The 144,179-nt window shown below is 36.1% G+C and overlaps 1 long non-coding RNA gene across 2 annotated transcripts; it reads left to right on the top strand.

Moving 5' to 3' along the window:
- The first annotated feature begins 44,679 nt into the window (after window positions 1-44,679).
- Window positions 44,680-99,196, top strand: LOC123334553. 2 transcript variants are annotated; one of them, XR_006552573.1, is made up of 3 exons: window positions 44,680-44,769; window positions 56,858-56,938; window positions 99,126-99,196. It is a non-coding gene; the product is annotated as an uncharacterized LOC123334553 (long non-coding RNA). The 2 variants fall into 2 exon arrangements; XR_006552575.2 differs by lacking the exon at window positions 99,126-99,196 and adding an exon at window positions 85,245-85,869.
- The last annotated feature ends 44,983 nt before the right edge of the window (window positions 99,197-144,179 follow it).

Below are 144,179 nucleotides of genomic sequence, written 5' to 3'. Positions count from 1 at the left end.
TAAGGGTCTTTTCCAATGAGTCAACTCTTTGCATGAGGTGGCCAAAATATTGGAGTTTCAGCCTCAGCATCAGTCTTTCCAATGAACATCCAGGACTGGTTGGATCTCCTTGCAGTCCAAGGGACTCGCAAGAATCTTCTCCAACACCACAGTTCAAAAGCATCAATTCTTCCTCACTCAGCTTTCTTCACAAAGGTCACATTGATGAAAACACTCTTTCTAAACTTGCTAACTTAACCCACTTTCATCTACTCACTAAATATCTTTCACTTCTCTAATACAGTAAGTTATCTTTTCACCAATGTGGTTCACTAAATATTATACTGTTTGTTTTTATCCATAGACCAATAGAAATAGCTTTTTTATTCTCATCTCTGGTTAAGCAAAAGCCTTTCATATAACAGAATGACATATTGGATTTTCTGTCCTTATATTTAGGGGAAAATAGATGTCATCATTTGTTGGGTACTTGTAATATTGTATATGTTTTTGAAATTATCTGTATTAGCTGTGAAAATTGGCTCCTTTTTGCTGTTTTTAAAAATCTCATATCAGCAACAGTAAAATCCAACTAATAGTCAAAAGTACAAGGCTGGCTTTTTTCAATTTGAATTTGCTCTACTCAAAAACTCTTATTGCATGTAGCTATAAGTATAGTTTTCATAAAAATGAAAATGGCTGTCTGTTGATAGATATTTTTCTCAGCCAGCTGTAAACACTTAGTATATCTCTTTCTATCTTTAAGAACCACCCAGAAAAGTTTCTATCAGAATTATTATTCAAATGTTTTTGGCTGAAAATTTTTAACTTTGTTTTAAACTAGTGGCATAGTTTTAAACATTGGCTGAACATAACAAAGACAGTAAAACACTTATTCACTATGATCAAGAAACACATTAGGGATTCTGAAATATCCTCAGAAATTCTAAATTTTCAGGGTGGCCACATTAAGGTGAGGGTAGGAAGAAAATTAATGGTATGTGCTCTGTGCATGCTTGCTAAGGTGCTAATGGTCCCTGGTTGAACTGTAACAGAACCATTGGGGTCAGAAAACAGAATATACCTTAAATGTGTAATAGTCTCAATATAAATATTTCTGTAACATACATTTTTCAAAGCAAGTGATTATATATTGCTGTAAGAGATATTATATTTTAGCCAAGGGAATCACCATAGAGAAGCAGAGTTGAATAAAACAGTATGTATTTGCTAGATACTTTCCATATGTATTTTAAGTGTTTTGAACCCTTCAGGATCCGTGCCACTCCAGTTATTCCACCTATTAAAATTTATCTTTGGTGCACATCTTCAGATTGTTGTAGAAAAGTAAAAAGAGGTCACAGGTGAAAATGTTCATATGAAAGGTGAATATGCAGGACATAAACTATGGATATAGGGTAGACTATATAGAATCAGAAGTAAACTGCAAATAGCCATGGTAAGTTGAACCTTGAGAATTATCTTTAGAACTAGAAATTTCTACTGAAAAGAATGTGATTTCACTGTATCATATTTCTCATTGGTGATTTGTAATACGTGCTTTTATGGTTCTGACTTTAATAAGCATTGACTTGTGAACCTACTTTGTGCTACATACTAAGTTGGAGACCAAGATGATCATGACTCATTTTGACCCTTCAAAGAAGCTAACAGCAATGGGAAAGATAGTAATATAAGTTTAAAAAAATTTTTTTAATTAAAAACAAAAGCAGAAATACATGGCTGTTTTTGTTGAGGTCAAATGGTATTTGCAGACTGTCAAGACTTTATGAATTTAGCCATGCCAGCAAAAGCAATTGTAGTTGGGGAAGTCTTCTAGGAAGTGAAGATTTGATTGGATCCTTAAAGAATGAGGAAAATACTTCTAAACAGAGAGGAGATGGAGATAGCATTGCAGGAAGTGGGCAACTTTCCAGGAACAACAAAGAGCTAGGGATCTGTGGTGAACTAATTTCCAATAGCAAATAGCTAGTGAAAAGATGGGAATGGCAGGCTGGAGCAAGAAGGGAAGGGTGGTCCTCTGCCAGGTGACTGTTAGAGGAACCCTTTCAAGGCTGCCTCTCTCCCCTGCATGGTAGGTCTGAGGAGGAAGGTGGCACCATCAGGGCTGTGTGAAAATTTATTGTTGCTAATGTTATTCTGTTTTTTTTTTTGTTTGTTTGTTTGTTTTTTGGTGAAGGAAAGTTATGACCAACCTAGATAGCATATTGAAAAGCAGGGATATTACCTTGCCAACAAAGGTCTGTCTAGTCAAGGCTATGGTTTTTCCAGTGGTCATGTATGAATGTGAGAGTTGGACTGTGAAGAAAGCTGAGCACTGAAGAATTGATGCTTTTGAAATGTGGTGTTGGAGAAGACTCTTGAGAGTTCCTTGGACTGGAAGGAGATCCAACCAGTCCATCCTAAAGGAGATCAGTCCTGGGTGTTCATTGAAGGACTGATGCTGAGGCTGAAACTCCAATACTTTGGCCACCTCATGCGAAGAGTTGACTCATTAGAGAAGACCCTGATGCTGGGAGGGATTGGGGGCAGGAGGAGAAGGGGATGACAGAGAATGAGATAGCTGGATGGCGTCACCGAGTCGATGCACATGAGTTTGCGTGAGCTCCGGGAGTTGGTGATGGACAGGGAGGCCTGGCGTGCTGCAATTCATGGGGTCGAAAAGAGGTGGACTCGACTGAGCGACTAAACTGAAGTGAACTGAAAGTCCTATGGAAGAGGTTTGTCTGTGCTTTCACTTTTTGTAAAATTTCATTAGTTTAAATTTTGCCTAAGATCTAATTTCCATGAAAATCTACCTGCACTGTCTAGAATATGGGCACCACTCCCTCTTTCATAGACCCAGGAAAAACTGACATATCATAGTTTTATTGTCTTTCTTTGTATTAGGAAAGCAGTTCTTAAGCCTCCTTCGAAACAGAAAATAGCTCTCTCTGTTCCTGTGTACCTAAAGTGTTTCCATGACAACCGGCATCTCACCCTCCAAGAACCCTCTCACTTGCCCTGGAGATCTCAGAGGCACCACTGTGTGTTGGCACATTTTCCTAACAACAACATACCTATTGGTCTGTGACTAATAGGATTAATTTGCTACAATGTTTGTTGATGAATGTTTCGAGATTGACAATGATCTCCAACTTCAGAACTATTGACTATTTGCCAAAACTCATGTAGACCATCTGGCTAGATAGTGTAGTCTGGAAACACCATCATAGAGTTGTTAGGTTTGACCTGGAGGCCATGTGAAATAGAGGAGATAAACTCTATTACCAGGCTCCAGTGGTATGTTAGGTCAAGAGTGAACATCAGGATGCCTTGGTTTAAGGGATCAAGAAAGTTAAATTGACTGAGTCCTAGGAGTGGAGGTGACACAGGAAACTAAGAGGAAAGTTAGAGTAGCAGAAGAGAGTATAAGAAGAAGGTAGTGTTATGGAAGTGCACATTTTCTGTTGCACTCAGCAATAAGGATATCCTTAGTGACCTTTTCCCAAAATAATTTTAGTAAAGTGTTCAGATCAGTCACTCAGTCATGTCCGACTCTTTTCGACCCCATGAGTCGCAGCACGCCAGGCCTCCCTGTCCATCACCAACTCCCGGAGTTCACTCAGACTCACGTCCATCGAGTCAGTGATGCCATCCAGCCATCTCATCCTCTGTCGTCCCCTTCTCCTCCTACCCCCAATCCCTCCCAGCATCAGGGTCTTTTCCAATGAGTCAACTCTTTGCATGAGGTGGCCAAAGTACTGGAGTTTCAGCTTTAGCATCATTCCTTCTAAAGAAATTCCAGGGCTGATCTCCTTCAGAATGGACTGGTTGGAGCTCCTTGCAGTCCAAGGGACTCTCAAGAGTCTTCTCCAACACCACAGTTCAAAACCATCAATTCTTCGGTGCTCAGCCTTCTTCACAGTCCAACTCTCACATCCATACATGACCACAGGAAAAACCATAGCCTTGACTAGATGAACCTTTGTTGGCAAAGTAATGTGTCTGCTTTTGAAAATGCTATCTAGGTTGGTCATAACCTTCCTTCCAAGGAGTAAGCATCTTTTAATTTCATGGCTGCAGTCACCATCTGCAGTGATTTTGGAGCCCCCAAAAATAAAGTCTGACACTGTTTCCCCATCTATTTCCCATGAAGTGATGGGACCAGATGCCATGATCTTCGTTTTCTGAATGTTGAGCTTTAAGCCAACTTTTTCACTCTCCCCTTTCACTTTCATCAAGGGGCTTTTGAGTTCCTCTTCATTTTCTGCCATAAGGGTGGTGTCATCTGCATATCTGAGGTTATTGATATTTCTCCCGGCAATCTTGATTCCACCTTGTGCCTCTTCCAGCCCAGCATTTCTCATGATGTACTCTGCATAGAAGTGAAATAAGCAGGGTGACAATATACAGCCTTGACATACTCCTTTTCCTATTTGGAACCAGTCTGTTGTTCCATGTCCACTTCTAACTGTTGCTTCCTGACCTGCATATAGGTTTCTCAAGAGGCTGGTCAGGTGGTCTGGTATTCCCATCTCTTTCAGACTTTTCCACAGTTTATTGTGATCCACAACAGTCAAAGGCTTTTGCATAGTCAATAAAGCAGAAATAGATGTATTTCTGGAATTCTTGCTTTTTCCATGATCCAGTGGATGTTGGCAATTTGATCTTTGGCTCCTCTGCCTTTTCTAAAACCAGCTTGAACATCTAGAAGTTCAAGGTTAACGTATTGCTGAAGCCTGGTTTGGAGAATTTTGAGCATTACTTTACTAGCATGTGAGATGAGTGCAATTGTGTGGTAGTTTGAGCATTCTTTGGTATTGCTCTTCATTGGGATTGGAATGAAAACTGACCTTTTCCAGTCCTGTGGCCACTGCTGAGTTTTCCAAATTTGCTGACATATAGAGTGCAGCACTTTCACAGCATCATCTTTCAGGATTTTACATAGCTCAACTGGAATTCTGTCACCTCCACTAGCTTTGTTCATAGTGATACTTTCCTTTTTTTTTTTTTTTAATTTTATTTTATTTTTAAACTTTACATAATTGTATTCGTTTTGCCAAATATCAAAATAAATCCACCACAGGATACATGTGTTCCCCATCCTGAACCCTCCTCCCTCCTCCCTCCCAATACCATCCCTCTGGGTCGTCCCAGTGCACCAGCACCAAGCATCCAGTATTCTAAGGCACACTTGACTTCGCATTCCAGGATGTCTGACTCTAGGTTAGTGATCACACCATCGTGATTATCTGGGTCGTGAAGATCTTTTTTGTACAGTTCTCTGTGTATTCTTGCCACCTCTTCTTAATATCTTCTGCTTCTGTTAGGTCCATACCATTTCTGTCCTTTATTGAGCCCATCTTTGCATGAAATGTTCCCTTGCTATCTCTAATTTTCTTGAAGAAATCTTTAGTCTTTCCCATTGTGTTGTCTTCCTCTATTTCTTTGCATTGATCGCTGAGGAAGGCTTTCTTATCTCTTCCTACTATTCTTTGAAACTCTGCATTCAGATGCTTATATCTTTCCTTTTCTCCTTTGTTTTTTTTTTTCACAGCTATTTATAAGTCCTCCCCAGACAGCCGTTTTGCTTTTTTGCGTTTCTTTTCCATGGGGATGGTCTTGATCCCTGTCTCCTGTACAGTGTCACAAACCTCAGTCCATAGTTCATCAGGCACTCTATCTATCAGATCTAGGCCCTTAAATCTATTTCTCACTTCCACTGTATAATCATAAGGGATTTGATTTAGGTCATACCTGAATGGCCTAGTGGTTTTCCCTACTTTCTTCAATTTAAGTCTGAATTTGGCAAAAAAGGAGCTCATGATATGAACCACAGTCAGCTCCCGGTCTTGTTTTTGTTGACTGTATAGAGCTTCTCCATCTTTGGCTGCAAAGAATAGAATCAATCTGATTTCGGTGTTGACCATCTGGTGATGTCCATGTGTAGAGTCTTCTCTTGTGTTGTTGGAAGAGGGTGTTTTTATGAGCAGTGCATTCTCTTGGCAAAACTCTATTAGCTTTTGCCCTTCTTCATTGTGTACTCCAAGGCCAAATTTGCCTGTTACCCCAGGGGTTTCTTGACTTCCTACTTTTGCATTCCAGTCCCCTATAATGAAAAGGACATCCTTTTTGGGTGTTAGTTCTAAAAGGTCTTGTAGGTCTTCATAGAACTGTTCAACTTCAGGTTCTTCAGCATTACTGGTTGGGGCGGGCATAGACTTGGATTACTGTGATATTGAATGGTTTGCCTTGGAAATGAACAGAGATCATTCTGTTGTTTTTGAGATTGCATCCAAGTACTGCATTTTGGACTCTTTTATTGACTATGATGGCTACTCCATTTCTTCTAAGGGATTCTTGCCCACAGTAGTAGATATAATGGTCATCTGAGTTAAATTCACGCATTCCAGTCCATTTTAGTTCGCTGATTCCTAGAATGTCGATTTTACTCTTGCCATTTCCTGTTTGACCACTTCCAATTTGCCTTGATTCATGGACCTGACGTTCCAGGTTTCTTTGCAATATTGCTTTTTACAGCACTGGACCTTGCTTCTATCACCAGTCACATCCACAACTAGGTATTGTTTTTGCTTTGGCTCCATCCCTTAATTCTTTCTGGAGTTATTTCTCCAGTGGTCTATAGTAACATATTGGGCACCTACTGACCTGGGGAAGTTTCTCCTTCGGCATCCTATCATTTGGCCTTTTCATACTGTTCATGGGGTTCTCAAGGCAAGAATACTGAAGTGGTTTGCCATTCCCTTGTACAGTGGGCCACATTCTGTCAGACCTCTTCACCATGACCCGCCCGTCTTGGGTGGCCCCACAGGACATGGCTTAGTTTCATTGAGTTAGACAAGGCTGTGCTCCTAGTGTGATTAGATTGACTAGTTTTATCTACCATATGATAATACATTGTTTTCAATCTCATCAAGATCTCTGGTCTGCAGATTCTGTCACTTTTTCTTCATCGTTTAGTCCCCTCCTTGCTTCACTTCCTATCTTACCACATAGCATGAGAGTTCCTGCTATGAGTTTCTGATCAGTTCCTGGAAAGTACTCTTAACTTCTTGGCTCCTTCAGTTCAGTTCAGTTCAGTTGCTCAGTTGTGTCCAACTCTTTGTGACCCCATGAACCGAAGCACTCCAGGCCTCCTTGTCCATCACCAACTCCCGGAGTTTACCTAAACTCATGTCCATTGAGTCAGTGATGCCATCCAGCCATCTCATCCTCTATTGTCCCCATCTCCACCTACCCTCAGTCTTTCAAATGAGTCTGCTCTTTGCATCAGGTGGCCAAAATATTGGAGTTTCAGCTCGACATCAGTCTTTCCAATGAACACCCAGGACTGATCTTCTTTAGGATGGGCTGGTTGGATCTTCTTGCAGTCTGTGGGACTCTCAAGAGTCTTCTGCAACACCACAGTTCAAAAGCATCAATTCTTCAGCACTCACCTTTCTTTATAGTCCAACTATCATATCCGTACATGACTACAGGAAAAACCATAGCCTTGACTAGACAGACATTTGTGACAAAGAGATGTCTCTGCTTTTGAATATGCTGTCTAGGTTAGTCATAACTTTCCTTCACGGAGTAAGTGTCTTTTAATTTCATGGCTGCAATCACCATGTGTCATCGTGTTGGAGCCCCCCAAAATAAAGTCAGACACTTGGCTCCCTAGACTCCACTCATGTGTGGCTGGTGAGAGAAATATACATTTGGTTCAGTTAAAAAAGTCTCATTTAGTTACGATTGCATTCATGCTGCTGAATGCTATAGGAGAACACTAACAGACAGGGTTGTATAATTTCATTTTAATTACATAAACACAGACTCAATTGGTAACTTCATACTTACAGCACACCTAACTATTTTACCTAGAAAATTTGCTTGTTCATCTTGTGACCATGATTTTTCTCTCTTCTTAACTTACTGATGTCTCCTCCTCTCCTCTTCCTTTTAAAATAATGACTACCTCATATTTCACTAAGAAAACTAAAGCTGTCCAATGGGATTCTTTCCATCACCAAATTTATAAATCAACCTGCAGCTGCAACCATATTTTCTTCATTTTCACTAAACAGTGATGGCAAGAAAGTACCTCACTTTCTCAAAGCCCAAATCTTCCATATGTGTGACTGACCCTGTCCTTCCTTGTCTTTGTAAAGGCATATCTCTTCTATTTTCCATCTGTCCACCATATCATAATTCTAGCTTTGTTGCCATCAGCATGCTGCCTATTTTTTATTTATTTATTTTTTAGTAAAACTCTCAGTGCTTTTTGTATTTAAACTCTAATGAATTGAGTAATTTATTAAAGATATGCTTGGTTTTCTTAAAAATTTCAAAGGTGTAGAAAAATCCATGCAACACTTGTGATATGTCTCAATGATTCCAAACATCATTATGTCTACACATAGTTCTAACACAAATTATCACTACCATTTGCTTATGCAATTCTCATTTATTTTCATACTGGTATTGTAACTGCAGCTAAGAATCAAGCAAAGCCTCACTTACTTGAGAGAGGAAGGTAGGGTGGTGATTCTGGCTATGCCCAGTTGATTCTTGCCTGGTAACAACCAACTGTGTCCCCAGGTGATTGAAACTCACCCTGGCATTAGGGGTGTTGTGTTCCTTCTCAGCTTAAGTTTTGCCAGTTATTTCAATGCTAAAGCTAAGTCACTTCAGTCGTGTCTGACTCTGTGTGACCCCATAGATGGCAGCCCACCAGGCTCCCCCGTCCCTGGGATTCTCCAGGCAAGAACACTGGAGTGGGTTGCCATTTCCTTCTCCAATGCATGAAATTGAAAAGTGAAAGTGAAGTCGCTCAGTTGTGTCCGACTCTTAGCGACCCCATGGACTGCAGCCTACCAGGCTCCTCTGTCCATGGGATTTTCCAGGCAAGAGTACTGGAGTGGGGTGCCATTCCTGCATATTAGCAAAGGCTTCCTTTTTTAATGAAACTTAAATTTCATTTTTGAAATTCAGGATGTCTGAGTCCCAGAATTTGTTACTTTTCTTTCAGTTTGGCACCATACTTTGTATCTTTTTTTTTAAACTTTTGACCCTTGCTTTAATCTAAACAACTCGGACTTAGTGTATCTGCTGTGCTAAATCTCTTCAGTCATGTTCAGCTCTTTGCAACCCTATGGACCATAGCCTGCCAGGTTCCTCTGTCCATGGCATTACCCAGGCATAAATACTGGATTGGGTTGCCATGACCTCCCCAGGGGATCTTTATGACACAGGGATCAAACCTGTGTCTCTTAACGTCTCTTGCATTGCCAGGCAGGTTCTTTAGCACTAACACCACCTGGGAAGCCAGTGTATCTGGAGTGGAATAACCAAATCTTTAGTTTTTCATGATTTTATCTGCTGATCTATGGTGTAATCTATCAGAATTCATAAAATAGCAACACTAGAGATATGTTCTTGCCTATCCTCATTTAAAAGAGCTTTCTAATTTCTCCAAATATGTCTCATTTCTGTATTTCTCTTATCATCACTAATTCTTGATAGAGCTATTGTATAACCACTGTCTACTTCTACACCTAACTAGGAATAATATTCCTACTTTGTATGGAAGACAATTTTTATTGTACTATATTGTCACCCTGCTTATTTAACTTATATTCAGAGTACATCATGAGAAATGCTGGGCTGGATGACACACAGCTGGAATCAAGATTGCCGGGAGAAATATCAATAACCTTGGATATGCAGATGACACCACTCTTATGGCAGAAAGTGAAGAACTAAAGAGTCTCGTGATGAAAGTGAAAGAGGAGAGTGAAAAAGTTGGCTTAAAGCACAACATTCAGAAAACTAAGATCATGGCATCTGGTCCCATCATTTCATGGCAAATAGATGGGGAAACAGTGCAAACAGTGGCTAACTTTATTTTGGGGGCTCAAGAATCATGGCACATGGTGATTGCAGCCATGAAATTAAAAAGCACTTGCTCCTTGAAAGGAAAGTTATGACCAGCCTAGACAGCATATTCAAAAGCAGAGACATTACTTGGCTAACAAAGGTCCGTCTAGTCAAGGCTATGGTTTTTCCAGTGGTTGTGTATGAATGTGAGAGTTGGACTATAAAGAAAGCTGAGCACTGAAGAATTGATGCTTTTGAACTGTGCTGTTGAAGAAGACTCTTGAGAGTCCCTTGGACTGCAAGGAGATCCAACCAGTCCATCAGAAAGGAAATCAGTCCTGGGTGATCATTGGAAAACTGATGTTGAAGCTGAAACTCCAATATTTTGGCCACCTGATGTGAAGATCTGATTAATTTGAAAAGACCTTGATCTTGGGAAAGATTGAGGGCAGGTGGAGAAGGGGACAACAGAGGATGAGATGGTTGTATGGCATCACCGACTAAATGGATGTGAGTTTGGGTAGGGTCCGGGATTTGGTGATGGACAGGGAGGTCTGGAGTGCTGCAGTTCATGGGGTTGCAAAGAGTAGGACACGGCTGGCGACTGAACTGAACTGAGTCCCCCTCACTCAATCTTCTATTTAAGATGAGTGATATATGCTATTGGTGATTTTGTGAAAAGGAACTGAATATACATGGATGGCTTTTGAATTAGTTAAGAGTATGAGTGAAATGTCCTTAAAGTAAAAAACAAAACAAAAAACCTGCAAAGATTCATTGGATCTATCAATAACAGAGGTTTATTTCACTCTCAAAATTTGGCTTAGAGGTTGGCAGAAATTTCAAGGGTATTAAGCACTCTGGCTGAGGGACCTCTATTTCCTTCAACAACTGGCTTCCATTTTGTCTGTTCTTGTTGTCACCATTATCCAGCAAGCAGGAAAGAGAAAAGAGGAAATGGAGGGAAAGAAGCTTTTTTTTTTCAAGATGTCACCTGTGTTGCACATATTCCTCTACTCTCAATTCAGTTGAGACTGTGGCCACTTAACCACAAGAGAAACTCAGAAATTTTCTTTATATTTAAGCTTTATTGGCTCAAAGTCAAGGAGAGAGGTAGGTCATTAATAGGTGGATGGATGTGTAGTGAAGAGTGATGAGCGGTTTCTTCTCCTCTGGTCACTCAAGTATTAATTCATATTGTCTCCCACACTTTTCTCCTAAAGGTAGTAGAAAGTTCCATTCTACACAAAGTTAGCCATCTCCAGGTAATACGGAATGCTCTCCATTGAGTGTGAATGTTACTCTTCAAGGTTTGGTGATATATACATTGATAGAGAAAATTAATGTCCCTAGTCCACACACAAACACGCACACACACACATGCACACACAACTCACTAATACACAGTATAATGGAAAGAGAATATAGTCAATAAAAGGGCTATTTTGGCCATTCAGAATTGGATAGAATAGGCAACACATAGCTCTTCCTAGTTCATGCTAATGATGGACTCCTACTTGGGCAGGAATTATAAAGACTTTCTTAGTTGGTGGTGGAAAAGTTCCTTGGTTAGAATCTGATTCTTGACTGGTTTATCCAAGCTTTTGGTTTGCCTTCTGAAGATTTTTTTTTTATGTCTAGAGTGTATTGATTTTTTATAATAATTCATGCTTTTATTTCTTTACATTGCTATGTCTATTCTTCCTTCCTCAAAGTAACTAAGGTTGTATGAAGCTATTTAATAGGGAAAAAAAAAATAGTTTGGCTGGGAATAAACACTATAATGATCTTTGCCAGCATATATGAGAAATCCTAAGGAGATGTGTTAGAAAAAGTCCCTGGAAAGTAATTTTATCTGCTTTGAGTAGACAGAATACTATAGGAAAACTAGTATTTTCAGTGCTGTTGGGTACTCACACTCCCAGTTTATAGCTAATTCAAAGTGTAAACCATAAGATGAGAAAATGTCCTCTGGGAGAAAACTGTTCCATTTGGCCTCTGTTTGCAACCTGGCTAATCCTTGCCTGTCTCCATTAGTGTCTTTCAAGATCTTGATAAAAAGCACAAGTTGACATCAGAGAGTACCTCACACTTACCATTTCTGAACTACTTATATGTTTGGAAAGCATGTGGTTTGCCTTCCACACTACTGCAGCTGACCAAATATTTTGTCATGACATAATAAGGGTTACCAGGTCTTAAAACTAACTTTTTTTTGGCCTTGCTGCTTACAACCCACCTGAGAAGCCAATACTTTATTTGCGAGTTTTATATGGAGTATGATATTAAGTATCAAGTTATGCATTAATTGTGGTGTATCATAAGTGACTGTAACAATTAATCCCCAAATTACAGTCAATCAATAAGAGAAAATTTAAGTTATCTTTCATGCAAAAGTTCAGAGGGATATGAAGCTTCTGTGGTGGTTAGATGGCTGACCCAAAAGATGATCCAGAGATGCAGTCTGATGGAGTGGCTCTGTTATCATTGATATGTAATTTAGATCTCTCATATACTGCTTGTTTCCATCTCTCTGAACCAAATAGGGAGAAAGAGAAGTAGATGATAATATATTTTCTTTTTAAGAATGGGACCTGGAATTTGTTCATATCATTTTATCACTTAATCTGAACCATACCAGAAGAAAGAAAGGCTGTGCAATTTGGTCTCTAGATGTCCATTTGTCTTGTTCTCCTTGGAAAGAGGTACAGTTCTAAAGTTATGAAGGAAAATGTGACACTGGAGAAAATTAATAGTCTCCACCACAACTACTGAGAGGATAGATGTATTCTTCCACTGTTTATGCTCTTTATGTAGAAAATGTGTTGGGATTGAGGCCCCAGATCTGCCATTTGAAGACTCCTGAAAGTGACTTTCTCGATGTACTAACTTGAAATGGTTAAAAGGGCTGAGAGAAACTTTTTTTTTTTCTTCTGATACCTTGATAGATAAATGAAGCCTGTTCTTCAGACTCAATCTACCCTGTGGATTTATACTGTGCTTCAAAGGAAAAGAAAAATGTAAGGAAGCATATATTGGCCACAGGTCTAGCTTCAGTCTTGGCCCTCAACCCAGCTATATCCATTTGACAGAGGCTCCAGAGACTTCAACATCACATGGGATAAGGCTTGAACCCTGATCCCCTGATCAGCTCTGTTAGCCCTTGGCTCGCACGTGCATCCCCCTCCTTCTCTGCTCCATGGTGGATTGACCAGAAGTTCATGAAGGTCATGAGACCAGACATGCCACCTCATTAAAGCTCATTAATTGGTCTCTGCCTGGCACCCAGCCCAACTGGTCCCTCTACCCTACCCACTGTGGCACAGGTCAGGCTGGCATGCAGCCACCCCCTCCTCCTTTTTGGGCCTCAGCTTTTCCCTTCTCACCAACCTGATCCCTGGGGGCACTGGCCAAGGCCAGCAATTGGTCCTTCCCATCATAGGCAAAGCTACTGATGGAATCTCATGTTTACTGAGCTCCTGCTACTGACTGTGTTCCATCCCTGGATCAGGATCCTCTGGAGAAGGGAATGGATACCCATTCCAGTATTCTTGCCTGGAGAATTCCATGGACAGAGGAGCCTATGGCCTACCATCCATGGGGTCTCAAAGAGTCGGGCACGACTGAGCAACAAACACTTTCAGCTTTAGTAGTTATAAATTTGTGTGAGTGTGTGTGTTTTTTTTTTTTTTATCTCAATAGCTTTACTCTTATGTATATGCATCATTTGATTCTGAAACTGGTAGGGAAGAGAGAATATAATTTATCAATCCTCTCAAACTTCACAATCTCCTATTTATTCTTTAACAGATTTCTGACCTGCCAAAAGCTCCTTCAGTCTACTGAAAGTTTTCATATCTGATTCACCAATGGTCATCATGTTGCCTCAGCACATAGATATCTTTTAGGCATCAACTTCCCTAACCTCTTAGTTATTCTTGTCAGAGCTAGGTGCTTGATTTTTATTTAACTGCTTTCTTATTTGTTCACACAATTTATTATTTCCTTGATACTCTTATTATCTCACTAGTTGATTCTTCCTCTTTGATTCTTCTTTGTTTACTGGAATTCTAATTATTATAGGTCCTGGGAACTTGGTTTGTTTTTACATTCACTCTGTGGTTAGTTTTACTACCATTTACAAATATTTATTCTCCTTTTCTTTTTTACTGCTAACCTCCTAATGAATGATTTTAACTTTTCATCCCATTGGCCAAGTGACTAACTTTTGTCAACATTGTGTGAGAAGATTTGCTATATGCCATAGCTGAGCAGGAGCTAAAAATAACAACATGCTTTGGCTTAGTTTCTCTTGCTTTTCCCCTCTGGTACAAGAAAGGTCATGTTCTAGATTGGAGCTGTCCCTTCATCCTAGCCTATAGAATTGGAGTACACATGTAGAAACCTCAAAGTTACCCAAAGATAAGAGCAGAGAAACAGAATACATGCAAAAGGAGTGAAACATAAACCTCCCCTGTTAACTATGTGGCTTTGGGGATGTTTGCTACACAACATAGATTATCAAAGCTGACTAACTGGCAGCTAGAAGGGTTGTTCTACTAAAACAAAGAATTAGTGCATTTAATATTGGCTTTGGGACCAGTAGAAGGAAGAAAAAATTCCTCCACCAATTTATCATTAGACACTAAAACTGCCCTATATTATGCAGTTAGGGAAAAAAAAAAATTGACTGTGATAATTTGGAAGGCAGATAATGTGTCTAATAAAACTATGGCTTTGACCAATAGGTGTTGGAAATTAAATAATATTATGAAGGCTAGGTATTATGCTGCATTGGATAAAGTGATACCAATAAGAAATGAGCCCAGGTTGTGTGTGTGTGTGGGGGGGTCTTCTTGCTTTCAAGAAAGGATAAGAGCAAAATTAGTTTTGTGTGTTTTTTTTTTTAATATCTTAGACTTGCAGAGTTAAGAAATATAAAGGATTATTTTCTATAAATAATAAATATAAAATTGAGAAATGTTTTGAGACCCAAAACCTCATGAATATATCTTCAGATCAAAGAACAAATCATGGACATAGCTATTGAGACACATGCTCAAGGGAAAATATAAGTCATAAGTGCAGTTCTTTGTTAAAAGTCTCAGAATAGATTTTTAATGTATTTTATGTATTATTACATGGGGCCTCCCTGGTTATTACATGGCCTCTAATAAATCCTTTTAGCTGAGTTAAATAGTTCAGAAAAGTTTAAGCTAAGAGTGTGATCAAGTGAAAACCATGTATACTGAAAATATCTATAATTAATATAAGGAGAAAATCATGTCTCCACAATAGGTGTTTCTATGGCTAATAGAATATTAAGCTGACTAGCATTAAATTGGTAGAAAATATAATTCAACCCTGTTTTTGAGATATTTTTACCTTAAAATCACTACTAGTTTATATGAAGAGTTTGTGACTATTCAATATGCAAAATGAATTTTGGCTTCCACTTTCTACTGGAAAGAAAACTGCAGAAAACTCTTATCACATGTTGCCAAGGAGACTAATCAAAATGAAACTTCCCAGAAGGCAAGGTTTAGACCCATGGAGAAAAATGAGCTGAAGAATTCCTAGTGGACAGAACCAAAAACTAATTGAGAAACATGCTCAACTACCAAGAAGAGGGATTTCTGTAGTATTTGTCTAGCTGAATTTCAGATATTGTTGGACCAGTGATTGATTGCTGTGTCTCTCTCATTACTCTCCTTTCAAACAGTAATGCTTTTTGGTGGATATTCTACCATTTTATGATGGATGTGTGAGCTGGAGAAGTGCCATCATTTAGAGATAAAGTAGAGATTTATCACAAAATGATGGATTTAGAGTCTGATGCCATAATTGGGTAAGACATTTAAGATGTCTTCCTTGGGGTGTGTTTTCTGTGCAGGGGAAAAGGAAATGAATATTTGTAACTAAGAGGATGTGCTGTGCTGTGCTGTTTAGTCGCTCAGTCATGTGAAACTCTTTGTGACCCCATGGACTGTAGCCCACCAGGCTCCACTGTCCATGGGGATTCTTGAGGCAAGAATACTGGAGTGAGTTGCCATGCCCTCCTCCAGGGGATCTTCCCAACCCAAGGATAGAACCCAGATCTCTTAAATTGTGCTAATACATTATTTTTCACAAATATTTACTTCTTCTTTTCTCCTTCCCCAGCCCCTGCAACTGGAGAAAATATTTCCCCATTCCATTTATTCTAAACTTGCAGTGAGACTTGATTGGCCAAAAGAACATGGATAGTCATAATGTTTGGCAAGGTAAAGCATTAAAAGTGATTTCATGGAGGGTCTTTGCTTCTTGACTATGTTTCTTCCATAAGAAAGGCATAATTAGTGTAGGGGTTGCTCTTTAACCTACATTCCAGAATGAGAAGAAACAGGGAACAGAGAACAGAGCACCTACAGTCTATATATGTATGTGTGTATGGTGGTAGTTTAGTCGCTAAGTCATATCCAACTCTTGCGGCCCCATGGACAGAAGAGCCTGACAGGCTACAGTCCATGGGATTCTCCAGGCAAGAATACTGGAGTGGGTTGCCATTTCCTTTTCCAGGGAATCTTCCCTACTCAGGGATTGAACCCAGGTCTCCTACATTGCAGGCAGACTCTTTATTATCTGAGCCACAATGGAAGCCCCATGGTAGAAATTTAATGCAAAATTTTGAATAAGTTAATGAATAAGTGAATGAGTGGAAATGGGTTAGGGGATTGAGAGTGTGATAAAGATTTGCAATGGTCACCTTGAGGAAAGGCAGATGAAATGACCATAGATTTCTAACCAGTGTTTAAGGTCCAGCTGTGGCTGGAGAATATCAATATAATGCATTGATTGACAAATATTGACAAATGCATCTACATTTGTCATGCTTTTTTTTTTTTTTTTCCTCCAGTGTAGCATAGCAACAAAGGTAACTTTGGGATCAAAAAAGGAGGTTTGGTCTTTATCCAGCTTTAGGGCTTTTTGTTATGCAGATGAGGTAAAAGAGACGAATATAGGGAACTGACTGTATTTATGAGCAAACAGTTTAGGTATTATACAGTACAAACCAGACTGTGTGGAGAAGAGAGTGTTGAAAGAGACTACTGATAGATTACAGAAAATGAAGGAAATAAAAGAGGTGAAGTTCAAATGTAGCATAGTTAAGGAAGTCAGAACAGTAGAGGATAGCAGTTATCATCAAAGTACAGTGCATTACATCTTAGTTTTCTGAGGTCAAAAAATGACAAGTGATGCTTACTTCTAGAATGTAGCCATATATATATAAGTACTGAAGTGTGAAATTCAATGGAGATCAAGGAAAGGTGAGGATGGGTTTTGGATAACATTTTTTTCTAGATTTAGAACTGAGCCAGTATAACTTCCTCTATTTTATTTTATAAAACTCAACTTTTCCATTACCACATAATTTAATTCAATGCAATTCAACAGAGATTTGTTAAGCATGCAGTCCAGACTCTAGTTAGGCCTGTGTGAATTAGGTAAGGCACCCATTCCTCTGGGCAGAGAAAACCCTAGACCTGAGTGTACAGTTTGGGAAACACAGCATGGACTATATTATAGGTACTATTGCTTCTTTAGTGTTAGTACAGTAGACTGAAAAAAAAAGAAAAGAAATGAAAGTTGTGAGTTACGTTTTATCTGGGACAAAATGAGGACTACAGCCTGAGAGACGACATCTTAGATAGCTCTGAAGACCTGCTGCAAAGAAGTTGGGGGAAGGTCACTGTTACATATGATTTTAGTGAAGGGGGAATACCTTCAGTCAAGCACATATTTGGCAGAAGCTTGCTGCTAGTTACGAGGAGCAGATGTTACCTTTAATGATTTTAGTACTTTTCTAGATATGAGACAATGTAAGAATTTGGATTCATAAGATCTTTTCCTGAAAATATCTGACTATCTGAAGGCTTGTTCTGCCAGTTTTTTCAAGAGCACAGAGTACCTCATTCCTGATCTCTGCCTGGAACTCCTTTCAGGATATGTTGAAGGTCAACAACTGCAATAGCTAGTGACTTAATCCTTGTAGAGGTAGATGGCAAGTGCCAGGTTTTAGTTGGAAGTACTTCTGTGCTTGGCACATCTTGTACAAATGTACATTATGGCCCCAAAAACACTGTATGAAAGAAACTGTGAGAGGAAAGAAAAGGAAAGGCAAGAAATATTACTGAGTCCCTAACTGGTACCAGCCATTATGCTAGGGGTTTAAAACATATTATCTCTTTTAATTCTCACCATACCATGTATAGTCAGAAGTTATCTCAATGTCCCAAGCATGGTAATTGAGTTTCAATAAGGTAAGTAGCCCATCCAACTTTAACCAGCTTTTTTAAGTGTTGCTACTGCTAAGTCACTTCAGTCGTGTCCAACTCTGCACAACCCCATAGACGGCAGCCCACCAGGCTCCCCTGTCCCTGGGATTCTCCAGGCAAGAACACTGGAGTGGGTTGCCATTTCCTTCTCCAATGCATGAAAGTGAAAAGTGAAAGTGAAGTCGCTCAGTCGTATCCGACTTTTAAGTGTTAGAACTGTAGTATGAGCTTTTCAGTTAGGTTTTTTTTTTTTTTTTTTTTTTTTTTTTTTTCCAGTTCAGTAGTTGAACATCAGAACACATGGCATAAAGCAGTACATTTTCGTTTTCCTCATAATTCTGTGGGTTGTCTGGGCAATTCTTTCAATCTGGGCAACCTCACTCATATATTTGGGACAGCCTGAGTGTCTGGGAAAGCTAAGGATCTATCTCCATATTGTATTTCTTCATTCAGGAAGCTAGTCTGAGGTTGCTCATATGATGGAGGGATTTTTAATACCAAGTGAAAAGACTCTGATGCTGGGAGGGATTGGGGGCAGGAGGAGAAGGGGACGATGGAGGATGAGATGGCTGGATGGCATCACCGACTCCATGGACATGAATTTGAGTAAACTCCAGGAGTTGGTGATGGACAGGGAGGCCTGGCGTGCTGTGATTCATGGGGTTGCAGAGTCGGACATGAATGAGTGACTGAACTGAACTGAACTGAACTGATGACAATCACCCAGTGTTCAAACACTTTTTAAGACTCTATATTGTATTTCCTAGTATTCCATTGAGTAAAGCAAGTCACATGGCTAAGCCCAAATGGAGAACATTTCTCTACTTCTTAGGAACAAGAGAGGCAAAATCACATTGCCAAGTGATGCGCATGTTGGGAACAGAGGAATTTGTGGGCATTTTGCAACCTGCTATATAAATTTAATTTTGAACTCATACTCTTTCTACCATATCATATTGTTCACTGACTGTTCTTATTAATTCTAAGATGAAGACAGCATTGTAAAGTCCTTGTGAAACTGTGTAAATAAAAGGAAACTGATATGTATTTAAAAACCTGTATTACATACTTAGTACCATCCAAGTAGGGCTTTTCAGATGACGCTAGTGGGTAAAGAACCCACTTGCCAATACAGGAGATATGGGAGACATGGGTTTAATCCCTGGGTTGGGAAGATTGCCTTGAGGAGAGCATGGCAACCCACTCTAGTATTTTTGCATGGAGAATCCCATCGTCAGAGGAGCCTGGTAGTCTTCAGTCCATAGGTTCACAAAGAGTCGGACATGACTGAAGCAACTCGGCACACACACAGAACACCATCCTGGGAACTTCTCATTATCTCATATTAATATTAGGGAGCTGGTAATCTGGGTAATAATGGCCCTCTTCAAGCAGTCTAGAAGTTATCAAAGGTAAAACATGTTTTAGAAATTCAAATTAAGTAGTATAGAATCAAATACTTGATTGTAGAGATGTCATACACCTATAACTTTTATCTAAAATATTTTTTGTCATATTTTGGATGAGGAGATTTTCCTCGCAAAGATTATATTATATAATAAAACAGAGTTAATTTCAGGCTGTAAAATATGCCCACCACTATAATCACAAAATATTCTAAGAAGAAAAAATACACACATACGTGTATAATGCATAGCATTTGGCCAATTACTTGTAGACAAATTGCATGGATACCATAATAATTTCAAAAATTCTTTCAGGATGATCTTAAAATGTCTGTTAAATACAATCAGTTTGACTTAATTATTGTTATCATTAGCACTATTTATACCAAGTTCCAGTCTTTGAGTTAGATGTCTTTCACATATTTTCTCTTTTAATCCTCAAAATAACATAAACCAGGTAATATTATTACTCTCACTTCATGTACAAGAAAATCTCCGAGGAAAAGAAAATTTAAGCAAGTTGCCCACAGTCCTATTAGTTAGCTCTACAGTAGAGCTGAGATTTTAGTTCAGTGGTTTTGCTGCAGAGTTTGAACATTTAACTAATAAAATTTTCCTGCTTCAGTTTGCATCAATTCTTTTTATGACTAATTATTTAATAGTCACATCAACCACATCAGCATCCACTAAACCTTTAAAGTAGCCCCAATTTTTTGCTGATACACTATCATGGCCAAGAATAAAGATGACCAACTCAAAGAGTTTACTACTGCTGTATTTAATCCATTTGTAAAGGAAAATTCAGGAGTAAACTGTGGTGCATTCTTAAAACTCTCTCAAATATTCTATTCTTTTGGGGGGAGATATTTAAAAGCTAATTGGTGCTTTTCACCTGAATACAAAGTAGATTTGACTAATAATATAAACTTCTGTGAGGTCTGGTAAGGCAGAACCCTTCTTCCTGAGGTAGTTGGCTGTTAGAAACAAATTTTGAAGGTGTGCAGATGTCTGGCACTGGTTTTCCTGCATCCCTTGTGTGCAGGCTGAAGTGGTTGGATGCTCCATCAGATGTGTGAACCTGCAAACTGCAGCTTTGGCTACCTTTTCTCCTACTTCTGTGCTTGAGAAGTAGTTGTGATGGCAATGAGTGGAGTTGGTAGCAGCAGCTTCTTGCTTCTTGACTGCCTCAAGTGGTCCTTTCAGAGATTACAACTCCCATAATAATAAAGGAACTGCAGTAAATGTACCTGAAGAGCAAAATTCCAAGCTAAATGTATAGTTAGCTAATTCATAGAAACAATATAATTTATGCAGATATGTGAGAATTTATTCTTCAGAATATAGAACTGTAAATCACCCAGAAGGTTTCTTTGAGAATTAATTATTCTATGTGGACATATAGTATTACATACTATTTTGTGTATGTGTGTGTTGTCTTTTTTTCCCAGCTGTTTGGATATGTTGTAATTTAAAATGTTATTATATAGTTACTGTGTGATGGTTGTATCACATTTTGGAATATAATCTGCTCTATAATCTGTAGTTTGCTTCTTTATTTTCATAATATTTATATCTGATTAGAATGGATCAAGTACTATTTCCACCTGGTATCCATTTACTCCGGTTATTTTATCAGATTATATGTAGAAGATTAGTGTTAGAGAAACTGTCCAATCCAATTTTACACGTGATTAAATGGAGGTTGAGAGTTTAAGGGACTTTATCTAGTAAACACATTTATTTAGTGTCACATTGGGAACTAGGAACTCTGACCACAACAGCAGAGTTCAATATTCTTTACACTATCCCACACTGCTAAAGACAGGGAGAAAATTACAGAGGAAATAAAGGAAACTGAAAATAAGATTAGAGCAGTAGCTGTTAATTAGGATGCATTCCAGGATCTCTCAGGTAAATTTCTTTTCCAAAATATGTACATATAGCCCAGTACATTCCAAGATGACTGAATTTGAGTATCTTGAGATTGAGATGTCTAGCTGACACAGATGTGCACGGCCGTTTAAGAACTACTGGGCTAGAGGAGATGCTATGTGGTAAAAGTCAGTCTGTAAAAATCACGCCTGAAATTCTTGGTTTGAACTCAATTCTAGAACCTTATCTTTATTATTGGGCATAGCATAAGACACCACTGACCAGATTCCTTCTTGAAATTCTTTCCTCTCTTGGTTTCTCAGATTTTTCTTCTGTCTTTCTATTTCTTGACTGATTTCTTCAAATCTACTCTATGTACTCCATTTCCTCTAATTGCCTTTTTTAGTTTGTTTGCTTTTTACCTTATAAACCACAGGAATTTATTTCTCATGGTTCTGGTAGATGAAAGGCTGAGACTAGTGTGGGCATGGTCAGGTGAGGGACCTTTTCTGGGTTATACACTCCTTGCATCCTCACATGGTAAAAGGGCAAGGAAGCTGAAGAGTCTCTTTTTTTTTTTCCTTTGCATGGATTAATTCAATTTAATTAATTAAATTTAAAATTTTTTTGTAAATATATATTTAACTGAAATATAGTTGATTTACAGTTTGTTAGTGTCAGGTTTTTGGCCCAGTGATTCAGTTAGAGTGTAAAGAATATGCCTACAATGCAGGAGACCCAGGTTCAATCCCTGGGTGGGGAGATCCTCTGGATAAGGGAATGGCTACCCACTCAGTATTCTTGCCTGGAGAATTCCATGGATAGAAGAGCCTGGTGAGTTATAGTCCATAGAGTCACAAAGAGTCAGACAGGACTGAGCAGCTAACATAACACTTTCATATATATTGTTGGTGTTCAGTTGCCCAGTCCTGTCTGACTCTTTGTGACCCCATGGACTGCAGCACATCAGGGCTCCCTCTGCCTCACTATCTCCTGAAGTTTGCCCAAGTTCATGTCCATTGTACTAGTGATGCCATCCTGCCATCTCCTTTGATGCCCTCTTCTCCTTCTGCCCTCAATCTTTCGTAGCTCCAGGGACTTTTCCAATGAATCATCTGTTCGCATTAGATGACCAAAACACTGGAGCTTCAGCTTCAGCATCAGTCCTTTCAGTGAGTATTCGGGGTTGATCTCCCTTAAGATTGACTAGTTTGATCTCCTTGCTGTCCAAGTGTCTCTCAGGAGTCTTCTCTAGCACCACAGTTTGAAGGTGTCAATTCTTTGTCATTCTTCTTTCTTTATGGTCCAGTTCTCACAACCATACATGACCACAGGGAATACCATAGCCTTTACTATATGGACCTTGGTTGGCAGAGTAATGTCTTTACTTTTCAACTTTGCTTTCAACTCCATTGTCTAGGTTTATCATAGCTTTCCTTTCAAGAAGCAATTGTTTTCTGATTTCATGGCTGCAGTCAACATTTGCAGTGATTTTAGAGCCCCCAAAGAGGAAATCTGTCACTACTTTCTCCTTTTCCTCTTCTATTGGCCATGTAGTAATGGGGCCGTATGCCATGATCTTAGATTTTTTTAATATTCAAAGTCAGCTCTTTCACTCTCCTCCTTTGCCCTCATCAAGAGGTTCTTTATTTCTTCTTCACTTTCTGCCATTAGAGTGGTATCATCTGCATATCTGAGGTTGTAGATGTTTCTCCTGCCTATCTGGATTCCAGCTTGTAACTCAACCAGCCCAGCATTTCTCATAATGTACTAAGTTAAACAAACATAATGTTTCAGATTATTTTACATTATAGGCTATCACAAAATACTGGGCATAGTTCCCTGCTTTATATAGAGTATTGAGTATGTATTCATCCCAACCTTTTAATTTATCCCTCCACCTTTTTCCCTTTGGTAACCATAAGTTTGGTTTCTATGTCTATGGCTCTGTTTTGTGAATAAGTTCATTTGTTTTGATTTTTAATTCCACATACAAGTGATAGCATATGATATGTCTTTCTCTGTCTGGCTTGCCATTTGCAGCAACATCGATGGATTTAGAGATTATCAGGCTAAGTAAAGTAAGCCAGATAAAGAAAGACAAATATCATATGATATCACTTATATATGGAATAAAACAAAGAAGGTACACCTCTACTTGCCTTTTAAATGTAGGTGTCCTCAACTACCGTGAGAGCAGTGGTTCTCAAATGGAGCAATTTTACAATATCAGGACCCACTGTTCATTGTTACCCCTAGGGGTTCACTACTAGCATCCAGTGAGTAGAAACTGAGGGTGCTGCTAAACACCCTACGATGCACAGGACAGTCCCCATAACAAAGACTTTCTAAATGTCACTAAATGTTAATAGGGACAAACTTGGGACACCTTGAATTAGAAGAATGTAATGTTTATGTGCTTAGGATCATTTTTGACTGATACAAAGTGGTAAAAATGGCAAGCATTTGTGTGTGAAGTGACTTTCAAATGTTTTTTACCTTTAATAATAGAGCCATAACTACAAATATTTAGCCATTATGGAGCATATTTGAGGACAAGAACTGCTTCTCATTCATTTTCATATCTACAAAACTTAGGATATTAAGTACTTTGTTTTATTCAATTTTTAAAATAGCCTGAGAACATGGAAATTGGAGTTAATCTACCTAAATGGTCATTATGCCATTAAGTGACTTAATCTGAAGGTAAATAATAAAAAGCACTAGTATCAACTTCATATTTTGAAACTTTCAATAGTGGGCAATAAATTTACTGTAAGATGCAGGCTAAAAAAATTTAAAAAGCATTTATAAAGCGACAAATCATATGTTATCTTCCAGACTTACAAGTTCTGATCTTTGGCTTCCTGTTCCATGCTCAAGAAGAAGAATAAGGTAGAAAGAGTCCTTAGTAACAAGCTGCTTTCAAGTATACTTCAACCTTGGTTTTATGCTGTGTAGGAAGAGAAAAGGATATATTCTTGTGAACTTTGTGTTCAAAGATGGATACATTGTGATTAGATTATGACTGACCTGAATTCAGTAATGCTGTTTATCAGGCTCTAAGGTAAGAGAACAGAGCTCTTTTAATTGAAATGGATTTTATTTCAATTTCATAATGCCTAACATAGAATGAGAGGGATGAGAACAGTAAGAAGAAATTCCATTTCTCATTATCTCAGTGATTACCAGCTGGTAATGTTGTATTTTACTAAATTAGATGTTTTATTAAATAGATAAGAGAAACCAAATAAAAATAACACAAAAATTTTAGAATTATATATAGTGCTTATTATTTCTGTAAAATGTGTTGATTTAGTTTCATATATTTATCATTTCTTTATTATTATTATTATTTTTTTTTTTACTTTACAATATTGTATGCGAGAGAGCAAAAGAGACACAGATGTATAGAACAGTCTTTTGGTTTCATATATTTTTTAAAAAAAGATTTAATGCTTGGAACATGCTGAAATCTAAAAGGCCTTATCTCATGCTTAGCTAATTATTTTGACAGGGGTCTAACTGATGTGCACTTTTCCATGCAAATGAGTTTGTGGCAAACAGGATGACTGCCATCTCCATAAAAATTCCATAGCTAATTCTTATGTCCATAGAGAGATTAAGCAGTGAAAGTTAGCAATTAGAATTCAGTGACAATGTTTTTCTCTGCAATTGATTAGTGTACGCAATGTTCATCTAGTAGAAGGACTCTAAAGAGTTCCACCAATTATTTCCCTTTTAGAACCTCATACTAATCTGCCATCTATGTATATGCAAGCCTGTTATATTTTTTTCTTCCATCCCTCTGAAGCATCTAGCCTTTTTGACACACACTCCTCCTGGTAAATTTTCCAATTTGATTCTCTCTTCCTTATGATCCTTTTTCCTTTTCTTTCTTCATTGACTTTTTATGCTTAGTCACTCAGTTGTGCCTGACCCTCTGTGACCCCATGAACATTAGCCCACCAGGCTCCTCTGTCCACTCCAGGCAAGAATACTGGAGTGGGTTGCCATTTCCTTCTTCACACTTGGTTTTTAGTTGTTCTTATGTATCCTTGGCTGACAGTGTTGCCAGAGTCTTAGCCCTGGTTCTCAATATATTAATATATCAGAGATATTATCATTCCCCAAGCTGTCATTTCTTAAAATCTTGATACATCATTCAATTTTCCTTTTTCATGTATTCACAATGTTAGTACTCAGCTGTGTTCCACTTTTTGTGACCCCATAAACTGTAGCCTGCCAAACTCCTCTGTCCATGGACTCTCCAGACAAAAATACTGGAGTGGATAGCCATGCCCTCCTCCAGGGGATCATCCTAACCCAGGGATTTAACCCAGGTCTATTGCATTGCAGGCAGATTCTTTACTGTCTGAACCACCAGAGAAATGGTTGTTTACTTTTAGTTTTGTTTCCTTCCTTTTTAAATCCTTCTGCACTTACTCTGTTATATATACTCATGAACTTGTGCCAAAGATTCTGAATTTTTGTTTTCCTTATGTCTATGCCTTCATTTTGAATCTATTTTATTCAGTACCTCAAACAACTTTTTCAGAAACATGACTACTTTCATCATATTACCTCTTAGTTCAAAATCATCAGTTGACCCCATTTTTCACTGAATCAAATCCTTCCTATTTGAAGAATTTGATATTACCCATAAGCCTCCTAATTCGTCTCTCTTATTTGATTTTTGATGGTCCTCAACACATTTTTCAAAATTTTCTCACTAAATTTGTCACTTTTCACTTTATTCAGGCTTTCCTAGGCTTGGAATAGCCTTCTTTGTTCATTTAATATAACTAATTATAATCTTTCAGAGGCTATCTCAGGTCACACTTTATATTCAAGTCCTATGATATATTCCCCCTAGGAACATAGAGGATCAGTTATTTATGTGATATTTTTCAGATAGTATGATGTAAACTTTTAGGTTTCTTGCTTTGCTATATTGATAACTTTTGAATACACACATACATACATACATACATGCATATACATCTGGCTTCCCAGGTGGCTCAGTGTCAAAGAATCTGCCTTCCAATGCAGAGGACATAGGAGATGTGGGTTTGATCCTCCTGCCCCCAATCCCTCCCAGCATCAGAGTCTTTTCCAAAGAGCCAACTATTTGCATGAGGTAGCCAAAGTACTGGAGTTTCAGCTTTAGCATCATTCTTTCCAAAGAACACCCAGGGCTGATCTCCTTTAGAATGGACTGGTTGGATCTCCTTGCAGTCCAAGGGACTCTCAAGAGTCTTCTCCAACACAACAGTTCAAAAGCATCAATTCTTCGGCACTCAGCCTTCTTCACAGTCCAACTCTCACATCCATACATGACCACAGGAAAAACCATAGCCTTGACTAGACGGACCTTTGTTGGCAAACTAATGTCTCTGCTTTTGAATATGCTATCTAGGTTGGTCATAACTTTTCTTCCAAGGAGTAAGCATCTTTTAATTTCATGGCTGCAGTCACCCTCTGCAGTGATTTTGGAGCCCAAAAAATAAAGTCTGACACTGTTTCCACTGTTTCCCCATCTATTTCCCATGAAGTGATGGGATCAGATGCCATGATCTTCATTTTTTGAATGTTGAACTTTAAGCCAACTTTTTCACTCTTCTCTTTCACTTTCATCAAGAGGCTTTTTAGTTCCTCTTCACTTTCTGCCATAAGGGTTGTGTCATATGCATATTTGAGGTTATTGATATTTCTCCTGGCAATCTTGATTCCAGCTTGTGCTTCTTCCAGCCCAGCGTTTCTCGTGATGTACTCTGCATAGAAGTTAAATAAGCATGGTGACAATATACAGCCTTGACATACTCCTTTTCCTATTTGGAACCAGTCTGTTGTTCCATGTCCAGTTCTAACTGTCGCTTCCTAACCTGCATATAGGTTTCTCAAGAAGCAGGTCAGGTGGTCTGATATTCCCATCCTTTTTAGAATTTTCCACAGTTTATTGTGATCCACACAGTCAAAGGCTTTGGCATAGTCAATAACGCAGAAATAGATGTTTCTCAGGAACTCTCTTGCTTTTTCGTTACTATTTTTCCCATGCAGTACACGGAAAGGCTTATGCAAAGAGTTGACCCATTGGAAAAGATCCTGATGCTGGGAGGGGTTGGGGGCAGGAGGAGAAGGGGACGACAGAGGATGAGATGGCTGGATGGCATCACCGACTTGATGAACATGAGTTTGGGTGAACTCCAAGAGTTGATGATGGACAGGGAGGCCTGGCATGGTGCAATTCATGGGGTCACAAAGAGTTGGACATGACTGAGCGACTGAACTGAACTGAGCTGAACATGAAAAGGCCCAAATTGTCAACCCTGCCATTGGCAAAGAAAGAAAGTGAAGTCGCTCAGTCGTGTCCAACTCTTTGCAACCCAGTGGACTGTAGCCCACCAGGGTCCTCCATCCATGGGATTCTCCAGGCAAGAATACTGAAGTGGGTTGCCATTTCCTCCTCCAGGGGATCTTTTGGACCAAGGGATTGAACCCAGGTCTCCCGCATTGCAGGCAGACGCTTTAAACTCTGAGCCACCAGGGCAGGCTAACAAATAAGTATGATTACTATTACTATTTTTCCCATGCAGTACACAAAAAGGCCCAAATTGTCAACCCTGCCATTTGCATGTCAGGATTAAAAAAGCATAGAAATACTTCATTTCTATTTATCATAATTACCACAGGAGCACTTAGAAAGATACTTCAAAGTCAGACTTTCTAGTAGCTAGATGGATTACCATAGTATCTCAAACAGTATTAGGCAAATTCTGAACTATGCTGGGTTATGTTACACATGAGGAAACAGATTAACTGACCAATGTATTTTAAGTTAAAATTCTCACTGGAACCATAATTTGAACTAAAGCTAGGTACATAGAAAAAAACAAAACAAAACCCAAAATACACATAGCATAATATTGTGTTTTTCCTTATTACAAAATTGAAAAGTAGGAATGAATGCTAGTTTTGGTGTAATAATTACATGCACCAGATATTTTAAAGTATGCACAAAGTAACATATGGCTTAGCTGTTCAGCTACAGTGAAAATGTGGGTTTTTAAGAATAAAAATTAGCTTGAAAAGCAGCAGGCAACGGTAATCTCGAATCCCCTGTATACCCGTAAAGTGGAGAAACCATCTGCACTGCGTGCAAGCTGATGACCTTGGATTAATTCAAGCAATGTCATTACCCAATTAGTTGAGGAAGGAAAGATACTTGGGAATTACAATTACAGACCCATCAAAATTATGCAGTGCTTTTATTCTCAATATTTATTAAATCACATCTGTCTGCTAATCATTATATGATGATTCTTTTTTCACATAAAGGAGACTCAGTTGATCGGTAAAACAGTAAGCCAGTCCTGAATAGGCTAATTATGCTACTTGAGCATACTTCAAGTATGTCTGTTCTGAAAAAATATTAATAGCTCCTTTTTAATCTCTTGACTTCTTAGATGGTAATAGCTCTATTTGAATAATCTCCTCAATTATAATGAACTATTTCTAACCAAAGTATAAATATAAATATGCATGCCAAATTATGTAGTATTTTCATGGTTTTTTATTCTACTTGTTCTTCTTTTATAGTGACCCTGCTGTGCCTCTAGGGGTCATGCTGAAGAAACTAATAGTTCTTGGATATTTTAATTTTTGTCTGTTGTTATTTTATTTAAATGGAAAGCTTAAGTTTCACAGTGGACTTAAACAGAAATTTTCTAAGTAACTATCATTTCTCATCATTTAATTTGGGAAGGTTAATGACAAGAATTTAATATGCACAGAAAACCTTACATGTAGAAGAAAATGTATAGTTATGACATTTATGTATACAATATAGGTAAATGTGATACAATTATACACAAAAATCCAAAGTAATGTTAATTAGACTGATTTGAAAGACAATGCTAAAATTGAAAAAAAAAAACTGATGTTATTTTAATGATATACAAGAAAAGCTGCATGACAATTGTCATTAGGCTTTTTTATGATTTTTATAGGAACATTTTCTCTTCATGTGGTACTGTTGTTAAAAGAGATAAATAATGGCACTCATTTATGGCATCACTAACTCAATAGACCGGAGAAGGCAATGGCACCCCACTCCAGTACTCTTGCCTGGAAAATCCCATGGGCGGAGGAGCCTGGTAGGCTGCAGTCCATGGGGTCTCTAAGAGTCGGACATGACTGAGCGACTTCACTTTCACTTTTTCTCTTTCATGCATTGGAGAAAGAAATGGCGACCCACTCCAGTGTTCTTGCCTGGAGAATCCCAGGGGCAGGAGAGCCTGGTGGGCTGATGTCTATGGGGTCACACAGAATCGTACACGACTGAAGTGACTTAGCAGCAGCAGCAACTCAATAGACATGAGTTTGAGCAAGCTCCAGGAGATGGTAAAGGACAGGGAAGCTTGGCATGCTGCAGCCCATGGGGCTGCAAAAGGTCATACAATGTTAAGCTGAACAACAACACAATACTTGTCTCTACAATGTTAAGCTGAACAACAACACAGTACTTGTCTCTGTAATTACCTTTAGTGGAAAAGAAAGAGTGGTTTTAAAAAACAAGTATTCATTGATTTATTCATACAAAAATTATTAATGATTGCCCATGTTATTTCAGTCACACGTCTACACATTGTAGATACAGCTAAGAAAGAAGCAAAGGAGAGCCAAGAAAGACTGGTATTCCAGAGGAAAAGTCAAGAAATATTTTATGGTGGAACTTAGCACAGAGGAGGTTACTGGTGATTTTGACAACAAAGATGTTAAGGGAATAGGGGTGACAAGAGATGACTTGGGAGAGTTCAGGAATTGAGGATCAGGAATTAGAAACAATAAGTATTGACAACTCCTTTGAAGATTTCATTGTGAGGAGAGTGTCTTGGTCTGTTTTAGCTGCTTTAACAAAGAATCATGATGAGCAATAGAAACCTATGTCTCACAGTCTTAGAGGCTGGAAGTCTGAGATCAGGGTGCTAATGTGGCTAAATTCTGCTGAGAGTTCTTTTCTTTGTTTCAGACTACTGAATTTTTGTTGTATCATGTGACAGTAAGACACAACAGAGCTTTCTGGTCTTTTTTTATAAGGACACTAATGCCATCATAAAGACCCCATGACTTACTCACCCAAAAGACCCACTTCTGAATACCATCATATGGGGATTAGATTGTAACATAAATATCTTGGGAGTACCCATTCAGTCCTAACAGTGAGATAGGAAAGGACAGTATCAGCAGAAGGATATAAGATAAAGGAGAGTTGTTTGGTTGGTTTTAATATCAGATCAGATCAGATCAGATCAGTCGCTCAGTCGTGTCCGAGTCTTTGCGACCCCATGCATTGCAGCACGCCAGGCCTCCCTGTCCATCACCAACTCCTGGAGTTCACTGAGACTCATGTCCATTGAGTCAGTGATGCCATCCAGCCATCTCATCCTCTGTCGTCCCCTTCTCCTCTTGCCCCCAATCCCTCCCAGCATCAGAGTCTTTTCCAATGAGTCAACTTTTCTCATGAGGTGGCCAAAGTACTGGAGTTTCAGCTTTAGCATCATTCCTTCCAAAGAACACCCAGGGCTGATCTCCTTCAGAATGGACTGGTTGGATCTCCTTGCAGTCCAAGGGACTCTCAAGAGTCTTCTCCAACACCACAGTTCAAAAGCATCAATTCTTCGGCGCTCAGCCTTCTTCACAGTCCAACTCTCACATCCATACATGACCACAGGAAAAATCATAGCCTTGACTAGATGAACCTTTGTTGGCAAAGTAATGTCTCTGCTTTTGAACATGCTATCTAGGGTTTTAATATGGGAGCTGTTAAAGCATGATTTATCTTTAAGCTATGATTCAGATGTGAGGGCAAAGGCAATAATACAATAGATAGTCCATAACTGTAGGAGCAATGTCTTTGAGTTTGTTTTTAGGATCCAAATCATACATGAGGGTGACTGCTGATTTCATCTGGAATATAGAGAGTATGTGGGCACTAATGGAAGTTCATTCACTGATTTGGTGTTTGAGGAGGAAGATCTCTGATTGTATTTTTTTTTTTTAATAATGGCATCATCTGAGAATGAATGAAGCTAATGAATGAATAAGTGACTGAATGAATAAATACTAAATTAGGGATGAGTGTCAAAAATGCACTAAATTTTAAAAAATACTGATTAAACTTCTATAAGATGAAATATGTATAAAGTACTGATAAACACAAAGCAAGAATATTATTGATTGAATTAAAACATAAGACTTCTGTAAACATAAAAGACTTCCTGTATGTAGAATTCAATTGGAAGTTCAAATGACTAGTTTATTAGTCTGTGATAAGCAATGATAATCACAATGTTCACAGTGCTGATTGACTCTGACATATTGCAAGATTCTCAAGAGCTTTCTAAGTCAATAAGGAGAATTCTGTATAATTTAACTGTTGTTCATTGTATTTTATTATATTTTAAAATTTGTGAAATCCAGAATTACAAATTCTCTGTGGTTCAAGGCTGCAGAAATTTCCCTCTGGGAAATTTAGTATTCAGAAATAAAGCTTAATCACTCCTGTTAATTTTTAGTTGTCTCCCAGGAGATGGTGAATCTCAAACAAGGCAAGGACTTCAGTTTTAAACTTCTGAATCACTTAATTTACATTTTAATAATGAATTACATTAAAAATGTTACCATTTGAAAGAAAACTTTTTGTTGATTAAAAAATTAGAAATAAGAAACAAAAGAAGGAAAAATACTCTGAGCACCGACAGAAAGACAATTTTGCTGACATTTGTATGATAATAATGTTGGAATATAGTGTCTATGTATGGCTTATCTTACACCTATGATTAATTTCTATTCAAATGACATAGTTGGTAGAACTTTGTAATTCTTGGAAAGACCCACATATTAATAGTCACTGAGAAGTTTATCTCTGCTATTTTAACTTTTCTGCTCCTAACAAAGACCCTTTTGAGAGTGGTCTTACTGTCAAGGCAGAATGAGCATATAGCAGGTAGTAATTTCCAGTAAAATGAACATTAATGAAGGAAAAAATAGAAAAACATAACCAAAATTTAGTAACATATGATTTTATAAGTGAGGCTATAATGCTTATATTACATAGAATGATTTTAATTAGAATATGGTTGTTGTTTAACTGCTAAGTTGTGTCCCACTTTTTTGTGACCTCATGGACTACAGCCTACCAGGCTCCACTGTCCATGGGATTTCCCAGGCAAAAATACTAGGATGGTTTGCCATTTTCATCTCAAGAGGATCTTCCCAACCCTGGGGACAAACCCACCCTCTTGCATTGCAGGTAGAATCTTGACCGCTAAGCCACCAGGGAAGGCCTTAGAATATGGTATAGTTGAATAAACACCAAGCACCTTTTGAATATTGACTTTGCTACTAAATATTTTCAGACATTGAGTGAATCATTTAATTTCTGTTTCATCATATCAAAAATTTAATGATATCTAACTCATAATTTCAGTCAGTTCAGTCACTCAGTGAATCCGATTCTTTGTGACTCTATGGACTACAGCAGGCCATCCTTTCCTGTCCATCACCAACTCTTGGAGCTTACTCAAACTCATGTCTATCGAGTCAGTGATGCCATCTAAGCATCTCATCCTCTGTCATCCCCTTCTCCTCCTGCTCTCAATCTTTCCCAGCATCAGGGTCTTTTTCACTGCGTCAGTACTTTGCATCAAGTGGCCAAAATATTGGAGCTTCAGCTTCAGCATCAATCCTTGCAATGAATATTCAGGACTGATTTCCTTTAGGATGGACTGGTTGGATATCCTTGCTGTCCAAGGGATTCTCAAGAGTCTTTTCCATTACCACAGTTCAAAAGCATTGATTCTTCAGTCCAGGTTCGAGGCACGATACTGGATGCTTGGGGCTGGTGCACTGGGACGACCCAGAGGGATGGTGTGGGGAGGGAGGAGGGAGGAGGGTTCAGGATGGGGAACACATGTATACCTGTGGTGGATTCATTTTGATATTTGGCAAAACTAATACAATTATGTAAAGTTTAAAAAATAAAATTAAAAAAAAACAAAAAAAACAAAAGCATTGATTCTTCAGCACTCAGCTTTCTTTATGATCCAACTCTCACATCCATATACGACTACTGGAAAAACCATAGTTATACAGACCTTTGTCGGCAAAGTAATGTCTCTGCTTTTTAATATACTGTTTAGGTTGGCTATAGCTTTTCTTCCAAGGAGCAAGCGTCTTTTAATTTCATGGCTGCAGTCACCAGCTGCAGAGCTTTTGGAGCCCAAGAAGTAAAATGTGTTACTGTTTCCATTGTTTCTCCATCTATTTGCTATGAAGTGATGGGACCAGATGCCATGATCTTATTTTTCTGAATGTTGAGTTTTAAGCCAGATTTTTCACTCTCTTCTTTCACTTTCATCGAGTGAAAGAGTGTATTTTATACACCATTTACCTTCAGTCTCAGAAACTTCATTTACCAGTTTTTGTAGTTTAGTTTTTATGAGAATAAAGTCTCTCAGCATATGTTTACTTGAAAATGTCTCAGTGTTTTCTCCAATTTTGCAGTATAGTTAAACTGGATAGGTAATTCTAGATTTACATATGTGTGTATATATATATATTTTTTTTCAATACTTTAAAAAAATTACACCATTGTCTTTTTTCCTTCGCTTACTCTGATCAGAATCGAGCTAGCATTATTATCAGTATTCCCCTGTAAATAAAATATTTGTTGTTGTTGCTGTTGTTGGCATCTTTCCAAGTTTTACTCATATTTGGTGTTCTGTAGTTTGATTATGATGAGACTGAATGTGGGTTTGTTTGTATTTATAAAGTTTGGAGTTCTCTGAGTTTCTTGGATTTATAAATTATATGTTCTTTCAGCATTTCTTCAAGCATTACTATTTTTTATTTTCCTCTCTTTATCTTATTCTTATGGACAATTTTTTAAATTTTGTTTCTCTATTTTATATATTAGATAAATTTTATTCTACTATCTTTACATTTCCTCTCTATCTCTTTGTCTCTCATCACCAACTTCAAAGTTCTCTAAAGCTTGCAAATTCTTAAATTCAGATATTGTTATTTCCTGTCTCAGAATTTCCAGTTTCTGTTTATAATTTCTATTTCTCTGTTGAAATTATCCATCAGTTTGATTATTATGACCAGATTTTCCTTTAATTCCTTAAATATTTTGTGTTAGCTACTTTAAATTCCTTGCTTATTCATCTAACCTCTGCTTTATTTAAGTGTATGCTTCTGTGTGCTGCTTATTCTCTTGAATGTGGGCTAGATATTTCCATTCACATTTATTAATTTTTACTGTTATCTGAATGATTTATTTTAGATACACTAGTTCCTGTCACTTTCCTCTGGAAGTTTTGCATTCTAGATGACAGTTATGTAACTTGCTGATTAACTTGCAATCTTGAAGTCTTGATTGTTATGATTTCTTTGAACAGATCTATATTTGTTTTGCCTGTAGTCTCAGAGTGAATTCCCTAAACTTAAGAAAAAGGTTTCACCATTATTAGATTTCAGTAGAACACCCATGTGTTTACCAAACATCTAAAATATACCAATGTTAGCTAAATATTTTCTATTGGACTTCTTACAGTCTTCCTCATGCATGCATACTTTCTGAGCATTTTATATACCTGTTTTGTGGTTTCTCTCTGTGTGCTCTTCTCTTTCAGTTTGTTTTATTCTTTCAGTTGCCAGTAGTCTGGAAGCTCTAAACTTTATCTTGTGATAACCTCAATCTAATAAGTCTGTGACTATTCCCTGAATTTTAGCTACTCCATGACCTTCAGATGTGGGAACCCGTCTCAGGGGGAAATCTGTATAAATATGGATCTAATCCAATCTGATTCCTTTTTTTCAACAGTCAAATTCACTTGAATTTCTGTCTAATTTGTTTATTTTGTAGTGCCTTTTATGCTTTGTTCAAAAGTTATATATATTTATGATCTTCCCAAAGTAAACTAAAAACTGCTGCTGTTGCTAAGTCGCTTCAGTTGTATCCGAGTCTGTACGGCCCCATAGACAGCAGCCCACCAGCCTCCCCTGTCCCTAGGATTCTCCAGGCAAGAACACTGGAGTGGGTTGCCATTTCCCTCTCTAACTAAAAACTACTCTACCAATAACAGTCTTTCTATTACATAATAGTGATTAATGGTATCTATATTGTCATTAGTAATGACGGCTCTGCTACTGCTGCTGCTGTTGCATCAGTCATGTCTGACTCTGTGCGACCTCATAGACGGCAGCCCACAAGACTCTGCTAAAGTTTAAAGACTCAATCTTTAAAGTAATATATATTTTATGGAAATTGTATTTTAAAAAATTAAAAATTTTATTTTATTTTTGTTTTATTTTCTTTTTTTTAAATTTAATTTAATTTTAGTTTTTAAACTTACAATATTGTATTGGTTTTGCTATATATTGAAATGAATCCGCCACAGGTATACATGTGTTCCCCATCCTGAACCCTCCTCCCTCCCCAAACCATCCCTCTGGGTCGTCCCAGTGCACCAGCCCCAAGCAAAAAAATTTATTTTATTTTTTTAAATTTATTTTATTTTTCAGTTCAGGTCAGTTCAGTCGCTTAGTCCTGTCTGACTCTTTGCGACCCCATGAATTGCAGCACGCCAGGCCTCCCTGTCTATCACCAACTCCCGGAGTTCACTGAGACTCACGTCCATCGAGTCAGTGATGCCATCCAGCCATCTCATCCTCTGTTTTCCCCTTCTCCTCCTGCCCCCAATCCCTCCCAGAATCAGTCTTTTCCAATGAGTCAACTCTTCACATGAGGTGGCCAAAGTACTGGAGTTTCAGCTTTAGCATCATTCCTTCCAAAGAAATCCCAGGGCTGATCTCCTTCAGAATGGACTGGTTGGATCTCCTTGCAGTCCAAGGGACTCTCAAGAGTCTTCTCCAACACCACAGTTCAAAAGCATCACTTCTTTGGCGCTCAGCCTTCTTCACAGTCCAACTCTCACATCCATACATGACCACAGGAAAAACCATAGCCTTGACTAGACGGACCTTTGTTGGCAAACTAATGTCTCTGCTTTTCAATATGCTATGTAGGTTGGTCATAACTTTCCTTCCAAGGAGTAAGCATCTTTTAATTTCATGGCTGCAGTCACCATCTGCAGTGATTTTGGAGCCCAAAAAAATAAAGTCTGACACTGTTTCCACTGTTTCCCCATCTATTTGCCATGAAGTGATGGGACTGGATGCCATGATCTTCGTTTTCTGAATGTTGAGCTTTAAGCCAACTTTTTCACTCTCCTCTTTCACTTTCATCAAGAGGCTTTTTAGTTCCTCTTCACTTTCTGCCATAAGGGTGGTGTCATCTGCATATCTGAGGTTATTGATATTTCTCCCAGCAATGTTGATTCCAGCTTGTGTTTCTTCCAGTCCAGCGTTTCTCTTGATGTACTCTGCATATAAGTGAAATAAGCAGGGTGACAATATACAACCTTGACATACTCCTTTTCCTATTTGGAACCAGTCTGTTGTTCCATGTCCACTTCTAACTGTTGCTTCCTGACCTGCATACAGATTTCTCAAGAGGCAGGTCAGGTGGTCTGGTATTCCCATCTCTTTCAGAATTTTCCACAGTTTATTATGATCCACACAGTCAAAGGCTTTGGCATAGTAAATAAAGCAGAAATAGATGTTTTTCTGGAATTCTCTTGCTTTTTCCATGATCCAGTGGATGTTGGCAATTTGATCTCTGGTTCCTCTGCCTTTTCTATTTAAAAATGTAAGGTACTACCTAATATGCATTGATATATTTTAGGTTATAGTAAATATGCTAATTGGTTTAAAGTAAATGCATTTTCATTTAAGTAAAATTTGTTTACTAATACAAATAAAATTCCTCAAGCAAGCCTTCCATTAGGAGAAACTAGTAGCATATAATTGAGGTGATTTTGCTTTCAGGTATTCATTCATTTGTATAAGTTACAGTGATTTTCCAATTTTAAGTATTTAAATATAGTCATCACATACAACATGAAGTGAACTTTGAGAATTCATGAAATGTGAACTCAATGTTGTCTTTGATTACATAAGCTAAACAAAATGTAGTTAGATGAGAGAAAGAAAATCTGTGACCAAAAGTTCATGGTGATAAAATTGTCTTGAAACTTCAGAAACTTTCAAGAGAAGAGAATTTTTAAATTAGAATTGTGAGGAAATTTTTAAGTGGAAAATATTGGCCAGCAAGAAACTGGAGCCTATTATACAGAGTGAAGTAAGCCAGAAAGAAAAACACCAATACAGTATACTAACGCATATATATGGAATTTAGAAAGATGGTAACGATAACCCTGCATGCAAGACAGCAAAAAAGACACAGATGTATAGAACAGTCTTTTGGACTCTGTGTGAGAGGGAGAGGGTGGGATGATTTGGGGGAATATCATGGAAACATGTATAATATCATATAAGAAATGAATCACCAGTCCAGGTTCAATACAGGATCCTTGGGGCTGGTGCACTGGGATGACCCAGAGGGATGGTATGGGGAGGGAGGTGGGAGGGGGGTTCAGGATGGGGAACACGTGTACACCCATGGTGGATTCATGTTGATGTGTGGCAGAACCAATACAATATTGTAAAGTAATCACCCTGCAATTAAAATAAATAAATTTAAATTAAAAATTATAATTTATAGTCATTAATGGTAGTATTTCAAATAAATTTAAAGTTTTTATTTTCCTAAATATATTTTTACTCTAAATAATTTAACCCATTAATTCATGACAAACAGAAGAGGAAAAGGTGGAAGTAGTGACAGATTTCCTCTTCTTGGGCTCTAAAATCACTGTGACAGCAGTCATGAAATCTGAAGATGATTGTTTCTTGGCAGGAAAGCAATGAGAAACCTATACAGTGTATTGAAAAGCAGAGACATTACTCTGCCGACTAAGGTCTGTATAGTCAAGGCTATGGTCTTCTCAGTGATCATGTATGGTTGTGAGAGCTGGACCGTAAAGAAGGCAGAACGCCAAAGAATTGATGCCTTCAAACTATGGTGATGGAGAAGTCTCCTGAAAAGTTCCTTGGATATCAAAGAAATCAAACCAGCCAATCTTAAGGGAAATCAACCCCGAATACTTGTTGGAAGAACTGATGCTGAAACTGAAGCTTCAGTATTTTGGTTATCTGATGTGAATAGCCAACTCATTGGAAAGTCCCTAATACTAGAAAAGATTGAGGGTAGGAGGAAAAAGAGTTATAGGGTGAGATAGCTGGATGGTATCACCAATGCAATGGACATGAGCTTGGGCAAACTTCAGGAGATGGTGAGGGACAGGGAAGACTGGCATGCTGCTGTCCATGGGTCACAAAGAGTCATACACACCTGGGTGACTGAAAAACAACAATTTAGCCCTACAGTTACTTATAAGTTATTTTGATATTATGAATGTTCCAAGATTTTCATTTCAGCACTCCCTGGTCTTTCTTTACTCATGGTCTTCAGTATCTCCTAGGTCAACCACTGTAAGGTATTCTCTACTTTCAGATTGCATTTACTGGCTCCCCAGAGTAGATCTTTTTTCATTCTGAGCTGAACAAACTGATTTAATTTCCCAATCTCATTGATAGAATCAACTGTATAATATCATTTTTCTTATTTTATAATGTGAGATTGCAAGACATAGAGCTGTACCTTCACAGTTTGTTGTTGAATGGAAATACAGAATGCGTTCTAATCTTGCACATCATATCTATAGCATTGTACCATTATACCAATAATCACCTCCTATTGAGCTTGGAAATGGGAGCATCTTACAGCAAGCAATATCTATCCTGGATTGCTGTGAAGTTCATTCGCTCTTTACCCAAAGCTTTACAGCAACCCAAGTTGTAAGTATAAAAAATATCTCTTCTATCAATTTTTTTTCCCCTATGCTCTGTCTACTTTGCCATTTTGACAGCCAAAGTCCCACAAAAGGTTTAAGGGGAAGAATTTAAAAAGATTTCAGGGGAATTGTGTCCCCCTCCTCTTTCTCTAGGCACCTTTTATTGTACATCTGGGGCTTTGGATATTTTATTCTGTAAACTTATTTCAAACATTCCTTTCTGAGTTGTACTCTGCCACATGCTGTCATTTGACTCTTCTATACTAAGCAGGCAGAAAAGACTCCCTGGCTGCTTGTGGTATAGTATCAACCTTTTATTTAAATACTCACATATCTAAGTAGAGCAGCCAAAGTTCATTGCTTGTATATTTCCAGATCACACACATGTTTAATTTTTGCATTCAATATATGGAATTGGAGCTGAAAAAAGAAAATATTGGGGATGTTTTCAGGGTCAAAGTTGGACTGGGAATGATTTATCAAAGACAAAATAAAGTGTCTGGATACTGGGTGCTTTTTTTTCTTTAATTTTTGCCTGTTGAAATTTATCTAAGATAATTAACATGGAACTAAATCAAGATTATTATTCAGCAAACACACATTTCAGGTCTAGTGTGTGCCAGGAACTCGGATAGATACTGAATAAAAAGTTGTCAGAATAGGACATATCTTGAACATATCTAGATATTGATTTCCAACATGATTTACAAGTTTGAGTTACAGAATAAGAAAACAATCCATTGCTATTCTGACAAGACGCATCCAGTGTCTTTCTTCCTCAAGCATCTGTTGTCCTGAGTATAAGAGCTGAAGTTTCCAACATAAAGAACACCATCCATACACTTTTAGCCTTTCAATTTGTCAAGGGATATGTTTGTTGATCTATAAAAGTTTATTCTTAAACTTTAATAAAATTTAAAAAACTCATTTTACCTATTTTTCTTATGCTAGTTCTTCTAATGTTTTTAAAGTTCTTTTGTCTTTTATAGCATACATAGGGAATCATAATGAGGGGTATAGTGAACAGAATATGCCTAAGATTAGGGAACTGAAGTTAATTCATTTCCCCTTGAAACTGGCTCTGCAGTAAGTCATTAGGGAATAGTAAATTCCTTTTTTTTTTTTTTTTTTTTTTTTTTAATTTTATTTTATTTTTAAACTTTACATAACTGTATTAGATTTGCCAAATATCAAAATGAATCCGCCACAGGTTTACATGTGTTCCCCATCCTGAACCCTCCTCCCTCCTCCCTCCCCATTCCATCCCTCTGGGTCGTCCCAGTGCACCAGCCCCAAGCATCCAGTATCGTGCATCGAACCTGGACTGGCAACTCATTTCATACATGATATTTTACATGTTTCAATGCCATTCTCCCAAATCTTCCCACCCTCTCCCTCTCCCACAGAGTCCATAAGACTGTTCTATACATCAGTGTCTCTTTTGCTGTCTCGTACACAGGGTTATTGTTACCATCTTTCTAAATTCCATATATATGCGTTAGTATACTGTATTGGTGTTTTTCTTTCTGGCTTACTTCACTCTGTATAATAGGCTCCAGTTTCATCCACCTCATTATTCCTTAATGAAATCCTCAAACATTAAATCAGAACACAAAGAAAGTGAGAGTTTTTAAAAATATTTCAGAATACAAAAATTTCAAAAATAAAATAAAACAAAAGAGCAAACAGGTTGAAAAGTCACTATTACCAAACTAGGGGGACAAAAAATAAGTTTAATCCTAAGAAAACATCAGAACTATTTTGCTTAATGTATGTCAAAATGATTTTTTTTCTTCCTAAACAAATACATTAGCTATGCCACCCATTACTTAAACAATTTGAAAGAAGCTCACAATAGATAAGGAGATGGAAATGGGTGTATAATCTCATCCAGAGGAGAAATCTACAGTATAACTCTTCTAATTTCACATAATACTTCATGGAAAAGGCACAACAGAAGAATCATAATCATATCATTGCCTCTTTACTTTGGGCTGTACTTTACATACACCTCAACAAATTGATTTTTATACCCGCGGTGCAGTATTTCCAACAGATAATTTTATGGTGTAAGTTTTATAAATGTTCTTCTTAAAATAGAAGTCAACTTAAACACTTAAAATAGTCAACTTAACGCAAGTTGACTAGAATACGGATCATACATATCAGGGTTTTTAGGAAATTAAAGGTGATTTTTATCTCTGTATCTATATCAATTAAAAAAAAAAAAAACAGAACTTGAAGAGACAGAAAGGCTATGACTGGAGCAATGATGCTCAAAACTTGCTTTTAGGACTCTTTTATTGTGTTAAAAAAATTGTTGAGTACCACAAAAAAGCTTGTATTCACATGAGTTATATCTACCAATATTTACTATGTTGGAAGTTAAAAATCAAATGTTAAAGAATGAATAATAGTAATTTTACTGTGATAGCATAAAACATTCCTTAAATAACTACAATCTTCAAAATAAAAAAGTGGTAAATTGATTTTTGAATAGTTTTGCAAATCTCTTTAATATATGGTAGAGTAGAAGATAATATTTTTCTATATATCTCTGAATTCAACCTACTATATTATTTTGGTTGAATAACTTAAAGAAAATCTGGCTTTACACAGATTTATAAATGGAAAGGGAAAAAATGTTTCAATACCTTTTTTACTTGTTTTGGAATATTCTTTGATTCTTCCAAAACAAGTAAAAAAGGTATTGATTCTACATAAAAACTCAGCATTAGTAATTTCTTAGAAATCAGTAAATAATATTAAATAATATCAATGAAATATACATTCTTACCTTAAAGATTATCCTCTCTTTTGCACTTTACTTAGATAATTTTTCTATGCATTGTTTTATAACATCATATCATGGTCATTTGGAAAATATTTGTCTACTGAGTTATAAAAAATTTATAAACTCATTATAGAAATATATAAAACTATATTTTATTTAAAATTTATTTATTATATATTTATATAATTATTATATATTATTATATGTAATTTGTATATACTTATATATAAATATAGGGCTTCTCTGATGGCTCAGATGGTAAAGAATCTGCCTGAAATGAAGGAAATCAGGGTTTGATCCCTGAGTCAGGAAGATCCCCTAAAGAAGGGAATGGCTACCCAGTCCAGTATTCATATAATTAAATTTATAGTTATATAATTGTTATAAATATAATTTATTAGTAGTAGAGTATTATAATTTATAATACTAAAGAGCCTCTTGATGAAAGTGAAAGAGGAGAGTGAAAAAGTTAGCTTAAAACTCAACATTCAGAAAACTAAAATCATGACATCCAGTCCCATTACTTTATGGCAAATAGATGGGGAAACAATGGAAACGGTGACAGACTTTATTTTAGGGGGCTGCAAAATCATTGCTGAAGGTGACTGAATCCATGAAATTAAAAGACACTTGCTCCTTGGAAGAAAAGCTATGATCAACCTAGACAGCATATTAAAAAGCAAAGACATTACTTTGCCAACAAAGGTCCATCTAGTCAAAGCTATGGTTTTTCCAGTAGTCAGGTAAGGATGTGAGAGTTGGCCTATAAAGAAAGCTGAGCACTGAAGAATTGATGCTTTTGAACTGTGGTGTTGGAGAAGACTCTTGAGAGTCCCTTGGACAGCAAGTAGATCCAGAAGTCCATTCTAAAGGAAGTCAGTCATGAATATTCATTGGAAGGACTGATGCTGAAGTTGAAACTCCAATAATTTGGCCACCTAATGCGAAGAGCTGACTCATTGGAAAAGACCCTGATGCTGGGAAATATTGAAGGTAGGAGGAGAAGGGGACAACAGAAGATGAGATGGTTGGATGGCATCAGCGACTTGATCCTGAGTTGAGTAAGCTCTGGGAGTTGGTGATGGTCAGTGAAGCTTGGCATCCTGCAGTCCATGAGGCTGCAAAGAGTTGGACACAACTGAGCGACTGAACTGAACTGATTAATATAATTACAGATTTTATTTAAATTATATATTTTATTTAAACATGATTTTATTCATTTTATAGTTTGTATAAATTGGCAAATTCATTTTATAAATCAAATATCAAAATATAATCTTTATTAATATTACCTCTGATTATGTCAGAAGATTCTTTACTTCTTCAGAGGTTTTAAATTCATAGAAGTGGGTAGGCATTTTCCCAGCTTCAACACTTTGCTTGAATTCTTGACAGCATACCTGTCATTTGCTTTACTCGGCATGACAGGCTGAGTTTGTTTATTTTTGAGAAAATGTCTTCCAAGCACCCAAGTCTCAATACCCATATACTGTGTCAGACAGCCTTCCAAATGACAATAGTGTTTTATGAAAAAATGCACTTGCTTTTGGTTCAGTGACACAAGGAAACACATTTTCATGCAAGTTTTCTGTGAGACAATCATTGTATTTAATTATATAATAGAAATGTTTCCTGTGTATTTCTCATATCATTGCACAGAAAATTTAAAAGATACCCATATTAAGGGCTGCTGCTGCTGCTGCTGCTAAGTCGCTTCAGTCGTGTCGGACTCTGTGCAACCTCATAGATGTCAGCCCACAGGGCTCCACCATCCCTGAGATTCTACAGGCAAGAACACTGGAGTGGGTTGCCATTTCCTTCCCCAATGCATGAAAGTGAAAAGTGAAAGTGAAGTTGCTTCGTCATATCCGACTTCTAGCGACCCCATGGACTGCAGCCTACCAGGTTCCTCCGTCCATGGGATTTTCCAGGCAAGAGTACTGGAGTGGGTTGCCATTGCCTTCTCAGACTCAAGGGCTGAGATTTAATAAAATCAGTATATTCACTGCTTCCTCATGGGCATTCTTAGTTGAGATTTCCATTTTTTTAATCACATGTGCATGGTATTAAAGAATGCTTAACTGCTCATAAAGGCTTGAATTAGTCCCCTGATTTATGTTAAGATGCCACCACTTTTGCCCACCTAAAGAGTAGGACTGAGGAACTACCACTTTTGTTTTTGCTTTTCCACCATCATTGTAATGTCAACACATTGAAGTGATAAATAATTTCTTAGTATTGTCATTGAAACAATTTCGGTCTTAACTACCTCCTGAAAAAGTATAAGGAATGCCTAAGATTCTCTAAATCATACTCTGAGAAACTGTTGCTTTAGAGCAGGAAAACAGAAAAAATGATTCAGCTGTCTAGCTGAATCATCTTTTTATTCTGAAAACTAGTGTTGAAGTCTTTGAGAATAATTGGGACATAATAAGGCTAAAAGGCATGTGATTTGGATTTGTTATCCTGTCTAATAAGGAAATCAATTGTCTGTATTCCTGGAATTGGAAATGTCAACAGGAAATTAACCTGCTTCCTAAAGAGTCCAAACTCTTTCTAGAACATTTTCTTCATGAATCTTCTGCAGTAGGAATTGCTCTAAAAACAAATACAGCCTCTGTTAACCTGTACAAAAGAAGGTAAATGTCTGCTTTTTCCTTCGGGAGTTTTCTGTACTTTTTCTGATTTCTTATTTTGCAAATCTAAATGCAAATTTCTTAGCCAGCATTCATATGAAAGATGTTAAGGTGCTGAATGAGCAATGATTAAAATTGAACAACAATGTTGTTTTACTATGAGAATAACGACCATAGACGCCAGAATACTCAACAAGTCTGGTTTATGACAGATTATGGCATAACTATTAGAGCATTCTATTACATTCTGAAAGGTGTCTCAGAATATATAATTTTTATTTGTTTATTTTTATTTTTACTGATTTTGATTGGCATATAATTGGGCTTCCCTGATAGCTTAGTTGGTAAATACACCTGCAATTCAGGAGACCCCAATTTGATTCCTGGGTTGGGAAGATCCACTGGAGAAAGGGATCGGCTACCCTCTCCAGTATTCTTGGGCTTCCCTTGTGGCTCAGCTGATAAAGAATCTGCCTGAAAGGTGAGAGACCTGGGTCTCAGAGTGCATGATTTTGATTTTTTGTTTGTTTTTATTTTTACTGATTTTTATTGGCATATAGTTGCTTTACAGTGTTGCATTAGTTTCTACTGTACAATAAAATTAATTAAACTGTAGAGTGAATCAGTCATGCATATACATAGATCCCCTCTTTTTTTGAATTTCCTTCCCAATTACTTCACCACAGAGCATAAAGTTCCCTGAGCTATATAGCAAGTTCTCATTAGTTATCTATTTTATATATAATATCAATAGCATATATATGTCAAGCCCAATCTCCCAATTCATCCCACCCCATCCCCTATTTCCCCCAACTTTGGTGTCCCTACATTTGTTGTTTGCCTCTGTGTCTCTATTTCTGCTTTGTAAATAAGATCGTCTATGCCAATTTTTCAGATTTCACATATGTGCATTAATATACAGTATGTGGCCAAGCATGTTCTATGGGAAAGTCTTACCACACTGGGGCAGGAAAATTATACACCATCCACAGTGAGATGGCACTGAAAAATTACACAGCAAATCTGTGGATATATACTTTACTAAAGAAAGATGAATAATCTAGAATTCCTCCCTTAACCCAAAATAATTGAGGAGAATCGAGGAGTGTAATTATTTAGCTGTCTCATAAGAATGAAAGGTTTGTAAACATGAAAAGGACATGGCACCAAGGGCTGAGGAAAAGCATCCCAAGTCCCTTGTTCTGGGTTGAATTGTGTTTCTCTAAAAGGTTTGTTGAAGTCTTAGTCCCTGGAACCTGGGAATGTGATCTTATTTGGAAATAGCATCTTTGCAGATGTAGTTAAGCTAAAGTCATTAGGGTGGGTCCTAATCTATTATGACTGGTGTCCCTACAAGAAGTAGAAAATGCCAAATGGAGACAAAGTGGAGGTAAGGCCACATGATGACAGAGGTAGAAACTGAAGTACTGCTGGGGCAAGGCAAGAAATAAAAGGATTTTTGCAAAGCACAAGAATCTAGAATAGGCAAGACAGGATTCTCTGCTATAGGTTTCGGAGGGAGCCTGGCCTTAACAACACCTTGATTTTGAGCTTTGATCCTCCAGAAGTGTGAGATAATACATTTCTATTGTTTCAAACCACACCATTTGTGGTAGTATGTTATGGCTTTCCTAGGAAAATAATATATTCTATAAAACCCAGACACCCTGACATGGTCTGATGAGGAGATAAATATACTGTATAGGCCTGGAGTTAGTGTCCAGGTGCTATTCAGGTAAAATAAAGAAACTGCAATTCTGGACCCCAAAGAACTGGGAGTGAGTCAAAGATAAACAATGAGTTAAGATGCTTGGCATGGAAATGCTTCTACTTGAAATGGTAGAGCTGCCTTAAACCAGAAATGTATCCTTGAGCTTGAAGCAACAGGATATAATTGCTGACCAAGGTGTCTAAAATTTGCGGCAGAGTAGCAAGAGTGATGAATTAGCATTGGTGTCTGTGATATAGCAACCTTTCACCAAATTCCAGTGGAATTAAATGACAGTAATTGTTAAAAACGTTACCAAATGCAGAAATGAAAACTTTCCAAGTTCTGTCTTCCCCTTTCATCTCACCAGTTGCCAAGTGGCAAAAGGTACTGTGGACAGCTGGCATTTCTTCAGACAGATCTTTTCAGAGAGTTGGTTTTCTGACAAATCCTTTCTCTACACACTCTTGCTTATATTTATTCTGATAATGGATACAGGGGATACCTTTTTACATTTATATTTTTCTTACTGATTTGCTTTAAGACTTATTAGGAATCTGATCTTTAATTTTTTGATTTATAGTTAATTCTATAATTTTATGCAACTCTCTGAATGGTAGGCCAGTGGTAATATTACAATTTTTTCTCCTCAGATAATATGAATCATAAATTTGTTTTTCCAGGAAACCTATTTAAGAAATGATATCCTAAATTAAGGCAGGAAACAGTGAGAAAAATGTAGCAAGAAGGATAATACAGTATTCTAATGATGTCACTTTGGTTCAATATTCAAAGATACATTTAGATCTCCAATCAAGAACTGGTGATGTTTCATATGGAATGTTCACATTTAAATAGAATATAAATTAATTTTAAATAAGAATAATTTAAATTATTTTAATTTAAAACTTTTTTCTGTTAGTCTTACTCTCAGCATTTGTTGTTGTTCAGTTGGTAAGTCATGTCTAAGACTTTGCAACCCCATGGACTGCAGCATGCCAGACTTCCCTGTCCTTCACTATCTCCCAGGGTTTGCACAAACTCATATCCACTGAGTCAGTGATACAATCCAACCATCTCATCCTGTCACCCCCTTCTCTTCCTTCCCTCAATCTTTCTTAGCATGGGGGTCTTTTCCAGTGAGTCAGTTCTTTGCATCATGTGGCCAAAATATTGGAGCTTCAGATTCAGCATCATTCCTTCCATTGAATAATCAGGGCTGATTTCATTTAGGATTGACTGTTTGGATCTCCTTTCAGTCTGAGGGACTCTCAAGAGTCTTCTCCAACATCACAGTTCAAAAGCATCAATTCTTTGGTGCTCAGCTTTCTTTATGGTCCAACACTCAAATCTATACATGACTACTGGAAAAACATAGCTTTGACTATACAGAACATTGTTGACAATGTGATGTCTCTACTTTTTAATATGCTTTCTGGATTTGTCATAGCTTTCTTCCAAGGAGCAAGTGTCTTTCAATTTCATGGTTACAGTCACAATCTGTAGTGATTTTGGAGCCCAAGAAAATAAAGTCTGTCACTGCTTTCCCATCTATTTGCCATAAAGTGATGGGATTGGATGTTACGACCTTAGTTTTTGGAATGTTGAGTTTCAAGCCAGCTTTTTCACTCTTCTCTTTCACTTTCTTCAAGAGGCTCTTTAGTTCCTCTTTGCTTTCTGCCATCGACGTGGTTTCATCTGCATATCTGAGGTTACTCATGTTTTGTCCAGCAATCTTAATACTAGCTTGTGATTCATCCAGTCTAGCGATTTGCATGATATACTCTGCATAGAAGTTAAATAATCAAGGTGACAATGTACAGCCTTGACGTACTCCTTTTCAAATTTGGAAACAGTCCATTGTTCCATGTCTGGTTCTGTTTCTTTTTGACCTGCATACACGTTTCTCAGGAGGCAGTTAAGGTGGTCTGGTATTCCTGTCTTTTAAGAATTTTCCAGTTGGTTGTGATCCATACAATCAAACAGCTTCCCTGGTGGCTCAGTCAGTAAAGAGTTTGCCTGCAATGCGGGAGACCTGGGTTCAATCCCTGGGTCAGGAAGATTCCCTGGAGAAGGAAATGGCAACCCACTCCAGTATTCTTGCCTGGAGAATTCCGTGGACAGAGGAGCCTGGTGGGCTGTAGTCCATGGGGTCACAAAGAGTCAGACATAACTGAGTGACTAACTTTCACTTTCATTTTCATATAATCAAAGGCTTTAGTGTAGTCAATGAACCAGTAGTAGATGCTTTTCTAGAATTCCCTTGCTTTCTCTATGATCCAATGGATGTTGCTGGCAATATGATCTCTGGTTCCTCTACCCTTTCTAAATTCTACTTCTACATCTGGAAGTTCTTTGTTCACATACTACTGATTCCAAGCTTGAAGGATTTTGAGCATTACCTTGCTAGCATGGGAAATGTGCACAATTGTATTGTAATTTGAATATTCTTTGGAATTGCCCTTCTTTGGGATTGGAGTGAAAACTGACCTTTTCAATCCTGTGGACACTGCTGAGTTTTCCAAATTTGCTAACATATTGAAGTGTAGCACTCTTGTGGCATTGTGGTATCATCTTTTAGGATTTGAAATAGCTCAGCTGAAATTCCATCACCTCCTCTAGCTTTGTTCATAGTAATGCTTCCTAAGGCTCACTTGACTTCACATTCTAGGATGTCTGGCTCTAGGTTAGTGACCACACCATCATGGTTATCATGGTCATTAAAACATTTTTTGTACAGTTCTTCTGTGTATACTTGCCACTTCTTAATCTCTTCTGCTTCTGTTAGGTTGTTACTGTTTCTATCCTTTATTGTGCCCATTCTTGCATGAAATGTTCACTTTGATATCTCTAATTTTCTTGAAGAGATCTAGTCTTTCCCATTCTATTGTTTCTCTCTATTTCTTTGAATTGTTCACTTAGAAGACCTCCTTATCTCTCTTTGTTATTCTCTGGAACTCTGGATTCAGATGGGTATATTTTTCCCTGTCTCCCTTGCCTTTCACTTCTCTTTTTTTTTCATCAATTTGTAAAACCTCCTCAGACAACCACTTTGTTTTCTTGTATTTACCTTTCTTTGGGATGGTTTTGGTGACCACCTCCTGTACAATGTTGAGAATCTCTGTCCATAGTACTTTAGACCCTCTGTCTACCAAATCTAATCTCTTGAATCTATTCATCACCTCCATTGTACAATCATCAGGGATTTGATTTAGGTCATTCTCGAATAGTCTAGTTATTCTCCATACTTCCTTCAAATTTAAACCTGAAATTTGCAATAAGGAGCTCGTGATTTGAGCCACAGTCACCTACAAGTCTTGTTTTTGCTGACTCTGTAGAGCTTCTCCATCTTCAGCTGCAAAGAATATAATCAATCTGATTTTGGTATTGACCAACTGGTGATGTCCATGTATTGTCTTTTGTGTTTTTGGAAAAGGATGTTTGCTATGAACAGGGTGTTCTCTATCAACATAGACTAACAATATGCATAACTGGACTGTGAAAGTTCAAGGGAAGGAGAGTGTCAAACATATGATACTTAAAAATGGCAAATTATTATTATTAATTTTTTTTGCTTAAAAATCAGATATCAGTCAGAAATGACTTAAACACACTTCTCACCTGTAGAGACTTCTTTTCCCTTAAATTCAATGCATGTATCTTTTAATTTGTGGGAAAAATGACCTATGGTTGACAAAAGACTTCCTTTGCATTAGCTCATTTGATCCTTGTTTAGAACTCAGGTAGAAAGATAATAGAATTCCTAATTTCAAATGAAAATTGAGGTTCAGAGTCTAGGACACATTGGAATCACATCAGCAGATAGTGATAGGACTGAGTTTAGAATTCATGTCTTATTTGTTAACTTTTCATCCACCTATTCAGTGGAGATATTTAATAAGGAGAACTACTATGTTTCTACCTCCCTAGCAAAGACTTCTACTTTTGATTGAGATGAATATTTTGTTTAAGAGTGTGGATTGTTATATATGGAACTTTTAGAAAGGCAAGATACTGATTTTCATTGAAAATATCTCTAGTTAGAGAGCAAGAGTGTTAAAGGAGAGACAGGAATGATAGCCCAAAGAAGATACATGAGATGACTCCTTAAATCCTTCTGGGAAAAAGAGAAATACTTCCACAACAGGAACCAATAGCCATTCCTACTTCATTACTACCCAATTGAAGGAATATACATCCTGAGCAACACTCTTCCAAATGGAACAGCATCACAGAGTCTTTCATCTCTATAATCCACATATACCCCTAAGAAATAGTGAAAAAAATCTAGGTTTTCCTCTTTGCATTTATTTATTCTTTTGGATCTTGACCCTATAACTTTCACTGTTTCCTAAACTTTCTAAAGCTTTCAAGAAGACAATTTTTCTTTTGTTTATATTTTCTGACTCCATAGGAGGGTTGGTACTAATAACCCAGTCTGTGTTACTAAAGCAGAAGTCTTTTTTATTATTTAAAATTTTTATCATTGACTTACTAAAAAGTCAAAATAAGGATTTTTTGAGTGCAAATCATACTAAGTAACAGCATTTCACTGATATTAACATTCTTTTGAAGTTCCTACTTTTGTAGATTAATGCATTGTCATTTTTTCTTATAGAGACAGTGCAGTTTGGTGACAGATTGAGTGTATTTGTGGGGCTTTAGGTAGAGGTGATAAAAATGTGGTCTGGGACAGTGGACTTTAATATATAACATTAGGTGACTATATTGTTTCCTATCTAAAAAATAGTCTCTCGTTTATGAACATTGAAGTTTTTTCTCTCCTAACACTCATAAAGAAGTTCTCAAATGTATTATATGGAAGTAGTCATTTCATTATTTATACCACAGTACTTTGTTTTTAATAGCCTTTTATTTATTTTAAAACATTTATCTCACTGTATTATAATTAGACTAAAAAATATCTTTCTAAAGCCAAGCAAATAGCTTTAAATAGCTTTATGTCCACATTTTTTAGCAAAGCCCTACCCTACATTTTTTAAATGGATAAATGAAGGATGAATGAACACATACAAAAAGATTATGATTATGATGGTATGCAGTTCTAATCTCATAGAGAGGCTTTTAAAATCAAAACTTACATTTTTGTTCTGAATGTCTGTTTCTTCTTTACTGTATCAAAAATTACTTTCATATTTTATTTCTAGACCTATAAATACTAAACATTTCTTTTCAACAGTTTTTTAGAGAAACTTTGTTCTCAACTATGTATCATGCAAATATTAGAAGCCTTTTTTTCTGCCCTCTGTTAGCATAATTTAAAATTTGCAACTCTTTTTTTTTATAAGAAATCTTATGAATAAAACAAAAAAAATCACATAGGAAAAATGACAAATCTAGCAACAACATACTACAAATACTCTAGGTAATATATACTTTGTGTTGTTATTAAAAAAAAGCATAGGTTTTGAAATTACATAGATGCTGGTTCGTATTTTAGTTTTGTGAATTCCATTGAGAACGTTGTCCAGATATATAGATCTACCATTTCTAATCTGCAAAAAGAGATTGGTATTAGTGACAATCACTTTGGTTGTTGTCAGGGGTAGAATCAATATATAGATAACATTCTTAGTAGAGCTTCTGGCATAATGCAAACCCTAATAGATGATGGTATTTTAAATTTTAGCTTGCTTAATTCCCAGGATTATTTCTTCCATAATAAGTTCCCAACCTGGGTTTAAAAATGTACCACATATGTGAGAGGCCCAGTTGATTTAAAACATTACTGTTGTGCTGTCTTTGTTGTGTTCTCAGTTTACATTGATAGTAGCCAAGATCATAAGAGCTTTCATGACATTCATCAATCTGCTATCAGTGTTTTACTATGGTTAGAAAGTATTTATGGATCAAATTATATCAGTTCCTTATTGATCCAAGTTTGACAAAAGTGCTTCAAAGTTTGCAGTTTAAAAACTACCATGAGATTAGGCTGAGTGAAAAATGGTCTTTGAAAGTATAAGATTCAAATGCAATGTATAAAAATGAAGTCCTCCTTTCATCTATATTTTAGCAATTTTTTCAGATATTACTATTCTTCAAGTTCTGTGATAAACGCCAGTCTGGCAAACATGAGGATGCTTCCCTTGCATTCAAGGAAACACATTTTCATTTAAAGCATATTTTTATAAACACATTGATAAGCTTTTAGAAAAAAACTGCATCCAGATGCTGTTGCTATAGTAAATATGAAAGTATCTTTCTGTATTAAATAGATGGCTTTTCTATTCTAAACTAGTGGTTGTTTGAAAAATCATTTGATTTTTTTCTTAACTAGTGCCAGAAAGTTAAGCTTGATATCAACTATGGAAAAATAAAATTGCTGCATTTGGAAGGTAGCAAGCAATCTTAAATGCAGAATGCAATCAAAACTACATACCAGGTCAATTTGCTAAGTTAAGTGTTGTATTTTGCAGCTGATGCACTCTGGCAGGACTCTTCAAGGAGCATAACTATTCAAAATCATACATTTGATAGAGAAATTCAAAGTAGACAACTGACAACATCTGTTCTAAAAACATTCATGGCTAAAATCTTATCCTCCATGCTCTGTGGTGCAGAACTCTGGAAATCAATTATGTATGTGGGTGTTTGGAGAAAGCTAAGTATTTTCCCATCTTTAGAAAAAAAAAAAAATTACCCTTCCAGGAGGCATTCTTTTATAGGTAGGGTGATTCCTCTCTTGAGCAAGAATATAAGCTATGTTTATCAAGTTGCTTAAAAAATGTTTGCCTTGACCTAGTATGCCACCTGATATGAAGAGCTGACTCATTGGAAAAGACCCTGAAGCTGGGAAAGATTGAGGGCAGGAGGAGAAGGGGAAGACAGAGGATGAAATAGATGAATGGCATCACCAACTCAGTGGAATGAGATTGAGTAAACTCTGGGAAATGGTGAAGGACAAAGTCTGGCGTGCTGCAGCCCATGGGGTTGCAAAGAGTTGGACATGACTGAGCGACTGAGTAACAAAGTGTGCGTGTTATATAGTTCTGTTTACAATTGGGTGCAAATAACATGTGCATTGTAGAACTTTGCAAGATAGTTTAATTTGAAGTACCATTCATCTTCTCTCAAAACATGGCTAACATTGTAACTGATATTCATAAGAGGTATGTATGACATTGAAATATGGTTGTGAGACAGTTTGTTAAAAAAATAAATTGCTAAAATTTTTCTGGAAAGCAGTTTGCTAGGAACAGCGTTCTAGCTCTGGTGTTAAGATTTTGTCACTACACTCTGCCATCCATTTGCAAAAGAAAATGACTTTATACAGATATTTATTTGTTGCACAGTCCCTGAAATTTTTAGGACCTTCCCAAAATTTCAATGGCCTATATTATAAATATCTTAAAAATTTTTAAAAACCCAAATATTTTTACCCAGAAATTCTAGGATGTTAATATCCAAAAAGCTCTACCATTTGTATATATGTATAGGTATATTTGTTTACAAATTCACATTCTCACACACATATGTATAAGAATATTTACTGCAAATTGTTCATCAAAGCAAAAATGAGAAAATGAGAAAAATGTGTTTCATGTGGTATCTATTGAATAATTGTATAAACATATTTATGTGTGTGTAAACATGTATAATATACCTATATGTTCATGAGTGTCTTTATAAGTAACACCTATAAGAATGTCAAGAGCAAATTTTAAAGTACTGAATCTATCTATATATAGATTGATTTTGCTAATACCTCTATATAAATATGTGCTTCCCAGGTGGCTCTGGTGGTAAAGAACCTGTCTCCCAGTACAGGAGATGTAAAGAGACATGGGTTTGGTCTCTGGGTTGGGAAGATCTCCTGGAGGAGGTCATGGCAACCCACTGAACTATTCTTGCCTGGAGAATCCCTTGGACATAGGAGGCTGGTGGGCTACAGTCCATAGGGTCACAAAGAGTTGGACACAACTAAAATGACTTAGCACGTTCACACACACACACACACACATTTACAAATATAGTACATAGGTATATAATAGAGATTATATAAAGAAATTGTACTTTATGCATGTGTTACCAATATCTTCATTTAAATCTCATCTCTTGGATATACTTCTGCCTATTACATATTATTTTCTTAAACTACATGTATAATATAATTTGACATATATGGATCTGGTGCTGATGACTGATTTGTTTCTTAGTAGTATTGTTTTCCTTGCATTTTAATGTATCTCATATATTTTCCTTGAGAACTGGACATCATTTGTTAGAAAGAAGTATAGTAAATAGATATTGCATCTGGCAATGTTTTCCTTTTGATACATTTCTAGTTCAGAGTATGTGATCATCTAATTTGGAATTAAGTTAGGTTTGAGGTTTTTTTGCTTTTCTAGTTATCCTCTCTCATTACAACACTGGCTTCAGCTACCTCTGGTGGTACCTTGTGTTCAGTGTTGGAGATAGTTTGCTTGGAGAATATTTTGTTTCCTCATGATTGCTCTCCTTTCTGCTCTAAGTTTTCTCATTGTACTAGGCTTCAGATAGTCTCTGTCTTTCACAAATTATATTCTATACATTATAAAAGAGGGAGAGACTTTCTCTACTGTTCTCATGAAGCCTCTGTGTCATATAATCTCTGTATTTTACAGACATAGGTGTGTAGCCTACTGATTCTGATTCTGGGCATACTTCTGAACCTAGCATGTATTTCTTCTTTTCCTCTAGATTTTGGATCTTTTTCCTCTTCCCCTCACTAGTGCAGTGAAATTTTATTTACGCACTATGGTAGCGGTGTTCATTGCCCTTCCTTCCATATGACACCACCTTTATGTCTGAAAGTGAATAGGAACTAAAGAGCCTCTTGATGAAGGTGAAAGAGGAGAGTGAAAAAATTGGCTTAAAACTCAGCATTCAGAAATCTAAGATCTTGGCATCTGGTCCCATGACTTCATGGCAAATCTATGGGAAAATGATGGAAACAGTAACAGACTTTATTTTCTTGGGCTCCAAAATCACTGTGGATGGTGAGGGCAGCCATGAAATTAGAAGACACTTTAACAACAAACTATGTGTTAAAGCTTTTGTTTTGTAGAGAAGATAGGGGATAAATGTCCAGATCAGTTTCCTATTGTTTTTGTGAGTCCACTGTCATATTGTAAATGTCACACTTTCTGTGCATGCTTCTTGTTCACAATTTTACTAATAATTATTGAACAAGAAGAAAAACCAACAATCTGATAATATTTATGATGAAAAAAGTAGACATGTTAATCACTGGCTTGTGCTCTACTGCCAATGAAGTAATTCATGCCCTGTCATTTCTACAAATCCACCTTATAATTGCTAAATTATTTTGGGACTTCCTTTTTAATAAGAATGCCACAGCATGAACTGAGGCATGATTGTCTCTTGAAATTATATATTAACTGTGATTATTATTATTATTAGTCATTATGACCTCATTATACAACTGCAGGGCCTAGTAGATCCTGTTATAGATGTGGTATAATGATAATTATATTGTTTTTAATATGGTAGTGTAAGAGTCACCTCATGTCTATAGCACTGACTAAATGTTAGGTGGCAGTTTTAGACTTAAAATATTTATTATGTTTCTATGAACTTAACTTTTTACCTGACAGAAAAGAGTCACTAAGTCTTACTCAGATAATTCTCTCTTTTTCATATCTTAAATGTGAAAATGGATTTCATCTAATTCCCATCCATCTGATAAAGATCTATATCCACAGTTACTGAAGACACTGGTAAATTATTGTATTATTTCTATCACATCTTGAAGAAAACAAGAACAAAACAAAACAATGATTTGTAATACTGCAAATTTTGAAGTTGAGAAACATTTGTCAGCAGCATAAAATATGAACTGAAGTATTATCCCTTTTTTAGGGACTAAGTATGATCAGAAGCCAGTTTAATGATGAGATGAGATGGTGCTAGGACCAAGAGATAGAACTGAATTGAAATGGAAACTAATGGCATATTGTTTCCTTCTATGAAAAATAATCAATATCCTTTGTCTTTATTTCACATTGTCTCTACCCATTTATAGGTATTCTCCTTTCAGGACCTGATGGACCTCTGATCTTACTCTTCTGTTTTACTATATTGGTATTCACTTAAAATGTTTATCTCTAAATTCTATTTTCTCTCTTTTCATCACTTAACATGTCATCTTTCTTCCCATAATTCTAAGACAATAATGAATATTATAGTATTATAAGTAGAAATTAGAATTGTTTCATCTAATAGTTTATTAATAAATTGGAGAATTCTAAATTCATTTAAATATGATTCCTTTCTTCGCTCATAAATATAATGGTTTCTTATTTGTATTATGTCATTGAAGATACTGCAAATATAATGAGAAAAGTCCTCTTCTTTCTACAGCTTGTCTTGAACCAGCGAAGAATGTCTTCTAGAATGGTACCTTTTAGAACTCTATGATCAGTCTCTGCAATTTACCTAAAGGTAGGGTCTATTTGTTGTGTTGTTCACTTGCCAAGTTGTGTCCAATTCTTTGTGACCCCATGGACTGCCACATGCCAGGCTTCCCTGTCCTTCACTGTCTCTTAGAGTTTGCTCAAGTCTATGTCCATTGAGTTGGTAATGTTATCTAACCATCTCATCCTTGGTCACCTCCTTCTCCCCCTGCCCCTAATCTTTCCCAGCATCAGGGTCTTGCTTAAATTTATTCTCCAAGGCTAAGTTACCTTGGTTTGGGGCTATGGGATGTTTGTCTTTGGGAAAATCTCAGTGTAAAGAATCCTCCTATAGTGCAGGATACCAGGGTTCGATCCCTGGGTTGGAAAGATCCCCTGGAGAAGGGAATGGCTATCCACTCCAGTATTCTCACCTGGGAAATCCCATGGACAGACAAGCCTGATGGACTATAATCCATGGGGTCACAAAGAGTCATACATCTCTTATTGAAAAAAATAAGAATTAATAAAAGTACATTTGAATGTAGAGTTTCTTTTCCTTTATTAATTTGTACTGTAGTTGCTTTTCAATGTTTCATTAGTATCTGCTGTACATCAGAAACTTAAAACATATATCCTCTCTTTTGTAGATTTCCTTCCCATTTAGGTTGTCATAGACTATTGAGTTGGAGAAGGCAATGGCACCCCACTCCAGTACTCTTGCCTGGAAAATCCCATGGACAGAGGAGCCTGGAAGGCTGCAGTCCATGGGGTCGCTGAGGGTCAGGCACAACTGAATGACTTCACTTTCACTTTTCGCTGTCATGCGTTGGAGAAGGAAATGGCAACCCACTCCAGTGTTCTTGCCTGGAGAATCCCAGGGATGGAGGAGCCTGGTGGGCTGCCATCTATGGGGTCGCACAGAGTCAGACACGACTGAAGTGACTTAGCAGCAGCAGCAGCAGACTATTGAGTACAGTTCCCTGTGCTATACAGTAGGTTCTCATTAGTTATCTTTTTCATACATGATAATGTTTATATGCCAATCCCACTCTCCCAATTCATTCTGCCCCCTCTTTCCACCTTGATAACTGTAAACTTGTTTTCTAAAATGTAGAGTTTCATTTGACAGCCTCAATGAAAGTGAATGTCTCTCAGTCATGTCCAACTCTTGGCGACCACATACAGTCCATGGGATTCTCCAGGGCAGAATACTGGAGTGGGTAGCCATCCCCTTCTCCAGGGGATCTTCCCAACTAGGGATTGAATCCAGGTCTGCTGCATTGCAGGTGGATTCTTTATCAGCTCTGTCACCAAGACAGCCTCAATAGTTAGACTCTATCCAGTTTATCTATTTTATTCCCTAGTGGCACTATCTCTAGCACCATAAATGAAGCTCAGTATTTTTCAAATTCTTTACATATTGAAATTCTTTAATACTAGAAAATAATTTTGAGTGTGATTGTATATAAGAAAATTGTTCTTTTATACCCACTGAATGATATTGTACAGAATTAAAAATATTACTGTACTATTATAATATTATATAACTGGCATGTGGTTTATTAATCAAATGGTACCTATGTTTATATTTTAAAACTAGAGTACATACATGTGTGAGAGAAATGCTTCCATTCTAGAGACAATGGTTGGTGTACATAATGATGTGTAAAACTCCCTTGCTGCTGCTGCTGCTAAGTCGCATCAGTTGTGTCCGACTCTGTGCGACCCCATAGACAGCAGCCCACCAGGCTCCCCCGTCCCTGGGATTCTCTAGGCAAGAATACTGGAGTGGGTTGCCATTTCCTTCTCCAATGCATGAAAGTGAAAAGTGAAAAGTGAAAGTGAAGTTACTCAGTCATGTCCAATTCTTAGCAACCCCATGGATGGCCTACCAGGCTCCTCCGTCCATGGGATTTTTTAGGCAAGAGTACTGGAGTGGGGTGCCATTGCCTTCTCTGTTCTACAAAGCAGCAGTCCTTAAATAAGTTTCTAAAAATAACAATATTGAAACCTAAAACTGTCATGATAAGAAAGGTTACAAAATTTCTCTGCTTATTTCTAAATTCATTTTCTAGATTCTTATTAGAAAGGAATTTTTAGACACAAATAATGTACATAAAATATATGTTGCAATTTAGCATTCTTAACCAAAAAAGAAAAAAAACACATAAGAAAAGTCATATTGTTTTTGTCATTTATTTTGTGCTATACTCTTGTCCCTTTAGTGCTAAAACCTTTCAGAAATCTGTAGTACAGAGACTGCTGTAGTACAGAGCCAGGAGATATTTTTAAATAGATAATAATTCTATTCCATGTTTTCGCTTCTGCACAATGGATAAACTTGTATCTACCCTAAAAATTTCACAAAATATTGTAAAGATTACCTTAAATAATGCATTTACAATAACAAAAGATGAAACATTCCACAAAAAAGTAAACAAACTTCTTTATACTCTTTGAATTCATTTTATAAACTATCTTGTGCAGAATTGTTTGCACTGTTTGATGTTGATGAGGAAAAAATCCATTCTGGAATAGCTAGTTTGAAGGTGGAACATTGCTATTTTAGAGATATTGAGAAGCAGTAAGAGTCTGTTCAATATCTTGTTTTCTACTACTGAAACTGAGCCAAATGCAAAGATCCTTCTGGAAGTCAATGGGAGTTCTGAACACAAGCCAGAGCAAGATGAGAAAAATAAAGCAAAATGAGGAACTGGCCTGAAGTCAACTGTTTAAAAAATGAAAGTAAAACTTTCTGATATGTTCCCCTAATGGTAGATAATTATATATTATATTTTAGATGGTTTTCAAAATGCCTTATTCATTCATTAGTCAGTGCACCTTATGATCTTTGAATGAGATCAGAGTATTGAAAGACTTGTCTTTTAAGTTCAATTAACTTTAGTGTGGGAACACAGGTACCATTGAGAGAGTTAATTCATTGCCTTTCATGGAACTTATATGGCAGGGAAGAGGAGTATTAAAAGAAGGAATGCATGAACCAATTTTAAATTTTCTTTTATTATTCTAAAATATTTTATCTGATAGACACTAGGGAAAAATTATCTTTCTTATGGTCAAACATTTTCTTTCCCAAACTTATTTTTGCTTTTGAAACCTTGAACTCCTCATACAAGATTATAAGAAAAGAACCTGAAATATACAGCACCAAACCTTAATTTCTACAACATTTTTGGAGTTTGATATTATTTTAAGGCAAAAATAATATAGAGAAGAAGATTAATTTCAATTTTCAACTTTATTAGTATTATAGAACTATTTGCAAACATTTCACCCTGTTATACCTACTTTTTAGGAGGAATCATATACAAAATTAAGTGTTCAATTCCCCTTTTTAAATTGTTCCCCAGTTTGAATCATTTTGTCATTATCCATGAGTTGCAGAAATGAAAACACGAAATTTACCTTGTCTGTGGATACTAAGAGCGTGCAAGGCATCAGATACTCTTCCTGGCTAGAGTTCAGGCGTGGTACAAGGAGCTGAAAAGCATGGCACACTCTGAAGAAAAAAACTCTAGATAAAAATAATCTATTTACATGGAAAATTAAATGAGTATAAAACTTTTAAAACAGGAAGGGAAAAGAACAAGAAATAATCATGAAAGCTATTTCTTAAAAACTATGTAAGATAGAAGATATCTCTCTTCATTTCATAATACATGGGAGATATAGATAATGTATTGAAAAGAGAATTCCAGAGGTAGGATTGCTTATACAACAGTGCAAATAACCTAATCTTGATTATTTAAAGCAATTTTCAGTAATATAGATATAAAATTTAAATGTCTTATTCAGTCAACTGAAATATAATGAAAAAGGTAATTCTCATTTTGCATTGATATTTTCTTATAAAATTAATTTATACTCAATACTGAAAATTTGAAAAAACGGATAAGAGTTAAAAAGAAAGTAATATTTGCCTATAGGTATTGTAACTGGAGAGGAATATGAATAACATTTTAGCATACTTCCTCCTGGTATTTCTAAGCATATGTATTGTATGTACACTTTCCCTCTTATTCTTTGCACTTAAAACATTTTAACTGGTTTCAATAAAATTGCCCAATTATCTTAAGATTCTCTGGTATATTTTTATTACTATCAGATGTCTATAACCCAAAAGCACTTATTTATAATTTAGAAAAGTTCATTTAGATGCAATTTTATTTTATATTAACAACAACCCCTTGAAATGGGTAGGCAGAAGTTTTCTCTATATCTTTCAAAACTAATACCTAGGGAATCCGACTACTATGATGGTTGGATCTAGGTCTCCTGAATCTTAATTGTATGCTTTTCCTTCATTAAGAGATAATGTACCATACTTCATTGGTACTTTAATTATTAAAAGCTCTCTGGAAGGAATCCAGATGGAACATTTATCATATCCCCAAAAAAATGTCAGAAGTTCAAATACGGGTTCATACTTTTGAATGAAACAACATAGTAAGGAAGAAAAGGATTTTGGCTCAACATATAATCATTTATTTCCAAAGTCTATAAATCCTATGTGTATTTTGATCTGTTTTAAAAACACAGATCAAATACTAATAAAATGTTTTGAACAACAGCAGCCAAAAAAGTTATTGACAGTTTTTCACTGTTGATATCTTTCCAAGCAATTTACTCTCCTTGGCAGAACACGAGACAGTTCTACTCTTCAGTGACTAGCTAATGTTTTAAACATATTGTACATCACAACCTTTTTCTTAACCCAAATTAAAATGGAAATAACTACAATTTGAAAAAAGGACAGAGTGTGGAAGAGCTAATTAAACTTTGGACAGAAAGCTCATAAAACTGTTGTTTAGAAGAGAATAAGCGGGTTATCCACATTTAGCACATATTTTCATATAAAAAAAAAAACTCTTTAAGGAAACATACCATCTGTTATGTTGCCACTGATGCAGAAGATATGAACTTCAAGTGCTAAAAATAGCTGGGACTTATGCAAAATTTTTTATTTTAAAGTAATTAGTTGATAATATATTTGCAGTGTGCTAAAATTATCTGTAATCCTTATTTTTAAAGAAAAATATTAGCGATTTGATTAAGACAGTTAAGAAGTTAAATTTATTACTACTTTATTCCTATCAATAATAGTATGTCTTGCTTATTGTAGATCATAGAAAATACAAGAGTTTTAGTGTGTAGTTGCACTAAGAAATAAGAATTATTGAAAAATAAAGAGAACAACTAGTGTCTGGATAATGATGGAAGGTATGCACTATTCAGTGTTTGGTAAATTAGGGATAGGGTTTCACAGATTTATGTCTTTTTCAGAAAGATATTCTGATAGCTAGTACGTGTCCGACTCAATAAATATTTGTTGGTTGAATGAATGACTGCATATACTGATGTATCATTTCTACTTTCCAAGAATTTCTAAGCATCTGAATTAACAGTGTTTGCTACTTTTTTTGATCTTCATCAGCCTTTTCTTTTCTTTCTTTCTTTCTATTTTTTCTTAATATTCAGGGAAGAGGCATTATGTTAGAGAATAAACTAAATCAACCCAGAGAAAATTCTTTTGCTAAGAAATGGAAGTTGGAATAAGAAAGGGGGTGAACTAATAAAGGTGGTTCAGTAGGGAAATGGCTACTGTGAAAATATGTGGAGACAAATTGATAAACTAATACATTACCCATGTTTATATCGTTCTGTTTCAAAATTAGTGCAGTCTTCCAAAATTTATCTCTGTGCTAACCCGCTGGCACAACACAGAGTATGATTGTTCCTTAAAAAGTCTAAAAACTACCTGATCATTTTAATAGTAAGGATCTGTGTGCCTAAATAAAATTGATGAATGCTGAAGAGTTCTTTCAATATTCTTTTAAAATGTGGATACAGTAAGTAGTGTTGAGAGAAAAAAAAATATTGCTCATTCCATGCATCCGGCTCACTCTGACTTCTTGTGGTGGTGCTACTACTGTTCTCAGCAAGCAGACAACAAACTCTGGGGATGAATGATCAAGTTAGAATTCAACCAGCCTGTCTATGCTATACTTTAAGAGAGTATTCCTTAAAGAAATCCATATATCCTTAAAGATATATGGATGCCATTTATTATCTTTTTCTTTCAACCTTTTCAACTTAATCAGCTTTCCAGTAATAATATTTCCAAGAATGGTTCTTTATGGAGCAGTTTCTGGAATTGGAGCTTATCACACTGAGGACTGGAAAGAGTAGACTGCAACATGCAGTTCTACGTATCTAGAGTAAATGCAATATGTTGTATTCAAACATGGCACCTGGTAGATAGTTCTATTTCTCTGTCTCACATGGATGTAGGTGTTATTCATATTCTTCAGGGGTTCTCTAACAACTGTGTAACGTGTCATAATTACTTTGGTAAAATTTCAAGTAATTCTTAGCCACGACTTTGAGATAACCCAAGAGAGATCAATTGCCACATTTATACTGTAAAGCTCTAAAAGGCAATTAAATTATTTAACATTAAAAATGAGAGAGGCAGGAGAAGATTGAGGAGTTGGGTGGATAAAGATGATGAGTAATTTTAACTATAGAGTCCTGAACTTGGAGTACTTCTGAGAAGCACTGCTTTTATTTTGCATGCTGTGCATTTTGATATTTACATAAAATTTGGAATTAATAAAAGGGAGACAGTGTTTTCCAGGAAAACAGTTTGCCTGTGTTCTAACTCTAGCTCTATCACTAATTACTGGTGGGATATTAGACAAGTTACTTCTCTACTCTGTCTCAGTTGCTCATGTATAAAATGAGATTAATTATACTATTTATCTCTTTGGGGTTTTTGTGAATGAGATCATCTATATGAAGGGATTGATACAGCATCTCATCCAGAGTAACAGATGAATAAATATGTAATAATAGCCATCATTATTGAAAGGGAGGAGAATGATTAGAGAATATTTTGGAGGACATTTGATGCAGAACAGCTTGGGTATCCCATATGAAGACCAGGGCTCCTCATGGTTATATTTCTTCAGTGTGAATGATGTATGTAAAGTAAAAACAGTAATAAATAAAAAAAAATGTATCATCAATTATTTTCTATTTCTACCCAAGAAACTTTCATCAAGACCCACATCTCTATATTTAATATGAATATATCTATATATCTGTATATAACCCTTTAGTGGTTACAGAATTTTCACAAGTAACCTAATTAATTTTAAAAGACATATCATTTTGACTCACACTCATACTTGAATTTGTGAGAGTATTACAGCCAGAGAAATAAATGATATTTTAGCACTTGTGTCATTGTCCTTTGCCGAGAGAGAATAGAAATGATAACTATTATTTCATTGTAATTCAGTAGATTGAGTAAGCAGAAGTCTGCAGCCTCATATAGCTCTGCTCAATTGGTCTAGGCCCTAGGGTGATATCCATCCTCGAAAGAATCGAAATCAGTTGAGGGAGATTAAAGGGTCAACATATTATTAACAAATATTATAAAATATCAATTCAATTTATCTCTAGGTAATCTAAGAAGTGCATTTGTTCTTTTAGTCTTAATATTTTATTTAAGAACATTTGAGGTGCCTTAGTCAAAAGGCTCATTCCTCTAGTAATCAAAATGAATGACTGGGCACATGTGAATCTGGGAAATAATAAGTGTTTCCTGTGTGTGAAACACTATGGTAAGTAAGGTCATTTCTTTTCAGAGTTAGTTGAGAAAATCAATAAAAATATATTTGCTTTTGTTATAAAGCAAAACATTTAAGATGCTGTAATAAAGATTAATTTGCTGAGTAGGTGGAAGATGATTTCTTATTTTAGTGGTGCATTGGATTATACTTCCTAGAATAGGTGAGGTTTTAGGCCTTCAATGAAGAATAGGGGTTCAACTCCACAACAGGAGATTGGGTAGGAGAAAGGGGGGACTGTTGTCAACAGAGAACAGCAAGAATAAATGAACAGAGGTGTGAGAGTATGGAGAGAACTAAACATTATAGACAGTAATGCAACTTTACACCCATGAAAGTGGCTAAAATTAGAAGAGGACACAGTAACAAATGCTGGTGAGCATGTGAAAAAATTGGAACCCCCCAAAAGCTGCTAGTGTGATTGTAAAATGGTGTAGCCATATTAGAAAACAGTTTGGCATACTTCAAAATGTTAAACATGGAGGTACTATGTCCTGTAATCCTAGTACTGGGTACATACTGCAATGAATATGAAAACAAATGTAGTTCAGTTCAGTAGCTCAGTGGTGTCAACTCTTTGCTACCCCCCACAGACTGCAGCACAACAGGCTTCCCTGCCCATCACCAACTCCTGGAGCTTATTCAAACTCATGTCCAAAGAGTTGGTGATGCCATCCAACCATCTCATCCTCTGTCATCCCCTTCTCCTCCTGCATTCAATCTTTCCCAGAATCAGGGTCTTATCCAATAAGTCAGTTCTACACATCAGGTGGCCAAAGTATTGGAGTTTCAGCTTTAGCATCAGTTCTTCCAATGAATATTCAGGACTGATTTCCTTTAGGATTGACTGGTTGGATCTCCTTCCAGTCCAAGGGACTCTCAAGAGTCTTCTCCAACACCACAATTCAAAAGCATCTATTCTTTGGTGTTCAGCTTTCTTTATAGCCTAACTCTCACATCCATACATGATTACTGGAAAAACCATAACTTTGACAAGATGCACTTTGTTGGCAAAGTAATATCTCTGCTTTTTAATATGCTGTCTCATTTGGTCATAGCTTTTCTTCCAAGGAGCAAGTATCTTTCAAGGCTGCAGTCACCATCTGCAGGGATTTTGGAGCCCAATAAAAAAAACCCTGTCACTGTTTCCATTGTTTTGCCATCTATTTGCCATGAAGTGATGGGACTGGATACCATGATCTTAGTTTTCTGACTGTTGAGTTTTAAGCCAACTTTTTCATTCTCCTCTTTCACTTTCTTCAAGAGGTTCTTTAGTTCTTCTTCACTTTCTGCCATAGTGTCATCTGCATATATGAGGTTATTGATATTTCTCCTGGCAATCTTGATTCCAGCTTGTGCATCATCCAGCCCAGCGTTTCTCATGATGTACTCTGCATATAAGTTAAATAAGCAGGGTTGACAATATACACCCTTAACATACTGCTTTTCCTATTTGGAACAAGTCTGTTGTTCCATGTCCAGTTCTAACTGTTACTTCCTGACCTGCATATTGGTTTCTCAAGAGACAGGTCCATACAATTTCTGCTTCTTTTAGGTCCATACAATTTCTGTCCTTTATTTGGCCCATCTTTGGATGAAATGTTCCCTTGGTATCTCTAATTTTCTTTACGAGATCTCTGGACTTTCCAATTCTATTTTTTTCCCTCTGTTTCTTTGCATTGATCACTGAGGAAGGTTTTCTTATCTCTTCTTGCTATTCTTTGGAACTCTGCATTCAAATGGGTATATCTTTCCTTGACCTAAATAAATCCCTTATGATTATACATTGGCAGTGACAAATAGATTCAAGGGATTAGATCTGATAGAGTGCCTTGAGAACTATGGATGGACTTTCATGACATTGTACAGGAGGCAGTGATCAAAACTATCCCCCCAAAAAAGAAATGTGAAAAGGCAAAATCGTTATCTGAGGGGGCCTTACAAATAGCTGAGAAAAGAAAAGATGTAAAAGACAAAGGAGAAAAGGAGACATACCCATGAAAATAAATGTCCACCCAATTATGGCAACATTATACTTGGTAGTTACAAACTGGAAATAATTTCCATTTTAATTAACAGATGGACAAAATATTATTTGGCCATAAGAAATGCATCTAGTACTCACACATTATACAATATGGATGAAACTTGAAAGTCCTATGACAACTGGAAGAAGCCAGATGTGCATGATTCAGTATATATAAAAAGGTCAAGAAATACAAATCAAGAGAGACAGAAAGTATATTAGTTGCTGCAAAGGACTATGAAAGGGTAGTGAATGGGAAGTGGAATGACTATCAAGAAGTATGAAATTTCTTTATAGGATGATGCAATGTTATAAAATTAAATCATTGTTATAGTTACACAAATTTTTGAATAAACTAACAACCACTGCCCTGTATACTTTAAAAGGGTTAAATTTGTGGTAGTAAATTCTATCCTAATAATGCTGTGTAAAAATAGAATATAGATTGGTATTCAAGTTTTTATTTTCAAATGTAGGAAAGTAGATTAAGGCAAATTTTCATGATGCCATGCAGGGATCCCTAATTTATTACTTCTGTATTCAGCAGGGAACAATTGTACATTTTTAAAACATGGTGTGAGTACTAATACCTAACATCTTGTGAGTGTTTAAATATTTCAGGATCTGAGGTAAGTGTCTTACATGAAGAAACTCTTAACTCCTTCAACAGTCCTATGGGGTAGGCTACATTATTATTCCCAGTTCACAGAGAAGGTAACTGAGTAGTGGATAGTTTAAACACATTGGTAATTTGTGGGGACACCAAGATCTGAATTCCCAATTTTTGTACATATACAACAATGCCTTTTAACATGATCAGAATTGCATTTATGAAGAACACTCTCATTGGAATGCTTAGGGTGAATTAGTTTAGTCTCTAGTGACTATTAAAATTATCCAAGTAAAAGACACAAGCAACCTATGGCAATAACAGTAGAAAATTATATCAGAACAGTTGAGTTTTGAAGCAGAAATACTGTTCATAAAAGCGGCTTTGGCTTGAAGTGCAAACATAAGTGCAGAGTGACTATGACTTAAATTTACTTCTCATAAGAAATAGAAAAATTCTATATTTCTAAGGCATGGTAAATTTATAAAATTTGACTATTAGTGGCTAACTACTAAAGATAATATGTTCTACCATTAAATATTTTTAAGTAAAGGAGTGATCCTCTTTTCTTTGCTGAAACATTATAATGCTCCTGGTAATTACAGATCCACCTATTTTTTGTGTTACCGTATCCTCTGTGGGTTGTTTTAAATGCTTTTCTTAGTAGGGTGGAAAGCTCATAAGCTTTAAACTATGGCTCTGTAATGACACGAATGTTTTCTCAGTCTTTAAAATACTTTGGGGAACTCTTAAAATTGTATCACTGCCTATTTGAAAATCCAACCTGGTGCTAATTGTTAATGTGCTATTTTACACTGTGGCTTTGTATGTTACAGACCTTAAATAAACACCCCCATAGAAATACCAAGTCAAGTTGGATTTTGGACAGACTGTAAATTCTGCTCTAAAGTAGAGAAATGGAAAATACTAGGAAGCATCCCAATATTTTATGTATGTGTTCTAATTTTCAAGCTTCTCATGATACCCAATATCAAAGAACCTTCTGAGTAAGAATTTAGCAGCAGATGAAACAGCAACAACCACAGATAACAAAAACAACAAACAATGAAGAAAACTATTAAATAATAAAGGAAAAATAGGTGGATCAACTAAAAAAAGAAGCAACAAGCTTGAGAGGTGGTCTTGTTAATAAGGTGGAAAAAAATTAAGCCAGATAATTGAAGTATTCAGTCTTATTTGCAAGATTTATTTATGGTCAAATAAAAGCCAGAAATGCATTAAAAGTTTTCCTCTCTATGATGCTATAGTACTTTGAATTCAACGTTGTCATTTTATATAGAACTTGGATTAAATTGAACTGGTTCTGTTGTCTGTAACCCTTAAAATACCTGAATAAAATCAGTCTTAAAAGAGAATTGAGATGCTTGTTCCTACCATCAATAGTATTCTGGTAGTTCACATTATAACAATTCACTTATTGAAAAATACTGAGTGTATATTTTGTGGTAGGCATTGTGATAAATAGTGGTCATGAACAATGAAAAGGGCAGCATCTGTCTTCTTGTTTCTAATCACTTAATGTGACTGATGGTCTAGTAAATATTTGCATCATTGCCTCATAAGAGTAATGAATGTATACATGTATTTGTATGAACACATTAAATAAAAGACTGAGGAATGAGTTGGGTTTAAAATAGCAAAGACTTTCATAATATAGTGAAATTGAGATAAGATCTCAGAGTTATTCAGGAGTCAAAAGTTTGTCTGAGAGAGAGTAGAAAGTTCCACAAGCTTGGAAGTTTATTTCTGCACAAATAAAAAGAGCATGGCAGGTTAAAAATCACAAATACTTTGCATAATGTGATGAGGTGACTTTATAAATCACTCATGTATTAGTTCTAAATCAAATATACAGAATATAGAATTATGTAACAGTTTTAAAGATAAAAATGGTTTTAATTTTTAAATGAATGGTTGCCCTATTTTATTATCAGAACCAATTCTTAGAATCATTCAAGTTGAATCTTTATGCAGAAATTTGACTAGCAGTATTTATTTTAAAGGAGAATCTATATAAACATTCATATTCAATAAGTGAAGAACTGTTTTGGAGATAATACGCACAATTTGGTTTTAGATTTGATCTTATTTTTCTTTTGATCCTTTGACTCTTGAGGTGTTTAAACACAAGTATGATATCTTTCTCCTCTTTGGCTAGTTTTCCTTTTAGAGTTTTGCTCATGTCATTCTGAAGAACCCAGACTTCTATGCTTCAGAAATGATTGATTCTGTTTCAGTTCATCTAGGAATGATTTTTTTTCCTCCAAAAGAGCTTAAGAAGCCCTTCCTTTACAAAGTAGACTCAAGATGCTGATAGAGCAGACAGAATACAAAAGAGAATACCCTTATAGAAAATACCTGGATTAGAGAAAACATTGCCTCATTATGGAGTCAACTCTGGGATTAACAAAATTGGAATTTGAACAAAGCATGAGCGAAGATTGAGATTTATTCATAGAAATTCAGAAAGAAAAAAAAGTAACATCTTACTGAAGTCCAGGCCACTTAAAACTTCTAGTAAAGGATCCAAAGCTTGTCTTTTAACTCTAAACAACTAGTACCAGTTTTTATAAGTATAATACATTGATTGTAATATTTATATTAAATGAGGTTTAGCTTTTTCTAAGTTTGCTGCTTATAAAACCTCTTGTGTTGTCATTCCATTTTTTCTCCAAAAGAGATATAGCCATTATGTCAGATTGATTCTGTCAAAGAGAAAATAAAGACAAAAAACTAATAATCATTTACTTAATATCTATAAAATCATCTAGCTGTTTGATTTTACTTTTACTGAAATAATATATAGAAACAAACATTAAATTAATTCCCAAATTAGTAACAATAAAATGAACCATTCGTACTTTAAAATCTGTTTAATAAGCAAATTATTTCCTTTGCCAATTAAACTTTCATGTTCAGAATCTTATTATTATTATTCCTTTTTCCTTTCAAAATATTCTGTAAGATTGTCTCATATTCTTTTCTATTTAAAGACTTACAAAGGTCTGTAGATTTATATCGTAAAGATGCATCATATTAGAGGATTAGAATTTTGCATCTGGGATTATGACACATTGCTAAAAATAAAAAATGAAAAAAAAGAGAGAGTCTTGTGAAGGAAACAAAAGAATGCTTCTTTCCTTTTTGCCTTTTTTTTTTTTTTTTTCAATTCTCAATGCATATGGGAGAAGCTAGGATGGGAGAAATGGTCAAGTTTAATAGTCAAAAACAGAGAAAACTGAAAGTTCAGAGAAAGGAACTAGATTCAGATTTTCCAAATTATTTGTCTATTATCACTAGCCACCTGTAACTAAAACAACAAGCATCAACTATTTATTAAAAAATGAATTAGATATGGCCTTGTTTAGGTTGGTCAAGTTATTTTCCCCCTTTGGTAGATAGAAACTTTATATTTAGTGACCATGATTATTTAGGCTTGAAGTTCTCTTTCAAATCTAAAGATGTAACTCAAGTGCTAAATAATTTAAAAATATTTTGAACTTTTAGGTTTATTTCTGTCATTAATAGAAAAAATAGTACTCAGCTCTAGTTTATATAATAAATCTATATATTATGATGTCTAATATCTGTGGTTTGCCTTATGTTAGTCGCTCAGTTGTATCTGACGTTTTGTGACTGCATGGTCTGTAGCCCACCAGGTTCCTCTGTCATAGAATTCTCCCGGCAAGAATACTGGAGTGGGTAGCCATTCCCTTCTTCAGGGGATCTTCCCAGCCCAGGGACTGAACCTGCATCTCCTGCATTGCACGCAGACTGCTTACTACTGTCTGAGCCATCATGAAAGCCCCTTATAGAGTATTTTAAATGTCACAACATAATGATAACAAAGGTCATTGCATTATTCTTTTAGTACAAACCTAATTGAATTATTGGATTAATTTCTGATGTGAGGGAAATCTTTGGAAGGAGAATAAAGATAATCTTTATTCCAACAGTTATGGCTGTTACCTTTTTTTGTTTCTTGGTACGATATCCTCTGTTTCTAATATACAAGTCCAAAATGCCTGCATAATATGATAAAACTGGGCTTTGGACATTATCTTAGTGAGGTATTAAAATAAAAAGTAAGATATTAGGAAGTAAAGTAAAATATAATTTAAAGGTTTTGGCAGAACAATTACCACAAGCCAAGTGTAAAAACAACCCCACTTTCCCAATACATTCTAAGGTGGCTGCCTGGGGTGTGTCTTGATGACCTAAGTGCTTAGCATGTAGTAATTTGTACAATAAATATTTTTATGAAATATTATTTAAATACAATTTTATTATACTTTAAGAAACAATAAAACAATACTATTTCTTTAGGTTTAGAGGGAGGTTGGGAGACAGGATGTTTTGTTCATCTATCATAGCAAGTTTTGTTCTCCTAGCCAAAAATGTTATATATAACACAATGGTAGGCATAATAAGGAAAAATTCTTATCTGCATAAAAGATGAATTAATTGACTTTGGATTTCAGTTCAGTTCAGTCGCTCAGTCATGTCCGACTCTTTGCAACCCCATGAATTGCAGCACGCCAGGCCTCCCTGTCCATCACAAACTCCCGGAGTTCACTCAGACTCACGTCCATCGAGTCAGTGATGCCATCCAGCCATCTCATCTTCTGTCGTCCCCTTCTCCTCCTGCCCCCAATCCCTCCCAGCATCAGAGTCTTTTCCAATGAGTCAACTCTTTGCATGAGGTGGCGAAAGTACTGGAGTTTCAGCTTTAGCATCATTCCTTCCAAAGAAATCCCAGGGTTGATCTCCTTCAGAATGGACTGGTTGGATCTCCTTGGGTTTAGCTTACTTTTAAACTACTTAATGAAAGTGAAAGTGGAGAGTGAAAAAGTTGGCTTAAAGCTCAACATTCAGAAAATGAAGATCATGGCATCCAGTCCCATCACTTCATGGCAAATAGATGGGGAAACAGTGGAAACAGTGTCAGACTTTATTTTGTTGGGCTCCAAAATGACTGCAGATGGTGACTGCAGCCATAAAATTAAAAGACACTTACTCCTTGGAAGGAAAGTTATGTCCAATCTAGATAGCATATTCAAAAGCAGAGACATTACTTTGCCAAAAAAGCTTCGTCTAGTCAAGGCTATGATTTTTCCTGTGCTCATGTATGGATGTGAGAGTTGGACTGTGAAGAAGGCTGAGCGCCAAAGAATTGATGCTTTTGAACTGTGGTGTTGGAGAAGACTCTTGAGAGTCCCTTGGAATGCAAGGAGATCCAACCAGTCTATTTGGAAGGAGATCAGGCCTGGGATTTCTTTGGAAGGAATGATGCTAAAGCTGAAACTCCAGTACTTTGGCCACCTCATGCAAAGAGTTGGCTCTTTGGAAAAGACTCTGATGCTGGGAGGGGTTGGAGGCAGGAGGAGAAGGGGACAACAGAGGACGAGATGGCTGGATGGCATCACTGACTCGATGGACGTGAGTCTGGGTAAACTCCAGGAGTTGGTGATGGACAGGGAGGCCTGGCGTGCTGCGATTCATGGGGTCGCAAAGAGTCGGACATGAGTGAGCGACTGAACTGAACTGAAACTACTTATTATTTATTTCCTGTTTATATTTTTTCCCTAAGTAAGTTAAATGACTTATCTGTATGCCCTCACTTATCCAGTGATGTCTTTGATCAAAATTGCCTATTTCTGAGATAGCAAGAAAGAGCCTGCTTTGTATGTTAGGCACTGAAAATAAAAAAGAAAATACAAGGGCATTAGCATAATACAGTGGAGAAGGTAATGGCAACCCACTCCAGTACTCTTGCCTGGAAAATCCTATGGATGGAGGACCTGGTAGGCTGCAGTCTACCATTCACCGAGGGTCGGACATGACTAAGCGACTTCACTTTCACTTTTCACTTTAATGCATTGGAGAAAGAAATGGCAACCCATTCCAGTGTTCTTGCCTGGAGAATCCCAGGGATGGGGGAGCCTGGTGGGCTGCCCTCTCTGGGGTCTCACAGAGTCGGACACGACTGAAGCGACTTAGCAGCAGCAGCAGGAGCATTAGTAGCTCTGTGATATAACAAAGTTATTTTATGACAAGGCATTGTTAACTCTGCTGTATTTCATAGTCTTTCTTTAGTGTGGCATATTCAAAACAATTCAGAGGGAAAAATGCTATAGCTCATGGCAATGTGTATTATTTAACTAGCAATGCCTCCATATAGCCCAATTAAATATGGCACACCTGAGGTATCTGACTGACAAATCCAGAATCATTAGTTTCTGAAGCAGAGGAACCTCTGAAAGACATAACAAAAACTAATAGCAGTTATTTCCTACTCTACATGAGCAAAACATCCATCACAAGGAGAGGAAACAGCCTCTGAGACCTTTTTAATGAACTGTCTTGGGGGAAAATGTCTCATCCATAGTTACATAGCAAAAAAGTTACAACAAAACATTTTGTTTCTTCTTTGCTCACATCACAAGATAATGTCATGAAGACATGGCTTTAAGACTCTAGCTGATACCATTGTCTCTTAAATACAAAACCTGAATTTGAGAACAGTAAGAAAGAGCATATCTAAACAATGAGATTTTTTTTTTTTACAACCATGTTTTAAAGTTATCCTGTAGTAGCTCTGACAGCATGAGAAATAAATTTTTTTGAAGAGTAAAAATCAAATAAAGGAAAAAGAGAGCACGTAACAAAGATCCAATGCTCAGAAAAACAAAAGAGGTTATAAAATTATATTCAGTAGTCTTACCAGTTTACACTGGCTTCCATATAGTTTTATTCATACTGATATTAACAGATAGTGACAAATCAATGGTGCATTCAATGACTTCTAAGGAGCATCATAGGAGTTATCAACACATAGCATTAATTTCCCTGCATCTATTATCATTTCAAAGTATTTCAAATATGATTGTCACTTGCAAGTGTTCTATCATTAGGCTAGGATTTGTGTTTCCCAAGGGTATTGATAGATATATGTACTAAAATATTCATATTGTAGTGTCTATGCTACTTGGTACTCACTTAAATAAGAGTAACCTCAGTTTTACATTTCATTGAACCTTTTCTTTCACTTTCAGTACCTAAATATCTTTAAAAAGAAATAAAATATTCCTTCTTAAACATTTGTGTAAATCAAGGGTAAATCTACTTGTAACATGTCTCCAGTAAATTGTCTCCATGCAATATGTATTATTAACATTCTTTGTATTTCTAGAAAAGTGAAGAATTTGAAATATAAAACAAATAGTCAATAAATAGGGAATTTTAGAAAATGAAATTATGTAGAGTGGCAAGTCTTAGACTGCATATTAACATTTTAAACATAAATAAAATCTTTCCTTAGGAATTTATCTAGATATCTGATTCATAACATATCATGAAAGATTAATAAGATATTTCAATATTCAATTAAAACTACTTAAGCTCATAGTTACTGTGCAATGTTAACATAGTATTATAACAGTATTGCAATTATTACAATCTTAACTCAGCATTCACTGTTGTAGTAGTTGACTTCCAAGCTAATAACAAAATATTAAGGTTATGATTATATTCCTTTTAGAATTGTAGTCATTTAGTCTTTCATTTTGGGGGAGGTGGATGGGAGAATTGAACTGAGATGCTGGCAAATTCAATTTCTAGTCTTTTTTTTCTCTTTTCAATTTTTTTAATGCTTGTATCCTTAAATACTTTCTCACAATAATTTGAATTTATTTCAATTTCTTATACCACAAATATACACTTTTCTCTTAATATCTGTCCAGTTCCTCTCCCTTCATTCTTGATATATATCAGTCATATTCCTCGAGTTGCACCCTTGCTTTGTTACTCCTGATGCCTTTCTTTCCACTCTCAGGCTCAGGATATGGTTTCTGTTTTTTCCTCTTTCTGTTGCACTCCATTTGCTGATATTCAGCAGCACAATTTTATAAATAGTTTACCTTCCATCTCTTTGAAATGGGCTCTTCAAGACTGAAAAAGCAAGCCATATCCCTGAGGCACCTTTTAAAAACAGAGTGTGTTGGGAAGAAATCTACCAAGTGGATTTGAGAAATAATACAGATTCTGCCATTAGTAGTTTTTAACTCTATGTTATCCAATAGAATAATCAGTAGTCACATGTGGCTATTGAAAACTTGAAATGAAAAATGAGATTAAATGAAAAGAATGAAATCTAAATACAGTTGAACTATATCAAATAAAGATTAGTATCTGAATTGAGATGTGCTGGAAGTATAAAATACACATTGGATGGATGTTCAAGACAGTATGAAAAAAATGTGAAACTTTTCACCTTTCATTTTACCTTTTAATCTTTTTCCAAAATATTCATAATATTGTTTAATTTCATGGTATAATTATTAACTTTTTATTTTGTATTTGAGGTATAGCCAATAAACAATTCTGTGATAGTCTCAGGTGAACAGTGAAGGGACTCAGCCATCCATACATATATTCATTCATGTATATGAAAAAGTCATTATTCTCATGTCCTCTGGGTAGAAATAAACATAAGAGGTGATGTTGGTTAGTATGTTTATGTACTTAACTTGTTTTAAAAATGCTATAATGTTCCAGTATATGGCTCAATTTTCTTCTTTCTAGAGGAAAATACTAGTTTAGCTTTCAGTTTTCAGGAAGCAAGATCATTAGACTTGAAAGTTTTTTCCTCCAAATTTAACTTTTTACTGTCATTTTGTTTGAAACAGTGAATGAAATTATTCATGAAGGGAAAGAAAATAACTTAGAGAACTGCAAACTGAAAAAAAAAATTTTATGCTGATTTAATTAGAAATTGCATTTATATATATTTTAATATAGACATTTTAATTCTTATAATACCTGTCCTATGTAGCATAGTTTTGTTAATTAAAATATTTGTGCAGAAAGTTTATTAACATCAGCCATCTAAGTGAAAATGAAGTTCACTATCTTCATAAAAATAAAATAAAATAAATGCTGTAAAATGAAATAATTTATTGGATATTACAAGCAAAATCAGAATTAGCTATTTTATATAAAGAAAAATTTTCATAACTATAAGTTAGTTGAATAATGAGGAGACAGATTCTATGTTAACAAATGGCTTCTGGAATTTAGATTTAACTATAAAAATATTCAGAATACCTGATACTAAAATATTCAGTGTTTGTTATTAAGTTTTCTCATTGTTCCAAATATTTAGTTTATGAGAAATTAGTAATGGAGATTTAGAATATATCCCCACTTTGAATTAAGCCCCTGTTATTGTCAGTAAATATATATCTCTCTGGTGCTTTGAATGACCAATATTTAGGGGTCTTTGATGAATATCAAATAAAATAGTCCATTTTTTTATTAGTAATATTTACTATAAAATAAAATTTTATTTTATGCATTTAAACCATTTCTATTCTTCTAAAATGAAGAATATTCTTTTACATATGAAGAATATGAGTATGTTTATCATTCTAGATATGGAAAGCAAATATGTAAGCTGGGTTTTAAGGCAACAGATCCAACTTAACTTATGAAGATTGAATGTTAAATTAGTAAGAACAAAATAAAACATATCCAAATGGAGAATAGAAAGAAATTTATCTAAGGCAACAGAAAACTAAATAAAGCCATGGCAATAACTCCAGGCATACCATGAATTTCAGTTTGAGTTAAGACATTATGATTTTCTTTTCTATGGACTGTTAAAAATTATGATCTCACTAGTAATGCTGTCTTAGTGTGAAACTGATACACGTCTATGAGGCAACAGGTTAGGTTTCCTAAATCGGAAATAAATACTGTCTTAATCTGCTTTGGCTTATATATATATATATATAAAAATAATACCTTACATGGAGTTGCTTAAACAACAGAGATTTATTTCCTTGCATCTCTAAGCTCCCCTCAAGATACTGGCTGGCTCACTTCTTGGTGAGAGCTTGTGAAGAAACCTGACTTATCGCTGTGTATTCACATGTGAAGTGAAGTGAAAGTTGCTTCGTCGTGTCTGACTGTTTGCAGCTCCATGGACTATGCAGTCCATGGGATTCTCTAGGCCAGAATACTGGAATGGGTAACCTTTCCCGTCTCCAGGGGAACTTCCCAACCCAGGGCTGGAGCCCAGGTCTCCCCTATTGCAGGCAGATTCTTTACCAACTGAGCCACAAGGGATGTTCCATTCACATGTGAACACAGATAGAAAGTGGCCTCTCTCTCTGCCTCTTTTTATGAAGCTATCAGCCCTATTGGATTAAGAACACACGTTTCTGACCTCATTTAACCTTAATCACCTCCTAAAGACCCTGTATTTCCAAACACAGTCCCACTGGGGGTTATGGCTACAACACATGAATTATGGAGGGACACGCGTCTAGCCATAGAAAATACTGTGACCACATATTCAATCACACAAGTTAGTAATAATGCATTTGTCGATTGTCTAATTCAGCAAATACTAGCAGAATATCTTTTCCACTTGCTGAGTTTCTGGAAGGCATCAGCATTGCATACCTTAGCACCTGCCTCACATTAATTTGAACAATTCAGCAACCCTGAAAAGAGTTCAGCAATTTTCTATACAAGTTTAAGTGTTAAATGTACCTGATCCTCTCCTTAAAGGAGAAAACTTTATGCTGCAGTAGCAAGACCATGGATTCTTTCTGAAACTGTTTTGCCTGTGGATTAACTCTTCATTCTAGACAGTTTGCTAAACCAGAAATTTTCCTTAAAGCCATCCATTTATGAAATTTTTATTATATATGTATAGCCTCTTTCCCTTTTCTTTGTTACATTTTCCCAGATAAAAGATATTGATAATACAGCAATAATTCTTGCTGGTCATCTCAAAGGCACATCCATGTTTTCTATAAAAATACCTAAATAAATAAGCATTGACATTTAATAAACTTGTTTCAGTTAGTCAGAGACACCAGTTTAAGCACAGTGTTCTCAGCCTTGTAAAGATTGAAAGCATGGTAGCAATGTTAATTTTTATTATTTAGTTCATAGATATTTTCCTATCAGGTAAAACAAATGTGTAATTTTGAATAAATGTTATGTACTTAACATTCTTTTCAGGAAGACTGTATCAAAAAAAAACAAAAAACAAAAAAAACAAGTGTACCTTTTCCTACATGTATAAAAGGAGAACCTTATATGAAAATGGAAGCTTCTTGGGAATTTACTGAAAATCTTGTATAGGACTTTGCTCTACCACACAGAGAAGTAATGACTGGGGAGTGGTTTGTGAAATAAGTCAATTTTACATGGATTTTGAGTCACTGAAGGATCCCCAACTGGGACCTGAAATGCATTGATTTCATGTAAGCACCTACTATTTTCTACCAGTCGTATAGTAGACATATGCAATACTTTGTTTTTAATAAATTTTGCAGCAAAATACTTCATTATCATTGATTCTAAAGATCTGGAATCCCAGAGGCAGGACGGGGAGTCTTGAGGGTGTATACCTGCATTCTGGGGGTTTGTGGAAAGGATTTTTCATATTTTAAAAAATCCTTCCAGTTCTACAAGCTAAGTATTAGTCATTATTTACCAAATTGAAAATACAGCTTTGTACTCCAGTTCACAAAAGCTCTCTTTATATTAAAAGACAAGCAGCTTTCCCTGCCTACAAGTTCAAACACCTCTATTTGGTCTTAAAGATCCAGTGTGATGTCAGTTGTGATAATGAAGTTTTAGGTAACTTCTCTGTATATTTAATCCTTTCTCTTGCTTATACCCTCATTGAGAAATCAGAAACTGTAAAAAGTGTGAGACTTTAACCCAACCTCAAGGTAATTAAGTTAGTCTGTCAGAATTTCATAAATTATGGTGGAAAATCCAAGATTTTTGGTCCAAAATACAGGAAAGTTTCTTAGTACAATTACAGTAGCCAGAGTTATATATTGTGCCAGTTCTCTGAGCCCCAGTTCCTGGAGAGATGAAAAGAGGGCTCAATGTTGCCTGTCCATGTAGCATTTAGGAAACCTCAATCTTGTGAATGGGCTGCTGGAAAAGTGTCCACCTTCTCCTGTAGAGAGAGAGATTATCTTATTTTACCAGAATACAGGGATTATCTATGCTAAGGAGGAGAGGAATGTATCTCTATCTTCCTTGTCCTGGAGTGGAAATAAACCTGGGGTTTTGGGCAATGGGAGATATCTTTCTTACCATGGAATTTAGAAGAAAAGTGAAAATGTTAGTCGCTCAGTTTTGTCTGACTCTTTGCGACCCCTTGGACTATAGCTTGCCAGACTCCTCTGTCCATGGAGTTCTCCAGGGAAGAATACTGGCATGGATAGCCAGTCCCTTCTCCACGGGATCTTCCTGACCCATGGATCAAACCCAGGTCTGCTGCATTGGCAGGCAGATTCTTTACTGTCTGAGCAACCAGGGAAGCCCATATGGAATTTAGGAGACACCAATTGTAAGTATCTTTCACTTAGAACAATATTCTTGAAAAAACTTGTATGGAGGAAATTGTTATTGATATGCAGGAATATGAATTATCTCCCCAAATCATTATCTGGCAACTACCTTTTTTTTATAACACTTTTTCATTTTTGTCTTAATAATCTTATTTATGTTTTTCACTCTTTCAGCTCTTGGTACAGTACACAGTTTATAACAGACATTCTGCAAATGGGTTTAAGGAAATGATATACACGATTTTATTAAAGAAACTGAGCATGTTTTCTTATTTCTACTGACAATATACATCACCATTAACTCGCACTTGTGCTAGTAATCATCTCTTTCACAGTCTTTATTCTTATTTTAATTATTTTATTGGAGTATGGTTGATTTACAATGTTGTGTTAGTTTCTGCTGAACAGCAATATGAATCAGTTACACATACACATAAATCCACTCCTTTTTAGAGTATTTCCATATAGATCATTACCAAGTATTGAATAGAGTTCCCTGTGCTATTCAATAGGTTTTTATTAGCTATTTTTCTAAATATAGTTGTGTGTTTATGTTGATCACAACCTCCCAATTTGTCTCTCCTTCCTTTTGTTCTTGTAATCAGTCTCTTTCAAGTGTGATGTGTTTTACAAAGTGCTTCCAGATTATTTTTTTCAAGCAAATAAAATAATAATATGACCATAAAGCCTATGAAATAGAATAAAACTCTGCAGACTCATAATCAAAACTATCACATGCTTCATAGATTTTCCCTCTATCATTAGTTTTCAAAATTTTGAATGATGTGTTCTGTTGTAATTTTCTTTGCATTAATGCTTCTTGGAGTTTTCTGAGCTTCTAACTTCTGTGAGTTTATATTTTTCAGCAAATACAGAAAATAGCATTATTTCTTCAAATATTTTGCTTGATATGGTATCTTAGATTACCCTATAATCTTTCCATTCATGCTCTTCTCAACTCAAATGTATTACACAGAATAAACACTTAACTAAATTTTTTATTCAAGGAATAATTGAATTTTTTTTAAAGAGTGTCAAAGGTCACATATAAGATTCCAGTCCATCAATACCAGTATTTCAAATGTATTTAATGAAAAAAGAATCCATTAATTTACTTTTAGAGATTGATTGTAAAATAAATACTTGAGAAACAAATCAGAATTTTCTAAGTACAAATTTGAAACACTTCTTCAGAATTAAAGTTAGCTTTTAAAAACTTAAAATTTACCTAGAGTAAAATTTAGTACTCCTATTTCACACTTCTGTGAGATTTAACAAACACATGATGACATATTATTACAAACACAATCAAGGTACAGAATAGATCCATCACCTCAAAGTAATCTTCTTTAATACATAAACACACACACACATGTATTTAGAGGTCCAAAATCCAAAACGGGTCTGGTCTGCCTAACTGGGCAAAAATCCAAGTGTTGTAGGGTTGTTTTACTCCTAGGAGTTCTAAGAGAGACTCTCTCACCATGCCTTCTTTTAATTTTTATAGACTAGTTGCATATTCTTGGTTCATGTCTCTATTCCATTAATTTCAAAAGCAGCAAGATTGGGCTGGATCCTTTTCATGTTATTGTCTTTCTGATTCTGCCTTCCTCCTCAGTCTTACAAGGTGCCTGGCAATTACACTGAGCCTACTTGATTAATCCAGAATAATCTCATTATTTTTCTTTAAATTTCTGTAAATTAATTTATGTATTTTAATTGGAGGCTAATTACTTTACAATATTGTAGTGGTTTTTGCCATACATTCACATGAATCAGCCAAGGATGTGCATGTGTCCCCCACCCTGAACCCCCCTCCCACCTCCCTCCCCATCCCATACCTCAGGGTCATCCCAGTGCACCCGCACTGAGTGCCCTGTCTCATGCATCGAACCTGGACTGCCGATCTATTTCACATGTGGTAATATACATGTTTCAGAGCTATCCTCTCAAATCTTCCCACCCTTGCCTTCTCCCACAGAGTCCAAAAGTCTGTTCTTTATATGTGTGTCTCTTTTTCTGTCTAACATATAGGGTCATCGTTACCATTTTTCTAAATTCTACATACATGCATTAATATACTGTATTGGTGCTTTTCTTTCTGACTTACTTCACTCTGTATAATAGGCTCCAGTTTCATCCACCTCATTAGAACTGATTCAAATGCATTCTTTTTAATAGCTGTATAATCCATTGTGTGTATGTACCATAGCTTTCTTACCCATTCGTCTGCCGATGGATATCTAGGTTGCTTCCATGTCCTAGCTATTGTCAAGAGTGCTGCAATGAACACTGGGGTACACATGTCTCTTTCAATTCTGGTTTTCTCAGTGTGTATGCTGAGCAGTGGGATTGCGGGGTTGTATGGGAGTTCTATTTCCAGTTTTCTAAGGAATCTCCCCACTGTTCTCCATAGTGGCTGTACTAGTTTGCATTCCCACCAACAGTGTAAGAGGATTCCCTTTTCTCTGCACCCTTTCCAGCATTTATTGTTTGTAGAGTTTTTAATACCAGCCATTCTGACTGGCATGAGATTGTATCTCATTGTGATTTTAATTTGCATTTCTGTGATAATGAGTGACCTTGAGCATCTTTTCATGTGTTTGTTAGCCATCTGTATGTCTTCTTTGGAGAAATGTCTATTTAGTTCTTTGGTCCATTTTTTGATTGGGTCATTTTTTTTTCTGAAATTGAGCTGCTTGTATATTTTTGAAATTAATTCTTTGTCAGTTGCTTCATTTGCTATTATTTTCTCTCATTCTGAAGGCTGTCTTTTCACCTTGCTTATAGTTTCCTTCATTGTGCAAAATCTTTTAAGTTTAACAGCCTTAATTGAACTACATCTGGAAAATGACTTTTACCATGTAAGGTAAGATTCATAGATTCTGGATATCAGAATGTTAGATGTATTTGGAGGGGACCTTATTCTGCCTATTACAGGATAGTTTACATTATCTGGTTTTCTGGAAGTATATTTTTTCCTTCTTCTTTGATATTTCCTGGCTTATGACTTTGAAAAATAAATGATATAGTCTCTACTTCTGCTGGCTTGAAGGTACAAATTGAATGCTCACCTTATAGGCTTATCATTTTATTTATAAGACTTTTTGGTGGAGGTTGTGGTTTAAGGAACATGACTTGATCCAAGGTATATTTCAGTATATCTAATAATAAGCTCAGCTATAATGGAATGCTAATATATTTATGAAGTGTGTAATTGTGTTTCAAAACCATTTTAAGGAAGCACTGTAGCATAATAGAAATAACTCGGCACCAGAGTTCAAATAAGCTATTAGTTACTTTTACCACTAATGAAGCTAGAATTCTTAATGCTGAATTTCCCCTTAAAATATCTCATCCTTATTTACTATTAAGATATTTTCTTCTCATTTTCATTTTGTCTAATTCTGTGTCAAATCTACACAGCTAGACTCAACTGATGTTACTTAAACATTGCCAACTTCTACTTTCTGCACTGATATCTATAGAATTATATTTGTATGATTAAGTTCCGAAAAGAAATTAGTCTCTGTGATCCCTGAACAATTTGTGTTCATCCTGAAAAAAAAAAAAAAAAGACAGGAATCCTTGAAATTATTCTCAGGTTACATGACACTGAAAAAAATACAGAATTTTATTCAGTTACCTGCTTAATTTTATGTCTTTGTTATAGAAATCATATTGTGACAGAATAAGAATTGTATTGTAATTATGACTTTTACCATTTCAAAAAGTGATTACTTTAGCTATTTTCAGGTACTTGAAGGGCAAATTATAAGTTGGTAAATTTGAGGTCACAACACTATTACATACTAGTTTGAAGAAAAATGCAAATTTATTTTAGGCTATCATTCAAAGAAACAGTAGGATACATATTCTCACTAATAAAATTTTATTATTTTACAAAAACATTTCTATATACAATGCATGTTTTAATGGACTTTGTAAACTAGCTATCCTAGGCAGAAAAGCAAAAAGAATAAAATTAGGACCTCTACTAGCATCTCTCCAGTATTTGTGGAAACTTTTTTGTCCAAATGAAAAGTATTTTGAAATTCCTTTTCTTCCATCAGTCCGTTAAGCATGAGCTTAGTTTAACTTACATAATAATATATGAACATTAGTTCTGCACAGCCGATTTTGCTTAACATATTTGGAATGTTTTGAGATCAATTCAACTGCAGTCTGCATTGTTTGACAAATCTCTTTAAAAACTTTTCTGGAAGAAGTTTACGCTTTACATGGAAAGATTGCTTTAAAATTATTGTGGGTTATTTTTCACAATATATTGTTTGATCAAAGTCTTGAGTATTCAAAGCTTAAGTTATTTTGTCTGTAGTGTTTGGATCATAAAGGCCAAAGGAAGAACATTGTGTTCAGCTATATTTCAGATTTTGAAAGTTTATACTTTTAACTTAAAGAAACCTCATAGAATTTTTCTATAATATTTAATTTAAAATAGTGGGATTTTAAAAATTTGCAGTTTTATATCTAATTATAAAGATAACTATTGGTAATCAGTCTAAACATAGGTATATTGAATTGTCTACACAAAATATATTTTAACAGATTACTGAGGATGTCTTATGCTCGTACTTTCATTCATGATTTTGACTATTTAACTCAGTTAACTTAAGAGATTGAAATGTGATAATCTGATAATTTGTTTTCACAAAATGGAACAATAAACTTTCCTACCATGTTAACATTTAAAAATTGCATCTGTAGAAGCAACAAATGCCTTCTGAATTATTTTACCATGTCATAAATACGGAGATATTGAAGCACTTTATAATGAAATGTAACCTTCTCTTTTCCTATGTGAATCTCATTGCCTCCCAATACTAATATTAATGATGTTTTCTATTCCAAAAGAGATTAACTAGAATATTTAGGTTATGTTCCAGAGTGTAGCTTTTTTGTTTAGTAATTACTTTGCTAGCACACAGAGTTGAAAATGAAGTTTGAATTATCTATAGATGACCCTTGAACAATGGGTGGCGTTAGGGTGCATCGATGTCAAGGCAGTAAAAAATTTGGGTATAACTTTACAGTCTGCCCCCTTATCCGTGGTTCCACATCTGCAGATCCTCTAGTACTATACTAAGTATTTATTGAAAAAAAAAATCCACATATAGGTGGACTTATATAGTTCTAACCTGTGTTGTTTAAGGGTCAACGACATAATAAAAAAAAAAAAAATTACAACTGATTCTGTTATCCATGGTAGTTAAGTTCTGTAAAGTCTCACAAACACTGAATTAGCAAACACTGAATCAATGCTCCTCGTGGAAATGTGTGTGTGTGTGTGTGTGTGTGTGTGTGTGTGCATACGCACTCAGTCATGTCTGACTCTTTGCAACTGTAGACGCCCACCCAGACTCCTCGTCCATGGTATTTTCCAAGAATACTGGAGTGGGTTGCCATTTCCTTCTCTAGGGGATCTTCCCAACCAAGGGATCAAACCCATGTCTCTTGTGTCTTCTGCATTTGGGAGGCAGGTTTTTTACCACTAGAGCCACCTGGGAAACCCAGTGGAAATGTACTCATATCTATTGATCTGCCTACCTAAATAAACATATTTATCTTGCATAGAATGTAATCAAATTATAAAAACAACTTATTATGATAGGTTTTATGTTTTTATTTTACAGAAGAGAAAACAAAGTTTCTGAGTAAGTCACCTGCCTGAGGATCCCCTCCCCATAGGAATATGTGCCAGAATTGGGCTTCTAACCCTATCTGACTGCCCCTAGAGCAAGCGTTTATTGCTCTAACCATACTCCCCACTACGATCCCTGACAACGTATGTACGAAAGCCAAAGAAGAAGACAGTGTTGCTTCCTGCCACCTCAAGTGGGAACATGACATTTGGGCAACTCAATCTTTTCCCTTCATTTTGCACATGTAGGCAAATCATCCCACAAAACTGCAAATATTGATTTAAGGTTATAAATAAATGTTAGCTTTTAGACAAACTGACATATACAGGATCAGTAAATAATGAGCGTCAATTCTGCTTTTTAGTATTCCTTCTTAGGTTATGTAAATAAAAATATATGTAGGACAAATTAAAGCAAGATACAATAAAGAGAAATTTCAAAATTAATTATCTTAGAATAATGTTACACATACCCCCAAATCAAAGTATTCTCTGCAATTACAGTAATGACTTTGGAATGGCCCACAGAATTTCTCTGAGACTAACTTTGGTAAAAGCTTGCTGCTGCTGCTGCGTCGCTTCAGTCGTGTCCGACTCTGTGCGACCCCATAGATGGCAGCCACCAGGCTCCCCCGTCCCTGGGATTCTCCAGGCAAGAACACTGGAGTGGGTTGCCATTTCCTTCTCCAATGCATGAAAGTGAAAAAATAGAGTGAAGTCGCTCAGTCATGTCTGACTCCTAGCGACCCCATGGACTGCAGCCCACCAGGCCCCTCTGTCCATGGGATTTTCCAGGCAAGAGTACTGGAGTGGGTTGCCATTGCCTTAGTAAAAGCTTAGGGCCTCCTTAATCTGTACTTTTATTGTTGAAAATTTGTGACAACAGGTACAAAACATCAGATACCTGCATTGTGCTAGCTACAATGTCCTTTATATTTACTGTTTCATTTAACATTTGAGTCAAAACCATGAAGCAAGTTTAGCTATTTATTGTTCAGTGAGTAAAACAGTCTTATACAAGTTAAGCAACTTTTCTAAACTAACAAAATTAGCGTGTGTCTGAGTAAGAATCCTGAAAGCAGCTATCTAGGACCACAAAGCTCATGGTCTCTCCACTATTCCACTCAGCTGCCTAGACAAAATGCTTTAAAGGACATATCACTCTTAATTAGATTTAACTGTATGTCTGTTTTTCTCAGATGAAAGTTCTGTGAAAGCATAACGAAGGCTTTCTGGCCCAGCATTTTATCTCTGGTTTGTAGTGTAGTGAATGGCATATCATTAACAAGCTATAAATATTTGTTGATGCTATAAATGAAACTGAATGCATTAATGATTTCCTAGTTATATAGATTAGCTTTCCAAAGTTTTTAGGTAACTACATTTTTCAGCTCAGATTGTTTTTTTTGGCCATGTACAGTCTGCCAAAATTGAAAACCTAAATTTTATCATTAGTGATTACTGAAGTTACTTTTAGACTTTTTAGGATATTTCTGTATGCAACACAGGGCTCTCTTTTGAACCATTTCCTGCCATTACTGTGCTCATTGATGACTTTCTTTATTCTACCCTCTAAGTCTACATTGTTGGCAAACCTAGGCTGAACACTGTGCCCATTCTTAAACAGCCATCTGCATGTGCCCAAAAAAAGTAGCAAAGAACAGAAAAAACCCTGTCAAGCCCTTGTCCTTTGCCAATTTCTTCCTTCAACTTCACAGTGTACTATGAGTGCTAATATAAAGTGGGTATTCTGATGATTTCACTTCTTCTTAATAGTCTGTAGTTTAAAGAAGCAGGAAGAACAGAGGTACAGAAAAAAAGAAAACAGCTAGAGCTATCATTACAAGCTACTGGACTGATATATGTTACTATATTACATTTGAGGGCAAAGGAATACTTGACAGAACATATTTTAATATGTGTATCTATATATATGCATGTTTTGTTATAAATACTTAGAAATACATAGAAATAGAGAGTGATTGCAATAGCTTATATTCAGAGAACTTGACAAATGAAAACCCTATAAGAAGGAAAATCTGCTAAACATTACCTTATACGAATGTTTTGTTAATATAATTTACACTTAGGCAAAAACAACATTTTTAGAGAAGCTTAGAGCAAAAACACTATTTTAATTTACTTATATGGAGCTATCCTTATAATTAATAACTTTGTGATTCAGAAAAATCATGTGTTTACTAAGACATTCATAGAAACAAGTAGTTTTTTTTTTCCCATTTTTTGCCTACAGTTCAAGAAAATGTTTTGAGAGAAGTGTTAATCATTCAGTCATATACAACTCTTTGCAACCCTGTGGACTGTACTCCACCAGGTTCTTCTGTCAGTGGGATTCTCCAGGCAAGAATATTGGACTGTGTAGCTATTTCCTCCCCAAGGGGATCTTCTCAACGCAGGGATCAAACCCAGGTCTCCCGGATTGGAGGCAGATTCTTCACTGTCTGAGCCTCCAGAGGCTTCAATTCTCCTAGCAGCATCTTTTCATTTTAGCTTTCTGACTATATACATACATATGATAAAAATAGAGTTTCTTAGAATTAACACTTTAATAAACTGGAAAAAAATCCTTGTTGCTCATGAGTTCAGTGGTTTTCAGATACGTCCTTTAGAGGTGAAATTTCTTCATCAGTCCTCCGGGGAAGCTGAAGGTGGTTAATGGCAAGACCAAACAGAGAATCTGTTATTAGTTTACATTTCAAGGTTTTAAATAAGAGATTATCCTGCTTATCTGGGCTAAGAAAAAAATTGAGAGTCATTTATCTAGTCCACCTTCCTTAGCACTAGACCAAACAATTGTGGAATGCTTAAGAATATATTCTGGCATATTACAAATAATTTGTGTTGGACAGTATGACATATTGGGAGGACATATTATTACGTATTCGTTGTGGAGTACACAATGTTCTATAGAGATTCTAATCAAGGACCTCTACTCACTTGCTTAATGAGACCTATAATCCATACATCATTTAATCTGACTATTAATTTTGGCTATTTTTTTTTCACTCTGTGCTTGCACAAATACCTGGCATATAATACAGTCTTAATCAGTTTGTTAAAAGAACAAATACTTGCTTAAAGTATTCCTAAGCAACTGAAGTTCCAACACTTATGTAATTTCCAGTCAGAAAGTACTTATTCCTTCACCACATTTTTGTTTTTCATAAAAGAGAAAAGAGCTCAGCTTCTTTTCTCGAGGAAGGGGTAGTCTTCTAAATGTTTATAAGCCATCTTCTGTCACCTTACTCACCTCTCCTTTTTGATACTGAAAGACTTACCTGATTTCTGAATTTCATATTTGTTGGTTCCCCTTTTCAATGTATCAGTTGCTATCATAGCATTCTCATTCTTGTGCTCTCCTACCTCCTCTGATTCATATCCTCTGGCCCAAACCTCCAAGTGGATGAAGTGGGTCCTGAGGAAGTGTGTTATGCTTCTCTATCCTTTCTACCTGAATAAGACAGGCTTATGTGGGTCTAGAAGTTTCAGTCCCAAGTGGGATAGAAGATACCATCATAGTCTGAATCTAGCTCTACAAGTGAGAATTGATATTTATGTTAATTCCCATTTGAATTCTTGAGTCTGTTGTCACTTGATCAGAACTTGAAAGGAAGAAGGGAAGATGAATTAACATGTTCAAACTACAAGCAGTATATAATAATTTCTCACACTTATTTAATGTGCAGTATATGTCAGATTCTTTTAAGCACTTTACATAAATTAATATATTTAGTCTCCACAGTAGCCATTTGAAATATATAGGGTTCAAGTGAGTAAGATCAAACAAACAAATAAACAAAAAATCCGCTGAGGTTAAGTAACTTCCTAAGGTCATAAAGCAGGAAGTGGCAGAACATAGAATCACACCCAGTAGTGCAGATACAGAATACCTTAAACACCATGCCATACCGTCTTTAACATTTTCTACTCCCCTTCAATTATCTAGAAGTATGTTAAATTAGAATATCATGGCTCTGGTTTCCATGAATCCACTATGACCTAGAAGTTTTATTGTTTTGTGTAATACTACACTTTTCTACCCATTAAAAGAAGCTGCTGGTGTAATGAGAAGGAAATGATGGATTTGGCTGTGGATATATTTAACAGATTAGGATAATGGAAACATTCAGTTGAAATACAAAATCTTAGATTACAAACCCTGGCTAACATTCCTTTTTTGGAATAGATCTTTTGGAGTTATCTTGCTAAAAATGAAGAGAAAGAAACTACTCTACTTTTTAAAAGAGTTTTATAGTCTTCAAGACCTTTCTTTTTCCATAATTCATTATAACATTTTTTACTTAGGGTGGTCAGTTATCATGATATCTAGTTTATAGAATTTAGAAAAAAGCTCAAAAAGGTTAAATATGATGTATAAGTCTACAAATTTGTGCTAATTATCATTAATTTAGGTTACATAAAGAAAATGGCCCCCAAAGCTTGGGTGATATTACATTTTAAAATATATATTATTTTATTATTCTTGTAACAGAAAACAAATTTGACAAAAAATGGAGAGATAACTATATGTGATGGAAAACTTCATAACCATTTAAAATACAATAATAGATATGAAAGCATAGAAAATGTGGTTTCTTGAGCTGTTCACACAAATAAGCATACAATTTCTTCTTTGAAGCATGGAATTGAACTTTCAATCTTTTTTTTTCCTTTATATAGGGTAAAATACAGTAAACCCTTGAACAATATGGGAGTTAGGGGAACCAATCCTACCCACAGTTGAAAATTCAAGTATAATTTTGTAGTCAGCCCTCTGGATCCATAGTTCACACATCTGTGGATTCAACCAACTGCAGATTGTGTCATACTCTAGTAGTATTTATTGAAAAAAATCCACTTATCAAGTGGACCTATGCAGTTCACATCCATTTTGTTCAAGGGTCAACTGTACATTTAAGTGATCTCTGCATAATAAAGATTTTATTGTTTCAGATTTTAGCAGACTCTTCATTGCAATAGTATTATATTAATGGTAACAGCTAAAACTTATTGCAGTTTGTCTGTGTGACAGGATTTGTGCTTATTGTTTCACATACATACCTCACTTCATCTTTAGACAGACCTTACACACAGTTTCTGCAATTGTGTAGTGGAAGCTGAATTGCCGAGTAACTAAGAGCTGAAACTCTGGAGCCAAACTGCATGGTTCTGCTCCACCAGTAAATTTGGGATGATCTTGGGCAATTGATGTCATTTCTCTGGAATTTATTTCCTCTTCTCTGAAAGGGAAATAATAATTAAACTTAACTCTTAAGATTGATTGTTTTGAATGTTTAAACAATGCCTGGCAAAAAATATTCTTCAGTGAATGTAAGCCACAAATGTCATTTTTAGAAGGAAGAAACTGAACTTTAGAGGAGAAGAATTGCCCAAAGTGATGTAGCTAGCTACTGTAATTAATCTGTATTTGAGACCTTCCTTACAATAAATGCAGTCACCAACCTTCCAGGTTTTAATATTTGGCTCATTTGGATGCTGACTTTTCTATCTTTTCTATAAAGGTTTGGTGTCCCTGTTTTTGTTTAAGCTTCTCGCCCCTTCCTCCGCCCAGCAGTTCAGCAGTTCATTTTCAGTTCATTTATAGTTCATAGTGAAATTAGTTTAGGAAAAAATTAGTTTTTCCTCCAGAATTTGGAACTCCATGAATAGCCACAGTAGCAACAATCATGGAATTAATTGTGTGATTCCTGTGAGCAAGGCAGTGTTAAGTGCCTTATATATTTTTATTTAATTTAATCATAAAAATAACACTGTAGGTTGAATATCAATATTATATCCATTTTAAAGATGTGGAATCTGAGATCCAAGGTAGTAGCAAATTGCTACAGGACACACAGCTTGTAGGTTCCAGCTGGGATTTGAACTCAGATCTTCTGTCCTGAGATAAATATTGCAGCTTCTGTATTACAGAATAACACAAAATTGATGGAGGTTATCTCTGAGAATTTGAGTCTGTAATACTCAATTTTTAGTTGCTTACTCAGTTCCATACAGCTTATATAACATGATCAATATCAAAGAGAGGATGCTATTAGGAAGCAAGGAACATCAGCATTCCTTAGAAGTGCTGAAATGCACAGCACAGACAGATATGCTAAATCTGCACAACACTAGAATAATAACTCCGCTAATGGGAAACATGAAGACAAGAGCTAATATCAAATAATGGTTTTGAAGAAAAGTTAAAGAAATGCATTCTTAGGAATTTTTGTGAGTTTTGGTTAGATCTGAAGGGTCGATACAATATTCAGCTGAATACTCCTACTTTGCTATCTCATATGCAGCAGTTCGCAAATTATTAGTTTTCTTTGCTGATGTTTCTAATTTAGTTATATTTCTTGGCTTATGTTAGAGCACATTTTAAAGCATACATCTTTGTAAGAACACTCACCTGATTAAAATAGCTGTTTCTACTCCAGGCTCTGATGTTTCCCAGGTTTGACATTCTCTGGACCATTGATATATTTGCCTCTAAAATAGCAGAATTGGAAGTAATTATCAATGCAACTGCATTTCCGATGTATATCTGGCTTTTTGTTACTTTGGAATTATTTAAAAAAAATAAAATTTAATGGATATATGGAGTAGGCATCTTTTGAATTTTCTTCAGCATTCATTCATCCTCCTTTTAATAATATGTGATTTCTCCCCAGAGGGCCTTGTCTGCTTACACACTTCACTCCACTCATTTACTCTCCATAGGTCCAGGGTTTTGCTCTTGGCCCATTTATGATTATGTTACTTGACCACAATGACTTATTGTGTTGTACTTTTATATATGACAATGATGATGATGGAAAGGCAACAGCAATGGCAAAGATTAGGAGGAAATTCTGGCCATGGGAAATTGGATGTGGGAGTTACCATGTAATCCACTTGATATTTTCCTACCATTTAGTCAGGTATACTGTGCAGTATTTTCTTAGATTTCTGTTCACACCAGAAGTTGGGAAATCTGAATATGTAGTAGTTCTAATAGAGCTATTTCACCAATGTTGAAGGTGAGAATAAACTGAAATTAACAAAAAATAACAAATAAGCTAACATTTACAGAGCATTTAGAATGTGCTATCCCAGGGACGGCGGGGCCTGGTGGGCTGCTGTCTATGGGGGTCGCACAGAGTTGGACACGACTGAAGTGACTTAGCAGGAGCAGCAGCAGCAGCAGGCAATGTTCTGAACACATTATATGTATTAACTTACTGTATTTAAAAGTAATTAAGTAATATGATTCTTCCATTTCCACCAAGTATACATAATTACTCCACTTATTGACTTTGGCTTTCTGAGCCAGGAGAAGAAATACACTATACTGAGTAATATATTTGCCAAAAAGGAACATGACTTAATGAGGAAAGAGAAAGCTATGTTGTGTCTTCAGAGTGAATGTTGAGTGTGATACATTAAAAGAAATAAAGGATTAAAAAGTAAATTGGGTTCAGAATGTGAATATGTGGCCAATTGAATTTAAATTTAATTCTGTAAAAAGAAGGAAATCAAAACATGTTTTTATGCCATATTCTAACATAGGAGCTTATTTTGAGAAGAGTGTAGAAGTGGACTGGGTTGATTGCTTTAGATTTGTCTTCTGTATAATGTTGTTAATAGTTTTTTCCATCTTTTGACTGTTTTATATGTTAAGAAAAAGATACTTTAAATCCATATAGTGATATAAAATACTTACTATTATCAAAATATAGGGTTTTTAATATCTTGAGGTAGTGGATACTTTTTATATTCTGTGAAGAAAGAGAAACAAAGCTAGTAGAATCAGTGTTACAAATCTAGTTAGAAGAGATGAGGTGGTAAGAGACATACTTGTTGATAAGATAAATAACTGTGATAAGGATCAATTGATCAGTTTATTGCCTCTCAGTGGCATAATTTCTTTGTCAGCTGAACTAACATAAAGCTTTGCCAGTAGAGGTGCAGAAGGAGGAAGGGTTTTCTCTTCTTAGTTTTTGTTGTATTCCTGTCACCTTGTAGCTTCTGTAGCTCCTGACTCTGCAGTTCAAGGCAGCGAGCAGCACTCAGCAGCAAGCGGCTTCCCCTGGCAGTCCTTTGGTTTGGTTCATAACAAATTCTGAGGAACAGCACCTCCCAGAGGGAAGCTTCTCCTGGAACCCAAGAGGGCAAGTTTCCAGAAAGTTCCAGAGCAAGGTTTTCCAGCTAGTTGCTCCTACACATCACCAGAGCAAGTGCTTTGCCATTAAAAACAAGTCATGGTTATGCCTTTTCCAGGGAGGTCTGGGTCTCAACCTTGGGCTGGAGGAGGAGGGGTAATTAAGGAGGGAACACTTCCTTGGGTGTTCTCTCTTGCCCACAGGAGTAACGACTGTCTTACTTTGGGTAGCAATAGTAGAATATCATAGACTAGGTGCCCTAAACAATAGAAATTTATTTATTATAGAATGGAAGTTCTGGAAACTGGAGGTCTGAGATCAGGGTGCCAGCAAGGTCAAGTTCTAGAAAAGCCCTTCTCCTAGGTTCCAGACTGCTAAGTTCTCTTTGTGTCCTCACATGGCAGAGAGCAGAGAGGAGAAGCAAACTCTCTCATGACTCTCATAAGGGCAAAAATTTATTCAAGTGGGCTTCACTCCTGTGGCCTCATCTAACGCTTATTACCTCCCAAAGGCCCTACCTCCTAATACCATCACACTAAGGTTCATGGTTTCAGTACATTAATTCTGGAAGGAGAAAAGGGGAAATGTTTATTCCTACCATATTATGTGATATTATCTTTGCTATTAAATTATTAATTATATCTGTGCCTCCTATCTTATTCTGAATTTTCTTTATGTCTTACTAGCCAATCCCTTGTTACTCGTCTCCTGCTATAATTAATAATTCTTTATGTTAAATTTTCCTTCTTCAAATTATTGTGTTTTTACTTCCTGATTAGAGATAATTAAGTGACAGAAAACAGTTATTTGCACTAAACAGATAAATAACATATAGCTATTTGTAGCCTCTGACTACTATAATGTTCCCAGTAAGTTTTGTCCTTGCTGATTCACCCTTCAGTACTGATTTTTTAAAAAAGTAAATCCCAGATTTAAAATATATTTCTTTTGCAAAACCAATACAATATTGTAAAGTAATTAACCTCCAATTAAAATAAATAAATTTATATTAAAAAAATAAAATATATTACTTTGAGCTTTGTTCAAATTCTTTTAAATTGTATTAAAGATCTTCTATGACATAGAGTTACTAGCTAACTTACATAGTTAACATATAGAATACACACTAAGAACTATGCTCTTATATGTGCTCCTTACAAATTTGATCTTATTAAGTGAACAACTAGCACTGCTCCACTTTTTTTTTTATTGACTTTTAAATGCATTGTTAAGGATAAGTTACTCTAATGTGGTTTCAATATGTTGTTGTTGTTATTGTTCTGTGCCCAGTTGTGTCCAACTCTGCGACGCCATGGACTGAAGCACACCAGGCCTCCCTGTCCCTCACCATCTCCCAGAGTTTGCCCAAGTTCATGTTCATTATTGGTTTCAGTGTACACTCAGTATGCTGTACTGTGCTGTGCTTAGTCACTCAGTCATGTCCGACTTTTTGTGACCCCATGGACTGTAATCTACCAGGTTCCTCTGTCCAGGGGGATTCTCCAGGCAAGAGAGTGGGTTTCCATGCCCTCTTCCAGGGGATCTTCCTGACTCAGGGATCAAACCCAGGTCTCTTATGTCTCTGGAAGCAGCAGGCAGGTTCTTTGCTTTTAGTGCCACCTAATTTATAAGATGTAAATGTTTTAGAATGATTTTTCTTTAAAAAAAATATGCCTTTAAAATCACCCTAATACATTTCTAGGGAAATCAAAGTACTTTAGTGTATATAAATATGTTAATATACAATTGCTGGAAACTGCAGAATAAATGACTTTGAATTCATTGTCATCTGCCAGTCAAACTCTTCATATCAAACTTAATATAGTGGACAAAATGTAGTTTTTTTTAAGTCTACATATTTCAGCTCTAGCATCCTGCATGAGGAGAAATATGTTAGAGTAGCTTTTCTATTTACTGAGTAGTTGTTTTTTTCTTATAATAATTGTACCTGCAGTTATTTTTTGGCTCCAATTGAAATGCTATAAAATGTTTTCATAAGCTCCCATTTAAAAGTATTTTCTTATTGAGTAATTGCAATATAAGGGCCTGCAATTGCATTAAGCATTTGGAATGAATAGGAAAGAATTGAGTGAAAGCAAAATGAATCCATTAAGCCTCTGTTGAATAGAGGCAGGTCAATAGAGAGAAGTCCTAACTCAAAACATTTATTTATATAACTGTATAAAATGTTCATTTCTGAACCTTCCAGGTAAAGCAAAAAGAGAGGTTAACTTTATACAACCTGAAAGATTATCCCCAGATGTCCTGGGGAGATAAATGTTTGTCTCATGGTAGTTCCCTAGAGGGAGGTTACAGAACCCCACCCAGTGTGACTCTGCTGGCATAATAGACTTCAGGGAGATGAGAAGAAAGTCACAGAGATGCTTGTGAATCAAGAAATGGACCCTACCATCAAAGAACCATCTAAACAATCTTCTTTGATTCAATATAATTTAGCTGGAGAATGTCATTCAGAAAGAATGAAGGAGACGAGGGGAAATTTTACTTATGCCTTAGGAAAGACGCAAGGAGAAAAAAATATTTTAATTGTATGTGCTTTTTTTTTAAACAGTGAAAACAATACTACTTTGTAATGTTTCATAATGTTATAAAATATAGTTGACACTTTATCTCACATTCAAAGGGATGCCCTCATGCCCAACATTTTAATTTTTCATTATGCATTTTGGTCAGGTCCTAGAGTTCAGGGATTTCTAATGCTACAATTTTTCCTGGAGGTTTCATGAATATTTTAGTGTTCAAGCAACCCTAGATTGTTGCCCTAAAATAAACTTATTTAGCAAACTGCATAGAAACACGTGAACACCCGTGGCGGATTCATGTTGACGTATGGCAAAACCGATACAATATTGTAAAGTAATTAGCCTCTAATTAAAATAAATAAATTAAAAAAAGAGAAATACTTAACAATCATTTTCAGTGTACGTCATTTCCTAACTCCAAATGATTTGGTAACTCTGATAATGGTAACTGTTACTGAAGTGTTTCATAACCATTATATTTAGATCAAGGTTTCCCAGGTGGTATTAGTGGTAAAGAACTTGTGTGCCAATTCAGGAGACGCCAAGAGATAGAAGTTTGATCCCTGGGTCGGGAAGATCCCCTGGAGGAGGACATGGCTACCCACTCCAGTATTCTTGTCTAGAGAATCCCCTGGACAGAGGACACTGGTGGGCTACAGTCCACAGGGTCACACAAAGTTGGATACGACTGAAACAATGTAGCACACACGCAGAAAAATTTAGGTAGAAGACTATATTGACCACACCCAAATTGTTTACCTATGAAAAACAATACAGCTCCTTTTACATCTTATCTTTTCTGGAGTCAGATAATAAAAAACCTATTAAAAATATACTTACTACTTTCCTTTCTTGATCTTTATAAAACTGAAATATATTTATCATTAACCTTATTTTTGTTTTCAGTCCTATGCATAGATCGGAGAAGGCAATGGCACCCCACTCCAGTACTCTTGCCTGGAAAATCCCATGGATGGAGGAGCATGGTAGGCTGTAGTCCATGGGGTCTCTAAGAGTCGGACACGACTGAGCGACTTTCCATTCACTTTTCACTTTCATGCATTGGAGAAGGAAATGGCAACCCACTCCAGTGTTCTTGCCTGGAGAATCCCAGGGACGGGGCAGCCTGGTGGGCTTCCATCTGTGGGGTTGCACAGAGTCGGACACAACTGAAGTGATTTAGCAGCAGCAGCATGCATAGATAATAGAAGATTTAGTTCTCCTGGACATTTAGGATTTTTCATATTACAATGTTCATGTTTTTGATAGCTTTGAAATTTCTATGGACTTCTCCAAAGCTCTCATTTTTACATTTTCAAATGTTGGTAGATAACTTTTAATTCAAGAAACATTCATGGATGATTGCAATATGATATATCCTATGGGATATGACTAAATAAAATATAATCTTCATCCTTATAGATTTTGGATATAAAAGTAAATGTATTTTGACATTTTTCATTTTTCAAGATATTATTAAAACACCACTCATTTAAACAATGCTTTTGTAAATTTATTGTAAAAACTCTCAAAATCTTTTTAAGTTATGGGCATTTAAAAAATATATTCTCCTTACTCTGACAAAGTCATATGGCATTTTCTGTCATCTGGATGGTAATATTAAAGCTATTTGTAGTGTAAATTACCATACTTTTATTTTTCATATGCGCTTTGCTTAGTTGAATTTCAAATCTACTAATCTACCAAAATATTCAATAGAGTACACAAGGATTAGTGCTTTCCTTAGCTCCTCCAAATTCTTTAGTTATTACATGCACAGTAATAACCACCTTGAAGTGGCTCATTCAATGGAGCCAGCTGCTAGGGTCGTGTCCTAAATACAGCTTAAACAGCAGGCTCCAATCTGATGAAACCTGACCAGTAATCGTGGAGCAAACAGAAGCACAGCAGCCATTCATAGTTAAGATTCAGCAGGCACACAAAGCTGAAAGCACCTCTTCTGCTTTGACATTATCTATAGGTCCAATCCTCAATATGCTGATTCTATCATAATACAGAAAATTGGTTAATTCCCTCTGGAAATTAGCAATGAAAAAAGTCTCCCCTTGAATCGCTCTTGCTTCTTCTTTTGATTGGCTGATGCTATCTTTCCTTTACCTGAGGATAAAAGAAACATTTTTTAAGTGTGTCCATTTATAAAACATCTGCACATTTTCTGTAGGTTGCAGTGCACAACAAGGCTTGTACAAATGAAATGAAATAAGTATTCTCCAAATCTAATTAGACTATTCTTTAAAAAATCATGATTTCAAAAAGATTTTTTTTTTTTTTTAGTAATTCTTTTGAAAATAAAGTGAAAGTGTTAGCCTCTCAATCTTGTCCAACTCTTTGAGACCCCATGGACTGTAACCTACCAGGATCTCAATCCCTGGAATTCTCAAGGCAAGAATACTGGAGTGGGTTGCCATTTCCTTCTCCAGTGTATCCTCCCGACCCTGGGATTGAACCCAGATCTCTTGAATTACAGGCAGATTCTTTACCATCTGAGCCACTAGGGAAGCTTTTTAATGATATGCAGTTTTTTTACTTAGAGCCATATTTTAAGTTCACAGTGAAGAATTCTGAATGCTCTCTATAGTTATCTCCTGCTTCTTGAATACACTGATGGTATCCCTCTCTACTGCAATACAGGCAGGTGCGTGCACACACAAACACACATGCTACAATATCCTGATTATGTCACACATTAGCTATAATATGGTAAAACGCTGGCAACTACTTACCTGAAAACTCATTATGGAAAAATGCATGTAGAGAGATTTTTCTATCACGATAATTCTGAAGGTGATGATTTTGAGATTTGTGGGTTGCTGAGTGTACCCTACACTGGCTACTTCCTTTGCCTTTTGCAAATATATTCAGATGATATGTGTTAAATGTGCCACAATATATGTAATTACTGTGACCTTTAAAATTGAGATTAAGTCAGTCAGTCTTCTTGTGATGTTAGTGCACTGATGAATCTCTCTGTTCAAAGGAACGAGATAGTTTTCATGTAGAGTCGTTTAGAAACAAGGACTCCCTTATTTCTTTCCATCGTAAACCTAATATAATACTTTTATTATTGTGTATTTGATTAATGCTACTTTGTTTGTCTTTTACGTCAAATATAGTTTTCTTCTCTCACCTTCTCCCACCACTCAGGATAAAGATCACTGAATTTTAACTGGCCTTGTTCCCAGTGTTCAACACTGAACCACCAGCCAATTTAGAGGTAGGTTTAATGAATGGTTTTGATTAAGATAATGATACTTATTTAGTTACTATTTACAGACCATTTAACAACAATGATCACTTTTTAATTTTCTAGCATACCTTGTGGCTTGTATACGAATTTAAAAGAGATAAGTACAATTAAAGAAAAAAAACTGTTTTTATACTAACCTTTATGATTTGGCTGTCTTCTTGACTGATTTTGTAGCCATTTCCCTATCTCAATGTCAACTATAGTTTATTTTGATGAATTTACACAGTTTTAAATTCATTTTCCTCCTTATTGAGCAATTTTCCCCTTTTATTCTCACTGGTTTTCAATTAGAAACTTATGACCGTAGGGTAGAGAAAAGTTTTAATGACTTGAACATAAATTTTATCTATTGTCACTATTTCAAGTAGTCATATTTAGTTCATTAGATAGATTTCACTGTACTTTTTATTTTAAATAACAGGTTCTTAGTAAACCCATGTCTGTGGTTCTGTAGGACTTTAATGAACTCCCTCTACAAATCAAATTTCTATCTCTCACTTTCTTCTTGTAATAATGGTGATACAAAGCAGGGCCTTGAATGTGCTACTGTTAGTCCAATAGGACCTAATTCAAATATGCTAGAGATGAATCTTCAATGTAATAAAATACTATTGCTACTCCTATTATTATTGTCACTACAATAATAGCTACAAATTCACTAGACATATCCATTAAATATTTACTCTGAACTTAATGATGACATTCCAATTAGGGCAATTGTTTTATTTATCTATGATGTAGATGTGGAAAATAGTGATTTAAAAGTTTGAGTAATATGGCTAACTAATGCTATTAAATGATAGAGCTGGAACTCAAACCCAGGTCTATAGAGTTCCAAATGGAATTCTCTTAGCCCTTATATTTACCCTGTATTTGAACATGGGGCAAAAGTTTGCAGAGAAAAAAATATCACATATCTGGTAGATAAGCTTTTAAATGCACTTTTAGAAATCCTAATTATCTAATGCCATTCTTTCAGATTGGCTATTGCTTGAGGGTGACTAGAGGCAACTGTAAGGTTTTGGAAAAAAATTCTATCCACATATTTCTTAAACTCAACCCAATGAGGACTCCTTGTGAGAAACAGTAATGTCTGACTATGTAATATGAGTTCTTCAAATAACTACTGAAGATTTGGGATTGTAGAGATAGGAGTTTGAGAAAGAACATGGGAAACATTCAATCTATTAGAGATGAAGCTTACCTTAAGCAACACAGCCTTTACTCTAATAATAATTCAAAATTAATATGAATTCTTAATTAAATTAAAAACTGAAATGATGTTTAATAACCTAGCATGTAATTATAGTCTTTTCAACATCAGAATCAATTTCATACCACCATACCTGGATTTTATTCAATACTTTTTCATCAACATTCCTTATAAATGCCCTGTATAATGTGAGGACCAGCTTCTGATCTTGGTAAAAGGTATTATTCATAAGCAAAATATAAATGATTTAAAATTTACAGTTTCTATACTAAATAGTAAAGGGAATTACCACCTTCCAGGTAATGCCCTAAAAATTCCAACTACCATCAAAGAAATTACTTTCAGAAAAGAACCATAATGTAAGCAAATCTTGTTTTCATTTCATTCTTGAAGTTCTATACTTTTCTATTCCCACTATACCTTTCCAAAGGATATAAAACTCTTTTTTCCCTTTGTTCAGCATAAACATTTTTTTATACTGTCAGATCAGAACTCTTTAAAGAAGAGACCATTTTTAAAGGAGTCTTACATAAACATTGAGAAAATAAGATAAATAAAAGTAACGCATTATTGATTATTTCAAAATATAAAGCAAGCTTTCTGAATAAATAAGGTTAGTAAAACAAATGTATAAAATATAAAAAAGTAAGAATTGTTCATTTAAAAATCACTAAAGATCTACTCAAAAAATATAAACTAACTTTATTAGCAATGACATGTTGGAATTGAATCAGATCAGCTAGCTGATTTTCTAGTATAACCTCTTGACTGCTACCTGGCTACTAAGGCTTATTTTCTGTATCATAGCAACTCTCTTAGTCACTCAAAGATTTATGTTATTCGTTCTACATCCTTAACCGATAATTTCAAGTGCACTTTTCTCATGCACCATTCAATATCATGGTAATTCAAGTCTATGGCCTGACCAGTAATGCTGAAGAAGCTGAAGTTGAATGGTTCTATGAAGACCTACAAGACCTTTTAGAACTAACACCCAGAAAAGATGTCATTTTCATTATAGGGGACTGGAATGCAAAAGTAGGAATTCAAGAAATACCTGGTCTTTTTCTTTCTGGCTTACTTCACTCTGTATAATAGGTTCCAGTTTCATCCACCTCATTAGAACTGATTCAAATGAGTAACAGGCAAATTTGGCCTTGGAGTACAGAATGAAACAAGGCAAAGGCTAAAAGAGTTTGGCCAAGAGAATGCACTGGTCATAGCAAACACCCTCTTCCAATAGCACAAGAGAAGACTCTACACATGGACATCATCAGATGGTCAACACCGAAATAAGATTGATTATATTCTTTGCAGCTAAAGATGGAGAAGATCTATACAGTCAGCAAAAACAAGACTGGGAGCTGACTGTGGCTCAGATCATGAACTCTTTATTGCCAAATGCAGACTGAAACTTAAGAAAGCAGGGGAAACCACTAGACCATTCAAGTATGACCTAAATCAAATCCCTTAGGATTATACAGTGGAAGTGAGAAATAGATTTAAGGGACTAGATCTGATAGACAGAGTGCCTGATGAACTATGGACGGAGGTTCATGCCATTCTACAGGAGACGGGGATCAAGACCATCCCCATGGAAAAGACACGCAAAAAAGCAAAATGGCTGTCTGAGGAGGCCTTACAAATAGCTGTGAAAAGAAGAGAAGTGAAGAGCAAAGGAGAAAAGGAAAGATATAAGCATCTGAATGAAGAGTTCCAAAGAATAGCAAGGAGAGATAAGAAAGCCTTCCTCGGCAATCAATGCAAAGAAATAGAGGAAAACAATAGAATGGGAAAGACTAGAGATCTCTTCAAGAAAATTAGAGATACCCAGGAAATGTTTCATGCAAAGATGGGCAAAATAAAGGACAGAAATGGTATTGACCTAACAGAAGCAGAAGATATTACAAAGAGGTGGCAAGAATACACAGAGGAATTATACAAAAAAGATCTTCATGACCCAGATAATCACAATGGTGTGATCACTCACCTACAGCCAGACATGTGAATGTGAAGTAAAGTGGGCCTTAGGAAGTATCACTATGAACAAAGCTAGTGGAGGTGATGGAATTCCAGTAGAGCTATTTCAAATGCTGAAAGATGATGCTGCGAAAGTGCTGCACTCAACATGGAAGCAAATATAGAAAACTCAGCAGTGGCCATTGGACTGGAAAAGGTCAGTTTTCATTCCAACCCCAAAGAAAGGCAATGCCAAAGAATGCACAAACTACCTCACAATTGCACTCGTCTCCCTGGTGGTTCAGAGGTTAAAGCATCTGCCTCCAATGTGGGAGACCCGGGTTTGATCCCCGGGTTGGGAAGATCCGCTGGAGAAGGAAATGGCAACCCACTCCATTACTCTTGCCTGGAGAATCCCATGGATGGAGGAGCCTGGTAGGCTACAGTCCAAGGAGTCATAAAGAGTCGGACATGACTGAGCGACTTCACTTTCACTTTCACACTCTAGTAAAGTAATGCTCAAAATTCTCCAAGCCAGGCTTCAGCAATAAGTGAACTGTGAACTTCCAGATATTCAAGCTGGTTTTAGAAAGGCAGAGGAACCAGAGATTCACCAACATCCTCTGGATCATCAAAACAACAAAAGAGTTCCAGAAAAACATCTATTTCTGCTTTATTGACTATTCCAAAGCCTTTGACTGTGTGGATCACAACAAACTGTGGAAAATTCTGAAAAAGATGGGCATACCAGACCACCTGACCTGCCTCTTGAGAAACCTATATGCAGGTCAGGAAGCAACAGTTAGAACTGGACATGGAATGACAGACTGGTTCCAAATAGGAAAAGGAGTACGTCAAGGCTGTATATTGTCACCCTGCTTATTTAACTTATATGCACAGTACATCATGAGAAACCCTGGTCTGGATGAAGAACAAGTGGGAATCAAAATTGCTCATAGAAATATCAATAACCTCAGATATGCAGATGACACCACCCTTATGGTAGAAAGCGAAGAAGAACTCAAGAGCCTCTTGATGAAAGTGAAAGAGGAGAGTGAAATAGTTGGCTTAAAGCTCAACATTCAGAAAACTAAGGTCATGACATCTGGTCCATCGTGAAAGTGAAAGTGAAGTTGCTCATTTGTGTCTGACTCTTTGCGACCCCGTGGACTGTAGCCCACTGGGCTCCTCTGTCCATGAGATTCTCCAGGCAAGAATACTGGAGTGGGTTGCCATTTCCTTCTCCAGGGGATTTTCCTGACCCAGGAATCAAACCCAGGTCTCCCGCATTGCAGGCAGACGCTTTAACCTCTGAGCCACCAGGGAAGCTATAAGTTCATGGCAAATAGATGGGGAAACAGTGGCTGACTTTATATTTCTGGGTTCCAAAATCACTGCAGATGGTAACTGCAGCCATGAAATTAAAAGACGCTTACTCCTTGGAAGGAAAGTTATGACCAACCTAGATAGCATATTAAAAGCAGAGACATTACTTTGTCAACAAAGGTCCGTCTAGTCAAAGCTATGGTTTTTCCAGTAGTCATGTATGGATGTGAGAGTTAGACTATAAAGAAAGCTGAGCCCCGAAGAATTGATGCTTTTGAATTGTGGTGTTGGAGAAGACTCTTGAGAGTCCCTTGGACTGCAAGGAGATCCAACCAGTCCTTCCTAAAGGAGATCAGTCCTGGGTGTTCATTGGAAGGACTGATGTTGAAGCTGAAACTCCAAAATTTTGACCACCTGATGTGAAGAGCTGATTCATTTGGAAAGACTCTGATATTGGGAAAGATTGAAGGTGGGAAGAGAAGGGGTCGACAGAGGATGAGATGGTCAGATGGCATCACTGACTCAATGGACATGAGTTTGGGCAAAGTCTGAGAGTTGGTGATGGACAGGGTGGCCTGGCGTGCTGCGGTTCATGGGTTGCAAAGAGTCAGACACGACTGAGCGACTGAACTGAACTGAACTGATGCAAATACCTTGCTCAGAAGAACCCAGCTGCCACTGACACTGTATAAATATCTCCTGAAAATATATATATTGTCCTTTACTTTTGTTTAGAAAGTTTTATCATAGGCAGACATTTACTTTTTATGATAATCCCATACATCTATAATTTCCTTTGTAATGATTTCATTGCTTTAAGGCCTAAATAAACCACTCTTTATACACACACACACACACACACACATATATATATTTATATATATGTGTATATACATATATACCCATTTACTCAGGAAGGCTGGCCATCCTAAATCATTTTATTCTACTCATTTTTCTATGACCTTGTCCTGCTTGTTATTTTACAATATTTGTTGTAAATTCTTTTGTTTCAAGTCTCTCTTCAATTACATATCTACTTCAGATAATGCACATTTCAAGAAAATAGATTTTGTTCACCACTGTAATCCTACATCCTAAATCAGAGAAGGCATTCAATATATATTGAAAATGTTGAATGAATGTTGATAATATAATTAGGATTTCAAGTACTTCTCCTGAAATATGAAAAGAAAAGATTATCTACAAGCATATTTTTTATGTCAGGAACTTCATATTTAGCATTTTAGCTAATTGTTATAATAGTTCTGCAGGAAAGGCAGCATTATCTTCAGTTTTTAAGTTATGAAAATGACATTCAAAGAACCTAATAGTTCCCCTTTGTCACAAAGTTTCATGTTCAGACAGCAATAATATACTTCCGCCATCTAACCATAAATACAGTATATTTTTTAAACAATACTGACTTAGAACCTGTGCATCCCGAACATAAAAATTTAGCTCTATTATTAGATGGCAAAGCAGGGGAAATATTTCTATTCGAGCCATTAGTAACCACTAGTTGATAGCCCAGTTTATCCAAGGGATGCAAAACATTGAAATTTAGCTTTTGTTGTTTACCCTGTGACTTATGTTGTTGCTGTTCAGTCACTCAATCATGTCAAACTCTTGTGACCCACGGTTTGCAGTATGCCAGGCTTCTCTGTCCTTCACCATCTCCTGCAGTTTGTTCAAACTCATGTCCATTGAGTCATGTCCATCCAGCCATCTCATCCTCTCTCATCCCCTTCTCCTGCCTTCAGTCTTTCCCAGCACCAATGTCTTTTCCAATGAGTCATCTCTTTGCATCAGGAGGCCAAAGTATTGGAGCTTCAGCTTAGGCATCAGTCCTTTCAATGAATATTCAAAGTTGATTTCCTTTAGGATTGACTGGTTTGATCTCCTTACTGTCCAAGGGACTCTCCAAGTCTTATTCAGCCCCACAGTTCAAAAGTATCAATTCTTAGGTGCTCAGCCCTTTTTATTATCCAGCTCTCACATCTGTACCTGACTACTGAAAAAAATATAACTTTGACTAAACATACCTTTATTGGCAAAGTAACATCTCTGCTTTTTATTTATTTATTTTTTGAATATAAATTTATTTATTTTAATTGGAGGTTAATTACTTTACAATATTGTATTGGTCTTGCCATACATCAACATGAATCCGCCACAGGTATACCCGTGTTCCCCATCCTGAGCCCCCCTCCCTCCACCCTCCCCGTACCATCCCTCTGGGTCATCTCAGTGCACCAGCCCCAAGCATCCAGTATCATGCATCGAGCCTGGACTGGCGATTTGTTTCATATATGATATTATACATGTTTCAATGCCATTCTCCCAAATCATCCCACCCTCTCCCTCTCCCACAGAGTCCAAAAGACTGTTCTATACATCTGTGTCTCTTTTGCTGTCTCGCATTGCTTTTTAAAACACTAGGTTTGTCATTGTTTTTCTTCCAACAAGCATCTTTTAATTTTATGGCTGCAGTCACTGTTCACAGTGATTTTGGAACTGGCAAAAATAAAGATTTATAACACCACAATTAAAAGGGCAATCTAAGTCTTACTTGGTTGGTCATATTTTTCTACAAGAAACTATAGTAAAAACAAGGTTGTTTAATTTACCTGATAACTTTGTTTAATATAAAATGCCCTCATTTTGTGTTTCTTTAAAAAATTTTTTTTCTTTAACTTTACAATATTGTATTGGTTTAGCCATATATCAAAATGAATCTGTCACAGGTATACATATGTTCCCCATCCTGAACCCTCCTCCCTCGTCCCTCCCCATACCATCCCTCTGGGTTGTCCCAGTGCACCAGCCCCAAGCATACAGTATCGTGCATCGAACCTGGACTGGTGACTCGTTTCATATATGATATATTTCTTTTAATAAATTTAAATCCATTTATCTTTTGGAACAAATTTATCTGTACACAAGCACACATACACCCACATCCCATCCTCCCTAATTCCTTCCCTCAATGCACAAGAATTTTTAGGGTTTTATTGTTTTAATTTCTAGAAAAATTGACCTTTATACTACTTTAATGCACAGAAATATAAAGAATTGATTGTTTCTACTATACTATTGCTCCTGTTATATGCACATTATCCTATGTTGTTGTTGTGTTGTTTCAGTCATACCTGACTCTTTGCGACCCCATGGACTGTAGCCTGCCGTGCTCCTTTGTCCATGGGATTTTCAAGGCAAGAATACTGGAGTGCATTGGTATTTCCTCCTCCAGGGGAACGTCCCAATGCAGGGATTGAAACTGCATCTCCAGCATTGGCAGACAGATTCTTTACCACTGAACCACCTGGGAAGCCCTTGTGTTATGTTTATAGATAACATTATATTATATAATATTATATATTAATAGTTCCTGTGATACACACATTATCTTAAGTTTATGTTGTTGTGTTGTATTCAATTGTGTCTGATTCTTTGTGACCCTATGGATTGTAGTCTGCTGAGTAACTCTGTCCATGGGATTTCTCAAGCAAGAATACTGGCGTGGGTTGCCATTTCCTTTTCTGGAGGATCTTCCCAACCCAGGGATCAGATCCATGTCTCCTGCAGTGCAAATTCTTTACCTCTGAGCCACTAGGAAAGCCCCCAAAGTACATCTTATCCCATCATAAATATTTTCACCTTGGAGAAACTTACATAGGTCCCTCTCCCACTAATTCTCATGCACATACAATGCAAATACAAAATATCCTAGATAAAATTACCATGAAGATGAAGTTTGTCATTAAAAACAATAGGAGTGAAAGAAATATACTTTTTATAGGACTAGGGGGAATGTTTGTGTAATCCAAAGTAGAAATGACATTGAACTGCAGCAAGCAACTGAAGCAAGAAACTGCAGTTTTGAACTGGAAAGCCAGTAGCACTCTCTTCCTGAATTTTCATTTTTCCACTTTCTGCATATTTGTTCTGTTTCCTTTCTAGCTTATTTGTCCCAAAGAATGGAAATTGGTGCATTAATGGCTTCTAGGTTTATATCCTCTTTTTTAATAGGCCAGTTCATGGTAAGCTATTTTCAACTTAAATTCCAAGCTTCCAAAAGATAGAATGAAAATATTCCAGTTTAGGTGTTGTTCAGTAGCCTGCAGCCAGGAGAGTCAAATTATAGAAAAGAAACAATGATACAAGGAAGTAAACCTGTGGGTAGGCAGGCAGTGCCCAAAAAGAAGACCAGATTGACATTCAAATTAGTGCCCACTGAATTTCCTACAATTTGCCATAACATTATTAGCTTACAGGGCTTATTAGCTAGCAATTTTTGATTCATTAAGGCAATTTGGTGATCATATTCTCATGCTGTACACATAATTTGGAAACTACAGAAGTCATGTTCCAGGGAGTATTCAGGGCTATGAAATAAACCCATTACATAATATATGAATATCAAATTTCCTTCATAGCTATTAATTTAATATGGTTATATCAGAATTAAAAATAGACATACGAAAAGTACCAACCAATTTTAATAAATATTTTATCTCAGTATACCATACATGCTGCTGCCTGCCAAATCGCTTCAGTCATGTCCGATTTTGTGCAACCCCATGGAATGCAGCCTACCAGGCTTCTCTGTCCATGGGATTCTCCAGGCAAGAAACTGGAGTGGGTTGCCATTTCCTTCTCCAATGCATGAAAGTGGAAAGTGAAAGTGAAGTCACTCAGTCGTGTCTGACTCTTAGCGACCCCATGGACTGATGCCCACCAGGCTCCTCCATCCATGGGATTTTCTGGGCAATAGTACTGGAATGGGGTGCCATTGCCTTCTCCCTACCATACATACAGAAATGCAAACAAAACCTAAGTGTAAATCTTGATGAATTATCAAAAAGTGAATCATCTGTTAAATTCTATGAAACTGAATCTTACCCATTCACTACAGCACCCATATAGTCTCTCCAAAGATGAGTATTACCTCACTTCTCAAATTATAGGTTATTTTCTCTCGTTTGCATTTTATTTATATGGTATAAAAGTGTGAATTCATTTGTGACAGGCCTGTTAAACTTAACATCATATTAGTGAGGTTCATACAAGTTACTCAATATGAATCAGTTCAGTTCAGTTCTGTTCAGTCGCTCAGTCGTGACCGACTCTTTGCGACCCATGAATCGCAGCACGCCAGGCCTCCCTGTCCATCACCAACTCCCGGAGTTCACTCAGATTCACGTCCATCAAGTCAGTGATGCCATCCAGCCATCTCATCCGCTGTCATCCCCTTCTCCTCCTGCCCCCAATCCCTCCCAGCATCAGAGTCTTTTCCAATGAGTCAACTCTTCGCATGAGGTGGCCAAAGTACTGGAGTTTCAGCATTAGCATTACTCCTTCCAAAGAAATCCCAGGACTGATCTCCTTCAGAATGGACTGGTTGGATCTCCTTGCAGTCCAAGGGACTCTCAAGAGTCTTCTCCAACACCACAGTTCAAAAGCATCAATTCTTCAGTGCTCAGCTTTCTTCACAGTCCAACTCTCACATCAATACATGACCATAGGAAAAACCATAGCCTTGACTAGACAGACCTTTGTTGGCAAAGTAATGTCTCTGCTTTTCAATATGCTATCTAGGTTGGTCATAACTTTTCTTCCAAGGAGTAAGCGTCTTTTAATTTCATGGCTACAGTCACCATCTGCAGTGATTTTGGAGCCCAGAAAAATAAAATCTGACACTGTTTCCACTGTTTCCCCATCTATTTGCCATGAAGTGATGGGACCAGATGCCATGATCTTCGTTTTCTGAATGTTGAGTTTTTTTTTTTTTTTTAATTTTATTTTATTTTTAAACTTTACATAATTGTATTAGTTTTGCCAAATATCAAAATGAATCTGCCACAGGTATACATGTGTTCCCCATCCTGAACCCTCCTCCCTCCTCCCTCCCCATACCCTCCCTCTGGGTCGTCCCAGTGCACTAGCCCCAAGCATCCAGTATCGTGCATCGAACCTGGACTGGCAACTCGTTTCATACATGATATTTTACAAGTTTCAATGCCATTCTCCCAAATCTTCCCACCCTCCCCCTCTCCCACAGAGTCCATAAGACTGTTCTATACATAAGTGTCTCTTTTGCTGTCTCGTGCACAGGGTTATTGTTACCATCATTCTAAATTCCATATATATGTGTTAGTATACTATATTGGTGTTTTTCTTTCTGGCTTACTTCACTCTGTATAATAGGTTCCAGTTTCATCCACCTCATTACAACTGATTCAAATGTATTCCTTTTAATGGCTGAGTAATACTCCATTGTGTATATGTACCACTGCTTTCTTATCCATTCATCTGCTGATGGACATCTAGGTTGCTTCCATGTCCTGGCTATTATAAACAGTGCTGCGATGAACATTGGGGTACACGTGTCTCTTTCCCTTCTGGTTTCCTCAGTGTGTATGCCCAGCAGTGGGATTGCTGGATCATAAGGCAATTCTATTTCCAGTTTTTTAAGGAATCTCCACACTGTTCTCCATAGTGGCTGTACTAGTTTGCATTCCCACCAACAGTGTAAGAGGGTTCCCTTTTCTCCACACCCTCTCCAGCATTTATTGCTTGTAGACTTTTGGATCGCAGCTATTCTGACTGGTGTGAAATTGTACCTCATAGTGGTTTTGATTTGCATTTCTCTGATAATGAGTGATGTTGAGCATCTTTTCATGTGTTTGTTAGCCATCTGTATGTCTTCTTTGGAGAAATGTCTATTTAGTTCTTTGGCCCATTTTTTGATTGGGTCATTTATTTTTCTGGAGTTGAGCTGTAGGAGTTGCTTGTATATTTTTGAGATTAGCTGTTTTTCAGTTGCTTCATTTGCTATTATTTTCTCCATTCTGAAGGCTGTCTTTTCACCTTGCTAATAGTTTCCTTTGATGTGCAGAAGCTTTTAAGGTTAATTAGGTCCCATTTGTTTATTTTTGCTTTTATTTCCAATATTCTGGGAGGTGGGTCATAGAGGATCCTGCTGTGATGTATGTCGGAGAGTGTTATGCCTATGTTCTCCTCTAGGAGTTTTATAGTTTCTGGTCTTACGTTTAGATCTTTAATCCATTTTGAGTTTATTTTTGTGTATGGTGTTAGAAAATGTTCTAGTTTCATTCTTTTACAAGTGGTTGACCAGATTTCCCAGCACCACTTGTTAAAGAGATTGTCTTTAATCCATTGTATATTCTTGCCTCCTTTGTCAAAGATAAGGTGTCCATATGTGCATGGATTTATCTCTGGGCTTTCTATTTTGTTCCATTGATCTATATTTCTGTCTTTGTGCCAAGTGACCAAGTGGGCTTTATCCCAGGGATGCAAGGATTCTTCAATATCCACAAATCAATCAATGTAATACACCACATTAACATATTGAAAAATAAAAGCCATATGATTATCTCAATAGATGCAGAGAAAGCCTTTGACAAAATTCAACATCCATTTATGATCAAAACTCTCCAGAAAGCAGGAATAGAAGGAACATACCTCACATAATAAAAGCTATATATGACAAACCCACAGCAAACATTATCCTCAGTGGTGAAAAATTGAAAGCATTTCCTCTAAAGTCAGGAACGAGACAAGGGTGCCCACTTTCACCATTACTATTCAACATAGTTTTGGAAGTTTTGGCCACAGCAATCAGAGCAGAAAAAGAAATAAAAGGAAACCAAATTGGAAAAGAAGAAGTAAAACTCTCACTATTTGCAGATGACATGATCCTCTACATAGAAAACCCTAAAGACTCCACCAGAAAATCACTAGAACTAATCAATGACTATAGTAAAGTTGCAGGATATAAAATCAACACCCAGAAATCCCTTGCATTCCTATACACTAATAATGAGAAAACAGAAAGAGAAATTAAGGAAACAATTCCATTCACCATTGCAACGGAAAGAATAAAATACTTAGGAATATATCTACCTAAAGAAACTAAAGACCTATATATAGAAAACTATAAAACACTGGTGAAAGAAAGAGGACACTAATAGATGGAGAAATATACCATGTTCATGGATTGGAAGAATCAATATAGTGAAAATGAGTATACTACCCAAAGCAATTTATAGATTCAATGCAATCCCTATCAAGCTACCAACGGTATTCTTCACAGAGCTAGAACAAATAATTTCACAATTTGTATGGAAATACAAAAAACCTCGAATAGCCAAAGCAATCTTGAGAAAGAAGAATAGAACTGGAGGAATCAACCTACCTGACTTCAGGCTCTACTACAAAGCCACAGTTATCAAGACAGTATGGTAATGAATGTTGAGTTTTAAGCCAACTTTTTCACTCTCCTCTTTCACCTTCATCAAGAGGCTTTTTAGTTCCTCTTCACTTTCTGCCATAAGGGTGGTGTCATCTGCATATCTGAGGTTATTGATATTTCTCCCGGCAATCTTGATTCCAGCTTGGGATTCATCCAGCCCAGCATTTCTCATGATGTGCTCTGCATATAAGTGAAATAAGCAGGGTGACAATATACAGCCTTGACATACTCCTTTTCCTATTTGGAACTAGTCTGTTGTTCCATGTCCAGTTCTAACTGTTGCCTCCTGACCTGCATACAGGTTTCTCAAGAAGCAGATCAGGTGGTCTGGTATTCCCATCTCTTTCAGAATTTTCCAGTTTATTGTGATCCACACAGTCAAAGGCTTTGGCATAGAATATGGTTTGCTTAATGGTATTATATAACAATAGGCCTTTGTCTATAAGCATATTACTTTTTGGTTGCTTACCCCTTGTGTTGTGGAAGTATTTTTACAGTTTTTTGTTTTTATGGATAATAATGTTATGTACATTGTAGGTATGCCATTTGGAATATATTTCTCTTGGCACATATAGCAGTGGAACTGCTGGATCATAGAACATATTTTGAGCTACAGATATTACTGGGAACTTCCTCAATGGCTCAGTGGTAAAGAATCTGCCTGCCAATGCACGAGATCTGGGTTTGATCTCTAAGTTGAGGAGATCCTGTGGAGAAGGAAATAGCAACCCACTCCAATATTATTGCCTGAGAAATCCCAGGGACAGAGGAGCCTGCCAGGCTACAGTCCATGGGACCTCAAAAGGTCAGACACGACTTAAGTGATTAAATAACAGGAACAATAATATATTACCAGCTTCCCAAAGCTTTATTATCACCTTATTCTTAAATCATCAATGAATGAGAGTTCTGGTTACTTTACATTCTTGCTAACACTTGACTTGTAAGTCTATTTTTGCATTGATGAATATAGATTGGGTCAAAAGTATGATGTTAATTATTAATCTTTCCCTTCCTAGGTGGCTCTAATGGTAAAGAACCTGCCTGCCATTGCAGGTAGACTTAAGAGTCAGTCCCTGGGTTGGGAAGATCCCCTGCAGGAGGGCACAGCAACCTACTCCAGTATTCTTAACTGGAAAATTCCATGGACAGAGAGGTGGGCTACAGTCCATAGGGTTGCAAAGAGTCATGCACTACCGAAGTGATTTAACATGCATACACATGAGTTGTAACATGTTTTAATTTGATTTTCATTTAAAAATTTTTTTCCCTTGAAATATCTATTCATATATTTTCAGCATTTTTAATAGGGTTTTTCTTTTTTACTTTTTTGGGTTTTCTATATATATTTGGAGGAGGCAATGGCAACCCACTCCAGTACTCTTGCCTAGAAAATCCTATGGATGAAGGAGCCTGGTGGGCTGCAGTCCATGGGGTTGCTAAGAGTCAGGCACGACTGAGTGACTTCACTTTTACTTTTCACTTTCATGCATTGGAGAAGGAAATGGCAACCCAATTCAGTATTCTTGCCTGGAGAATCCCAGGGACAGAGGAGCCTGGTGGGCTGCCAGTGATGGGGTTGCACAGAGTAGGACACGATTGAAGTGACTTGACAACAGCAGCAGCATATATATTTAGTATTCAAAAAATTTGCTGCAATATGAATTTCAAATAGTTATGTCTAGTCTGTGGCTTAACTTTACACTTTCTAATATGTTTTGATATGCGGAATGTCATAAATTTTAATATAATCCTGTTTATAATATTATTTTCCTTACAAATTTCTGTTTTCAAAGTAAGCTTAAAATTTGTTAAACTCTAAATCTGTACATCTTAAAAAGGTAAATTTTACTCTATATGAATTCTTCCATAAATTCCCACTCCTCTCATATATGTTAAGTGTGTATACCTACTTATTATTTTATTTTGAATGATTTTCTAGAAGCATAATGCTCTACCTCTAACATTTATATATACAATTCACATACAATTATGTGTGTGTGTGTGTGTGTGTGTGTGTGTGTCAGTGTGTTATGAGGTAGGGATCAATGGATATATATTTCATTGATACAATACAATTTATTTTAAAGACTTCACCCACTTCTCTTAAATGCCACATTGGATGTAAATTAACTATTGTGTTTCACTAATTTATTTGGGTTCTCCTAGTACCTGATGGCACACATGAAGCTTTAAAATAAACTTAACCACTAGGTTAAGTTTTCCATCAGTTTTTTGCTTCATCAGTATTGTCTTGGCTATTCTTGGTTCATTTAACTTCCATTTAAACTGGAAAATAAACTAAACAACTCTGAACACAGATAGATACACAAAACACTCCTACATTATGTTTGCAGTGACTCAAATCTATAGATCCGTTCTTTATGGTATTGAATCATTTTATTCATGAACATAATATATTCTTAAATGTTTAAGGAGCTCCTTTAATTTTTCTCAATAGCATTTATGCATTTCTGTGCAGTGTTGTCTTATTCTTTTAAATTCTTACAACTTGATTAATTCACAATAATCTTTTTCAAAGTAACTATAAATGGCATTTATTTAACATATTAAATACATTTTATTAAATTAAATGTTATTATTGTTTCTTCAAATATAATGGATTTTTATACATGGAAAATTTGCTTAAATTATTTTACTATGTTTCATTTTAACCCTATCAATTTATATTTTAGATTATGAATTTTTATGTAACTCATCAGGTCCTCTATAAACAATGAAGTTTTCTTTCTTTCAAACTCTTATAATTTTTTCTCACTTTTAATAAAATTTAATAGTGATTATAAATGCTGAAGACATTCTTATATTTTCAGCTCAGATAAAATTATCTTTCATTATTTCATTAGTAACTATGCTATATATATATTGATTAATCTTTATGCTATTATTCAGTTCAGTTCAGTTCAGTCGCTCAGTCATGTCCAACTCTTTGCGACCCCATGAATTGAAGCACGCCAGGCCTCCCTGTTCATCACCAACTCCTGGAGTTCACTCAGACTCACGTCCATCGAGTCGGTGATGCCATCCAGCCATCTCGTCCTCTGTTGTTCTCTTTTCCTCCTGCCCCCAATCCCTCCCAGCATCAGAGTCTTTTCCAATGAGTCAACTCTTCGCATGAGGTGGCCAAAGTATTGGAGTTTCAGCTTTAGCATCAGTCCTTCCAAAGAAATCCCAGGGCTGATCTCCTTCAGAATGGACTGGTTGGATCTCCTTGCAGTCCAAGGGACTCTCAAGAGTCTTCTTCAACACCACAGTTCAAAAGCATCAATTCTTCAGTGCTCAGCTTTCTTCACAGTCCAACTCTCACATCCATACATGACCACTGGAAAAACCACATGCTATTATTGGTAGGTATTAATTATGAAGCTAATGAAGTTTTTTCTATTACTTGGTTGTCAAAAGTTCTATTATAAACTGAATTTTGAATTTTACTATTTGCTTCTTCTGTATCTATTGTGATGATTGTAGGGATTATTCAATTTTATTCTGTTATGGTTATTTTATTGTTTGAATTTCAAGTGTACAATTAAATATCTTAGATGATATCCTAAAATAGCAATGACTAAAGCAAGGATCAAAATGCTAAAGCTTTACTTAGGAGATATAAGACTGAGTAGTGAAGTTGATTAAAAAAAAAAAAAAGAAAGAGAAATAGAGACACCAAAAAGCTCAAGTTAATGTGATACAATGGATTATCTAATTGAATTCCTCCTCACAGTCAGCCAGAAAGAGACCTAGAATGTCACTCAGTAGACTGCTTGGCACTCATGCTTTCATTGCCTGATGAAAGAGGAGTCTACAATACAGACATACTACTTACCTTTTAACTTTGTGGTAAGCTTGTGAATCTTTAAAAGTATCTTGGTCCTTTCCAAATGTTCATATTGTCCATTTATTTTTATCAATATAGATTCATGTTTTCCAATTTTATTCAATGTGCTATAAACTGCTATTATTTCAAAGATACTTTAAAGAGAAATTTGTCCTAGATTTCATCTGTGGGATCATCTTTTAGCTAGTTTCAGTATCATTCTGAACATTTTTTATCTTTCCTCAGGCACTTCCTAAATTTGGGACACAAGATATTCCAGGGTCATCTTGTTCTTTCCCTGCCCCAGTCCTAAATTAGTTACTTCTCTAAGGAGTTCTAGTGTTTTCAGTGGAGAACCACATTTGAATATCATCTAGGTGCTAGGTGTACTAATGAAGTTGGTTATAGTTTAAAGACTGCACCCTCCACCCTGTGCAGCTCTGAACTTTATTTTAAGCTCTGAAAATAAAGCTCTGAACTTTATTTTCCATTCTGGTCTGAAACTGATGAAGGTTTTTTTCAGTTTCTTAACCACTTAGTCATTACTTTTTCTCAGTGTTTCCTGATTTCAGCTATCATTTATGAATGAATCAGCAATTTATCTCTCCAAGTGCTATTTAAGATAAAAAGGAGATGCATTAGTTACTATGCACTTGACATTTAGTGACCTAGGTGATACTAGTCATAAAGAACCCACCTGCCAATGCAGGAGACACAGGTTTGATCCCGGGTCAGGAAAATCCCCTCGAGTAGGAAATGGCAATGTACTCCAGTATTCTTGCCTGGAAAATGCCATGAACAGATGAACTTGGCAGGCCATGATCCATGGGATCATAAAGAGTTGGACACAACTGAGTGTCCAACTGAGCACCCATACATGCCTTTAAAAAGAACAAGAACACTTCCGTTCCAGGATTGTATGTGAATGCACACATGTGTGTGTGAAATTCACACAAATTAGTAGTAGAAGTTTATGGATACTCAGAGAGAGACTGATTTGCTAGTTTTTACTCTGTATTTTTGATAATGTCAAGAATTGTCTGAAAATGAAAAAAAAAAAAAGCATTCAATTCTTCAGCTAAATGAACTGGAGACCTGAGTTCCAGTGCTTGTTTTGCTGATTATCAGCTGTCTCCTTGAGCATCTACTTTTCTTATGAGAATGGTAGTAATATCAACTTCTCAGAGCCTAGAATGTTATTCATATTAAATTAATGTATCCTTATTTCCAAGTTGACTTCATTTTAAACAAAGTCCTTGATGAGAAAGAAGAGGGAAATAATACAAGACTGTTTATAACTCTGGATGTAATCTAAATGGTAAAATAGTTGCAGAGAAAGGAAAAGCCAAGTACTCTGAAAATTAGTGCTTATTTTACTATTTTTCCAAGGGTCAGCCTGGGATTCTCTATGGGTTTTATACATATAGTGTGCTTTTAAAATAATGATTTATTTTAAGTCTCCAAAGAGTAATGATGACAAAATGATAGGTTGTAACTCTGTAATTTGGACTAATAAGTTGTATTAAATCAGAATACTAAGGAACAAACTCTTCGTTTACTCCTGGGCTTTTTCTATAGAAAGCAAGGTCTTAGCATGCATTCAGAATAGCCTTGGCACAACTTAAAATTATAATTATAAAATTCTTAGTAGCATAAAAACTATTGGAAGAACTCCATCTAGTTAGTGATTATAAAACTACAAGACTCATTTGTTATTATCTGAGAAAATACATTTAGTACAATTAAATACAAAATAAAATCAATTTTGAAAGTGTAGAAACAGTTATTTTCTTTGCAGCCATAGATGGAGTTCTATACAGTCAGCAAAAACTAGACTTGGAGCTGAATGGCAGAGATGATGAAATCCTTATTGCCAAATTCAGATTTAATTAAAGAAAGTAGGGAAAACCACTAGACCATTCACATATGACATATATCAAACACCTAATGATTGTACAGTGGAAGTGGCAAATATATTCAAGGGATTAGATCTGAGAGACAAAGTCCCTGAAGAACTATGGACAGAGGTTCTGACATTGTACATGAGGCAGGGTTCAAGACCATCCCCATGGAAAAGAAATGCAAAAGGCAAAATGGTTGTCTGAGGAGCCCAACAAATAGCTGTGGAAAGAAGAGAGGCTAAGGGCAGAGGAGAAAAGAAAAAAATATACCCATTTTAAGGCAGAGTTCCAAAGAATAGCAAAGAGAGATAAGAAAGCCTCCCTTAAAGATGAATGCAAAGAAATACAGGAAAACAATAAAATGGGAAAGACTAGAGATCTTGTCAAGAAAATCAGAGATACTAAGGGAATATTTCATGCAAAGATGGCCACAATAAAGGACAGACATGGTATGGACCTAACAGAAGCAGAAGATATTAAGAGATGACAAGAAGGCACAGAAGAGCTATACAAAAAAGATCTCCATGACTCAGATAATCACGATGGTGTGACCACTCATCTAAAGCCAGATATCTGGGAATGCAAAGGCAATGTGCTTTAGGAAGCATCAGTATGAATAAAGCCAGTGGAGGTGATGGAATCCTGTTGAGCTATTTCAAATCCTAAAAGATGATGCTGTGAAAGTGCTGCACTCAATAAGACAGAAAATTTGGAAAACTCAGAAGAAGCCACAGGATGGAAAAGTTCAGTTTGCATTTCAGTCCCAAAGAAAGGCAGGCCGAAGAATGCTCAAACTACCTCTCAATTGCACTCATCTCACATGTTAGTAAAGCGATGCTCAAAATTCTCCAAGCAAGGCTTCAACAGTAGGTAAAAGATGAAATTCCAGATGTTCAAGCTTGATTTAGAAAAGCCAGAGTAACCAGAGATCAAATTGCCAACAGTTGTTGGATCATGAAAAATCAAGAGTGTTCCAGAAAAACATCTATATCTGCTTTATTGACCATGTCAAAGCTTTTGACTCTGTGGACCAAAACAAACTGTGGAAAATTATTCAAGAGATGGGAATACCAGACCACCTGACCTGCCTCTTGAGAAACCTGTATGCAGGTCAGGACCAACAGTTAGAACTGGACATGGAACAACAGACTGGTTCCAAATAGGAAAAGGTGTACATCAAAGCTGTATATTGTTACCCTGCTTATTTAACTTATATGCACAATATATCATGAGAAACGCTGGGCTGGAGGAAACACAAGCTGGAATCAAGATTGCTGGGAGAAATATCAATAACATCAGATATTCAGATGACACCACCCATATGGCAGAAAGTGAAGAAGAACTCAAGAGCCTCTTGATGAAAGTGAAAGAGGAGAGTGAAATAGCTGGCTTAAAATCCAATATTCAGAAAACTAAGGTCATGGCATCATCCCATCAGTTCAGTTCAGTTCAGTTGCTCAATCATGTCCGACTCTTTGAAACCCCATGATTCTCAGCACGACAGGCCACCCTATCCATCACCAATGCCTGGAGTTCACTCAAACTCATATGCATCCAGTCGGTGATGCCATCCAGCCATCTCATCCTCTGTCATCTCCTTCTCCTCCTGCTCACAATTCTTCCCAGCATCAGGGTGTCTTCCAATGAGTCAACTCTTCACATGAGGTGGCCAAAGTATTGGAGTTTCAGCCTCAGCATCAGTCCTTCCAATGAACACCCAGGGCTGATTTCTTTTAGGATGGACTGGTTGTATCTCCTTACAGTCTAAAGAACTCTCAAGAGTCTTCTCCAACACCACAGTTCAAAAGCATCAATTCTTTGACACTCAGCTTTCTTCACAGTCCAACTCTCACATCCACACTTGACCACTGGATAAACCATAGCCTTGACTATATGGACCTTTGTTGGCAAAGTAATGTCTCTGCTTTTGAATATGCTATCTAGGTTGGTCATGACTTTTCTTCCAAGGAGTAAGCGTATTTTAATTTCATGGCTGCAAACACCATCTACAGTAATTTTGGAGCCCCGAAAAATAAAGTCTGACACTGTTTCCCCATCTATTTCCCATAAAGGGATGGGACCAGATGCCATGATCTTAGTTTTGTGAATGCTAAGTTTAAGCCAACTTTTTCACTCTCCTCTTTCACTTTCATCAGGAGGCTTTTTATTTCCTCTTCACTTTCTGCCATAAGGGTGGTGTCATCTGCATATCTGAGGTTATTGATATTTCTCCTGGCAATCTTGATTCAAGCTTGTGTTTCTTCCAGCCCAGCATTTCTCATTATGTACACTGCATAGAAGTTAAATAAGCAGGGTGACAATATACAGCCTTGATGAACTCCTTTTCCTATTTGGAACCAGTCTGTTGTTCCATGTCCAGTTCTAACTGTTGATTCCTGACGTGCATACAAATTTCTCAAGAGGCAGGTCAGATGGTGGGGTATTCTCATCTCTTTTAGAATTTTCCACAGTTTATTGTGATCCACACAGTCAAAGGCTTTGGCATAGTCAGTAAAGCAGAAACAGATGTTTTTCTGGAACTGTCTTGCTGTTTTGATGATCCAGCAGATGTTGGCAATTTGATCTCTGGTTCCTCTGCCTTTTCTAAAACCAGCCTGAAAATCTGGAAGTTCACGGTTCACGTACTGCTGTAGCCTGGCTTGGAGAATTTTGAGCATTACTTTACTAGCATGTGAGATGAGTGCAATTGTGTGGTAGTTTGAGCATTCTTTGCCATTGCCTTTGTTTGGGATTGGAATGAAAACTGACCTTTTCCAGTCCTGTGGCCACTGCTGAGTTTTCCAAATGTGCTGGCATATTGAGTGCAGCACTTTCACAGCATCATCTTTCAGGATTTGAAATAGCTCAACTGGAATTCCATCACCTTTACTAACTTTGTTCATGGTGATGCTTTCTAAGGCCCATTTGACTTCACTTTCCAGGATGTCTGGCTCTAGGTGAATGATCACACCATTGTGATTATCTGGGTCATGAAGATCTTTTTTGTGCAGTTCTTCTGTGTATTCCTGTCACCTCTTCATAATATCTTCTGCTACTGTTAGGTCCATACCATTTCTGTCCTTTATCGAGCTCATCTTTGCATCAAATGTTTCTAATTTTCTTGAAGAGATCTCTAGTTCCCATTGTGTTGTTTTCCTCTATTTCTTTGCATTGATCACCGAGGAAGGCTTTCTTATCTCTCCTTGCTATTTTTTGGAACTCTACATTCAAATGGGAATATCTTTCCTTTTCTCCTTGCTTTTCACTTCTCTTCTTTTCACAGCTATTTGTAAGGCCTCCTCGGACAGCCATTTTGTTTTTTCACATTTCTTTTCCATGGTGATGGTCTTGATCCCTGTCTCCTGTAGAATGTCATGAACCTCCATCCATAGTTCATCAGGCACTCCGTCTATCAGATCTAGTCCCTTAAATCTATTTCTCAGTTCCACTGTATAATCATAAGGGATTTGATTTAGGTCATACCTGAATGGTCTAGTGGTTTCTCCTACTTTCTTCAGTTAAATCTGAATTTGGCAATAAGGAGTTCATGATCTGAGCCACAGTCAGCTCCTCATCTTCTTTTTGCTGACTGTATAGAGCTTCTCCATCTTTGGCTGCAAAGAATATAATCAATCTGATTTCAGTGTTGACCATCTGGTGATGTCCATGTGTAGTCTTCTCGTGTTTTTGGAAGAGGGTGTTTGCTATGAGCAGTGCGTTCTCTTGGCAAAACTCTATTAGCTTTTGCCCTACTTCATTCCATATTTCAAGGCCAAATTTGCCTGTTACTCGTAGTGTTTCTTGACTTCCTACTTTTGCAATTCAGTTCCCTATAATGAAAAGGATATCTTTTTTGGTGTTGGTTCTAAAAGGTCTTTTAGATCTTCATAGAACCGTTCAACCTCAGCTTCTTCAGCATTACTGGTTGGTGCATAGGCTGTGATCTTGAATGGTTTGCCTTCCAAATGAACAGAGATCATTTGTCATTTTTGAGATTGCATCCAAGTACTGTATTTCAGACTCTTGTTCACCGTGATGGCTACTCCATTTCTTCTAAGGGATTCCTGCCCACAGTAGTAGATATAATGGTCATCTGAATTAAATTCACCCATTTCATCACTTCATGGCAAATAGATAGGGAAACTGTGAAAACAGTGCCAGACTTTATTTTTTGGGCTCCAAAATCACTGCTGATGGTGGCTGCAGCCATGAAATTAAAACACACTTGCTCCTTGGAAGAAAAGTTATGACCAACCTAAACAGCATATTAAAAAGCAGAAACATTACTTTGCCAACAAAGGTCTGTCTAGTCAAAGCTATGATTTTTCCAGTAGTCATGTATAGATGTGAGAGTTGGACTATAAAGAAAGCTGAGCACTGAAGAATTGATGATTTTGAAGTGTGGCATTGGAGAAGATCTTGAGAGTCCCTTGGACAACAAGGATATCCAATCAGTTCATCCTAAAGGAAATCAGTCCTGAATATTCACTGGAAGGACAGATGTTAAAGCTGAAACTCCAGTACTTTGGCCATGTGATGTGAAGAACTGACTCATTTCATAAAACCTTGTTGCTGGGCACGATTGAAAGCAGGAGGAGAAGGGGATGACAGCAGATGAGATGGTTGAATGGCATCACCAACTCAATGGACATGAGTTTGAGTAAACTCCTGGGGTTGGTGATGGACAGGGAGGCCTGGTGTGCTGCAGTCCATGGGGTCACAAAAAGTCGGATACGACTAAGTGACTGCACTGAGGTGAACTGAATGCTGTCTTGTTTAGGTTTATTTGAAAGTTTTCTCTCCTTTTTTTTAGAGGAGTTTGATGAGGATGAGGTGTTAATTGTTCCCTGGATATTTGATAGAATTCGTCATCAAAGTCAACTAGTCCTGGAATTTTCTTTGTTGGGGAATTTTGATCTCTGGTTCAGTCTCCTTGCTGGTAATTGGTCTGTTTGGAAATTCTACTCTTCATGATTCAATCTTGGAAAGGTGTTTGTTTATAGGAACTTATTCATTTATTTTACATTGTCCAATTTTTTGGCATATATTTGTTCATAGCAGTCTCTATGATACTTTGTCATTCTATGATCTCACTTTTAACATCTCCTCTTTTATTTCTGATTTTATTAATTTGAGTTCTCTCTCCTGTGAGTCTAGCTAATTATTTGTTAATTTGGTTTATCTTTTCAATGAACCAGGTGTTGGTTTCATTGATTTTTTTTTTCATTGTCTTTTCAGCGTCTATTTAAATTCTATGCTGATCCTTTTCCTACTAACTTTTGGGTTCATTTATTCTTTTTCTGGTTCCTTGAAGTGTAAATTTTGTATTTATTTGAGATTCCTATTCTGAATATTTTTAACTTCACTATTTTACATAATGAAAGTCTAAAGTCTGACTGGTTCTAAGTTCCAGGGAAGAAAATGTTAATAGAATCTGTCTAAAAATGAAACAATGTCTTCAAATGCACTAATTTTTGCATGCAAATATGTAAACATCCATTTAAAATGACAACATTATGCTCTCTAGAAATTAGTAAGATGAGGTACCTGGATTTTTATAATCTTTCATATTTTATTGATTGATTTTCTCTGAGAAAACAAGGAAGGTAAAATGATTATAATTTAAAAAAAAGTAGTTATGTACATACAAAGAAAAATATGTCAACCTAATCAGAAAAACTTAACATATATTTATTTGAAAGTCTGTGATTTGTTGTCTTGCCAGCAATAAGCATTATTACTGATTAAATGTATTTCTTAAATCAATGAGCTAAGATTTAAAGTAGCTAAGATCAAATTAAATCCTACCTCCTAATGTGCTGAATTGTCATCAGTAATGAAGTTACTTAAATTTACAAATATTAACCTGTGAAAGAAGGACATGAATGAATTCCTCTTAGTCTGCTCTTATTTGAAAATACATAATGATAAGACATTCTTCTGGGTAATAAAAGCAGCAAAAAGAAAGGAAAGGTTATTAATCAAAATGTGAATTATTGTACCCTAATTACTAATTATTTCTAGTGTTGACCTAATTAGTGAAAAAGTTTCAGCTTATAAGTAATATAAGTAGTCATTATATTATATGATATGCTATTTCTACATTTAATTTTTTCTTTTTCATTTAAAAAACTGGCAATATTTTAAACTGCTTAAAGCTGTCTATACCATATATGACTTTACTGTCTTTTTCAAATATGTCTTGGACTGATATTAATGCTGCATCTTCATGGTAGTCTCATAGTTGATCATGCAACTGAAAATGAGATGGCAGTCTGAGAGTGTTAAACAGTTTTAGTAGCTCTTTTTTGTTTGTTTGTTTTCTTTTTTTCCAAATTAAAGTTTTAGTAAACTTACATACAGTCAGCAAAAACAAGACTAGGAGCTGACTGTGGCTCAGATCATGAACTCCTTATTGCCAAATTCAGACTGAAATTGAAGAAAATGGAGAAAACCACCAGACCATTTAGGTATGATTTAAATCAAATCCCTTATGACTATACAGTGGAAGTGAGAAATAGAATTAAGGGACTAGATTTGATAGACAGAGTGCCTGATGAACTAGGGACAGAGGTTCATGACATTGTACAGGAGACAGAGAGCAAGACCATGCCCAAGAAAATGAAATCCAAAAAAACAAAATGGCTGTATAAGGAGGTCTTATAAATAGCTGTGAAAAGACTGGAAGCAAAAAGGAAAGGAGAAAAGGAAAGATATAACCATTTGAATGCAGAGTTCCAAAGAATAGCAAGGTGAGATAAGAAAGCCTTCCTCAGCAATCAATGCAAAGAAATAGAGGAAAACAATAGAATAGGAAAGACTAGAGATCTCTTCAAGAAAATTAGAGATACCAAGGGAACATTTCATGCAAAGATGGGCTCAATAAAGGACAGAAATGTTATGGACCTAACAGAAGCAGAAGATATTAAGAAGAGATGGCAAGAATACACTGTACAAAAAGATCTTCACAACCCAGATAATCACGATGATTAATCGCACCTAGAGCCAGACATCCTGGAATGTGAAGTCAAGTGGGCCTTAGGAAGCATCAGTATGAACAAAGCTAGTGGAGGTGATGGAATTCCAGTTGAGATATTTCAAATCCTGAAAGATGATGCTGTGAAAGTGCTGCACTCAATATGCCAGCAAATATGGAAAACTCAGCAGTAGCCACAGGACTGGAAAAGGTCAGTTTTCATTCCAATCCCAAAGAAAAGAAAGGCCAAAGAATGCTCGTAGTACCACACAATGGCACCCATCTCACACGCTAGTAAAATAATGCTTAATTCTCCAAGCCAAACTTCAGCAATACATGAACCGTGAACTTCCAGATGTTCAAGCTTGTTTTAGAAAAGGCAGAGGAACCAGAGATCAAATTGCCAACATCTGCTGGATCATCAAAAAAGTAAGAGAGTTCCAGAAAATCATCTATTTCTGCTTTATTGACTATTCCAAAGCCTTTGACTGTGTGAATCACAATAAACTGTGGAAAATTCTGAAAGAGATGGGAATACCCCACCACCTGACCTGCCTCTTGAGAAACCTGTATGCAGGTCAGGAAGCAACAATTAGAACTGGACGTGGAACAACAGACTGGTTCCAAATAGGAAAAGGAGTACGTCAAGGCTGTGTATTGTAACCTTGCTTATTTAACTTACATGCAGTGTACATCATGAGAAATGCTAGGCTAGAGGAAGCACAAGCTTGAATAAAGCTTGCTGGGAGAAATATCAATATCAGATATGCAGATGACACCACTTTTATGGCAGAAAGTGAAGAAGAACTAAAAAGCCTCTTGATGAAAGTGAAAGAGAAGAGTGAAAATTTTGGCTTCAGTTCAGTTCAGTTCAGTTGCTCAGTCGTGTCCGACTCTTTGCAACCCCATGAATTGCAGCACGCCAGGCCTCCCTGTCCATCACCAACTCCTGGAGTTCACTCAAACTCTCATCCATCGAGTCGGTGATGCCATCCTGCCATCTCATCCTCTGTTGTCCCCTTCTCCTGCCCCCAATCCCTCACAGCATGAGAGTCTTTTCCAATGAGTCAACTCTTCACATGAGGTGGCCAAAGTATTGGAGTTTCAGCTTTAGCATCATTCCTTCCAAAGAAATCCCAGGGCTGATCTCCTTTAGAATGGACTGGTTGGATCTCCTTGCAGCCCAAGGGACTCTCAAGAGTCTTCTCCAACATCACAGTTCAAAAGCATCAATTCTTTGGTGCTCAGCTTTCTTCACAGTCCATCTCTCACATCCATAATGAACACTGGAAAGGCCATAGCCTTGAATAGATGGACCTTTGTTGGCAAAGTAATGTCTGCTTTTCAATATGCTATATAGGTTGGTCATAACTTTCCCTAGTTCAACATTCAGAAAACTAAGGTCATGGCATCTGGTCCCATCACTTCATGGCAGGTAGATGGGGAAACAGTGGAAACAGTGGCTGACTTTATTTTTCTGGGCTCCAAAATCACTGTAGATGGCAACTGAAGCCATGAAATTAAAAGACACTCTTTGGAAGTAATATTATGACCAACCTATACAGCATATTAAAAAGCAGAAACATTACTTTGACCCCAAAGGTCCATCTAGTCAAGGATATGGTTTTTCCATTGGTCATGTATGGATGTGAGACTTGGACTATAAAGAAAGCTGAGCACTGAAGAATTGATGTTTTTGAACTGTGCTTTGGAGAAGATCCTTGAGAGTCCCTTGTACTGCAAAGAAATCTAACCAGTCCATTTTCTTTTTTTTTTTAATTTTTTTTATTTTTAAACTTTACATAATTGTATTAGTTTTGCCAAATATCAAAATGAATCCGCCACAGGTATACATGTGTTCCCCATCCTGAACCCTCCTCCCTCCTTCCTCCCCATTCCATCCCTCTGGGTCATCCCAGTGCACCAGCCCCAAGCATCCAGTATCGTGCATCGAACCTGGATTGGCAACTCGTTTCATACATGATATTTTACATGTTTCAATGCCATTCTCCCACATCTTCCCACCCTCTCCCTCTCTCACAGAGTCCATAAGACCGTTCTATACATCAGTGTCTCTTTTGCTGTCTCGTACACAGGGTTATTGTTACCAGTCCATCTTAAAGGACATCAGTCCTGGGTGTTCATTGGAAGGACTGATGTTGATCCTGAAACTCCAATGCTTTGATCACCTGATGTGAAGAGCTGACTCATTTGAAAAGACCCTGAATCTGGGAAAGATTGAGGGCAAGAGGAGAAGGGGACGACAGAGGATGAGATGGTTGGATGGCATCATCTACTCGTTGGACATGGTTTTGGGTGGACTCTGGGAATGGGTGATGGATGGGAAGGCCTGGCATGCTGCAGTTCATGGGGTTGCAAAAAGTCAAACTCGAATGAGTGACTGTACTGAATTGTACTGATATCAATCTGTACCCGTTGTTCTGCCTGTCATCTCTTTTACTTAATATTTGATCTAAATTTTATTTGTTTAATAACTCAGTAGATGCTGTGAGTTAGAGATTATGTTATTTCCATTCTGAGTTTAAAATAAAAAAAGTGATAAATGGGCTATATTTACTAACATTACTATCACCAATAATTTGTAAATCTAAACTGTCTAATATTGAGTCCTGCAAGGACTTTATTCCTCAGCCACCTTTCTTTGCCTGTATGTACAAGATTTAGAAGATGAATGGTGTTGTTTACTTGGTGCCCTTCAGGGGAAATTAAATATTTATTCAAAGTATGTTTTTTCCCCTGATAACAAAACCAATAAACAAGTGCTTTGATTAATGAATATTAGCACTTCTTATTGTAAGATGTATGGATTCCTTATAGCTTGAAGGCAATTTTAAGCACAGTTTTATGGGAAAAGAAGTGGCATTTATTCTAGCTTTGAGGATTTAAGAAAATGTTTCTGGGACAGGAGTAAAGAAAGTTGTATTCTTGACCCCGCACTTAAACATCTTTTGGCTAAATCACCTTAGTAAGTCACTCTGTCCCTAATCTCAATTTTCTTTTTTCATTTCAAAATTGAAATTAAAGTAATGCTTAATGTATTCATATATAACATATCTTGGCACTGTAGAATTCAAGGAAAAAATATTCTTATACTACAGATAAATACTTGTGTGCAAAGTTGCTTCAGTTGTGTCTGATTCTTGATGATCCTATTGACTGTCACCCACCAGGCTCCTCAGTTCATGGGATTCTCCAGGTAAGAATACTAGAGCAAGTTGCCATGCCCTCCTCCAGGGACAAATAACTACATATAACATATTATACTTAAGACAGAAAATAAACTGTGTTGAATAAATGGTTTTGCCTGTAAACTCTTTCATGCTTTTAGTATTGCTTATTTTCCCTCACTTTGACTTATATTCTACTTAGGCACTTGTAACTTAATATCTTTCGTAGACATCTTTGAATTATTTTCAAATGTTTAGGTGAGAGACTATATGTCAATTATAAGAGCTTTGAGGAAGAAACTATTTATTATTTTTTAAAATTATTATTCATCATCATTATTTACTCATCAATTTTATAAACAATATTTTCAGAATTTCTAAAGTAAATACAATTCAAATCTTACATCTACTGCTTAATGACAAATGTGATCTTGAGCAAGTTATATATCAATTCTTTTGCTTCATTTATTGTTTTATAAAACAAGAGTAATACCAATGTTTTAAGGTTGTGTGAAGATGAAAAGACAACAGTTGCCATATGTAACTCTTCCAGAGTTCCCTGAATTAGTATGAGGGTACTTTCCATTATACATATTCATGAGTTTCTTTCAACTCCAAATCATTAAGGAGAAGGTACGATAAAGGATGTTTCCTTCATTAAATCAGCTGTAAGACCAAAAACTTTCTAACTTATTGACCTGTTTATTTTAAATATTATGGAGATAAACAGAAAAATATTGAGATAAGGGTAGATTAACCATATTCTTCCATATAACAGAAGAGGTATAGATTAAAAAGTAGAGATTTGTTTTTCTCAAAAAATTTCTACTATCAAGTTTTTTTTGTTAGTTTATTTTAAAATTTGAAGTCCAAACTTTTATGTCAATAAAATATTCAATCTCAGAGTAGATTAACAAAAGAAATATTTTTATCTACAGTTTTTACTGTAAATTCTTTAGAAAAATTGTAACTATCTTTTCCATGGTTCAAAGCTTTATTAAATGATATTATTTGGGTCTCAAAAATGTACCCCATTTGGCTAAAATACCCAAGGGAGAATAAATTTTGTAATAGATGTATAAAACTGGAGGCAACTCAATTTTATCTGGGATTCTTGGCAGTGAATGGGATTTTTAATAGACTCTTTGCTTTTACATCTGCATATCATTTAGTTAAGTCAAAAATGTCAAATGCAGTCTTATATTCCACAATTTATTAATATTAGTTTTGCTTTGAAAAACTATTTATACACATCCTACTAGCAAAGTTATTCAGATGAGGAGTTATTCTTAAAGAATATTTTAAAAGTATAAAATCCATTATATTAAATAAAATGTAATTGTCTTTGCTCCACCTGTCATAAAAAATATACTATAGACTATATTAAACACCATAAATTTATTTTCCCACAGTTCTTGAGGTTGAGATATCTGAGATCAAGGTGCTGGCCAATTCAGCTCCTGGTGAGAATTCTTTCTTGTTTGCAGAGTGCTGCTTTCTCACTGTATCCTTACATGTTGGAGAAAGAGCTCTGGTGCCTTTTCTTTTTCTTGTGGGGTACCAGCCCTTTAGATTAGAGTCCTGACCTTATATCCTCATCCACCCTTATCACCTCTTCTCCAAATACAGTCCAATCACATGAGTGTTAGGACCTCAACACATGAATTACCAAGAGGTGGTAGAGTGGGCACAAACATTCAGTCCATTAGAGATTTCAGTAATCCATTGTGATTCTAAATACTATTAAAGTGTGTCAGTTTATATCTGTATATTTGAACACTTTGGGTTTCATTTTTATTTCATCAGTTATTTACTTAGTTTTGATTATCCAGGCTCTATCCTAATGTGAGGAGAAGGAAATGGCAACCCATTCCAGTATTCTTCCCTGGAGAAGTCCATGGACAGAGGAGCCTGGAAGGCTACACAATCCATGGGATGGCCAAAAGTCAGAAAAAACTGAGCAACTAACATACATATCCTCATGTGAGAGAACTGAGATTAGTTAATTCCATCTCCAGGAACTCCTGGTGAACATTGTTACAAGATGAAAATGCGAATGTTTCAGTCAGAACACAGATTGGCATCTGCACTATTCATTGAGCAGAGTTGGCTTTGAACCGCTAAAGAGAAGTGGAGAAGTAGGAGGAAGAGGAAATAGCATTTTCAGAGATAAAGATAGTGATGGTGCAATAAGGAAAACCTAACTAATTTGTGATGACTGTGGAAAAATGATGAAAAATGTTGCTAAGAAAATATGGCAGGACAATTTGATGAAAAGAGTTATCTACCAAGTTTTTGCATTTTCTCTTTTTAACAGGAGTTGTGGAAAACCATTTATCTTGGAATCTAGTAATAAATGTACCTAAACAAAAGAATTGTTCTAGTGTTTTTATAACTGATCATTCACTTTAAAAGTTATCATAGTAATTAAAAGGTGATGAGGTATAATGGGTCTAATATACCATCTGTGAGTAAAATTTTTAATTAACTGACCATCAGATTTTTCTGTTGCTAGGAACATAGTAAGATTAAGACTAGAGTGAGTATAACAACAATTTTATTAATTCTGAAAAATATGAAATTTATTGAGCTGAATTTTTATGTGTAAGGCAGAGTGCTCAGTGAATTACATATATTTTCTCCTTCCAGCCTTACCATAACTATACAAAAGAGATATAGTTATCTCCATTGAACAGATGGGAAATTTAAATCTCAATGAGATTCAAGAATTTAACCAAGTTCTCTCAGCTAATAAGTAAGATTCCAGTCATATCTATCTGACTTAAAAGTCCCTTCATTTTCCATTACTCTACCTTCCTCCTCTTGAGAAAGGCACTTAGGTTATTTCGACTTGCATCCCTTAATTGATTGAGGATTATAACTCTGACACCCTTAGTGGAGAGACATCTGTAGCACCAGTCTGGACATTTCAAAGAGTGTCAGTGAAAAGAGTTGGTTCTGAAGATATAAGCTGCAGTGTTGTCTTTAATCTTGCGAGGAAGCAATGATAATGAGCTACTCATGAGCCTTCAGGTTCTTTCTTACTTTCATACTGTGATTTCTATTTAGGTAAAATAAAGAGAATTAATTTTCTAACATACAACTTGATCTTTTTAAATATAAGATAGTTTGTTCCAAAGCAGTGTACTATTATTATCAATGTGAATGATATCTTACATTTAAAAAGGTATGTTATGACTCAGTATCCATAAATACTATTAATATTCAGTTTGTAAGTTATTTGTGGAAATTGCATAAAAATTAAAACTTTATTGCAAATACATCAGCCTTTTTTCAGCATCTTTGTATGTTTTAGAATATATGAAACTTATCAAGTTCAGTGTTTGGAGACTGTGATAGACACAAGCTTTTTGAGAACAGGTGAAGTGTGTGACTTGCTCTCTAGGCAATCACAATTGCTACTCACTAAATATATCACATAACTCTATTGTAAACATTTCCCCAGAATTTAATATTATTTGTCTTCTATGTTGTTGTTCTTATTTGCTTCACTGTCATTTCCAGGAAGGAAGAGATTTCTGTCTGTTATGTTCCACTTCTATATTTCCTACAGTAGTTCCCAGGAAGTTTTTGGTGCTCAATATGCATCTTTGTTGGGTAAATTATTTGTTTGGCTTTCCTATCTAATATTAATAGAATGCTTAATAGTATACTCTATGAGATCAGAGCAATTGCCATCTATAATATTTACTTCTGTGTTAAATGCATGTAGAGCAACATTTAGAACATCACAAAGGATAATCAAAATATATTCAATAAATATATACTGTTTAATAATAATTACAGTATTTATATGACATTTTACATATTAGTATACTGAAACATGGGCTTCTCTGGTTGCTGGCAACCCACCCCAATATTCTTGCCTGGGAAATCTTATGGACAGGGCCTGGCGGGCTACAGTCCATGGGGTTGCAAAGAGTCCGACATGACTTAGCAGCTAAACAACAACAATAACAATATTGAAATATACAGTTTTGCCAGTATGTTCCCATAAAGGGCTATTTCATATAATCCTTGTACAAAGTTTGCTTTAATCTGAGTCATTTCTTACAGGAATCCAGTAAGGAAATTATTACTAATAAGGGAAAACGATAGACTATGATAGCTTTGGTAGATGAAAGAGCAGACTTGAGAGCAATTAATCTTGGGAAAGCAAGACTTGTTAAGTGTAGAAAGATATTGTTATTTCTTTTTTCTTTGTTGAGTATAATCTGGATTCATCTTCTATAATCATAACCCTGAAATGGCTCTTGAACTTTTCATGAAGCTGCTTCATTACATATCAGGTGTAGCTTTACCTATTTATACACAAATGGAGAAGCTCTATACAGTCAGCAAAAACAAGACCAGGAGCTGACTGTGGCTCAGACCATGAACTCCTTATTGCCATATTCAGACTTAAATTGAAGAAAGTAGGGAAAACCACTAGACCATTCAGGTATGACCTAAATCAAATCCCTTATGATTATACAGTGGAAGTGAGAAATAGATTTAAGGGCCTAGATCTGATAGATAGAGTGCCTGATGAACTATGGAATGAGGTTCGTGACATTGTACAGGAGACAGGGATCAAGACCATCTCCATGGAAAAGAAATGCAAAAAAGCAAAATGGCTATCTGGGGAGGCCTTACAAATAGCTGTGAAAAGAAGAGAAGTGAAAAGCAAGGAGAAAAGGAAAGATATAAACATTTGAATGCAGAGTTCCAAAGAATAGCAAGAAGAGATAAGAAAGCCTTCCTCAGCGATCATTGCAAAGAAACAGAGGAAAACAACAGAAAAACTAGGGATCGCTTCAAAAAAATCAGAGATACCAAAGGAACATTTCATGCAAAGATGGGCTCGATAAAGGACAGAAATGGTATGGACCTAACAGAAGAAGAAGATATTAAGAAGAGATGGCAAGAATACACAGAAGAACTGTGCAAAAAAGATCTTCATGACCCAGATAATCATGATGGTGTAATCACTGACCTAGAGCCAGATATCCTGGAATGTGAAGTAAAGTGGGCCTTAGAAAGCGTCACTACGAACAAAGCTAGTGGAAGTGATGGAACTCCAGTTGAGCTATTCCAAATCCTGAAAGATGATGCTGTGAAAGTGCTGCACTCAATATGCCAGCACATTTGGAAAACTCAGCAGTGGCCACAGGACTGGAAAAGGTCAGTTTTCATGCCAATCCCAAAGAAAGGCAATGCCAAAGAATGCTTAAACTACCGCACAATTGCACTCATCTCACATGCTAGTAAAGTAATGCTCAAAATTCTCTAAGCCAGGCTTCAGCAATATGTGAACCGTGAACTTCCTGATGTTCAAGCTGGTTTTAGAAAAGGCAGAGGAACCAGAGATCAAATTGCCAACATCCACTGGATCATGGAAAAAGCAAGAGAGTTCCAGAAAAGAATCTATTTCTGCTTTATTGACTATGCCAAAGCCTTTGACTATATGGATCACAATAAACTGTGGAAAATTCTGAAAGAGATGGGAATACCAGACCACCTGATCTGCTTCTTTAGAAATTTGTATGCAGGTCAGGAAGCAACAGTTAGAACTGGACATGGAACAACAGACTGGTTCCAAATAGGAAAAGGAGTACGTCAAGGCTGTATATTGTCACCCTGCTTATTTAACTTCTATGCAGAGTACATCATGAGAAACACTGGGCTGGAAGAAGCACAAGGTGGAATCAAGATTGCCGGGAGAAATATCAATAACCTCAGATATGCAGATGACACCACCCTTATGGCAGAAAGTGAAGAAGAACTAAAAAGCCTCTTGATGAAAGTGAAAGTGGAGAGTGAAAAAGTTGGCTTCAAGCTCAACATTCAGAAAACGAAGATCATGAGATCATGGCATCCAGTTCCATCACTTCATGGGAAATAGATAGGGAAACAGTGTCAGACTTTCTTTTTCTGGGCTCCAAAATCACTACAGATTGTGACTGCAGCCATGAAATTAAAAGACACTTACTCTTTGGAAGGAAATTATGACCAACCTAGATAGCATATTCAAAAGCAGAGACATTACTTTGCCAATAAAGGTCCATCTAGTCAAGGCTATGGTTTTTCCTGTGGTCATGTATGGATGTGAGAGTTGGACTGTGAAGAAGGCTGAGCGCCGAAGAATTGATGCTTTTGAACTGTGGTGTTGGAGAAGACCCTTGAGAGTCACTTGGACTGCAAGGAGATCCAACCAGTCCATTCTGAAGGACATCAGCCCTGGGATTTTTTTGGAAGGAATGATGCTAAAGCTGAAACTCCAGTACTTTGACCACCTCATGCGAAGAGTTGACTCATTGGAAAAGACTCTGATGCTGGGAAGGATTGGGGGCAAGAGGAGAAGGGGACGACAGAGGATGAGATGGCTGGATGGCATCACTGACTCAATGGACGTGAGTCTCAGTGAACTCCGGGTGTTGGTGTTGGACAGGGAGGCCTGGCGTGCTGCGATTCATGGGGTCGCAAAGAGTCGGACACGACTGAGCAACTGATTTTATCTGATCTCGTCTTACTTCTACTCATTAGTCAATGACGAACCATGTTAATCAACTTTCTTAGTTTAAAACCCTGGAATCCACTTTGATTGTCTTTTTTCTCACCCTTATCCTTTCTACCAGTGAGTACTTTCAGCACAGCTCCACCTGTGTGTTCACCATCTCCTGTATTACCACTTAGCACAAACCAGCTCTATCTCTCACTTTAATAAAATCTTTCATTCATGAAATCATATTGCTCAGAAAGTAGTAAGATATAATCTTAGTCTTGAAAATAATTTACAAAAGTGAATTAATACAAATAATAAATAATCTTGCCTCTTTCCTTTCTTTGTAGAATATGAATTATTTATCAGATTTTTAGTATTGTTGTAGTTTACTTAGTCTTGTTTGAGTCTTTGTGACCTCATGGACTGTAGCCCACCAGGCTCCTCTCTCCATGGGATTTCCCAGGCAAGAATACTGGAGTGAGTTGCTGTTTCCTCCTCCAGGGGATCTTCCCAGTCCAGGGATTGAACCTATGTCTCTAGCAGGGGGATTGTCAACTGCTGAGCCACCATGAAAGCCAGGTACACAAATTAAAATAATGTGGCTTCATGGTGTTTATACATTTAAACAAAATGGATATAAGGGATATTGTTATGAAGAAATCTAAGTAATCATTTATTGATTTATAAGTTAAAAATAAGAAAGTACACATTTTATAATCACCCATGTAGTGTGAAGATAGACTAGATTTTTAATGATGATCTTAAATGCATGCTAGTTTAGAAAACAACTATAATAAATATGACAGATACATTGAATAGTTCTTACTGCTGATATTTGAAGGCTATGTATGTAAACCCCAAGCTGAAGGCAAAAATAAGTACTAAGGGGAGAAAAAACACTAACATAGTGTAATTAATTACTATCAATTAGGCATATTTTAAATGGTGTATTTGGTTGAATCAAAGTAACCTGATATAATAAATGCTTCTTGATTTTTTTAGGACACATGGATTGTCATCATCATGATTTTAAATGTAGAGTTTAATGGTTCCAATTATAAACAAAAAGAAACCAAATTGAAGGAAACTGAACTATGAGTCATTAATGTATGTATTATGACAGAATTATAGTCTACACTGCTTATGAATGTATTTTATATTTGAAAAATACTTAGACAATGCTTAGATTTCATTGCTTAATCAATACATTCTACCATAAAGATTATTACAATGTTTCATTATGACTACAGTGAAATTTTGCTTATAAGAAACCATTTTAATGCTTTAATATGTGGAATAATTCTTAAACATTGCAAAATTTAGTATTTTTCTCATTAAAACATATATAAGATGTGTAAAAATGTGTATTCAAAAATTACATTGTATTTCTTATATAAACATCTGTAATAAAATGAAAAATAAAAAATAAATAGTTGGCACTTGTCCTCAGTGCTTAAAAAAGCTTTGAAATACTTTGGAATTTTCTGAGTGACAGGGGTATAGAAGCATCTCTTTTTTTATATTTATAATAAGCCCTTTTTATCCATAAAGGGCTTCTCAGGTGGTACAGTGGTAAAGAATCCACCTGCAATGCAGGAGACATTGGAGATGCAGGTTTGATTCCTGAGTTGGTAAAATCCCCTGGAGAAGGAAATGGCAACCCACTCCAGTATCCTTGCTTGGAGAATTGCATGGACAGAGGAGCCTGGTGGGCTATAGTCTTTGGGTCATTAGCAGTCAGACATGACTAAGCAACGGAGCATGCATGAATTTCATCCGTACTTGAGTTTATGGAATAAGATGACAGAATCTTAGGGCCCTCTGGATAGTTTCAGAATAAATGCTGGTCTCCAGAAAGATGAAGGCATAAGGGTTATAAGTTTCAGCCCCACCACAGAACTGTGGGTGAGTGTGAGAGAGAACTGGAGGTTGAGTTAATCACCAACTACCACCTATTTAATTAATCATACCTATGTAATTGCATTTTTATACTGTTCATGTGGTTCTCATGGCAAGTATACTGGGGTGGTTTGCATTCCGTCCTCCAATGGATCATGTTTGATCAGAACTCTCTACTATGAACCGTCCATCTTGGGTGGCCCTGCATGGCATGGCTCATAGCTTCATTGAGTTACACAAGCCCCTTTGCCATGACGAGAGGTGGTAAGACCAGACATTCTGGAGTGTGAAGTCAAATGGGTCTTAGGAAGCACTCCTGTCAATAAAACTAGTGAAGGCAATGAAATTTGAGCAGAGCTATTTAAAATCTTAAAAGATGATGATATTAAAGTGCTGCACTCAATATATCAGCAAATATTGAAAATCCAGCAGTGGCCACAGGACTGGAAAATGTCAATCCTCATCCCAGTTCCCAAGATGGGCACAAGAATTTTCAAACCACCATACAGTTCTCCTCATCTCCCATATTAGTAAGGTTATGCTCAAAATTCTGCATGCTGGGCTTCAGCATTAAGTGAACTGAGAACTTCCAGATGTCCAAGCTGGGTTTAGTAAAGGCAGTGGAAACAGAGATCAAATTGCCAACATTTGCTGAATCATAGAGAAAGAAAGGGGATTGCAGGAAAAAAAAAATCTACCTCTGTTTCATTGATTATGCTAAAGCTGATGACTGTGTGGATCATAACAAACTGTGGGAAATTCTTAAAGAGAGGGGAATACCAGATCATCTTACCTGTCTCTTGAGAAACCTATATGAGGCTCAAGAAGCAATAGTTAGAACCCTGTATGGAATAACAGATTGGTTCAGCATTGAAAAAGGAGTATGGCAAGGCTGTTTATTGTCACCCTTTTATTTAACTTATATGCAGAACACATCATGACAAATGCCAGGCTGGATAAGTTATAAGCTGGAATCAAGATTTCTGGGAGAAATATCAACAGTCTCAGATATGCAGATGATATCACTCTAATGGCAGAAAGGAAAAAGGAACTAAAGAACCTCTTAATGAGAGGACTTCCCTGGTGGCTCAGGTGGTCTGCCTACAATGTGGGAGACCCAGGTTCAATCCCTGAGTCAGGAAGATCCTCTGGGGAAGGAAATGGCAACCCACTCCAGTACTCTTGCCTGGAAAATCCAATGGCCAGAGGAGCACGGTAGGCTACAGTCCATGGGGTTGCAGAGTCAGACGTGACTGAGTGACTTCACTTAATGAGGGTGAAGGAGGAGAGTAAAAAAGATGGCTTAAAACTAAATACTAAAACAGCTAAGATCATGGCATCCAGTTGCATCACTCATGGCAAATAGAAGGGAAAAGTTGGAAGCAGTGACAAATTTCCTTTTCTTGGGCTCTAAAATCATTGTGGATGGTAACTGCAATCATGAAATTAGAAGTTGATTGCTTCTTGGCAGGAAAGCTCTGACAAACCTAGACAGTGTGTTAAAAAGCAAAGACATCGCTTTACCAAAAAAGGTCCATTTTGTCAAGGCTATGGTCTTCCCAGTAGTCACATATGGTTGTGGGATCTGGACAATAAAGAAGGCATAGTGCTGAAGAATTGATGATTTCAAGCTGTGGTGCCAGAGGAGAGTCTTAAGAGTCCCTTGGACAGCAAGGAGATCAAACTACTCAATCTTAAAGGAAATCAACCCAGAAGACTCATTGGAAGGAACAAGGCTGAAGCTGAAGTTCCAATACTTTGGCCACCTGATGTGAACAGCCAACTCACTGGAAAAGACCCTAATGCTGGGAAAGATTAATGGCAGTAGGAGACTCGGGCAACAGAGGATGAGATGTTTGGATGGCATCACCAATGCAATGGACATATATTTGAGCAAAATCCTGGAAATGGTGAGGGACAGGGAGGCCTGGTGTGCTGTGGTCCATGGTGTTTCGAAGAGTCAGACACAACTTGGCAACTGAAAAACAGTCTATGTAACTAAACCTCCTGGTTGGTGAATACACTGAGATGCTAAGAGGTGATGTGCCTAGAGAAAGCATGAAAAAACCCTTGCCCTTCCCTCTTACTTTGTATCCCTTCCACTTGGCTGTTTCTGAGTATTAACTATCTTTGATAATAAATTATTAATAGTAAGTAAAGCATTTTCCTGAGTTCTGTGAATCATTCTAGCAAATATCAAACTGATTTATAGCAGTCAGTCAGAAATATGGGAGGCCTAAAACTTGTGATTGGCATCTGAAGTGTGTGTGTGTTTGTGGGGGGGAGGGGGGGGTGTAGCTTTGTGAGACTGATCCCTTAACCTATGGAGTGTTAACTCCAGGTAATTAATGTCAGTATTGAGTTGAATTGTAGGACACTCATTTGGTGTCCAGAAAGTTGGGGAATTTGTTGGGTGATGAAAAAATCCACACATTTGTGTCAAAAATGTGAATAAATACAGTTTGTAGCATCCACAGTATATTAATGTAAACATTGTACTTTTATCAGTTAGATGTGGAGCACTGTTTTTGCTATTTAAGATATTCCAAGTGGAAAAGAAAGCCTTGGTTCAAGGAATTATTAAAAAAACATATTTTTAAAAAGTGTCTCAGAAGGCCAAATATCTAGTCCAAAAAAGCTTCAACTAACTTATTAGAAGAAATGTTTAGTCTGTCTAGCATTAGACTACAAAAAAGTCAAGCTTATATGGACACATTTTAGCATGCCCACTGAAGTACATATGTAATAATTGCAAAATTACTAAATCATTATCTAGTCTCCTTTTAGCATAAATTGATTCATACCTTGATCAAATATATGACTGTTAGTTTCCAAGTCCAGGACAGTCATCTTTAAATCTCTTGAGAAAAAAATTGATGAATATTCAGAAGTCACTATGTGAATTAAGGAACAAAGTTAAAAATAAAAATAACTTATTTTAACATTATTTGAAGGAGAATATCAATCTTTTTTTAGCTTAACTCAGTTGTATTATTGAGAAGTAAAACCTTTTGTAATCAAATGTTTTCAAAATCAACTTATGAGTGTTACTAATATTATTTGATTATAATGATAGACATTTTATAAAAAATATGACAAAGTACAAACAATAAAACCAAAGGAACATAAACACTTATTCAAAACCTAAGAAACGATACCTTGAGTTTATAATTAAAGCAGTATTTCAAATCAATGGGGAAAGGATAAATGCTTTAATAAATGGCCTGGAAAATTGGCTATAAACTTGAGAAAAGAGCTTAACTCCTTCCACATGCCATGTGAAAACCGAATTTTAAAAGAATTAAAGAGAAATTCAATAAGCTTAAATATAAAAGGAATGAAGTAAATGCAAATATATTGAAAATTTGGGAGTGGGAAATGCTTTCTTAAGTAAAACATAAAATCAGAACTCTTAAAAAAAAAGCAATAATGGAGATGACTATTATCTTATAGCATATATTCACTGAAAAGCTAGTAGAAAAAATGACAGGCTGGAATAAATGTTTATGATGGATATTATTAACAAAAAATAAACTCCATAATATAAAATCTCATTTAATGTTGTACAAAAATAAGTATTAACTCAACTTGCCAATGTGCTAAAGTGATATGAATATATAATACTAAAGTGGAAAACCCATAAATTCTAATACAAATAAAATAATCCACAATTTCACATTTAGTCAGCAATGAAGAGAGACATAGCATCCCAGTGTTTAAATATAAGAAAATCTTTTAAAATTCAATGGTGTTTATTTTTGCCAAGAGTTGGAGCTGAGATTCCGGCAAAACACTCGCCTAACACTGTTGGAGGAAATTTAAAATTAGACAGACTTAAGTAAATATGCATCCCTTTTGCTTCAGCAATTCTGCTTCTAAAATCCATCTAACAGTAATATCGGTACATGCACAGAGATACATGCACATGCATGTTTATTGCAATATTTCTTGTAATCAAGGGGGAAAAACACTGAAAATTCAATTAGAAAAATGGTTAAAGAATTTAGGACATTATCTATGGTGTAAAATATTATGCTGCTTTAAAAAAAATTGATTGAACCTTTATGTTGACACAGAAAGATGTTTATAATGTTTTAAATTTTAAAAGCAAACTGTTGAATCATACATATATTCTTTTTTCATGACATTGAATATAGTTCCCTGTGCTATAGAATAGGACCTGATTGTTTATCTATCCTCTATATATACTAGTTTACACCTGATTTTCCCAATCCCCCTGAACCATATACATAATATGATCCTATCAGTTTAAAATACAAAATGTGTGTGTATATGTGTATATGTATGTGTGTGTGTATGTGTGTGTGTGTGTGTATGTATATATATATATATATATATATATATATATATATATATATATATACACACACACCTCAACCATACAAAAAGGAATGCTTAGATGTATCAAGTTTTATCTCTTGGTTTGGGGCATGAATGATAAGGAGGGGCTTCCCAGTTGGCTCAGTGATAAAGAATTCACCTGCCAATGCAGGAGACACAGGAGATGCTGGTTCAATGCCTCGATGGGGAATGTCCCCTGGAGGAGGAAGTGGCAATTCACTCCAGTGTTCTTGTCTGAACAACCCCATGAATAGAGGAGCCGAGTGGTCTACAGTCTATGAGAGTTGCAGGGTCAGACACTACTGAATGATTGAGCACACACACATATATGAATGGTGAGGATGGGGGAGGTGCTGATGAAAGAGGACTTTCAGATGCTAATAGTATTCTTTATTTTATAATTTAAAAAAGTGTATTTGTTATATATCAATTTTAAGAGTAAAAATGATACACTCCTGTTTTCAGAAATATATTTCATATTCTGTTTTTATTTTAATCAGGGATTCTAATATTTAATTAATATCTTCTTCCAATGAACTTTTTGGTCTTCAACTGTACAACAAATGTTCTGTTAACATTTCAGAACACTTTTATATTTATCCTTCCTGAATATAAATGCTTTGGTATCCAATTTACTAAAAATATAGCTCAGTTTGTGTAAGTAACTGGGAAATCCAAATGAGTAATTTATATATTAATATTACACTTAATGAGTTATTACATCACAGTTAAAAAAAGTTATAGAAAATATGATACTAATTAGGAATTCATTGGCTATGCAAATTTGTAAATTGTTTGCTGTTTCCCTGCAACAAATATCCTGTCATTAACATGGGAAAAATGCTTCTCTATCAAATGTTTTTATTTTCTTCCACTTTATTGGTCATAATACTTTATCATGAACATATTACCTAGTTGGAGCAACATAGTTGACACTTCCTTGTTAGTCAGCCAATTTTCAGCAGACGGTTGTGTGAGTGGAATATCAGAAGGACCAGAAAAATAATATCTAGTGATGCTTGATATCTAGACTGCAAAAATGACCTGAAGCTAGAAAAGCCTATATGCAAGCAAATATTGTTCTGTTAGTATATAGCGCCACCCAGTGTTACAGAATTCTCTATGGAGCACTCTACAGAGGAGGCTCTCGTGCCCAGGTAAAAAGGAATACAAACCACTCTATGTGAGCTTCATATTAATATGTCATTTTAATGTTTTTTAGGGACATTGCACATGCTGACTGATCAAAGAACATTAAGTCAAAAAACAAAAGCAATATGAAAGAAACTGAAATGGTCACTCCAATCTCTATATCCTAGTAATTTTTCTCTTTCTGGATCTTTGTTGCTTGAAAGAGAAAAAGTCCATGAAAATTGTTGCAGTTTTATTAATTCACGGTGTATTTCAAGATACTTTAAGACATTCCAAAAAGATAATTTCAATAGCCATTGTAGATTCACTCATACTTCATGTTTCTGCATGTATGAAATGATAACTTTTGAATTAAATTACAGATGAAAATGAGAATGTATTTTTAGTTTTCTATACTGACTTTTACCACAGGGATTTGATGCTTTAGAGAGATGCTATTGACAATTAAGCAAAACAATTAGAACATAAATATTCATATTCAGGAAGATGTAAAAATAAAACATAATAAAAAAGACATTGCTTCATTACTTATTTGCTATAGTGATAAAGAAAATATAAATTTCCTAAGTCCTCAGAAGTTATATACATTTGATAAGAGTAACTCTATCTTCTAAGGAAAAAGCCCTTCTCATTTTACTTAGTTTCTTGAGTGTTCTTTAATGTGCTGCATCACTTTATCTTGCTGCCTTTAAAAAATTTGTCTCCATTGTTGCCTGAAAATATATACCCATTGCCTTCTCCTAACTCAGGGCTGCTTCTTTGCACAACCTACAGTCACATCACATTTGGGGTTTCTATAAACTCATAAATTTTCCTCTTTTATTCTCTTTTCAGGTTCTCTCCCTATCACTAATATGGCTTTATTGTCCTCCACTTGAAATATTTCATTCAGCACTTAGCAAATGTAACCTGCTTTTGTTCTTCTTGCTGTTACCCTTGTTACCATCATCATCATTATCAATTTTACTCCTCTTTTATTTCTTAGGCCTTGTCTCCTTGTACGTTGACTCCTTCTGTTGTGTGTCTTTCTTGGTTTGCTCTTTTTATTCCCATACCATCATTGTAACCTAGGCCCTTGTTACCTCAAATTGCTATTACAAATTTCTCCTATTTAATCTCTCTGTTGTTTCCATCTTCTTTCAATCCAACCTACACAGAATAAAATTTACACATTAAAAATATTTCTTCTTGTCTTTCCAAACAGATTGCTTAAAGGTAAGAACCATGCCTTTCTGTATATACTGTTGGTACTTGACACTGTGTGTACTTATTTGATCCAGGTAACATCAGGAATAGCTGCGTGACCATGGTGTAACTATGCACTAATACAAAGCAAACCACCGATTATGATTAAAATTCAGTGGTGTTAGGTGGAAAGATTCATGGAATTTACATCCTTTTGTCAGTGGAGGTTTCTCTTTTCAGATGTAAACTTATGTCAGCTTATTCTCAACAAAGTTAGTTTAAAAATTCTTTCATCATATGTCTGTTTTTGTGTGAGTATCACCTTGTTTTGATTATCATAGCTTTGTACTACTGTCTGACGTCTGGGAAGCTTATGCTACTGGTTTTGTCCTTTTCCTTCTAGATTGCTTGGCAATTCTGGGTCTTTTTGGCTCCATACAAGTTTTAGGAATATTTGCTGTAGTTCTGTGAAAAATATCATGTGTAATTTTATAGGTATTGAATTAAATCTGTAAACTGCTTTGAGTAATATGGCATTTTAAAAAATATTAATTCTTCTAATCCAAAAGCATGGGATATCTTTCCATTTCTTTGAATTATCTTCAATTTACTTCATCAGTGTTTTATAGTTCTCAGTGTATAAGTCTTTCACCTCTTTGGTCAGGCTCATTTCTAGGTTTTTTTTTTTCTTTTTTTTTGATGTGATTTTAAATGGGATTTTTATTTATTTATTTTACTTTTCTACTTTCTTTTTTGGGTATTTTGTTGTTAGTGAAAAGAAATGCAACAGATTTCTCTTTTAATAATGTATCCTGCTACCTTGCTGAATTCATTTATCAGTTCTAATAGTTTTTGTCTCCAGGCTTAGGGTTTTCTATATACAGTATCATGTCATTTGCATATAATAACAATTTTATCTCTGAGTGTCCTTTGCTAGATGAATGCATAAGAAGATGTGATTAATTTATACAATGGGATATTACTCAGCCATAAAAATGACATATATCATTTGCAGCAACACGGTTGGGCCCAGATATTATTATACTAAATGAAGTAACTCAGAGAGAGAAAGACACATGTCATACAATATCAGTTTTTTGTGGAATCTAAAAAATATTATGCAGTGAACTTATTTACAAGACAGAAATAAACTCACAGACATAGTAAACAAATATGAT

This window comes from Bubalus bubalis, chromosome 7, assembly GCF_019923935.1.
Source record: "Bubalus bubalis isolate 160015118507 breed Murrah chromosome 7, NDDB_SH_1, whole genome shotgun sequence".
NCBI classification, from domain to species: Eukaryota; Metazoa; Chordata; class Mammalia; order Artiodactyla; family Bovidae; genus Bubalus; species Bubalus bubalis.
The sequence above is the reverse complement of the archived record's forward strand: the minus strand, read 5'-3'. Positions and strand labels throughout refer to the sequence as shown.